The following is a 121,896-nucleotide window of genomic DNA, read 5'->3' as shown; positions in this document are numbered from 1 at the left end:
AGATGAGCGTGGTGTTTCCCGAGACTCAGCATGGAGATTGAGAACTGACAGTGCATGTACCTTGACCACTGAGGGAAAAGGAAGATGTGCCCTGCCTGCGTCGACAGTGTGTGGAGTCTGGGCAATTCCTGGATCACAAGATTGTAGATGTTTGCGGGAGGGCAAGGAACATAACATAGGAATGGCCAGGCCCACTGACCAGGCTGGGGAGCAAAGGGGGCAATTGCCCGGGCGGGCCTCAGGGCCTGCTCTGCAGAAGCAGCAGGCTGGGGAAGTCGGTGGCTGCCCCGTGCTGCCCCTGCAAGGAAATGCCTCCTCTCTGCTGCAGGCACCAGCAGGAGGCAAGTAGGGCTGGTGGGGCCCCGGGGGGATGGGACCGCTCTGTGCTCCCAAGCTTCAGCTATTCTGCCCCCTAGGACTGTGCTGGGAGGGGGGATCCCTGGTCTGCGTCGGCTGGGTGGCAGGACATGGGGGAGTGGGTCTCTGGGGGAGTCTGCAAGGGGGTGCTGGGCTGTGAGGGGTCGGGGGTGTTGGGCAGTGGGGGAGGTTTGTGTATTTTGGAGTGCTAGACAGTGGGGAGGGGTTGCTGGGGGGTGCTGGGCAGTGGGGGTGGCCTGTGTGTGTTGAGGTGCTGGGCAGTGGGGGGTCTGTGTGGAGTGCTCTGTAGTTGTAGTGGTGGGGCTGTGGGGAAGGGCATTGGGTGGGGGAGATCTGTGGGTGTTGGGGTGCTGGGCAGTTTTGGTGGGGCTCTGGGTGCGGGGGAGTGCTGGGAGGGGATGGTGGTGTCCAGAGCGCTCGGCAGTTATGGTCGGCTGTGGGCGGGGGGTGCTCGGCAAAGCGGGTCCGGGGGAGGCTGGGTATAGGGAGTTGCGGGGTGTTGGTTGGGGGGCTGTGTGGCATGGTATGCACCCACCCCAGAGGGGAAGGGGCATGCTGGCAGCACAGGGCTGGGTGGGCCAATGTGCGTCTGGCAGCTGCTGGGCAGGGCAGAGCAGGGCCGTCCCCTCCATGCCAAGCCCCATTGCCCCTGGCCGGCACCTCGTTCCGGGTACTGACCTCCCCGCATCATGCTCCATTGCCCCCATGGGGGCCCACAAATATGTTTGGCACCAGGCCCACAAAAGGTTAATCCGGCCCTGGCTCCTAGGTGCGTGTGGGATGGTACCGGTGGCGCCGAAGGCAGACAGGCAGGCACATCCCTTTCAAGGGGGCCATTTGACTGTTCTGCTCTGGGGCTGTCAGCAGGCCTGGGAATGGCCATCCTGGCTCAGACCAATGGTCCATAGCCAAGTATCCTGTCTCTGACAGTGGCCAGGTGCCAGATGCTTCAGAGAGAATGAGCAGAACAGGGCAATTACTGAGTGATCCATCGCTGTCCAGTCCCAGCTTCCGGCAGTCAGAGGTTAGGGACACCCAGAGCATGGGGTTGCATTGCTGGCCTTCTTAGCTGATAGCCACGACGTACCTATCCTCCAGGAACTGATCTCATTCTTTTTTGAACCCAGTTATACTTTTGGCCTCCACAACATCCCCTGCCGGTGAGTTCCACAGGTTGACTGTGCCCTGTGTGAAGAAGTTCTTCCTTGTGTTTGTCTTAAACCTGCTGCCTAGTAACTTCCTCAGGTGACCCCTGGTTCGTGTGTTCTGTGAAGGGGTAAATGACACTTCCCTTGTCACTTTCTCCACTCCATGAATGATTTTATACACCTCCATCATATCCCCCTTAGTCATCTGGTTTCCAAGATGAACAGTCCCAACGTTTTTAACCTCTCCTCATATGGAAACTGTTCCACACCCCTAATCATCTTTGTTGCCCTTCTCTGTCCTTTTTCTCATTCTAATATGTCTTTTATAAGATGGGGCGACCAGAACTGCACACACTATTCAAGGTGTGGGCTACCATGGATTTACATAGTGGCATTATGACATTTTCTGTCTTACTATCTATCCCTTTCCTAATGGTTCCTAACATGCTGTTAGCTTTTTATGACTGTTGCGGCACACAGAGTGGCTGGTTTCAGAGAACTGTTGCAAAAAAAGAAATCATTCCAGGATGTATTAGCAGGAATGTTATAAACAAGGCATGAGATGTAATTCTTCCGCACTACTCCACGTTGATTAGGCCTCAACTGAAGTATTGTGTTCAGTTCTGGGTGCCACATTTCAGGAAAGATGAGGACAAATTGGAGAAAGTCCAGAGAAGAGCAACAAAAATGATTAAAGGCCTAGAAAACAAGACCTATGAGGGAAGATTGGAAAAAATTGGGTTTGTTTAGTCTGGAAAATGGGTCTGATTCTTCTCCTCCTCACCGCTGTGTAAATCAGGAGTGACCCTGGAATTATGCCTGTGTAATGGAGCACCCAGTTGGCCTCCTAGTCAGCGATCAGAAGGCGTGAGCTGACCTTTCTGTGACGGTGCTGTTAATTCCCTGGTGAGGAAAGCCAGAGGTGATGGAGATGATTTGTGGGCATGACCCACATGTGGCTCTCAGGGGAAGAGCAGATTAGGAAAGGCATCGCCTATCACACAGTGCTGACGTAGAGGGAGATTGTGGTTAGGCACCTTTGCCCATAGTCCCTGCAGTGTATCAGCACTAGGCCTAGGCCTGAATTCCCATTACCCAGCCCTCTTTAAACCACTCTAGTGCTGAGAAGAGAGACAAATAGCCTGAGTCGCATTATGCTGAGGCTCCTTTATTCCACTTTGGCAGCATAAAGAGGCCTTTAAGGATGTTGTGAAGGGACCTTAGCAGTCAGATCCAAGTGGAATGCGAAAGCCATTTCTCGAGGCATGCCAGAGCCTGCTGCTTCAGACACTCCTTTGCAAACTTCTCTATTGACAAGTCCAGAGGAGATTTTCCATCAAGCACCCAGCGCCACTGAACTCATCCGTGCTGCAGGGAGCACCCTACGTGAAGGAACACACGTTTGTGTGCTAAGCTATGACTTGTTACTGAGTAACCAGCCCAGTCCAATGCAGGGAAGGGAAAGGGGGCAGGGGTCCATTGCAGCTCAGGTGGCTTTTAAACATCGCTAGGAGAGAAAGAGAAAGACAAATATTAGTCCCTCCTGCTGGGTCACAGAGCAGATCGAGATTGACAGCACTTTTCATCCAACCACCTCAAAATATTTTATGAGACTCCCTCCAGCAAACTGGAATGAAATTCGTGAACTCCATGTGACGTTGCACCCCATAATGCTTCATGGAAATATGCTTATGAATGTAAATATGACATAACTGGAATATGTTTTATGCTACATACGCCATGTAACATATCTCTGCAAAGGTTATAATCTACTGAATATATCCATCCTATTTGTATGCACGTATCATTTTTGTATTCGAAGTTATGAATATTGGCTGTGTGCTTGTTTGAGTTTAAGTAGCCTTTGTAAAGCATTTGGTCAGCTTCCTGAGAAAGGAATGTGCAAATTAAGTGCCCAGTCAAAAAACACTTAAGTGACAATGGATCTTGGAAGACTCCAATCCACATAAGAAGTCTTCTTGGAGAAATTCAAATAGCGTGTGGGCAATGGCCGCTTCCTGTAAAAACTGCATCATGCATCGACATGTGACTTGCCCATGTGACTCCAAAACTCCATCTTGGAGCTGGATTCTGCATAGGAGAGAGGAGGGGGTCTCCACCCACAAGAGGAAGTCTACATAAGCCCTTGGAAACCCCTCCATTTTGTCTTCAGCTGGCTCAAGAGAGAGCCTCTCCACCCTCAAAGGATACCTGAAAGAAACTGGAACAAAGGACTGTAACCACAGTGGTGTGAGTGATTGCTGGACCCAGACTAGAAGGAGCCTAGTGTGTAAATGAAGCTTACTGGAACATCTCTGAGGGTGAGATTTCATCTGTAATCACTTTCTTACTGTATTAGGTTTAGACTTCTGTCATAAATATAAAGGGAAGGGTAAACCCCTTTAAAATCCCTCCTGGCCGGAGGAAAAATCCTCTCACCTGTAAAGGGTTAAGAAGCTAAAGGTAGCCTCGCTGGCACCTGACCAAAATGACCAAGAGGAGACAAGATACTTTCAAAAGCTGGGAGGAGGGAGAAAAACAAAGGGTCTGTGTCTGTCTGTGTGATGCTTTTGCCGGAGACAGAACAGGAATGGAGTCTTAGAACTTAGCAAGTAATCTAGCTAGGTATGTGTTAGATTATGATTTCTTTAAATGGCTGAGAAAATAGCTGTGCTGAATAGAATGAATATTCCTGTCTGTGTGTCTTTTTTGTAACTTAAGGTTTTGCCTAGAGGGATTCTCTATGTTTTGAATCTAATTACCCTGTAAGGTATTCACCATCCTGATTTTACAGAGGTGATTCTTTTTTTTACTTCTGTTAAAAGTCTTCTTGTAAGGAAACTGAATGCTTTTTCATTGTTCTAAGATCCAAGGGTTTGGGTCTGTGGTCACCTATGCAAATTGGTGAGGATTTTTACCAAACCTTCCCCAGGAAGTGGGGTGCAAGGGGTGGGAGGATTTTGGGGGGAAAGACGTGTCCAAACTCCATTTTTTCAGGAACCCAGATAAAGTTTGGTGGTGGCAGTGGAAATCCAAGGGCAAAGGGTAAAATAATTTGTACCTTGGGGAAGTTTTAACCTAAGCTGTTAAAAGTAAGCTTAGGAGGTTTTCATGCAGGTCCCCACATCTGTACCCTAGAGTTCAGAGTGGGGAAGGAACCTTGACAACTTCCATGTTTTATTTTATTTTGTTTGGTAATTTACTTTGGTCTGTCTGTTATTACTTGGAACCACTTAAATCCTCCTTTTGTAGTCAATAAAATCAGTTTTTACTAATTAATTAACCCAGAGTATGTATTAATACCTGGGGCGGGGGCGGCAAACAGCGGTGCATACCTGTCTATCAGTGTTATAGAGGGCGAACAATCCGTAAAACAGATTTATTTGGGGTTTGGACCCCATTGGAAGCTGAGCATCTGAGTGTTAGAGACAGGAACACTTCTTAACCTATTTTCAGTTAAGCCTGCAGCTGTTGGGGGACATGGTTCGGACCTGGATCTGGGTTTGTAACAGGCTAGCGTGTCTGGCTCAATCTGGCAAGGTTCTGGAAGTTCCAAGCTGGCAGGGAAAATGAGTTAGAAGTAGTCTCAGCACATCAGTTGGCAGTTCCCAAGGGGTTTTCTGTGATCCAGCCCATCACACTCCACTGACACTGGGGTCATCAAGAACCCCAGAGTCCTCACAATGACTGAGAGCGTCTGCCCCAGCCCCGCACCTCGCTCTGGGGCCATAAAAGTTACACAAGAAGAATCGCCCCAGGGAAGGAGCAGTGTAGGGCTGGCAGGGGCAGACCTGTGCTGGCAGAGGCAGACCTGTGCTGTCCACCTCAAAAGCCCCAGTGTATGGATCATGGAGCAAGAGGGGTAGTCTTCACAGTCTGCGGACCTGCAGCAATTCTGGGTGGATCTAGGCTGTGAAGCAGCCTTGTTATAAACTAAAGCAGCCCATGGCTTCTCTAATATATGCCAGGGGCTGAAGCAGAAGCAGAGCAAAGGTGGCAGAGAACAGAAGCAGAGCCATTGTCTTTACTCCAACAAATGTGGTACTGCAGGTAGCCATGGCCAGTGGTTTCCATATCACAAATGCTGGGTGGGGGCGGGGGGTTCCTAGCTGCCAGCCCTGAAAGTTCCTTCTGGGATCCAAGGGTACATCTACACTGCAATCGGGAGAGGTGACTCCAGCATGGCTAGGGCTATCTGAGCTAGCTTTGATCGAGGTGGTGGCACCAGTTAGCTGCCTGACCATTAGCCTGTCTCTGACCCTAGACAGGTGCTCGAGCAGGTAGTCCAGGCTACTTTTACAGTCACTGCTCTTTTTAGCAAGCTACGTCGATCCAAGCCAGCTCAGGTACACATAAACGAGCTGCAATCACGCCTGACTGCAGCGTAGACATACCCTGAGAGTCAAGCTGGGGTCTTTCCTTCTTGGGCACCAATGCCAGTGTAACACCGACAGACCCCTGTCATCACTGGGCAGTATTGAACCTAGGATCTCTGGAGCTTAGTGCATGAGCTTCTACTGCATGAGCTAAAAGCCATGAGTAGAGGAGGCTCATTAATCTCTCCCTAAGTGGTCTCGGTGCCACTAGATGGGACAGAACACCACACCGAGGAAGTGTGTGGGTTGCACCAGCAGTACAGGTTCATCAAGGCTGGCTTCATCTTCAGGGAACCTGTTCAACCCTATTGGGTACAGGGGGGTTGCACAGGCATAAGTGGTTGGAACAAGAACAGGACCATCTCACTCTTCCACTGCCGCATTGGATCTACAGGGCCAACAGAAGGAACTGCAATTTTGTAGGGGCTGGTTGAAATATTGCCATCAAAGCTGTCGTGCCAACAGACAACCAACCGGGTTTTCACTTTAAATGACCATTTTCAAGGAGAGTATCAGCTTTCCTTGAACTTTTTTGATTTTTTTCGTCAGACAACCAAAAATCCAAAAACCAGTGGTGGATCCTCCAGCACTCAGCATTCTGTAATCAAGCCTGATGCCTTTCTAACAGATCTGCTCTAACAGGAATTCTTCTGAGGCAGGTCGCAATGGCTCTTCTTGGCTTGGAACGTATGGAATCTATGAACCAGGCCAACCACAGGATCACACCTGTGAAGAGTGAATGGCCATGCTGTCTTAGAAAGAGCAGCCCTTTGAAGAGCCCCTTACCTTCTTGAGAGGTCTCGCGCCCTCCAAGCTTCAAACACGTCCGTGATGTTCCCCACGACCTGCCCGCTGGGCAGCCGCAGCTCATCGGAGATGTCACCGTTGAAGTTCCCGCAAGGTGCACACAGATTGTTAGCCAGGCTCTCGCTGACTGTCACCGTCACCTCCCCACTCAGGCTGAACAGAATCTTTATTCTAGAGCCCTGGACAATCATGATGGTGCCCTGAGACTCACTTACAGACAAGGTTTTGGACACCTTCACTGGGAGCCGCCTTTGGTGCCCTCTCACCTGGAAGACACAGACAAGGAGGTCAGAGAAAAGCTGGGCACCATGGGCGGGAGTGAGACAGAGCTAGTCTATGGACCCCAGTACAAGGCAATGGGGTCTGGAGACTCTAGGTCAGATCTTGCTCTCAAACAAGTGTAAAACCCGAGTAAATCCATTGCAGTCAGGGGTGTAACTCTGGATTGAGACTGATGTAACTGAGAGCAGGATCTGCCCCTCCATTCTGGGAGATGAGCCTATCACTTTCCAGTTCTTCTTCTCCTCATTGCATGGGGTGACTAAGGGAGTCAGTTCTCCTTTTTTTCTGACGCTAACATGGTCTTCGTTAGCTCACGTTTCCGTAATTAGTGGCATTAGTTCGATTGCAACAGCACCCAGGAATCCCAGGGGTGGTTCGGGACCTCTTTGTGCCAAGTGCTGTACAAACACAGACCAAGAGCACAGTCTTTGCCCCAACGAGCTTACAGCCTAATGCTTCATTTTCAGCCAGAAGAAATGTGGTCAGATCTAATCATATTGACTGTGAAGGGCAATAAATGGGGGCCATCAGTCAACTGAGGCAGGGAGATCCAGCCCAGAACAAGTATTCAACTGGTACTCAGGAAACCTGGGTTCTGTCCATGGCTCTGCTACTGACTTACTGTGTGACGTTGGTCCATGTATCTTCTATCTCCCTTTGTGTCTATTTAGTTGCATACTCTGTGTGATAGAGACCCTGATCTCAGGGGGGCAGGGACTGTGTCTCGCTGTGTGTCTGGGCAGTGCCTGGCACAGTGAGCTCCTGATCTCAGGTGGGCAGGGACTGTCTCTCGCTGTGTGTCTGGCCAGCGCCCAGAACAATGGGGCCCTGATCTCAGCTGGGGCAGGGACTGTTTCTCACTGTGTGTCTGTGCAAGGCCTGGCATAATGGGGCTCTGATCACAGTTGGGGCCTACTGTGCTGCCACACTTGGGTGTCCTGAGTCCTAGTTTCCCACCCCCGTACTTTAATAGAAATAATAATAATAACTGGTACAGAGAATATAAAGCTCCCCCGGAACATATTTCTTCAGTCATTAGAACCAAACTCAAACCACGTTTGTTTTCAGGTCTGTAAATACACAGATTAGAGCTGGAGGGGGGTGGAATGGTTTTCCAGTATTGCCACAAGTTTTTGAGAGTTTGAAATTTTTTCTCATCCTGAATCAGTATGGAAAGTCTTCAAAAACTTCGCAAACGAAAAATCTGAATTTTTGTTTGTTTGTTTTGGGTCAATTGAAATGTTTGGTTTCAGTACAGTTGGGTCATTTCTATTTTGACCTTTTTCCTTTTAACTTCATTTTTAGACTAATTCATTTAAAATTTGAAACACAAAGTTATTCTGAAATGGAAAACCAGAATTTTTCATTTTGAAAATATGGAAATGTTTCATTTTGAGCATTTTGGAACTCCTTTTTCAGAGTTTTTTTTCCACTTGGGAGCTCCATCAAACTCAAGCCTGTATCACAAAAAGTTTTGGGTTCAACGAACAGGCATTTTTTGTCCAAAAAACAATTTGTCAAAAATCCTGCCCATAGCACAGATATGCATTTTTCATCCTTGTTTCTGGCTGGGATCAGGACTAGATCTACTCAAATCACCATCGTCCTGATCCACAGATCTCACACATTTTACGAAGGTGAGTGGTCTCCTCTGTCTACATTCTTCCAGTGGTCGCGTGGTTAAATACCCTGGTGAAGGCCTTTTGCTCACCACAGCTTCCTACAGCTACTGCAGGTGAGACTGCTGGCATGTCAGGAACAGCCTTGCTATTGGTAGCAGCACAAGCTCACCATTAGAGGAGGAGGTTAGGGACTCCCAGCTCCATGTGGTGCTTAATTCACTGGTTAGATGAGTGGGCTAAGATTCAGAACTCATGGGTCCTAGTCCCACCCCTGGGAGGGGAGTGGGGTCTAGTGGGATTAGAGCAGGAGTGAGATGGGAGCCAGGACTCCTGGGTTCTATCCCTGGGTCTAGTGATTAGAGCAGCGTCCTCACAGGAGTCCTGCACTCTATTCCCAACTCAGTCACTAACTCACCATATGACTTTGGGCAGATCACTTCCCTTCAATAAAGCGGGGATCTTAATAGTGACTCACCCCCTCCCCCAGATTTTTGCCCCTCACCCTTGGTTTAGATGTGCTAACCCAGCCTCCTCTTACCCAAATCTCCTTTTTCTTATTGACATGGATAAGACCCTCGTCAAAGAAAACGGAGATGCCTTCAGGAACGGCCAAGCCACCTTCTCTGAACACACTGACCACCATCCGGAACCAGGGGAGGTTGACCCCTTCGCAGAGGGAAGTCACTTCGTAGACCCCATCAAGGAGGACTTCCCTCGTGACACCATCAAAGGAGGTGAACCATATTCCTGGGGCCAGCGTGCACCGGCCCATCTGCTCCACGCAGCTGCGCACCCCATTCCTGAGCATGCATTTCTCCTCTTCGGTACAGTCTGTTTCCTCACAGATGACCTCGCCTGAAGCGTGGCAGGTGCATTTCTCAGAGCAGTTGCTGGAGACAAAGCTCTCCCTGGCCTGCAGGGAAATACCCAGACAAACAACTTTGTTAAGTGAATGCACAGGGACTCACACCTCAGCAGGAGGGACTGGGAGCAGCAATATATAGAGCTATGGGAAAGCCCCGCCGTGAGAGGATCAATAGAGAGAAGGCATCAAGGACCTTTCAGAAGCAATAGCTTAGCAAGGCTGATGACAGAGAGAAAGAGCAGGTGGAATCAGCAGAGAGAAAGAAAGCAAGGTGCGGGATTGACCGGTCTCCACACTGAGGTCTAATAACATCAAGACCCAACACCTACCAACATCCGCTGCCCAAGGTCTGACAACAAGGGGGGCAGCTGCAGTGTTGATTTTCATGTGAAAGGCAGATTTGCCAACCAGAAATTAGGCCGAGTCCCACCAACACTCTTCTTTACACACAGTCAATGCTCTTGTTTCCCAGGAGCCAGACTGGAGGGGAAGAGCCTCATATTCCACTTGCTGCCCCCCTGAACTAAGGCTGGATTGGAGCTGGTCCCCTGGAGGGGAAAGGCCCCATCTCGCATTGCCCAGCCACCTAAGCCAAACAATCCCCCCACACTGGGCTGGATCAGAGTCAGAGGCCCCTAGAAGAGAAAGGCCCTGTGTCCCATTTCCCCAACCCACTAAGCCAGGCAGTCCCTCTGACCTGGGGCTGGCTCAGAGCTGGCACCCCTAGAAGAGCGAGGCCCTGTGTCCCATCCCCTGTCCCCCTAAGCCAGCCAGTCCCCCTAGCCTGAGTCTGGAACAGAGTTAGACCCCCTGGAGGGGAAAGGCCCGTTTCCCATTCCCTAGACACTTCCCTACTTTACACTTGCTCAGTCTCCAACATGCTGGACAGTTTCATTCCCTCGTGGTATTTCCTTCCAGCTCTGTTTTACAATCTCCTGCAAACAAGCTTTATCTCAATACTGGGCTATCTGGATACCTGTCTGATTTGAGCCCATGCTCAGAACCTTCTGGGAGTCACATTACAGCCCAGGTACTGGTCAGTTCCTTAGATCGAGCCACCGAGGCTGCTTAGTGAGGTCCATAACCTGTGAGCACCATTGATCAAGTCTGCTCTGCATGGGCAATTACGAAGAACCAATGAAACTCCCAAAGACCTGACACCCCCATGGGATGCTCTGAGCTCAGTGTAAAACTGGGAAAGGATCTTCTGGGAGCAGCCTTTGTTTTGGTTATTCCAAAGGCCTGTTCTGGAATATAGAAGACCATCCCTGTTCTCAGTGGTGGCAGATGACAGAATAAGGAGCAATGGTCTCAAATTGCAGTGGGGGCGATTTAGGTTGGATATTAGGAAAAACTATTTCACTAGGAGGGTGGTGAAGCCCTGGAATGGGTTACCTAGGGAGGTGGTGGAATCTCCATCCTCAGAAGTTTTTAAGGCCTGGCTTGACAAAGCCCTGACTGGGATGATTTAGTTGGGGTTGGTCCTGCTTTGAGCAAGGGGTTGGACTAGATGACCTCCTGAGGTCTCTTCCAACCCTGATCATCTATGATTCTATGATCCTTGTAATAGAAATGATGGGCCCCACGTTTTGTATGCACAGCTGCCATTGACTGCAGTGGAAGCTGCATGGTTGACTCTGAGGGCAGGATTTGACTCTAGGTTTTAGGTATAGCCACATAGTAGGATACAGAACATGCCACTCTACAGTCACTCTAACCCGCATTGGGAATCCCATTGCCAGAGGAGAATGGCAGAATCGGGGAGAACGGAGGGACCAATAATCCAGCACCCACCTTGATGTAGCGTCCGTTGTGCACACACCCACACCTGTCCATGGAGACGCAGGTCTCTCCTTCAGACACGTATTCTGGATCACACCAGCAGCCTTCAAAGCACTTCCCGGTGCATTGGGCAGGGGCAAACAAGCTGGCACAGGTGAAATCGCAGGATCTGGTACACAGCTCGTAGTGGCTGTTTGCCGGGCAGGCGAGTGCTGGAGGGACAGAAGAAAAATTAGGACCATCACAGACAGAAAGCCACGATAAGCTGAGGTCTCCCACCTAAATAAACAGAGGCTCCTACTTAGCCTAGAAGTCTGAGGGGTATTGTGGAGGTTGGAGAGCACAAAAACTACAGCAGCTATGGGTTAATGAAGTACAGATTGTAGATTGTCCTGTAGACTTACGGCAGAAGGAGGCCGTTCTCCAGGTCTCCATCTTGGCCCCAGCTACTTGGCATGCAGCCACATAGGCCTGCAGGCTCTGGCAGAGGGTCTCTCCCCTTCCGTTGGTGGCACACAAGTCATAGAGACAGTGGTTGAAGTACTCAACAGGACTGATTATTGAGTGACAGTGTCTGAAGGGACCTGAGGTGGCTGTGATCAACCCACAGGAGCTCTCAGTCTGGTACGGCGCTGTCTGGGCTGCATCACAGACGGGGCACTTCTCACCACAGCCATCAGAGCATGTGGCAGCATCAACAGGCACCTTCCAGGAGGTGACAAATTCATCCACATTCTGGGTACTCTTCACACCGGGCAGCAGGAGATCATCGTTCTTGTCATCGTTAAAGTTGCCACACAAGCCGCACATATGTCCCTTATAGGTGCTGGGGACGGACACTAGGAGGTAAGAGGCAGTGTCGTAAAAGATTTTGAGGCCAAACGCTGATTGGACAATGATGCTGTTCCCCTCTTGGTTGATCCAAAGCTTTCCATCATCCGTAGCCAGTGGGAGGGTGAAGAGCTCACCACCCACCTGTGCCAATGAGAGAGAAATTCACTCGTCACTGGTGGAGACTCAGCAGTGTCCTGGTGTGTTTTTTACACACACACACACACACACCCACACACCCACACACCATTAGTGCTATGTAAGACTTATCGCAAACAGGGACTTACCGCAATCTTCCACTTCCTCCCCCTCTCCATGGCGATGGTGTAACCATGCAGCGACACCACCACTGTCCTCGTCACAGCCATGTGGCCACCACCAGGGCTCTCATTCTCCACCACCACAGAGAAGTTCCCCAGTCCAGAGTCTCTGCTGCAGACTTTGGCTAAGGTGTAAGTGCAGGAGCCCTGGAAGTCAAAGGCCCGTCCGTCAAAGGAGATGTAGTGAGGTCCACCAGATGCGACGCATGTTCCATATCCCGTGGCGTGGCAGCCCAGGACTCCGTTCTCCACCCTGCACTCCTCATTGGCTCCACAGGAGGCCTCCTGGCACTCGACGACCCCATTGTCTTTGCACAGGCAGCGCTCCTGGCAGGAGGCGCTGGGGTAGAACTCCTCTCCCTTGCTGTAATACACGGCCTTGTGCACACAGCCGCACTGTGCGACAGGGATGCACTTCTCACCACTCAGGGTGAATCCAGCATCACAGAAACACCCTTCAGCACAGGGCTTCTCACACTGATCTAGAGCCCACAGGTCGTTGCAGTTGGAAGGGCAGCTGATTCCACAGAGTTCATAGTGAGAGTTAAGGGGGCAGGTGGGTCCTGAAGAAAAAAGATCAGAGAGAATTTGAATTTGTGTGTGAGGAGAAATGTGGTTGAACTAACAGATCATCTTGGTCAATGTTCTTTTCACATCCGTTCGGATATGGTTAGAGCAGGGAACTGGGAATCAGGACTCCTGGTCCTAGCTTCATCTCTGGGAAAAGTATAGTCTAGCGATTAAATTAGGGGAGTGGCCATCAGGACTCTTGGATTCTATTCCCATCTGTGGGATGAAGGGTCACCTCTTGACTAGAATAGCGGGAGTCGGCATTCCTGCATTATGTTGCAAGCAGGGGGGCTCAGAACTCCTGGGTTCTTTTCCTAGCTCTGCTACTTATTTATGGAGGACACCTTTGGCCAAATAATTTGACAGCTCTTTTCCTAATTTTCCCAACCAATCAAATGGGGATAACAATACTTACCTATCTCCAAGTGACTTACAAGACTTAATGAATGTTATAAAATGTTTCTACTTCTCTAAATGCCAAAGTATTAATTCAATTTACTCTGGAAAGGCAAAGTGTACGGCTTGGTCTACACTACAGACTTATGTCAGTGTAAGTACATTGCTCAGGGTTGTGTAAAATCCACACCCACATAATAACATGACACAGAATGAAAAAAATATTTCAGGGACTACAATTTTAATTGCATGGTGGAAATGTCTAGGTCTAGAATCTGTAACAAAGATGTCGCACTGTAAATTAAAACTCAGAACTGTGTGGGTGAACAATTCTGACCCCACCCTGCAGAGGGCGTTGGTGCACATGGGCAGTCGCCAGTCCCTAAAGCAGAGTCCCGCGGCAACACTCACGGCAGAATGAGGCCGATCTCCACTGCCCTATCCGGATGCCCCTGGCCTGGCAGGATGTGACGTAGGCACTGATGGCGCTGCACAGAGTGTCCTGGTGACCCTTGTACTGGCACGTGTCATAGAGACAATCATCGAAGAAGGGAGCTGGGTCGATGGTCCCGTGGCACTGCCTGAATGGCCCTTTCTGTCGGGTGAGGACCCCACAGTACTGGTCTCCCTTGTAGGGTTGTTTCTGAGCCTCACTGCAGACTGAGCAGTCCCCGGTGCAGCTAGACGAGCACCCTGGGACCTCCCCCACCTTCCAGCTCTCTGCGAACTGAATCTCATCAGATGTCTGAGTTCCATCCTTCATGGTCAGATCATCCCTGGGGTCCTGGTTGGCATTGCCACAGAGGCCGCAGACGGCATTGGCGTACGTATTGGGTAGGATGACCCTGGCGTAGCTGTACCAGTCAAAGCTCACTCTCAGGTCGAAATCAGTCTGGATAAAGCCGTGGACTCCACTGATGTAGGCCTTGAACTTGTGCTGGTGGGAAAAGGGCAGGTCCACAAAGACACCATTGACCTGGAAAACATACAGTAGAGATTGTCAAGGATTTCACGCAGTGCACTCAACATGAAATAATTCCATTTCCACGGAGCTGCCATGGATGGTCTGGCTCCAGAATTTCTATTTCTGAATTGGGTGGAGGGTAACCCAGTGCATTAATATGTCATCCCGTTGCCCCTTACTATTGCCCTTTCCTTGTCTAAAGCTCCTTCTATCCAAGGAGTACGATGCAGTTGAAGCATTAAAGACTACAGCTGGGTGAAAAATCTCACACAAATAATGTACTTGCTCATAAATGCAGCTTTCGTTGACCAGAAACTATTTCCATATTTGATAAAAATTGGAGGGATAGCTGTGGTGCAAAAACAATTTCAGGCTGGATGCACAAGGCACTGTATGTGCACGAGCAGTTTCCTTTATAACCGTTAGCCCAGTCTTTAGGGCACTCACCCAGGATGTGGTAGACCAGGGTTCAATTCCCCCACTGCCGGATACAGAGCAGGATTGAATTTTGGTCTCATATTTAGCCTACTAGGCCACTCTAGGGAAATGGTATTCTCAGTCTCTCCTGCTGAAGCTGTTCTACTTTGTATAACTAACTAGTCAATGGAGCAGGAATTTGAATGTGGGTCTCCCCCTGCCCCAGCCGAGTGCTTAACAGCCAGGTTTAGAATCATTCTTATTCTTGCTCTCTGGGCCAGGGACTAGTCAAGTATTTTGTACAAAGTGGAACAGCTTCAAGAGGAGAGACTGAGGGCATATCTACACTACGGATGCTATGTGCTGCTGTCGTGTGAAGGTCCAAACATGTCCTACGTTGATGGAAGGGATTTTTCCAATGGAGGTAGGTAATCCACCTCCCTGGGCAGCGGTAGCTACGCTGATGGAAGAATTCTTCTGTCAACCTAGCTGTGTCTGCACCAGGGGTTAGGTTGGCTTAACTACAGTGCTCGGGGCGGTGGGACGGGGGGTGGATTTTTCACATCCCTGAAAGATATAGCTTAGATTGATCTAAATTTTAAGGGTAGCCCTCCCCCAGAATATCCCATAGTCCAGTAGCTAGGGGACTCTCCAGCAAATTCGAATTCCTTCTCCCCATCAGGCAGAAGGAGGAATGGAATCCAGGTCTTCCACATCCCAGATGAGTGCTCACCCACTGGCCTAAAGGGAGTCATTAGCACTGCTGGCGACTGCATGAACCTAGCCCGTCATTTCCTTGTCTTTTTATTGCCTAGAAACAAAACAAAAAGTTACCTTTCAGGTTAAACAGAATTTTTGTCAATACTTTCGGAACTGGAAGTGCATCAAAGAACCAGTTATTTGCCTAGCTCTACTCACAACAGCCCTGTGAAGTGAAAAGGTCTTATTACCCCTTTAGAGCTGGGAAAATAGGCCAGGTCTACCCTATAATCTTACATCGGTATAACTACGTCGCTCCGGTGTGTGAAAAATCCACCCCCTGAGCAACGCAGTTACACTGACCTAACCCCCGGAGTAGACATTGCTCTGGCAATGGGAGGACTTCTCCTGTCAACATAGCCACTGCCTCTTGCGGAGGTAGATTAACTACGCCGACAGGAGAAGCCCTCCCATCAACGTAGTAGCGTCTTCACGAAGCGCTACAGCGGTGCAGCTGCATCGGTGCAGTGTTTTAAGTGTAGACCTGCTCACAGAGGTACAAAGATAGGAAGCGACTTGCCCTAGGTTATTAAGCCAGTCAGGGGCAGAGAGAGGAATAAAATCCTAAATGTCTGAATCCCAGCTCAAACCACTTCCCCTACTTTCCAGGAGCAGAATGCTGGAGCTCTAGTTCTTAGCACCATCTGCTCTAACCTTCTAGTCCCCACAGCTGTGATAGAACCTTGGAGTCCTGGCTCCCAGCCTCCCGCACCAACCACTGGACCCCACTTCCCTCACAGAGCCAGGGATGGAATCCAGGAGTCCTGGTTCCCACCCCCTACTCCAACCACTAGACCCCAGCTCCCTCCCAGAGCTAAGAAGACAACAAAGAGCCCAGACAAGAGATCATTGAAATGACTTCCTGCGTTCCCCAGTGATCCTGCATCCCTACCTGGATCTTGCGTGGATGCTCCTGGCTCAAGCTGATGGTCACGTTGTAGACCTCTAAGGTCACCCTTTTGGTGAAGGACACAGCCTTACTGCCTCGGTTGTTGTTCTCCACTTTGACATTGAACGGGGTGAGTGTGGGGTCCTCAGAGCAGAGAGCCGCAAACTGGTAGATGCAGGTGCCCATGAAATCATACTTTTTCCCATCAAAGGTGGTGTAGTGAGGGTCTCCAGTACCTATGCAGGTGGAGTAGCTGATTGTATGGCAGCCACGGACCCCATTGACCACGGAGCATCTTTCTTTGGCCTTGCAACTGGTCTTTCTGCAAACCACTGTGCCCAGGCTGGAGTCACAACTGCACCGAGAGTGGCAGTTCTCATCGTCCCAGAACTCCTCACTGGGTTTGTAGTAGTGGCCGTTGTAGTCACAGCCGCAGCTCCCCAGGGGGACGCACTTGTCAGCACTGAGGACGTAACCGTCATTACACTGGCAGGTCTCCACGCAGGGCTCCCGGCAGGAGGAGGGGGCAGTTCGGTCAGAGCAGCTGGCGGGGCAGGCGTTCCCACAGGCCTCATAGTGGCTGTTCTCAGGGCAGGGCAGGGCTGGGACAAGTTTGGAAAGGGGAGATTTAAAAATACAGGAAATGAATGAAACAACCTGCCTAAACACAGTGAGAGCTACAGACAAATTCTTACACGCAGTGTATTATCCACCCTGCATGAAACAGCCATAAGGAAAAGGACGGTGGAATTAACTTCTGCATTCAGAAACCAAAAGGCCATATATGTCTGCAGCCAAATCTCACAGGCCATGAGTGAATCATCAGGGTCAGCTCTTGGGTATAAAGAACACTTAGGGTCTGCAGGGAGTGCTCAGTAAGAGTACTCTCCCTTGAGGTAGTGCGGACCTTAATGGCACAGTGTGGAGCGAGGGGGCACTGTTCTGCAAACAAAGGAGCCGGGTCTGATTAGGAGGTGCTCTCCACTTGAGTCCATGCTGACTCCAATGCTCCAGTGTTGCACTAGGGGGCACTGTGCTTCAGGGAGTGGGGTGGAAGGCTCAGTAGGGGATGCTCACTCCTTGGAATCAGTGCTGACCCCAATTCCCAAGGGTGACACTAGGGGGTGTTGTACTGCAAGGAGCAGAGTAGGGAGCTCAATAGATGGTGCTCAGAGTCAGTGTTGATCCCTATGCCCAAGAAACCCAGTCATTCACAACTCTGTGCTCAGGTCATTCACCATCCCCTCCACCGACAGAGTGAACAGATGGGCTACTGGAACTGAGCTGAAACCAGATTTACCATTTCATTGGAAATACCAAGATTTTGGATTTTCTTCTGTTCCAAAAGGGAACGGAAATGAAATTCCTGTCCCAGACATTATTGGAGGTCAATCAAAGTGTTTTATTTTGATAAAATCAAAACACTAATGTCTGGTTTCAACCTGATAAAACTTTTAAAAAATGTTTTATATATCTAAAAATAATTAATTTTGTTGTCAAAAGTCGTTTCAAAATGAAAAATCAAAATGCTCCATCCTGAAATGTTGTTGACACGCTTTGTCTCACTTTTTGAAACTACATTTTTTCAAAATCTGAACTTTTTTCTAAACATTTGGAATTTGACAAGAATGGCATTTTTCCTCAAAACTCTGGTGGAATGAAAAACATCCAGGCTTCTCTACTGACTAGCCTGATCATGCCTGTGTCAGTAAGGACACTAAGCTGTCAGACTCACCACAGCCAGATGGCATCCTCCAGTCATAGACGGTGACCCCGTGGTCTCTGCAGGTTGCTGCGTAGGCCTCCAGCGCCTGGCACAAGATTTTTGTAGCACCCCTGTTCAGACACACGTCATAGATGCAGCTATCAAAGAACTCAGTGGAGTTTACTCTGGAGTGACACTCTCTGAAGGGCCCTCCCGGTGCTTTGCTGATCAACCCACAGTGACTGTCACTCCCGTACAGCTCCCTTGTGCTCTCATCACATGTCAGGCAGTTCTCTTGGCAGGAATCCCAGCAAAAGGGATCCCGGTCTTGGACTTTCCAACTGGCAGCCCAGCCCACGATGGAGGAGACTCTGGTGCCGCTGGCTGACGTCATGTCATCTTCAGGGTTCTGGTTGAAGTTCCCACATAGGCCACACGTGGCCCCATAATAACTGCTGGGGAGGGTGATCACCAGATGCCAGTCCCAGTTGTATGCCACCCGGAGACCGAAGTCCGTCTGCAGGACGGCGTGGAAGCCGCTCTGGTACACTCTGATTTTACCATCTGACAGTGTCACTGGGAGACTGGTGATCACGCCGTTTAGCTACAGACAAGGACAGGATGGGGTGTTATTGCTCTTTCATCCTAACTTGTTCTTATTGCATATGTCACCTCACCACTCATTTCGACTGTACCGCATTGTCACTCTAACCAGTGGCATGTACAATACGGGGGGCCACATCCTTCATCATAAGAACATAAGAATGGCCATACTGGGTCAGACCAAAGGCCCATATAGCCCAGTATCCCGTCTTCTGACAGTGGCCAATGCCAGGTGCCCCAGCGGGAATGAACAGAACAGGGAATCATCAAGTGCTCCATCCCCAGTCGCTCATTCCCAGCTTCTGGCAAACAGAGGCAAGGACACCTTCCCTGTTCATCCTGACTGATAGCCATCACTTTTTACCCATTCCTTTCTCAGAAAGAACCAATGAAATCAATGGCCTGAATATATTAAGAACAGGTTCGACAAACACCTGTCAAGGATGGTCTCGCTATACTTAATATTGCCTCAGCCCAGGGAGATGGACTTAGATGACCTCTGGAGGTGCCTTCTGGCCCTCCATTTTTAGAATTCTGTATAGAGCACTTATCTATCTACAATATCTACCTACAGTATCTGTCTGCAGAATTCTCTATGTCTATCTACCCATCCACACTACCTAGCTATATGACTAGTCACGCAAAGAATCTAACCATCCATCCATCCATCCATCAATCAATCGACCCACCCACCGATCTCTCTGTCCACATTATCTAGCTCTATTATTTACCCACCCACAGGATCTACCTACAATATCTGATTAGCTAGAGGTGTCTAATATGCAACCCATCTGACATATTTGTATGACACATTGGGAATCTCCAGAATCTAAGCTTTCAATTTCATTTTATTTATTTATTTATTTATTGAATTGTTTGTTTGTTTGTTAAAAATAATTTTTTGGCCTTTATGGCTGCAAGGAAAACCTTCCAAATGTGCCCCAAGTGTGACTAGTTCGGCAATATCTGCCTGAGTCTGCAGAGAGCCTGAAATGATGACCCCCAATGGTGTAAACTGCACTGCCCATACTAAGCGGATCAGAGCATCAGCTGTAAACCCCATGGATAACACTTCAGAGACAACACTAGCTATTTAAGTCCTATGTGGCAAAAGTGCTTCCCCCACAGAATTATAGAATCATAGGACTAGAAGGGACCTCGAAGGTCATCTAATCCCGTACCCTGCACTCATGGCAGGACTAAGTATTATCTAGATCATCCCTGAGAGGTGTTTGTCTAACCTGCTCTTAAAAATCTCTCATGACGAGATTCCACAACCTCCCTAGGCAATTTATTCCGGTACTTAACCACCCTGACAGTTAGGAAGTTTTTCCTAATGTCCAACCTAAACCGCCCTTGTTTAATATGGATGGGGGGTGTTCAGCTGTTGTGACCTGCACTGGATGTGCTATGTTTGTCTTCCACAGGACAGAAGCGAGTTTGTCTCTACAAAGTGCAAGCTGGTCTCCATATTGGAAGAGAAGGTTCAAGGTCTGGAGCAACAGGTATCGACCCTGCGTTGCATAAGAGAAACTGAAGATTTCCTGGACAGACGTCAGGATATGCTTCTACGGGCACAAGGTTCTGAAGATTCAGAGCAGGCTGCACATCAGGGACAGGAGGATGGTGAAGAAATTTGGCATCATGTGACCTCCGGAAGAAAAAAGGGGAACGTCCATGTACCAGCAACGCAGATACAGGTAAGTAACCGTTTTCATGTTCTCTCCACAGGTACCAATGCGGAGAATGGACCAGATGATACATCTGAGGGAAGGGAGCAGAAGGAGACTCCGCCAACTGGAAGGCATGAGATGCACTGTCCTAGGGTTGGGGGTTCTACGACCACCGCTCCCAAGAGAAGGAGGCGGGTGGTGGTGGTCGGGGACTCTCTCCTCAGGGGGACTGAGTCATCTATCTGCCGCCCCGACCGGGAAAACCGAGAAGTCTGCTACTTGCCAGGAGCTAAGATTCGCGATGTGACACAGACACTGCCGAGACCCATCAAGCCCTCGGATCGATTCCCTTCCTGCTTCTCCACGTAGGCACCAATGATACTGCCAAGAATGACCTTGAGCGGATCACTGCAGACTACGTGGCTCTGGGAAGAAGGATAAAGGAGTTTGAGGTGCAAGTGGTGTTCTCGTCCATCCTCCCCATGGAAGGAAAAGGCCTGGGTAGAGACCGTCGAATCGTGGAAGTCAATGAATGGCTATGCAGGTGGTGTCGGAGAGAAGGCTTTGGATTCTTTGACCATGGGATGGTGTTCCAAGAAGGAGTGCTAGGCAGAAACGGGCTCCACCTAACGAAGAGAGGGAAGAGCATCTTCGCAAGCAGGCTGGCTAACCTAGTGAGGAGGGCTTTCAACTAGGTTCACCAGGGGAAGGAGACCAAAGCCCTGAGGTAAGTGGGGAAGTGGGATACCGGGAGGAAGCACGAGCAGAAGCGCATGAGAGGGGAGGGCTCCTGCCTCATACTGAGAAAGAGGGGCGATCAGCGGGTTATCTCAAGTGCCTATACACAAATGCATGAAGCCTGGGAAACAAGCAGGGAGAACTGGAAGTCCTGGCAAAGTCAAGGAATTATGATGTGATTGGAATAACAGAGACTTGGTGGGATAACTCACATGACTGGAGTACTGTCATGGATGGATATAAGCTGTTCAGGAAGGACAGGCAGGGCAGAAAAGGTGGGGGAGTTGCACTGTATGTAAGAGAGCAGTATGACTGCTCAGAGCTCAAGTATGAAACTGCAGAAAAACTTGAGAGTCTCTGGATTAAGTTTAGAAGTGTGAGCAACAAGGGTGATGTCGTGGTGGGAGTCTACTATAGACCACCGGACCAGGGGGATGAGGTGGACCAGGCTTTCTTCCGGCAACTCGCAGAAGTTACTAGATCGCAGGCCCTGGTTCTCATGGGAGACTTCAATCACCCTGATATCTGCTGGGAGAGCAATACAGCGGTGCACAGACAATCCAGGAAGTTTTTGGAAAATGTAGGGGACAATTTCCTGGTGCAAGTGCTGGAAGAACCAACTACGGGCAGAGCTCTTCTTGTCCTAATGCTCACAAACCAGGAAGAATTAGTAGGGGAAGCAAAAGTGGATGGGAACCTGGGAGGCAGTGACCATGAGATGGTCGAGTTCAGGATCCTGACACAAGGAAGAAAGGAAAGCAGCAGAATATGGACCCTGGACTTCAGAAAAGCAGACTTCGACTCCCTCCGGGAACTGATGGGCAAGATCCCCTGGGAGTACAACATGAGGGGGAAAGGAATCCAGGAGAGCTGGCTGTATTTTAAAGAATGCTTATTGAGGTTACAGGGACAAACCATCCCGATGTGTAGAAAGAATAGTAAATATGGCAGGCGACCAGCTTGGCTTAACAGTGAAATCCTTGCTGAGCTTAAATACAAAAAAGAAGCTTAAAAGAAGTGGAAGATTGGACAAATGACCAGGCATGAGTATAAAAATATTGCTCGGGGATACAGGAGTGAAATCAGGAAGGCCAAATCACACCTGGAGTTGCAGCTAGCAAGAGATGTTAAGAGTAACAAGAAGGGTTTCTTCAGGTATGTTAGCAACAAGAAGAAAGTCAAGGAAAGTATGGGCCCCTTACTGAATGAGGGAGGCAACCTAGTGACAGAGGATGTGGAAAAAGCTAATGTACTCAATGCTTTTTTTGCCTCTGTCTTCACAAACAAGGTCAGCTCTCAGACTGCAGCACTGGGCAGCACAGCATGGGGAGGAGATGACCAGCCCTCTGTGGAGAAAGAAGTGGTTCGGGACTATTTAGAAAAGCTGGATGTGCACAAGTCTATGGGGCCAGATGCGTTGCATCCGAGAGTGCTAAAGGAGTTGGCGGATGTGATTGCAGAGCCATTGGCCATCATCTTTGAAAACTCATGGCGATCAGGGGAAGTCCCAGACGACTGGAAAAAGGCTAATGTAGTGCCCATCTTTAAAAAAGGGAAGAATCCTGGGAACTACAGGCCAGTCAGCCTCACCTCAGTCCCTGGGAAAATCATGGAGTAGGTCCTCAAGGAATCAATTCTGAAGCACTTAGAGGAGAGGAAAGTGATCAGGAACAGTCAGCATGGATTCACCAAGGGCAAGTCATGCCTGACTAATCTAATTGCCTTCTATGACGAGATAACTGGCTCTGTGGATGAAGGGAAAGCAGTGGACCTGTTGTTCCTTGACTTTAGCAAAGCTTTTGACACGGTCTCCCACAGTATTCTTGTCAGCAAGTTAATGAAGTATGGGCTGGATGAATGGACGATAAGGTGGATAGAAAGCTGGCTAGATTGTCGGGCTCAACAGGTAGTGATCAATGGCTCCATGTCTAGTTGGCAGCCGGTATCAAGTGGAGTGTCCCAAGGGTCAGTCCTGGGGCCAGTTTTGTTCAATATCTTCATAAATGATCTGGAGGATGGTGTGGATTGCACCCTCAGCAAGTTTGCAAATGACACTAAACTGGGAGGAGAGGTAGATAAGCTGGAGGGTAGGGATAGCATACAGAGGGACCTAGACAAATTGGAGGACTGGGCCAAAAGAAATCTGATGAGGTTCAACAGGGACAAGTGCAGAGTCCTGCACTTAGGACGGAAGAATCCCATGCACCACTACAGACTAGGGACCGAATGGCTCGGCAGCAGTTCTGCAGAAAAGGACCTAGGGGTTACAGTGGACGAGAAGCTGGATATGAGTCAACAGTGTGCCCTTGTTGCCAAGAAGGCCAATGGCATTTTGGGATGTATAAGTAGGGGCATTGACAGCAGATGGAGGGACGTGATCGTTCCCCTCTATTCGACACTGGTGAGGACTCATCTGGAGTACTGTGTCCAGTTTTGGGCCCCACACTACAAGAAGGATGTGGAAAAATTGGAAAGAGTCCAGCAGAGGGCAACAAAAATGATTAGGGGACTGGAACACATGACTTATGAGGAGAGGCTGAGGGAACCGGGGATGTTTAGTCTGCGGAAGAGAAGAATGAGGGGGGATTTGATAGCTGCTTTGAACTAACTGAAAGGGGGTTCCAAAGAGGATGGCTCTAGACTGTTCTCAGTGGTAGCAGATGACAGAACAAGGAGTAATGGTCTCAAGTTGCAGTGGGGGAGGTTTAGGTTGGATATTAGGAAAAACTTTTTCATTAGGAGGGTGGTGGAAACACTGGAATGCGTTACCCAGGGAGGTGGTGGAATCTCCTTCCTTAGAAGTTTTTAAGGTCAGGCTTGAGAAAGCCCTGGCTGGGATGATTTAATTGGGGATCGGTCCTGCTTTGAGCAGGGGGTTGGACTGGATGACCTCCTGAGGTCCCTTCCAACCCTGATATTCTATGATTCTATGATTTTATGAAACCCATTGCTTCTTGTCCTGTCTTCAGATGTTAACGAGAACAATTTATCTCCCTCCTCCTTCTAACAACCTTTTATTATTCTTGAAAACTGTTATGTCCCCTCTCAGCCTTCTCTTCTCCAGACTAAACAAATCCAATTTTTTAAATCTTCCCTCATAGGTCATGTTTTCTAGACCTTTAATCATGTTTGTTGCTCTTCTCTGGGCTTTCTCCAATTTGTCCACATCTTTCCTGAAATGTGGTGCCCAGAACTGGACACAATACTCCAGTTGAGGCCTAATCAGTGTGGAGTAGAGTGTAAGGGAATGTCCACACTGGCAAGTTTCTACGCAACAAGTTATACCACTTTTATTAAAGTGCTGGAATTAAACCGCTGTTGCGTGTCCACACTGTGCTCCTCAGGACAGTGGAGCGCATCCACATTAGCAGCTCTTGCAATGGCAAAGAGAGCAGTGCATTGTGGTAGCTATCCCACTGTGCAACTGGCCAGAGGGTGCTTTGGGAAGGGTTTGCAATGCCTCATGCAGCTGGCACAGCGTCACATGATGCAGGTTTCCCAATCCCATTGTTCCATGGGCATCCTACTACACTGCCAGCAGCTTTTCAACTGAACTGGGGAAGACGCAGTGTGTGTATGTGTGTGGAGGGGGGACAGTGTGTTTTGGGGGACAGAGAGTGTGTCAGCATGCTGTCTTGTAAGTTCAGACAGTAGCAGGAAGCAACCAGTCCTGAGGCAGGGGGAGGGGGAAACCCCCGACATCAGCCCCTGCCTCCCTCCCCAGCTCTCTGCACGCAATCTGTCTGTCTCTCTCTCTCTCACACACACACACACACATACACCTCTGTCTTCAACAGCAGGAGCATTCCACATTAATGGTTTGCTCAGCACAGCACGCAAGGGCTGTCAGAAATGGAGCTTTGTAAGGGGAGGGGTGCATGTCTCCAGGGCAGCCGAGTTCAAATCAATGAGGAGAGCGGCCCCTTGAGGGATTATGGGACACTTCCAGAGGCCAATCGATTGTTTTCTGTGCTGTAATGTGTTTACACTGCCAATACAGGGCTGGAGCTGCTGTGCTTTAAGGCTTACGACTCTCGTCGAGGCGGTTTTTTTGCAATGCTGCAGCTGAGGAGTTTCTGCGCACTAAGAGGCTTGGCTGTGTGTACAGCTGGGCAGTTACATCGCAGAAAGCTGCTTTACTGCGCAGTAACTTGCCACTGTAGACAAGGCCAAATAATTACTTCTTGTGTCTTGCTTACAGTGCTTCTGCTAATACATCCTAGAATGTTTGCTTTTTTTTGCAACAGTGAATTGTGGCATGTACAAATGCAATTTTGGGTTGCATTAACAGAGGCATAGCATGCAAATCACGGGCGGGGATAGTATCACTCTACTTGGCACTGGTTAGGCCTCAGCTGGAATACTGCATCCAATTTTGGTCACTGCTGTATAGGAAGGATGTAGAGAAACTGGAAATGATCCAGAGGCAAGCGACAAAGATAATCAAAGGGATGGAATGCAAGTCATATGAGTAAGGCTACATTTTAGGATTTTTAGTAAAAGTCATGGACAGGTCATGGGCAATAAACAAAAAGTCACGGCCCCCTGACCTGTCCATGGCTTTTATAAAAAATACCTGTGACTAAGTCTTACCTGCTGGGAGGGGGGCGCTCCTGAAGACTGCAGCTGGGGGGAGCTGCTGGAGGAAGCAGCGCAGGGCAATATTTTGGCTCGGGGGTGGAGAAAGGCCCTGCTACAGCTGGAGGGGGGTGCGGCCTGGGGCCCCACCGCTGCTGGTCCGGGCGGGGGAGGACTGGGGCCCCGCTGCCACCACTGCTGGTCCCGGACCACTGCACCAGGGCAGCACTGGGGACCAGTTGCCTGGGGCTCCCAGAGCAGCGCCTCGTGCGGCTGGCCCCGGTGCTTCCCCAGCTGCTGGGTGGTCCTGGGGTCAGCTGCACCAGTCCTGCAAAATTCACAGAGGTCATGGAAAGTCACGGAAGCCATGACTTCTGTGACCTCCGTGAATGATTCGCAGTCTTACATATGAGCAAAGGCTGAAGGAACTGGGTATGTTTCCTTTGCAAAAGAGGAGATCAAGGGGGAATATGATAGCCAACTTCAAATACTTTAAAGGCTGTCTAAAAAAGATGGAGAAAAGTTGTTATTTCTTGTCACAGAGGGCAGGACAAGAGGCAATGCATTCAAACTACAGCAGAGCAGATTTAGATTAAATCAGGAAAAATTCCCTAACCGAAAGAAGAGTAGGCCAATGCAACAGACTGTTTAGCAAGGTTGTGGAATCTCCTTCACAGAAAGTTTTCAAAAGTTTTCATCTCTCTTGGATGGTTTAGACCCAACAAATCCTGCATCATGGCAGGGGGTTAGACTACATGATCCTTGAGGTCCCTTCTAACTCTATGGCTTTATGATTCTTTGTGTGGGATAAGCGTCCCATCACACCCGGGTCATTTTAACAGACCAAATGGGGCAAACACTGGGGCGGAAGCATCTTGTGTAGAGAACTGAGGGTTGCTACAGAGAATGAGATACAAAGAAAAGGATGAAGGAGTTTCACACAGACAGCTCAGGAAAAGAGAATCAGAAAAAGGAAAATGCTGAAAATAGAGGAAAAAAGGAAAAAAGGGCAGAAATATATCTGAGCCTCAAATGGAGCAAGTTTTCTCACTGTACAATGAACGGAACAGGAAGGAAATGAACAATAAATACATAAATAGAAATTTAGTTCCTTCTAGAGATGTGCAAATAATAGATTAGTAATTACGAAAAAAGTAGGAAAAAAATTGTTTCGGTTGAACTGAAAAAAAAATTCACATTTTTTGGTGAAAAGTGGAAAGAAAATTGTTTCAGGTCGAACAAACCATTTCAGTCCAATTTCAAGCATTTTTTAAAATATTTTAAATTTGAAAAAAAAATTAAAGGAAGTTTTGAAACAAAACGTCATTTCAAATTAAAAAACTGAAACGTTTTATTTCAAAAATGTTGAAACAAAACCTTTCAGTTTTTTTAGATTTTTTTTCCTCATCCAAAATAAGTTGTTGAAACAGATGCAAATTCATGAAAGGTTTCAGTGTACAGAATCTGCATTTTTCTCCAAACAAATATTTTGGATGAAAAGTATTGCCCAGCTCTGGTTAAGAACAGAAAAACGGACATACTGAGTCAGACCAATGGTCCATCTAGCCAGATATCCTCTCTTTCCACAGTGGCCAATGCCAGGTGCTTCAGAGTGAATGAACAGAAAAGGACAATCATTGAGTGAACCATCCCATCGTCCACTCCCAACTTCTGGTAGTCAGAGACTAGGGATACCCAGAGCATGGGGTTCCATTCCTGATCATCTTGGCTAATAGTCATTGATGGACCTATACGCCAGGAACTTTTCTATCTCTTTTTTGAACCCCATTACAGTTTTGGCCATCATCCTCTGGCAATGAGTTCCACAGGTTGACTGTGCGCTGTGTGAAGAAGTATTTCCTTTTGTTTGTTTTAAACCTGCTGCCTATTAATTTCATTGGGTGACCTCTGGTACTTGTGTTATGTGAAGGAATAAATAACACTTTCTTATTCACTTTCTCTACACCAGTCATGATTTTATAGACCTCCATCATATCCCGCCTTAGTCGTCTCTTTTCCATGCTGAAAAGTCCCAGTCTTTTTAATCGCTCCTCATTTGGAAGCTGTTCCATACTTCTAATAATTTTTGTTGCCCTTCTCTGTACCTTTTCCAGTTCTAATATAACTCTTTGAGATGAGGCATTCAGAACAGCACACAGTATTCCAGGTGTGGAGACTATATTCTCCCTTTGATCTCTGTGCAAACTTCTGACAGGCCATTCTGCTGCGCATATTGGGGAGCATATAGTCCTGAATGTACACTTGACACATGCACCATAACTAAATGTAGAATTCAGTCCTCTACTGAGACGTGTGATCTATGCCACCTACTCCCATTGATTTCAATGGAGTCATCATTTCACCTCCAGTATCTACCTATCGAACACTCCTTTCTTTCTCTGTCCCTTCTATAGGAGGGAGAGCCTTCTCCCATGCATCTTCTAACATCTGAAACAACAGCCCCACCTTGTCAAGGTTAGAAACGTCACCTGAAAACACCTTTCTTCCCAGTTGCCTGTGTCTTTCTCTCTCACATCTCCTGATTCTAGGATACCATTTCTGTGGGATAGACACTATGCCAAATCACTGTGTGTTATAAGTCCAAAAGGTGCAGTCCTGAAATTGGAGACTTACCCGGACTTTGCCAACTTCCCTCTTGTAGATGGAGATGTTGTACCCATAGACATAGATGTTAGTCACTCGCAGAAAGGAGATGGCCTGGCTGCCCCTGTTATCATTCTTCTCATCGATGGTAAAGGGTTCCAGGGAGTGGTCGTGGCCACAGTACTTGGCGATGGTGTAGGTGCAGGTGCCCTGGAAGTCAAACTTCAGGCCATCAAAGGTGTGATAATGCGGGTCCCCCCAACCCCAGCAAATTCCCACGTAGTCGGGAACACATGTCGCGTGGCCATCCTCTGTCTTGCACGTCTCCTTGGTCTGGCACTTCAGGGATTTGCAGGTTTCTGAAAGGAGAAAGCCCAGTCACATCAACAGAGTGGGGGACTCAAGTCAAATGTCTAGGCCGGGGAGCAAGATCTGCCATGAGCACAGCATTCATGCAGACCCAACTGAACCAACCAAGGCGTTCTGAAGATACTCAACATCACATAGATAAGCACATGGCTAGTTAGCTCAGCTGGTTAGAGCGTGGTACTAATAACGCCAAGGTCACGGATTCGAGCCCCGTTTGGGCCACAGTTGTTTCGGCGGGAGGGATAGCTCAGTGGTTTGAGCGTTCACCTGCTAAACCCAGGGTTGTGAGTTCAATCCTTGAGGGGGCCATTTAGGGATCTGGAGCAAAAATAATTGGGGATTGGTCCTGCTTTGAGCAGGGGGTTGAAACATAGAATATCAGGGTTGGAAGGGACCTCAGGAGGTCATCTAGTCCAAGCCCCTGCTCAAAGCAGGACCAATCCCCAATTAAATCATCCCAGCCAGGGCTTTGTCAAACCTGACCTTAAAAACTTCTAAGGAAGGAGATTCCACCACCTCCCTAGGTAACACACTCCAGTGCTTCACCACCCTCCTAGTGAAAAAGTTTTTCCTAATATCCAACCTAAACCTCCCCCACTGCAACTTGAGACCATTACTCCTTGTTCTGTCATCTGCTACCACTGAGAACAGTCTAGAGCCATCCTCTTTGGAACCCCCTTTCAGGTAGTTGAAAGCACCTATCAAATCCCCCCTCACTCTTCTCTTCTTGCAGACTAAACAATCCCAGTTCCCTCAGCCTCTCCTCATAAGTCATGTGTTCCAGTCCCCTAATCATTTTTGTTGCTCTCTGCTGGATGTTTTCCAGTTTTTTCACATCTTTCTTGTAGTGTGGGGCCCAAAACTGGACACAGTACTCTAGATGAGGCCTCACCAATGTCGAATAGAGGGGAATGATCACGTCCCTTGATCTGCTGGCAATGCCCCTACTTATACAGCCCAAAATGCCATAGGCCTTCTTGGCAAGAAGGGCACACTGTTGACTCATATCCAACTTCTCATCCACTGTTTTCTGCATTCTTTCAGGATTGTGAGTTCTTTAAGAGGAGACTACTAGGGTACACTTAACCAAACAAAGGAAACCCTGCAGAATAGGGGAAGCTCAACCCTAAGAATCAGTGCAGACCCCAATGCCCCACGAACCTGGATATTCCCATCCCCATGCTCAGGTCACTCACCATCCCCTCCATCAACAGGGTAAACTGTCGGATTAGTCCCATTGCCACCTGTTTCGACAGAATACCAACCTCCAGATTCATCACAACTGGACGGTGTTCTCCAGTCATAGACAGTGACTCCATGGTCCCTGCAGGAGTCCTCGTAGCTCTCCAGCGCCTCACACAGAATGGTCTTGTTCCCCTCATTCAGACACACGTCATAAATACAGTTGTCAAATACGTCGTCGGGGCTCACCCTGGAGTGACACTCTCTGAAGGGCCCTCCTGGTGCTTTACTGATCACCCCACAGTGACTGTCATCCCCATACAGATCTCTCTTGTTCTCATCACACATTGGGCAAGTCTCTTGGCAATAATCCCAGCAAAAGGGGTCCCGGTCTTGGACTTTCCACTTGGCAGCCCAGCCCACGATGGAGGAGACTTTGATGCCATTGGAGGACATCATGTCGTCTTCTGGGTTCTGGTTGAAGTTCCCACAAAGACCGCACATGGCACCATAATAGCTGCTGGGGAGGGTGATTTCCAGATGCCAGTTCTTGTTGTACCCCACCCGGAGACCAACGTCCGTCTGCATAACGGTGCTGAGGCCTTTCTGGTACAGTCTGATTTTACCATCTTTCAGCATCACCGGGAGACTGGTGATCACACCGTTTAGCTAGTGACAGACAGGAGGGGAGGAACACGATGGGCATTATTCTTCTTTCATCCTCACTTGCTCTTACTCCAAATGTAGCCTCACCATTCATTTTGGCTGTTATTCATTGTCACTCTAACCAGCAGCAAGTAAAATAATGGTCAAATCCTAAATCACTGTTTACCCATTCCTAACTCAAGAAGAACAACTGAAATCAATCCAAAGTCCCGGAATAAACACAGTATTTATCTAGCTTCACTATCTACCTAAGGTATCTGTTTCCAGAATTCCCTATATCTCAATATAGATTCTACCTATCTGAAATATCTATCAATCTAGCCACAAAGTCTTGTTTTTGCTATCTATCTATCTATCTATCTATCATACGTTTTTCAAACATACAGATCATACCGATCAGATGTGTTTATGTACTTGTATTGCCCACATGACATATTCAGCTGACGGCATCTGTTTGGGATTCTGTTTGTGTGAAACACTACACAAAAGTACTGTGCCTTGTAAGTCAAAAAGTGCCAGAGCCCTAAGCTGGGAGACTCACCCGGACTTTGCCAACTTCCCTCTTGTAGATGGAGAAGTTGTACCCATAGATGTAGATGTTGGTCACCCGCAGAAAGGAGATATCCTGGCTCCCCCTATTGTCATTCTTCTCATCAATGGTGAAAGGCTCCAGGGTGGCGTCGCTCCCACAGTATTTGGCCAGGGTGTAGGTGCAGGTGCCCTGGAAGTCAAACTTCAGACCATCAAAAGTTTGGTAGTGCATGTCCCCTGAGCCCAAGCAGGTTCCCTTGTAGTCAGGAATACACGCTGTGTGGCCATCCTCAGTCCGGCATGTCTCTTTGGTCCGGCATTTCAGAGCTTCGCAGACATCTGAAAGAAAAACTCTTGGTCATATCAACATGGCAGGGAACTCAAGTCCAGTATCTAAGCTCCTAAGTGCTACAGTAGTATAAATAAAATAATAACAATAATCTATATATAATAAAGCAGTAAGGCATGTAGCTATGCCATGCCAAGACTCCTAGACCATTGTGAGTTAGAGGTATCTCAACCAACCACCACCCTTACGCTACCCCTAGTCTGTATTCAACAATTTCATTGGTTGAAATGAGTCAGCGATATAAGGAAACTGCCCCACAGTTCTTTAAAGATTGATTCACCACCTGTACAACTTAACACAAACTCTCCACCGCAGTCCACGTGCCCAAACAAATCAACACAAAATCCCCAAACATGATCCCCCAGACACACACCCCTCATTTGTCACCCACACAATTCAACACAAAATTCTTCAGCCCAGTCCCCCGATACAAATTAACACAACCACCAACACAACAACACAGTCAGAACATGATAACCCCAAACACATAGCTCCTCATCACAGCACACGCTCCTCTTTCACCACCTTCCAAAATTTCTCAGCACAACACAAACACTTGCCCACCTATATTTAGACTTGCCTTCAAACAATAAACGTCAGTGGCAAAGCTGTGGGTTATCAATTAATAACAATAATAATAGCATGGGAGAGCCAGACTGGTCATGAGCACAACCTTCACGCAGAACCAGCTTAGACACCCATTGCATGCTGAGTGGGTGGCAAGTCCATGATAGTCAACAGAACCTGGCTTGCTGCAAGTCCCAATCCAGCAAAGAACTTAACCATGTGAGTAGTTCCATTGAAATCAATGAGGCTACTCACACGCTTAAAGTTATTCGTGTGCCTAAGTGCATATGTCTCTGATCCAGCAACACGCTGAGCACCCTCAATTAGCTGTTTCTGTGGCACTGAATTCATTGGCGAATCCCCATTGACTCCAGTGGGAATAGGATTTCAGTCCATAAGTCAGCAAGGGCTGCAGGTGCTAAGAGTCAAATTCTGAGAGGTTTAAGCACCTACAGATCCCATGCCTTTCACTGGGAGAAGAACATCTCATGGAGCTGCTTCCCCTCTTAACTCCACAGTTGTCTGTAGCTGCTTCACTCTGAAGACCACCAAAAAATTTCCACAGCCCCCTATGCTCCATGGACACTGAGAAACACTGAACTCCACCATTGGCAGCTTGCTAGATACATCACACTGGTAAGGTATATATACACAGGCGACTTGGGCAGCTAGCCTACACTGTCACCTGTGACTTTGCATCCACACTGATATTTTTAGATATCTATCTCAAGCCGAGTGAGTTTGTGAATGTCCACCTGAGCTGAGAATTATGCCTCCCAGCTGCTGTGTACATGTACCCTAGCCACCTGAATCAGTGATTGTTTTAGATTTCATTAACTAACAGGGCCAAGGCAGGTTAGCTCTTGGCCCAATGACTGCTAGAGGGAGCTCTACCCTAAGAGTCAGTGCTGACCCCAGTACCCCAGGGATCCTGGATATTTCCATCCCCATGCTCATCAACAAGATAAACAGATTGACTACTGCTACCACGGTCAATAATAAACCAAGATGCCAGACTCACCACAACTGGATGGCGTCCTCCAGTCATCAACAATGACCCCATGCTTCCTGCAGGCATTTGCATAGGCCTCCAGCGCCTCACACAGAATGCTCTTGTCCCCCTCATTCAGACACATGTCATAGATGCAACTGTCAAAGAAGTCATCGGCGCTCACCCTGGACTGACACTCTCTGAAGGGCCCTCCCAATGCTTTACTGATCAACCCACAGTGACTGTCATCCCCATACAGATCTCTCTTGCTCTCATCACACATTGGACAAGTGTCTTGGCAATAATCCCAGCAAAAGGGGTCCCGGTCTTGGACTTTCCAACTGGCAGCCCAGCCCACGATGGAGGAGACTTTGGTGCCATTGGATGATGCCATGTCATCTTCTGGATTCTGGTTGAAGTTCCCACATAGGCCGCACGTGGCCCCATAATAGCTGCTGGGGAGGGTGATCACTACATGCCAATTTTTGTCATATGTGATCTGGAGGCCGAAGTCCGTCTGCAGGACGGTGCTGAGGTCTTTCTGGTACAGTCTGATTTTACCGTCTTTCAGCATCACTGGGAGACTGGTGATCACACTGTTCAGCTAGAGACAGAGAGGACGGAGGAGGTATGATAGGTGTTATTGCTCTTTCATCCTCACTTGTTCTTATTGCAACTGTCACCTTGCCACTCATTTCAGCTGTAAATCATTGTCACTTTAACCAGTGGAATGTAAAAGAATCACTGAAATCAATGTGACTTTCCCTGAATAAACACAGTATTTATCTAGTTATGATATCTACCAGCTTCTATTTGTCTGCATAATTCTCTATCTATCTATCTATCTATCTATCTATCTATCTATCTATCTATCTATCACAACCATGTTAAACACACAAGACGAGTTGCATTTATGTACTTGTATAGCCCATATGATACATTCAGCTCATGTCGCCTGTATCTAGGATTCCATTTGTGTGAGAGATACTACACAAAAAATACTGTTTGTTATAAGCAGAAAAGGCACAGAGCCCTGAGCTGGGAAACTCACCCGGACTTTGCCAACTTCCCTCTTGTAGATGGAGATGTTGTACCCATAGACGTAGATATTGGTCACCTGCCAAAAGGAGATATCCTGGTTCCCCCGTTTGTCATTCTTCTCATCAACGGTGAAGGACTCCAGGGTAGGGTCACTGCCACAGTATTTAGTGATGGTGTGCTTACAGGTGCCCTGCAAGTCAAACTTCAGGCCATCAAAAGTTTGGTACTGTGCATCCCCTGAGCCCAGGCAGATTCCAGTGTAGGCAGGAACACATGCCTCTTGGCCATCTTCAATTTTGCATCTCTCCTTGATCCGGCATTTCAGGGTTTTGCAGGGATCTGAAAGGAGAAAACCCAGTTCTATCAACAGGGTAGGGAACTCAAGTCCAGTGTCTAGGTTGGGAGATCCAGCCTCGTCATGGGCACAGCATTCACACAGAACCAGCTGAGCTAGCCAGAGGACACTGAGAAGTTGGGAAGTCCGGGATACTCAACAACACTTGGTTTGCTGGAAGCTCTGGTTCCACTCTATCGAAACACTTAATCAAGTGAGTTCAGCTGAAATCAGTGAGGCTACACACATGCTTAAAGTTATGCATATGCACAAATGCCTATGGCTCTGATCCAGCAAAATGCGGCACACCCTCAATAACGCATTGCTATGGCACGGAAGTCATTAGCCATAGGTGCTGGAACTAGGAGTGCTGGGGGTGCTGCTGCACCTCCTGGCTTGAAGTGGATTCCAGTGTATGTAGGGTTTACAGTTTGGTTCAATGGCTCTCAGCACCCCCACTGTAAAAACTGTTCCAGCACCCCTGTCATCGGCTAACTCCCAGTGATTCCATTGGCAGAGGGAATTCAGTCCATAAATCAGTGAGAGCTGCAGGTGCTAACGGTCAAATGCTAAGAGGTGATAAGCGCCTGTGACTCCCGTGGGAGGAAAAGTTCATCTCAGAGATATCCCTCCCCTCCTAACTCCCCACAATTCAGTTCTTATGCTGCTTCACTCTGAAGTCCACTAGCTCACTTTATAAAGGCTAGTGTGTGTCCTCTCCACATCGAAGGAGGGGCAGACTGGGAAATGAACTTACACTGGTCAGGCTTCTGACCAAGGCAAGATGGTACTGTTCTGGGGCACAAGTAGGGTAACCAGACAGCAAGTGTGAAAAATTGGAATGGGGGTGGGGAGTAATAGGAGTCTATATAAGAAAAAGCCCCAAATATTGGGACTGTCCCTATAAAATCGGGACATCTGGTCATCCTAGGTGCAAGGCTGGGGAGCTGGGGGGAATTGGCTGGAGCCTCCCTATTGTTGGTTCATGAAAGGCTAGGAGAAGCATTCATGTACCTCGGTTGGGCGTGTCCCTGCCTGTAGATGTCTGTGTAAGTGTAGTACCTGCCAGAGGTTGTAGCTTGCCAACAGCATCACAGTGAGAGGGATACCTCAGGTCATAGGCACCGACTTCCCCACTTTCCCCTGAGTGCTCAATTTTCACCCCCAGTCCCAGCCCCGCCCCCACTCCACCCTTTCCATGAGGCCCTGCCCCTGTCCTGCCCCTTTCCACCCCTCCCCGCCCCCATTCCAACCCCTTCCCCAAATTCCCACCCTGGCCCTGCCTCTTCCCCACCTCCTCCCCTGAGCGTGCCACGTTCCTGCTCCTCCCCCTCCCTCCCAGAGCTTGCTACACAGCCAAACAGCTGTTTGGCAGCAGCTGGGCAGGAAGCGCTGGGAATTAGGCGGAGGAGCAGGGAGGCAGCACGCTCAGGGGAGGAGGAGGCTGAGGTGGGGTGGGGAGTGAGGGGAGCTTGGTTGCCAGTGGGTGCAGAGCACCCACTAATTTTTCCCCATGGGTGCTCCAGCCCCAGAGTACCCATGGAGTCAGCGCTTATGCCCCAGGTTGGACAGCGGGCTCAGCAGTCCCACCCTGGGAACCTCTGTAACAATCAAACTTCTTGCTGAATTGCAAATTGGCTATCTCTGTCTATGATTAGCTAAGCAGGATCAGGCTGGTTAGTTAGCAGAAGGGTATTTCTTGAGGAAAAATAAGCTTAATAAATAATCTGTGGTAAACTGGTTTCTCCCATCCCTACCTCAGTTATTCCACCCACAGTAACCCCTCGGGGCATATTTCAATCAGTGACTCTCCTTCACCTTTGCTGATGCAGCCCATGATACCGGCTCTTATCTGGCAGGTTTCTTCTCTGGTGCAGTTGTGGGCTTTGCAGGTCACCCCTCGGGCAGGAACGCAGGTGCAGCTCTGCTGGCACTTGTTCGTCAGGATGATCTCTCTGGGCTGAGGGGACGTTTGGAAAAGGGGAAATAATACAATGTAATGAAGAAAAGATTATTTATAATAATTTCTGGCAGTGCTTGTGATGAAGTGGGGTTTTATTCATCTTCTTATGTTGCATGTGATTCTTAGCGTCCTATACTAATACTGTGTGTACCTTAGTTTCCCTGTGTAACTGCATGAATACTTAGGTGGTGGGAATTGGGTGTGTGATTTTGCTGAGGCCCTCAGGGCAGGTGAGACTGCCCAGCTATTTGCACCTGTGTAACCTGAGACCCAGGAGTGGGGATGCGATCAGCTGACACCTTTTGCCCAGGGAGCAAGACAAAGAGAAGGAGGAGGAGCATCAAGGGGGGCATAGGAGGTCGGGTAACTGGAGATTGGCAGTCTGCGTGGGGGGACTGGAAGAGGGGGAACCCAGGGCGTCTGGCCCAGGATTTCCAAGATGGACTTGGCTGAAAGTCACTGATGTCTGTAATAGCAAGTTCTGTTCTATACTGTATTCCTGTCTACTACCAAACCTTCTGTTTTACCGGCTGGCTGAGAGTCACGTCTGACTGTGGAGTTGGGGTGCAGGGCTCTCTGGCTTCCCCAGGAGCCCTGCCTTGGCAGACTCGCTGCAGGAAGCACACAGTGTGGGAGGGGATGCTGAATGCTCCCAGGTCAGACCCAGGAAGGTCAAAGCTGTGCAAGCTTCTTGCCCTGGAGACAGTGTAGCTCAGAGAGAGGAGTCTCCCCCAGAGTCCTGACTGGCTTTGTATAGAGTAGTTCCAGAGCATCGCCCAATGACTCCGTGACAGTGCTAAACCCAGAAATGTGTGGTGATGTGTGTGAAAATGTCTGTTCTGTTGTCATATTATTTGCTCTTAATGTTAAAGAGAAAGGCTGTCTCATGGGCTCAGCACTGAGCCAAGGGCCAGAAATAGTGCCTAGGTTTTAACCTCCCATCTGTTCGTGATTCACTATGTGGCCGTGAGCAAGTCACTGCCTCTCTCTGTGCCTCAGTTTCCCTACAACAGACAAAGGGAATTAAATAATCTTGCCTTTCTTGGCGCTTTGGGCATTGGGTCCTAGCAGAGTGGGGTGCCAGGCCGGATAGGCCAAAGCTCTGATCCACTATAGCTAACCCTATTCCTGGCTAGTGTAGGGATTAAGATGTGGATAGAGCAAAAATTAGATCAGACCCAGACTGTTTGGGGAGGTACCTTGTAGTATCTCCCATGCTCGAAGCACCCACAGCTCTCCAGAGTCACACAGCCCTGGCCATCGAAGAAGAAGCCCTTGTCACACTGGCAGCCTTCAGCACAGGTCTCCGGGCAGTCCATGATGTCTCCACTGCAGGTGGTGGTGCAGAGGTCGGCACAGACCTCATAGTGGCTGTTGGTTGGGCAGGTCAGAGCTTAAATAGAGAGAGAATTAATTTAGGGCAGGAAAGATCTCACACCATGAACCAGAGGTACAGAGACATGAAGGGGAAGAGAGCTGGGCTGGGAGGAGAGGACGAGGACACTTATTTAAGGTTAGTTTCCATCCAGAGGAGTTTCTGAAGAAACCCAGAGGTTTGGAATGAGATGCCTTGAAATTATGACCCTCCCCAGAGTGTCCCAGAGCTCCATCAGCATCACAGCACTTACGGCAGAAGAAGGCGCTCCTCCAGGGCTGGATGGTGACCTTGGCCTCTTGGCAGGCCGTCACGTAGCTGTGGATGCTCTGGCACAGGACCTGGGAGTCCCCGTTGCCCAAGCACACATCATACAGACAGTTGTTCTGATACACGCTGGGGCTGACCACGCTGTGGCAGGCCGCGAAGGGGCCGTTGGGGTCTGTGAGCAGCCCACAGTAGTTGCGCCCTTTGAAAACGTCCTTCTTCTTCTCTTCGCAAACTGGACAGCTGTTTCCAGCACATCTGTCTGTACAGGATGCTCCTGGGATCTCGACTTCCCAAGCAGAGCCAAATGCTGCCACATCAGGGGCTGTCCTGCCATTGGGGAGCAGGAACTCCTCGTCTTCCCGTCCATTGTAGTTCCCGCACAGGCCACACGTCTGGCCCTGGTAGGTCCCTGGGATGGTGACTCTGGCCTGGTAAACCAGGTCGTAGCTCACAGTGAGGCCAAAGTCAGTTTGCACCAGTACGTTCCCACCGTGCTGATATGCCCGGAGCCGCCCATCGGCCACGATCACAGGCAGGTTGTGGGACACCCCGTCCACCTGGGAGAGACAGAGCATCCTGTGTGAGCTGTGGGGAGTGGATACTGTAGGGTTTGGGTTATGGGCAGTGAGTTTTGAGATTCTGTTCTCACTGACACTGTAGCGTAAATCCAGTATGACTCCAGATCTCACTTTAGAATAACTCCAGATTTACACCAGTGCCAGATCAGAATCTGGTTCCAGGCCTGCAATAAATTAGGCAGTAAAAGCCCTGATCACTGTATCGCATGATCACGCTGGCCCACATCTCCCTCTGCCCCTCACCTCACTCCTGATCTTTCTCTTTCCCACTCCCTCCATCTTCTTACCCTGCTCTTCACATGCACCTGTTTGGGAGCTGACTTCACCGCATCTCAGCTGTTCCCCTTGTGCAAGTGTAATGTGATTTTTGTTAGGTCCTCAGAGATCATCAACACCGCTATTCCCACTCGAATCACTCCCCACCGATATGTTTCCATCCTGCTGCGCTGATGAGACCCACAGAGTCAAGGGGAGAGGAGATGGAGGCCAGGGGAGGGTTTCAGCACAGGCTGAGTACAAACAGTGGCAGAGAAGGATAATGATGCCATTGCCGACAGGCAGATTTGCAGCAAGAGGGGGTTTAGGAGGAGAAGGAGAGTTCAGGTTCAAAGTCAATACCCAGGTTAGAAAAAATGGAGACAAATCTTCAAGGGGTCCATATGTTCCAAGCTCGTCACCCTGGCCTACCTCTCTGCTCCCCTTTTGCTAACCACCCACCTCCTCCCTGATCCTCTCTTTACCATCCCCATCTCCTCCACCCACATTTGGCCTGCAGCTCTGCTTCATGCCCACACCTACACTCAGAACTATCTCCTACTTCTTGTCCAGGTCCTCCCTCCCCTAAAAGCCCATGAGTTATGAACCAGGAATGGAAGCAGAGAAGATAGAGCTGAGCTGGAAGATGCTCCCTGTGCCCACGAGAAGCTCTCACATAGCAGCATCCATGAGTAATGCTCTCCACCATCTCCTGTTGGCTATGAGACTCAGTCCCATCTGCCTGGATGATGACCTGTCCTCAGTTACTCATGCTTTTGTCAGCTCTTGACATGATTACAGCAGTAGGCTATAACCAGACATGAAGCCCTTAGCACTTAGAAAACTTCTGCTAGTACACAATTCTGCAACACATCTCCTCAGCAACACCGGCTGCTGTGAAGATATCAAAACTGTCCCTATGCTGGCTTTCCAGAGAGCACTGAAGTTCTCTGTCCTTATCTTCAAGGTACTCAATGGCCTGAGCCCAGGGTATCTAAAAGATCAGCTACACTTCAGGGATGAAAACCATGTGTAAGCAGGGTCTGAATGAGCTTGGGGAAAGGACTCCAGGAACACATGGTATTTGCATAAACATACCTACTCTGCCTAGGTATTCAGTAAAGGGCGCTGCTTTGCCAAAGTGCTCAATTTTGGCTGGTGTTGGGTTACAAATCACTTGTACAGACACTCTTTTCTTAACCTGTGTATTATATAATTTTTTTAACATCTGCTTTAATAATATTTTTAAATTTGAGTGGAGGGGTAATGAAATGTTATCCTGATTGTATGAGCAGAACGGTACTTACCCAGGCCTGACTGATTGAGGAGTTTCCCCTAAACTGAAGCTCACTTGCTAAGCAGGGGGTAGAGAGGTCAGATCCCAGTGAAAGAACGGTGAGAGTCCTAGACAGCATTTGACTCTCCGCTGTACTGTTCAATCATCTCTAGAGCTGAAATCACTGGTAACCAGACGCTGAGCCTTAGATCTGGTGTGGGACCATAGGTGCCGACTCCGTGGGTGCTCTGAGGCTGGAGTGCCCATGGGGAAAAAATGGTGGGTGCTTAGCACCCACTGGCAGCCAAATTCCCTCCCTCCCCCATTGCCTCCCTTCCATTGGTAGGCACCGCAGATCAGTGCCTCCCCCTCTCTCCCCGCGCCACCCGCCCGCCGCGAACAGCTGTTTCACAGTGTGCAGGAGGCTGGGAGGAAGTGGGGAGGCGCAAGGACAGGGCTGGCCTCACCATGAGGCGAACTGAGGCGGCCGCCTCAGGCGCCAGACTGGAGGCGGGGGGGGGGGGGGGGGCCACTAGGACCCAGAGTGTAGAAAATTGTGTCTGCTGCTGGTGAATTCTCTCTGCTCGAGATGCACAGAGATGGTGGAGTGCTGTGCTGGAGGAAGGAGGGCACAAGAGACATAACAGGGAGGCAGGAGAAAAGGGGAGCGGGAATAACAGAAAGCAGCAGGAGCTGCAGGGAAAGAGAGGAGGAGGAGCCTCTTATGTACCTCTCGAGCACCCCCAGGAGCCTGGACTGTTAACATCAACTTCTCAGGGAGCTTCCAGTTTCCTGCTGCTTCCCTGAACCCACTTGAGGAGAACAGGCAGTCAACTGAAGTAGTAGGAGCCAGTTAGGCCCTTAAGACGCTGATATCTTCCCTCACTCAGGCCCTGCTACCAGCCTGCTTATTTGTCCCCTTCAACTGAGCGTTGAGAGCCACTATCGCTGGCACAGAACAGCAGTCAGGAGTGAAGGAAGAAAACGCCCCTCTGGGGCAGCATTCAGAAAAAGAAAGAAAGCAAAGGAAGTTTTTCTATCTAAGCAGAAAGGAGCTCTCCTGAGATACACAGACACAAATGTTCAGGGTGAGCCTTCTGGCCCCAGTGAGGATGTGAGTGGTGAGGAGATGCCTGATCTTCCAGTTAGTCAGAGGGCAGGTGACCTGGCAGCTACTGCAGCATCCATATCTCCATCTCAAATGGATGTAACCAGGCACAGTCCTGAAGAAAAGTGTAGATCAGAGAAGAGTGTGGTGGAGGTGCAAGAAACAGCTGCTGCTGAGTTTAGTTCCTTAAGTCTAGATGATCCAGGTCTGTGTACCCACTTGAGCCGTAGCCTGAGGGACTGCATGGGCCACAGCAAGTGAAAAACTTCACATTCCCCAAAGACAATGGAAATAGAAGTTTCCATCCCACACATTACTGGTGTGAAATCCCCAATGGGGACAAAGTGGACAGGCCATGGCTTATGTACTCCAAAACCCAGAATACTGCATTTTTTTGTTGTTGTTGTTGCAAACTCTTCCAGTCTAATGTTCCAGCCACATTGGGTTCTACAGGAACAAAGGACTGGAAAAATCTGGCTAGAAATCTGGCATGCCATAAGAAGGCAGCAAATCACCAGATAGCATTCCATAGGTGGAAAGAGCTTGAGATGAGACTAAGGTTAAAGGCCACCATAGATGATCAGCATCAAGAGAAGATTGCATCAGAGTCTCTTTACTGTCAAAATGTTCTGAAAAGGCTCATTGCCATTGTAAGAATGCTTGCTACCCAAAACCTAGCACTGCGTGGCACTTCAGATCAGCTGTGTGTGCCAAACAAAGGAAACTTCCTTAAAATTGTGGAGCTGATGCCTGAGTTTGATGCTGTACTCCAGGAGCATCTAAGAAGAGTCACCACCCAAGAAATGTACACACACCACTACCTTGGAAAAACAATTCAAAATGAGATCATCCAGTTACTGGCAACAAAAGTCAAATAGAAGATTGTGGCAGATCTGAAGTCAGCAAGATATTACTCTGTTATTCTGGACTGTACACCTGACATCAGCCATATAGAAAAAATGACATTAATGGTGCGTTTTGTAACAACAACAGAACCGAGTGAAAATGTCCCTGCAATGGTGACTGTCAGAGAGCATTTTCTAGAATTTATTGACATTGATGTCACATTTGACAAATGTGCTTCTTAAAAAGCTGGAAGATATGGGAATTGCGATAGCTGACATGAGAGGTCAGGGCTACGACAATGGTGCCAACATGAGAGGAAAGAACAGAGGAGTGCAGGATCCGAGAGTTAAACTCTCGAGCTTTTTTTGTCCCATGCAGTTCTCATTCACTGAACTTGGTGGTCAGTGATGCAGCATCAGCTTCTAGTGAGGCTGCTGAATTTTTTAATGTAATTCAAAGCACCTATGTATTTTTCTCAGCATCAACTCATTGATGGCAAGTTTTGAAGCAACATCTGGGAACATCCTCTCTGACACTGAAACCACTGAGTGTCACACGATGAGAAAGTCGAATGGAGGCAATAAAGCCTATCAAACACCAAATTGGGAAGATAGATGATGCCATAGTTGCCATTATGGAGGATAATGCTATGACAGGAACTGTTCATGGGAGAACAGTGGCAGAGGGAAATGGAATCACCAGAAACATACATCACTTCAAATTTCTGTGTGGCTTAGTGTTGTGGCATGACATACTGTTTGAAATAAATGTTGTAAGCAAGAAACTCCAAGGTGTTGACCTTGATATATCTGGAGCAATGGAACAACTGGACAAAGCAAAGGCATACCTACAGTCTTACCAGTCAGATGAGGGATTTCAAAACATTCTGAAGAGTGCGCAGAACTTGGCAGAGGAACTTCACCCTGAAGCTATTTTCCCACCCATTCAAGAACACAAGAGTCACCGAAGAAAAAGACATTTTGATTACGAGGCACAGGATAATCCCATAAGAGACCCCAAACAACAATTCAAAATTGAATTCTTTAAACAGGTACTAGATTGTTCAATACAGTCAGTTGAAGAACGTTTCATGCAGCTCAAGGAACACAGCAGTATATTTGGGATGTTGCATGATATTCCAAAACTCCTTACTATATCTGAAGAAGATCTACACCAGCAATGCAGGGCACTAGAGACACTGTTGACACATGATGACATGCGTGATACTGATGCGAGTGATTTAGGTGATGAACTGAAAGCCCTTTCAAGATACATTTCAGCAGGATCAACTCCAAAGGCTGTTCTGGAATCTATGTGCACAAATAAGATGACCACCCTCTTTCCAAATGCTTTTGTTGCTCTGTGCATACTTCTAACACTTCCTGTAACAGTTGCCAGTGGAGAACGCAGCTTCTCCAAGCTAAAGTTCATAAAAACACATCTACGCTCCACAATGACACAGGAGAGGCTGGTCGGCCTTGCAACCATCTCAATAGAGCATGAGCTGGCCCAGACTGTGGACCTTCAGGAAGCAGTTCAAATCTTTGCAACCAAGAAGGCACGGAGAGCACCACTTTGATTATTCAAAAAGATAAAAATGCCAGTGTTTACTATGCAGACAAGAAAAGTTACATTTGCTGTTCAGACGTTTGAAAGTTAAGTGTTACTTAACATTTTTGAACAAGGCATTTTAAGTTGTTAGTTCTCCTTTATTGGGATAGGTAGCAGAGCAGTACTATGAGAGGAGTAGAACAGGAAGAGGGCGGAATTGAGACCTTTCAAAGTTTTGGCCCAAGCAACGGGGTATGGGGGTGTCATTTGAGCTCCCCGCCTCAGGTGCCAAAATGTTGCAGGCCGGCCCTGAGCAAGGACGCAGAACGCTCGGGGGAGGGAGCGGAATATTAAGAAAAATCCACAACAAAACACCCCACTGAACATACAACTTCCCCTGGGGAGAGGACGAGAGAACAAATAGGAGACAGAAGTGAGTCACATTGCTTAGTATATTACTGGAAGATGCTCAAATACTCCAGTGATGAGCATGGAATAAGAACCTTGTAACAGGGTGGCTTGCCCCTTAAGGGCTAGTGGCCTGAGGCCAGCCAACCCTTATTACTAAGTAGGCACACCAGTCACACGATTCCCCTATAAGAGCAGATGGTGGAAGCCAGGCTGATGGCCCAGCACAAAGAGTTCTCAGGGAAAAGAGAAGAGAGTGCAGAGGCTGCTGCAGACCAGTACGCTCCAGCAGGGAAACCTGCAACTTGGGAAGTGAGAAGACAGGCAGGAAAAGCCTGGAAGTGACCAGATAAAGAGGTAAATGGGTGGATGTGAAAACTTTATTCATAATGTGTGTTAATTTAACAAACCAGACCCCTAGGAGGGCTGCTATTATTAAAAGTTGTAAAAGTTATTCAGAGGTCCAAGAGGGTAAACTGAGGAAGGCCACCTATAGAGTGACCTCTGGCCACGAGAGAACAAACCAGTATAGAAGAGAAGAGAATCTCTCCTGTCCAAAAGGAATCAAGAACGATCTAGGACTTACCATGATGAGCCAGAGTAAGCGAAGAAGGACTTACCATGATGATCCCCTGTTTGCTCTGCAGCAGGGTGAGTGTGATGCCATACACCTGGATGGATACCAGCTTGGCCATGGACACATTCCTGGTGCCCCAATCTTCTTTCTCTACACTGATAGTGAATGGTGTAAGGTGACTGGCATCGGTGCAGGTCTTGGCCAGGATGTAGGTGCAGGTGCCTTGGAAGTCAAAGGGGACCCCGTCGAAAGAGAGGTAGTGGGGATGGCCAGAGGCAGAACAGGTCGCAGATCCAAATGGGTGACATTTCTGGATGCCGTCCACCACCCCGCATTCCTCACCAGTGCCGCAGGAGAATGCCTTACACACAACTTCCCCACCAGCCAGACACACGCACTGCTCCTTGCATGAACCGCTCGGGTGGAAGTTCTCCCCGGCCTGGTAGTAAAGTCCCCTGTGGAGGCATCCGCACTGGGAAAAGGGGACACAGTGGTCACCACTGAGAACAAAGCCCTCGTCACACACGCAGCCTTCCTTACACTGGGTCGTGCATTGCACCGGGGCATAGAGGTTGCTGCATGTCAGATCGCAGCTGCTGCTGCAGAATTCGTAGTGACTGTTTGGGGGACAGGACGGAGCTGTAATTAGAACAAAGAGTTAGCTCACATCGTGCCTAAGCAATATGCGCAATGAACCATCACAGAACATGCAATTTCATTCAAGCTCCTAATTTTCTATTTCCTTAGTTTGGTTAATTAAAAAAAGGGCAACCTCTCTAATTCGGTCCCAGGTCTGGGGACTGGGTGCCCCAGAGACACCAGGTAATGGGATATAGACAATCTCTCTCCATGGATTAGGCTTCGAATCTGGTCCAAGATGAGGGTGTAGGGAGTGGAGGGCTCATGGGCCTGGAATTGTTCTGTAGAGCTTTTCACCACTAGCTTTTTGCTTTGAGTCCAGGTCAGTAGTGCGTAAAACTCACTCCCAGGTGATGGCTTATGGGAGATGAGTTGGTGGGTTCCCAGCCCAGTTCTTAATGGACAGACATCTCAATTACTAAGACTCCACTGACTCTCAGCTCTGATTATGTCCAGTCTCAGCAGGGAAGCCAAGGACTGGAAGGACCATGGAGGGAACTACTACATTCCCAGACAGTGCCACTCTGGCCTGGGGTGCATCACATTGATAGGGCATGGTGAGGGGCAGCTCCTATGACTGTACCCATCGTTTGGAGAGAGGGCTTCTTTGTCACTTAAGAAACATTCTGCAGAACAGGATAAGCTGAGCATTTAGATCAACAACTACCAGCCAACAAAAACTAACAAGCCCCATGGGGCAATCAGTAGTGGACAGAGGCGACTCACAGCAGAACTTTGTCGTCCTCCAGGGATGCACCACAGCTCCAGCTTCCTGACATGCCTCGGAATAGTCAGCAACGGCCTGGCAGACGTTACTCTCCTGCCCACTGAGGACGCAATAGCCGTACACGCAGTCTACGAAGTATCCATGGGGGTCCACTTTGCTGTGACATCCTCTGAAGGGGCCATTCTTGTCTAGGATGAGCCCACACTGCCCTCTGCTACCTCGTTGTTGTTTTTCAATAGCCTCTACGCTTGCGCATGGGGGTATCGTTACTGCAGAGCATCCCCGGAGGTCGCCCACCTTCCAGCTCTGGCCAAAGCTGACTGGGCTTGGTGCCAGCGTGCCATCCCTCATGAGCAAGTCGTCCTCCCTGTCCCTGTTGAAGTTGCCACACAGACCACACACGGCTCCCGTGTAGGTGACTGGCAGAGTGACCGTGATGCGTCCTGACCACCCGGCATAGGTAACAGTGAGTCCAAAGTCTGCCTGGATCACTGTGGCCCAGCCCTTTCTATACACAGTGATTTTCTTATCATTGAGGTTGAAGGGAAGGTTAATCAGGAAACCGTTCATCTGTAAGAGCAAATCATTCAGTATATGAAACATCACTTGCTCATGGTGGAGCCTCTCACTCCAGAACAGAGCTCCTGCCCATAATTATAATAAAAATCCACCTCTGTTTAACTTTTGTCCTGTCTGCCTTGCTCCCTTCCCTACAACTTGCCTGAATCTCAGCTCTCCAGACTGGGCAGGATCCTCCAACCAGACTTTCATTACCTCTGGCTTTGGCTATTGCAGTTCCCTCCTCTCTGTTCTACCTGAGCCCCAGCTCCCCAGGTTCCCACAAACGCTAGACGCTACTGACACTTTCTGACCCATCTCAAGTGAAATGGCAGCACCCCGATCCTTAAATATCTCCATCAGCTCCCCGTTCATAGAAGAATCCAGTTCCCTTTCATTCTATATTTCACAGTCCTTCCATGCACTGTCTGTAACCTGTGTTGATGACACAGGTGACTTTCTAGAAATGTTTTAGAGAGACTAGAGAAAATTTGAGAAACTCACCAGGACTTTCCCAGGGAATTGATAGCTGATCCTGAGTTTGGTCTGATAAACCTTAATCTGTAGAGGAGCGGTATTGTTCTCCTGGAAGTAGACCTCAAAGTCCACCAGTCCCTCCGCCTTCTTGCACAGGGCCGTGAGCTGGTAGCGGCAGGTGCCTTGGAAGTCGTATCTCTGTCCATCAAAGGTGGTGTAGTGCAGATTCCTTGTCACAGAGCAGGTGGCATAGCTGGAGGGGTAACAGCCCCGTACGCCGTTCACTAGCCCACACTTCTCCGAGTGTTTGCACGTAGCAGCCACGCATTCGACCTGTCTAGTGGCTGCGTTGCACATGCACTGTGTCCCACATACCTCATCGACCCAGAAGCTCTCATTGGGGGCATAGGGGCGTCCTTCAAACTGGCACCCACAGCCGCTCTTGGGGATGCATTTGCCCTGGCTCAGCACAAAACCGTCCTTGCACTGGCAGCTTTCCACACAGGGGTCTTGGCAGCTGCTGGGGGCTGACTGGTCCACACACGTGGCTGGGCAGGCTGTTCCACAAAGCTGGTACTGGCTGTTCTCCAGGGGGCATTCCATGGCTGGAGAGTGAAGGACCCACAGATTTAGCAGCAAGTTCTCTCCAAGCAAAAACAGTATTTAAAATAGACAGAGGGGGATGTATCTTGTGGGGCTATAATGAAATAAATACTGTTCGGAATTGTGTGATTATGGGAAATTTTAACTTCCCAGATATAGATTGGAGGAAAAGTACTACCAATAATAGTAGGGCCCAGATTTTCCTGGATGGGATAGCTGACAGATTTCTTCACCAAACACTCACTTAACCAACAAGATGTCATGCCATTTTAGGTTTGGTATTGGTGAGTAGTGAGGACCTCCTAGAAGTACTGGTTGTAGGGGACAACTCTGGGTTCAAGTGATCATGAACTAATTCAGTTTAAATGGAAGGATAAACAAAAATAGATCTGCAACTAGGTTCCTTGATTTCAAAAGGTCAAACTTTAAAAAAATAAGGGAATTAGTTAGGGTCCAGGAAGGAGACTGGACTGAAGAACTCAAGGATCTGAATGTGGAGGAGGCTTGGAGTTTCAGAAACAATCTGAAGTGGGCATTCCAAGCAAGGGGAAAAAATTTATAGGGAAGGATTGCAGACCAAGCTGGATGAGCAAAAGTCTCAAACAGGTGATTAAGAGAAAGCGGAAAGCCTACAAGGAATGGAAGAAGGGATGGATCAGGAAGGAAAGCTACTTGTTGAGGGTCAGAAAGTGTAGGGATAAAGTGAGAATTGCCAAAAGCCAAGCAAAGTTGGACCTCGCAAACGAAATTAAAACCAAGAGTAAAATTTTCTATAGGCATATAAATAAAAAGGAAAGAAGAAGTAGGACCACTAAGCACTGAGGATGGGGTGGAGATTAAAGATAATCCAGGTATGGCCCAACACCTAAACGAATATTTTGCCTCAGTTTTTAATAAGGGTAATGAAGAGTTTTGGGGTAGTGGCAGGATAGCTAATGGGAACAAGTATATGGAAGTAGAAATTATGGTATCTGAGATCGAAGTCAAATTCAAAGAGCTTAATGGGACTAAATCGGGGGGCCTAGATAATCTCCATCGAAGAATATTAAGGCAACTCGCACATGAAATTGCAAGCCCAATAGCAAGGATTTTTAATGAATCTGTAAATTTGGGGAAGAATTTCTAATATTGGTCCTATTTTTAAGAAAGGGAGAAAAGTGATCCAGGAAACTACAGGCCCGTTTGTTTGATCTCAGTTGTATGAGGGTCTTTGAAAAAGAAAGCAGTAAGGAAACAGAGGTAAATGGTAATTGTGATAAAATATAACATGGTTTTACAAAAGGTAGATCATGCCTGGCCAACCTGATCTCCTTCTCTGAGATAACTGATTTTTTAGCCAAAGGAAATGCAGTAGATCTTATGTACTTGAATTTCAGTAAGGCATTTGATACTGTTCCATATGGGAAATTATTAGTTAAATTGGAGAAGATGGGGATTAATATGAGAATTGTAAGGTGGATAAGCAACTGGTTAAAGGGGGTACTACAACAGGACATATTGAAAGGTGAATTGTCAGGTTGGAGGAAGGTTAATAGTGGAGTTCCTCAGGGATTGGTCTTGGGATCAATCTTATTTTACATTTTGGCCACATTTTGGCACAAAAAGTAGGAGTGCAGTAACAAAATTTGCAGATGACACAAGATTGGGGGGGTATTACCAATACGGAGGAGGACCGGAATATCATACGAGAAGATCTGGATGACCTTGAAAACTGGAGTAATAGAAATGGGATGAAATTTAATAGTGCAAAGTGCAAGGTCATGCATTTAGGAACTAACAACAAGAACTTTTGTTATAAACTGGGGATGTATCAGTTGGAAGTGACAGAGAAGGAGAAAGACCTGGGTGTATTAGTTGAGCACAGGATGGCTTAGAGCCACCAATGTCATGCGGCTGTGAAAAAAGGCTAATGCAGTCAGGAGAGGTATTGCCAGTAGCGACAGGGAAGTGTTAGTACCATTATACATGGCACCAGTGAGACCTCATCTGGAATACTGTGTGCCATTCGGGTCTCCCATGTTTAAGAAAGATTCATTCAAACTAGAACAGGTGCAGAGAAGGGTGACTAGGATGATCCAAGGAACGGAAAACCTACCTTATGAGACAAGATTCAAAGAGCGTGGCTTGTTTAGCCTAACCAAAAGAAGGCTGAAGGGAGATATGATTGCTCTCTATAAATACATAAGAGGGTTAAACACCAGGGAGGGAGAGGAGTTACTTAAATTAAGTGCCAATGTTGACACAAAAACAAATGGACATCAACTGGTCATCAACAAGTTTAGCCTTGAAATTAGATGATACCCATCACAGGAGTGAAGTTCTGGAACAGCATTCCAAGGGGAGCAATAAGGACAAAACACCTTACTGGCTTCCAGACTGAGCTTGATAAGTTTATGGAGCGATGGTCTGATGAGACTGCCCACAATGGCATATAGCTGATCTGTGAGTGGTAGCAGCAATGTCTCCAACAGCCAGTGATGGGACACTCGATGGGGAGGGTTCTGAGTTACAGCAGAGAATTCTTTCCCAGGTGTCTGGCTGATGGGTCTCACCCACAAGACCAGGGTCCAGCTGATTGCCATATTTGAGGTCAGGAAGGAATTTTCCCCACAGGTCAGATTGGCAGACCTTAGAGATTATTTGCCTTCCGCTGCATCTTGAGCGACAGGTCACTTGCTGGTTTAAACAAGTGTAAATGGCGGATTCTCTGTAATTTGAAGTTTTTAAATCAAGTTTTGAGGATGTCAGTAACTCAGCCAGAGGTTAGGAGTCGGTTACAGGAGTGGGTGGGAGAGGTTCTATGGGCTGCAATGTGCAAGAGATCAGACTAGATTAACATCATGGTCCCTTCGGACCTTAGAGCAGTGGTTCTCAACCCAAGGTCCACAGGTCGCTGTGGCCCATGTGACATCCTCTCAGCCATACAGGTAGTATATATATTGTGTGGATGCAGCACATATAACACCTAGAGTGCTGCATATGCAGCCCACAATGGTAAATAGGTTGAGAACCACTGGCTTAGAATCTATGATTCTATGAGTGTCTTAAACTGTCACCATCTTACCCCAGCTCCCATGTGTTATCAGTGGACGTTAGATACTCCAAGTGACAGGCACCTTAGCAATTCCAGACAGACAAGTACTGTGGGTACAATAGAACCCAGGGTCCTGATTTCCCAATCACTGCTCAATCCCAAACCACTCGGTCACGCCCCCTCCCAACACCAGGGCTAGAACTCAAGAGTGCTGAGCCCCAGGCTCCCTGGTCTAACCAGCAGACCATAGACCTTGGCATACAAATCTGTACTCACGGCATCTGGCCAGCTGCCTCCATTCCCCAATCCTGACCCCCTCCAGCTGGCAGGCGTCCGCATAGGCCTTCAGGGCCTCACACAGGGCCTTCCTGTAGCCGTCGCTGTGGCACAGATCGTACACGCAGTTGTCCAAGTAGACTGTAGGATCCACCTTGGTGTGGCACTGGCTGAAGGGCCCATCTGAGACCTTGGTTATCAGGCCGCACGAGGCCTCTTCCTTGTACTTTCTGGCTATGCTGGCGGCACAGGGCTTGCAACCTCCAATGCAATCGTGCCAGCAAAACTGATCCTCATCTTCCACTGCCCAGCTTTTCCCCAGGGCGGCGACACTGGGAGCCAGGTCCCCGTCTGGGGTCTGGAAGTCATCGGAGGGGTCCCCATTATAGTTGCCGCACAGGCCGCACAGGCTGTCGGAGAAGTCATTAGGGACGGTGACCCTCAGGTGGTTGTTCCAGTCATAGGACACGCTGAGGTTGAAGTCGGTGCGGAGGACGAGGGAGGTGCCGCTCTGATAGAGCCGAAGGGCCCCATTGTTCAGGGAGATGGGTAAGTGGGCCCTGGTGTTATTCACCTTTGCAGTGAGAAAGAAAGGGCAAAGGTCACAACTGAGTGCATAGGTCTGTCATTTACATACTGAGCTCTGCTCTGATATAGTTTTTCACTAGTATTTGCCTATTCATCAAAATCAAAAGGGGTTTGAGAAGATTGTTCCTTTTCCAAGGAGTTCTGATGGAAACAAGGCCAATTTCAAAACCTGTCTGTTTTTCCCTGCCACCAGCTCCTCAGCAGCCTGCCAGGCGGACTGACCTGGAGCTGGGGCTCCATTCGTCTTCACAGAAAATGTAGTAATTTATGAGTTTCATTCCATATTGGAATGAAGCTAATTTTCAAAATACTGAAATCTTTCTGCCAATGGAATTAGCTTTCTCAGGCCAGCTCTATCTAATGTGATGTTTTAATTCAAATTTGGTTCCAGTTTGTGTCCAGAGTCACTGGAAATTGTGATTTGGCCCCATTGCTATGCATAGGATTTTTCCAACCAGGTCCTATATTATATCCATGATTGTGTTGTAGCCTGTTGTGGACAAAAGGAGTGAGGGGACGAATGAGTGGGAGGTACGCTAGGGGATGGGGGCTGCATTGGTTAGAACCATTCGGGAGCGGCTCTTGTGGGGACAGTGCTGCATGGGTGAGAGCCCTTAGGAGGAGCACTTGAGGGGCAAGAGGTCTCAAGGAGCTGTCTGCAATGTTCCAGGGCCCCTGAGGTACCTCAGGTTGGAGCAGGCACTGTAGGGCAGAACTCTGAGCTGCCTAGATGTGCCTCAGTTTCCCCATATCTTAGAGTTCAGGCAATGTCCTCCCGGATCCAGGAGTGGGGATTCTCCTCAGGTGGGGTCTCAGAGGGATCCCTGTTACATTAGAAACTGCTGGGGAATTTGTGGTAGGATGGACTCAGCGGAGCTGGGATTTGCCCACAATAGCTGAAATACTGGCCCTGCTCTTGAATGATGCACTGGGGATAGGTTATGACCAAATGCTCAGGTCTACACTTTATCTGGCATGCAGATCCCATGTGCTTGTGACAGAGCTGACAGCTCCCCACACTGAGTCAGGCACCCCACACCTTTCAGTACAGCACCCTGTAGCGCCATGCTGTGACCCTGAGGGATAACGCCCTCGACTGACCCCCCACATCACTCCCTGCCACACAGCACCTGCTAGATAGGCATTGGGGTCAGCAATGACTTGCCGGGACAATGTTCCCTTTTAGGTGGCCCACCCCGCTCCCTGCAGTTCAACACAGTGGCTGCTGGCCATTGGTGTCGGCACTGACTCCGAGCACAGGGTGCCCCCTATTAGGAAGCCTACCCATCCACTAGCACAGTGTTGGGACTTAAGGAACAGCACTGACTCAGCAGCAGAGCTCACCCTACTACTTCAACAAGACGCCCCACTGCAATGCCTTGGATTACTTCATTGAAAAGGCAGCCTAACTACTGACCACACTGGGCCTTGTCTACGTTGGGCACAGCCTGGGGGCTGCTTTAAATGGAGCCCACTGGCTGTGGACCCATAGGGGGCATTGGCCAGCTGGGCACTGTCAGGGCCCATCACCTCCCAGCCACTCTCCTTTGCCTGCTCTGTCCTACCCACAACATGCCCCATCAGTGGTGGGAGCTGCAGTTTCCTGCCCTCTATTTAGCAAAGCCTACAGGGTGGATATAGGAGTAGGGTGGACGTGCGCACCCAGCACTCACCCACACAAAGCCGGCTTCAGCCCTGGCTGCTGTGACAGTGACTCCATCCACCTGGACAGTCACCGACCCAACGTAGAAAACCTGTGTGTTCCCACTGTTCTCGCTCTTGGCCATGACATGGAAGGAGGACAGGCCGGAGGCATCCCTGCAGGTCTTGGCCACCATGTAGGTGCAGTTGCCATGGAAATCATATGCCCGTCCATCGAAGGTGTGGTAATGAAAGTAACCCCCAGCCCTGCACGTGCCCCGAGAGACTGGCACACACTTTGGCTGCTCATTTATCATCTTACAAATAGTTCCTTCCCTGCAGCGGACCACACTGCAGGATGGCTTTGGAATAACTAGTGGGGAAAGACAATAGAAAGACAAGAAACAGCAGACTAATCAGTAACATCTATCTATCTTTCTATCTCTCCCCCCACACTCATCGTTATATCTATCTATCATCATGCACTCCTCTGTCTCTCTTCCTCTATGTATGCATCCGATGAAGTGAGCTGTAGCTCACGAAAGCTTATGCTCAAATAAATTTGTTAGTCTCTAAGGTGCCACAAGTACTCCTTTTCTTTTTGCGAATACAGACTAACACGGCTGCTACTCTGAAACCTATCCCCATACACACTTCCTTTGCATCATTCACAAACCTCCCGCGAGTCCCATGCTGAGGAAATCTCTGCATGTGTGTGACAACAGCAAAACTGGATCCTATGTCTCCTTCCCCGCAATGTGCGGCAGAAGTGGTTCAAAACCTGTGGGCATGTTGCCAGCATCGATCAGGCAAAGGATTGTGGCTGGGATGTGATGGGCACTGACAGTGCCCAGCTGACTGATGGCCCCACAGCCAGTGGGCTCCAATTTAGAGCAGCTCCTAGGCTACAGCCAGGGAGAAGATCTACGAGTGTGATCAGCTCCCCGACAGCTGCCCACTTGACTCTGCTGTGCACATCAGAAGATGGATGCAGCAGAGACGAGTGTTTCCAACAAGTGTTTCCATCTTTCAAGTCAAAATTCTGTAATATTATGGATTAGGGTTCCAGGCTAAATAAAAGGGGAAAGAGAGAGTGAGTGAGAAGGGTGAGGAGACATAATTGAAATGACTTTACTCACTGCTTATGGAATAACCCCTCAGAACGTGTTTCAATCAGTGACTCTCCTTTACCTTGGCTGATGCAGTCCATGACGCCGTCTCTGATCTGGCAGGTTTCTCCACTGGTGCAGCTGTGAGCTTTGCAAGTCACCCCTCGGGCAGGAATGCAGGTGCAGCTTTGATGGCACTCATTTCTCAGGACCGTCTCACTCGGCTGATGGGATGTTTGGGAAGGAGGAAATAACGCAACGTAAGTGGAAATGGTGATTTATAATAATTCCTGGCGGTGCTAAACTTAGAGCTGTGTGGTGAGGCGTGTGAAAAACTATTATGTCATTGGACTAGATGACCTCCTGAGGTTCCTTCCAACCCTGATATTCTATGATTCTATGATTCTAATATTATTTCTGTTAACATTAAAGAGAGAGGCTTTCTAAAGAGCTAAGAATTTGGCTGAGGGACAGGACAATGCCTAGGTTTTAACCTCCCATCTCCTACTGACTCACTGGGTGGGTCTTGAGCAAGTCACTGCCCCGCTCTGTGCCTCAGTTTCCCCACAACGGACAAAGGGAATTAAATCTTCTTGCCTTTCTTGGTGCTTTGGGCATTAACAGAGCCGGAATGCCAGGCTGGATAGGCCAATGCTCTGATCCACTATAGCAAACCCTATTCCTGACTAGTGTAGGGATTAAGATATGTGAGAAAAAAATTTAGATCAGACCCAGACTGCTTGAATCTGTACCTTGTAGTATCTCCCCTGTTCAAAGCACCCGCAGTTCTCTGGAGTCACACAGCCCTGGCCATCGAAGCGGAAGCCCTCATCACACTGGCAGCCTTCAGCACAGGTCTCTGGGCAGTCCATGATGTCTCCAGTGCAGGTGGTGGTACAGAGGTCAGCGCAGACCTCGTAGTGGCTGTTAACCGGGCAGCTCACAGCTTAAATAGAGAGAGAAATAAAGGATTGATGGAAAGATCTCACACCACAGCCTAGAGGGACAGACATGAAGGAGAGGAGAGCAGGACAGGGAGGAGAGGAACAGGGCACCTTTGTAAGAGAACATGAGATTGTTGGCTCCCACCCAGAAGAGTTCCAGAAGAAGCCCAGAGGCCTGGAACAAGATGCCCGGTAACACTGACCCCCTCCCTTCCCCAGTGCGTCCCAGAGCTCCTACATTGTCAGTGCATTTACCACAGAAGGAGGCGCTCCTCCAGGGATGGATGAAGACCTTAGCCTCTTGGCAGGCCGTCACGTAGCTGTGGATGCTCTGGCACAGGACCTGGGAGTCCCCGTTTCCCAGGCACACATCGTACAGACAGTTGCTCTGATACACGCTGGGGCTGACCACGTCGTGGCAGGCCGTGAAGGGGCCCTCAGGGTCTGTGAGCAGCCCACAGTAGTTGCGCCCTTTGAAGACGTCCTTCTTCTTTTCTTCGCAAACTGGACAGCTGTTTCCAGCACATCTGTCTGTACAGGATGCTCCTGGGATCTCGACTTCCCAAGCAGAGCCAAATGCTGCCACATCAGGGGCTGTCCTGCCACTGGGGAGCAGGAACTCCTCGTCCTGCTGTCCATTGTAGTTCCCGCACAGGCCACACGTCTGGCCCTGGTAGGTCCCTGGGATGGTGATTCTGGCCTGGTAAACCAAGTCGTAGCTCACACTGAGGCCAAAGTCAGTTTGCACCAGGACATTAGTGCCGTGCTGATATGCTTGGAGCTGCCCATTGACCATTATCATGGGGAGATTGCGGGATACCCCGTCCACCTGGAAAAGACAGCACATTCCCCTATGAGCAGGTAGGATGGACACTGCTTCGTGGGTAGGGGCTATGGACAAGTTTTGAGATTCAGTTCTCACTGACACCATGGGTTAAATCCAGAATGACTCATGACTCCCGATTTCACTTTGCAATGGTTTGTCCTCACCTTCCAAGCTCTTGACATTGTCACCCTGACCTACATTTCTGATCTCATCTCCCAGGCACCTCCCTCCCTCCTGATCCTCTCTCTCTATCTTCCCCAACTTCTCAACCCATATTTGGTCTGCTCCTTCTCATGCCAACTCCTGGACTCAGAACAATCTCCTACTTCTTCTCCATCTCCCCCGCTCCTAAAAACCTACTTCCCTGGTGACGCCTCCTTCCCCTCCCTCTGCTATCTCAAACAATTTCCTATGCATTGTGTTCAATTTGCCCCAAACTAGACTGCAGGCTTCACAGGGCACTATGCCATGGGACAGATTCTTCAACACAGAGGCCAATGGAGATATAATGGGGAGGAATTTTACCCATGTTTGCAAAATGTGAGGTATGTGGAGGGGGTTCACCAAATAATTAATACTCATAAATAGGAGTATAATCAACAAGAGAGGCATGCTGGAGGATGCTCATCTCACCCAAGAGAAGCTTTGACATAGCAGCATCCATGAGTAGCACTTTCTACCATTTCTACCCATTCTGACAGAAGATGACCTGGCTTCAAAAATTCACGGCTTTGTCGCTTCCCTGCTGGACTATATTGCAAGGTGGTATACCCGGGCATGAAGCATTCAGCACTTAGGAATATTCAAGTGCTACACAACTCTGCAGCATGCCTCCTCAGCAACACTGGCTGCTGTACACATCAAACCTGTCCTCCACTCCCTACCCTGGTTCTCCATAGAACAAGGAATCCAGTTCAAGTCCTCAGTCCTTATCCCAAGGTGCACAATGGCCTGGGCCCAGGCTATCTAAAAGATCAATTCAATTTTCAGGTAGAAGACTGTGGTTGACAACTTCTTTCCATTGGCACGATGGAAATCACATCAATAAGGATAAACTTTGTCTCTGCCGGAGATGAAGCTTTATTAGGAGTTGGTCCAAGTCTAGGGAATGAATCGTCTCAGGAAGTAAGGACCCTCACAAACCTGACCACCCTCCTTTCCAAGTGCAAGGTGTGTTCTTCGACCACCTTTCTCCAACATATAGATGGCAACATGCGTATACATTTATCATTATAAAAAAATCCACAACAAAACACCCCACTGCACACACATCTTTCCTGGGGAGAGGAGAAGAGAACAAACATGTGGCAGATGTCAGTCACGTTGCTTAATGTATTTCTGGGAGGGGCTCAAATACCATGTGGATGAGCTTGATATATGTACCTTCTGGCACGGCAGCCTGCCTCTCAGTGACTCGCCACCTGGGGCCAGCCAACCCTTATTGCTAAGTAGGCACGTCTGAGCAGGAATCGTATGTGTCCCCTGAAAGAAAAGCAGGAAGAAGCCAGGTTCCTGGTCCAGCAGAGAGAGTTCTCAGGGAGAAAGAGGGGAATAGAGAGGCTGCTGGCAGCGAGTAGGCTCCTGCACGGAAACCTGAAAGTAGGGGAGTGAGACGGCAGTCAGACAATGCCTGCGAATGACCAGATAAGGCGGTGACTGGCTGTATGTGAAAACTCCTATTTGAATGAGACCCTTAGGAGGGCTCTTGCTACTGGACCTGTAAAAACCTTTTGTGAATTGTTGAGTCCAAGAGGGGAAGCTGAGGCAGGCCACATGCAGAAACCTCGGGCCACAAAGGGACACTCAGAATGATCTAAATGAGGATCTGGAGAAGGACTTACCATGATGAGCCCCTGTTTGCTCTGCAGCAGGGTGAGTGTGATCCCATACACCTGGATGGACACCAGCTTGGCCATGGACATATTCCCACTGCCCAAGGATTCTTTCTCTACGCTGATAGTAAATGGTGTAAGGTGGCTGGAATCAGTGCAGGTCTTGGCCAGGATGTAGGTGCAGGTGCCTTGGAAGTCAAAGGGCACCCCGTCGAAAGAGAGGTAGTGGGGATGGCCAGAGGCAGAACAAGTCGCAAATCCAAATGGGTGGCATTTCTGGATGCCGTCCACCACCCCGCATTCCTCACCAGCACCGCAGGAGAAAGCCTTACATACAACTTCCCCACCAGCCTGACACACACACTGCTCCTTGCATGAACCGCTCGGGTGGAAGGTCTCCCCGGTCTGGTAGTAAAATCCCCTGTGGAGGCAACCGCACTGGGAAATGGGGATGCAGAGCTCGCCACTGAGAACAAAGCCCTCATCACACACGCAGCCTTCCTTACACTGGGTCGTGCATTGCACCGGGGCATAGAGGTTGCTGCATGTCAGATCGCAGCTGCTGCTGCAGAATTCATAGTGACTGTTCAGGGGACAGGACGGATCTGTAATTAGAACAAAGAGTTAGCTCACATCGTCCATTGGCAATGTGCACAACGAACCATCACAGAACATGCAATTTCATTTAAGCTCCTAATTTTCTATTTCCTTGGTTTGGTTAATTAATAAAAGGCAGCATGTGTAATCCAGTTCCAGGTCTGGATAACTGGTTGCTCCAAAGAAACCAGGCAGTGGGATACAGATAATCTCTTTCCTAAAGCTAGCCTTCCAATTTGGACCAAGGTCAAGGTGTAGGAAGTGGAGGGCCCATGGACCTGGGAGTGTTCTGCAGAGCTTTTCACCACGAGCTTTTTGTTTAGAATACAGGTCAGTCATGCCTAAAACTCCCTCCCAGATGATGGTTTATGGGAGATGAGTCGGTGGATTCCCAGACCTGTTCCTAGTGGACAGACATCTCAATTAGTGAGTCACCACCATGTCCCAGCTCTAATTATGTCCCAGTCTCAGCAGATAAGCCAAGAACTAGATGGGCTATGAAGGGCACCACTACATCCCCGGACAGCGCCTCTCTGGCCTGGGGTGCAGCATGTGGGTAGGGGCACGGTGAGGGGGCAGCTCCTAGGGCCAGTGCCTGTGCTCTGCCCATACTTTGGGCTCCTGTGACCATGAAGAAATGTTCTACATCACTTGATGAGCTCAGCATTTAAACCAACATCTACCAGCCAACTTGGAACAGGGATCCCCAAGGGGCAGCGATGAACACAGGGGACTCACAGCAGAATTTCGTAGTCCTCCAGGGACGCACCACAGCTCCAGCTTCCTGACATGCCTCGGAATAGCCAGCAACGGCCTGGCAGATGTTAGTCTCCCGCCCACTGAGGACGCAATAGCCGTACACGCAGTCTACAAAGTATCCATGGGGGTCCACTTTGCTGTGACATCCTCTGAAAGGGCCCCTCTTGTGGAGGATGAGCCCACACTGCCCTCTGCTACTTCGTTGTTGTTTTTCAATAGCCTCTACACTTGCGCATGGGGGTATCGTTACTGCAGAGCATCCCCGGAGGTCGCCCACCTTCCAGCTCTGGCCAAAGCTGACTGGGCTTGGTGCCAGCGTGCCATCCCTCATGAGCATGTCGTCCTCCCTGTCAGTGTTGAAGTTGCCACACAGACCACACACGGCTCCTGCGTAGGTAACTGGCAGAGTCACCGTGGTGCGTCCTGACCACCCAGCATAGGTAACAGTGAGACCAAAGTCTGCCTGGATCACTGTGGCCCAGCCCTTTCTATACACAGTGATTTTCTTATCAATGAGGTTGAAGGGAAGATTCATCAGAAAACTGTTCACCTGTTAAAGCAAGACACATGAAATATGAAACATTGCTCGCCTGTGGTGGAACCTCTCACCCCAGCACACCCCAGCACAGAGCTCTGGCCCATGATTACAATAATAATCCACCTCTGTTCAAATCTTCATCCAGTCCGGCCTGAATCCAAGCTCTAACCAGACTTGTATTCCCCTGGCATTAGCTATTGCAGTTCCCTCCTCTCTGTCCCCCAGTGCCCCAGGTTCACACCTCTGCTGGATGCTATTGACACTGTGAAGGAGTGCTCACCCCACACCTGCCCTTGAAACGGTTAAGGTGGCTAGACAGGCCAGTTAAGCATCTAAGATGCATCTGGAGAAGGAGCCAGGGAGCAATAAGAACTAATTAAAGGCTGAAGCTCACCTGAATAGGAACAGGTGGGCTGGTATAAAGCAAGGTAGCTGAGGGCAGAAGGGGACTGCAGAGAGGAGGTCTGCAGTCACTCTCTCAGGCTAGGGAGAGTGGGGGCTTGGCCAGGAGGGAAGGGTAGAGAAGGAGACTGATAGAGGCAACATAGGAAGCAATCCAAGGAAACAGAAACAAGGCATGGGACAGGGTAGACCTTAGCTGCTGGTTTTAGGGTCCATGGGCTGGAACCCAAAGTTGAGGGTGAGCCCATGTTCCCTTACCAGCCAGTGGGGATGTGGCACCATTGAAGGGGAGTGAATTGGAAGACTGCCTGGGACAGTTGGTGACACTTGGTACACAAACCTCCCAGAAAGGAGAAACTACAGTGACCCAGCTGGAGGACCAAGCCACAAGGAGGGAGCCATCGAGTCCGGGTAGAGAAAGAGTATCATAGAGTGAGCATGCGCAGGTGGGGCTTCAGAAAGGCAGAGCTAATTCCAGGCTGCGGCCACAAGGAGGTGCCCCATTGGGGATGAGAGCACACTGTGAAAGTGTGGACACTTGCGGATGGGAGGGAAGAGGTAGATGTGGTATATCTTGACTTTAGTAAGTCTTTTGATACTGTCTCACATGACCTTCTCAAACAAACTAGGAAAATACTATCTAGATGGAGCTACTATAAGGTGGGTGCATAACTGGTTGGAAAACCATTCCCAGAGAATAGATATCAGTGGATCACTGTCGAGCTGGAAGGGCTGATCAAGAGGGATCCTTCAAGGATCAGTTTTTGGTCTGGTTCTATTCAATATCTTCATCAGTGATTTAGATAATGGCATAGAGAATACAAGTATAAAGTTTCTGATGATACCAAGTTGGGAGGGATTGAAAGTGCTAAAAAAGGATTCTGGTAAATTATTTTTTGACAAATAGATTCCTTACTAGGCATATTCATACAGAACTCTGTGTAATTCACTTAAATTACAATACAGAACTGTATTTTCTGCACCTGTCAGAAGCAATGCAAAGACTTGGGGGAGTCAGGGGTAACAGAGGACCTCAGGGAGAGAGAAGGAGCCTAGGAGTGACCCTGGAGGGTGTTGGATGTGGGTGGGAGGTTTTTCTTTGTGGGGGGTGAGATTGTTAGGGTGTTGGGAAGCCTCCCCCATGAAGACCCTGGATGACCCCAAGCCTCTCTCATTCAGTCAGGCATGTCTGCCCCTGTCCCCACACTCCTCATCCCCATGGGTCTCTGCAGCCCTCCTCCCACAACCCCAGGCTCAACACTGTCACTCAACTAGCTCCTGAGCCCACGCTCCAGTCTGTCTCCCCCACAAGTCATTCTGAACCCCAGTCTGTGACACGCCCCAGCAGCCCTGTGTGCCCCACTCTGTCCTAAATTGGCTCCACGGGCAAGGTGCTGCTCATGGGGCAGTTCTGAAGCACTGGGGCTTAGAATTTAGTATTTTCCCGCATAAAATACATTGATAAAATACATTGAGAAAATACGATGAAGTGAGCTGTAGCTCATGAAAGCTCATGCTCAAATAAATTGGTTAGTCTCTAAGGTGCCACAAGTCCTCCTTTTCTTTTTGCGAATACAGACTAACATGGCTGCTATACTCTGAAACCTGTCAATTATTTTGATAATTTTTTTAACAATATTCCACTGAATGCATCCGATGAAGCGAGCTGTAGCTCACGAAAGCTTATGCTCAAATAAATTTGTTAGTCTCTAAGGTGCCACAAATCCTCCTTTTCTAATTATGCGAGAATTTCCCCAGGAGTAACAAATGCAAAGTGCTCCATTTAGGAAAGAACAATCAGTTGCACACATACAAAACGGGAAATGACTGCCTAGGAAGGAGTACTGTACAAAGGGATTTGGGGGTCATAATGGATCACAAGCTAAATATGACTGAACAGTGTAACACTGTTGCAAAAAAAGCAAACATCACTCTGGGATGTATTATCAGGAGTGTTGTAAGCAAGGCACAAGAAGTAATTCTTCTGCTCTTCTCTGTGCTGATTAGGACTCAGTTGGAGTATTTTGTCCAGTTCTGGGTGCCACATTTCAGGAAAGATGTGGTCAAATTGGAGAAAGTCCAGAGAAGAGCAACAAACATGATTAAAGGTCTAGAAAACATGACCTGTGAGAAAAGATTGAAAAAATGGGTTCTTTTAGTCTGGAGAAGAGAAGACTGAGAGGGGACATGATGACAGTTTTCAAGTATATAAAAGGTTGTTACAAGGAGGAGGGTGAAAAAAATTTCTCCTTAACCTCTGAGGATAGGACAAAAAGCAATGGGCTTAAATTGCAGCAAGGGAGGTTTAGGTTGGACGTTAGGAAAAACTTCCTAACTGTCAGGGTAGTTAATCACTGGAATAAATTGCCTAGGGAGGTTGTGGAATATCCATCATTGGAGATTTTTAAGAGCAGGTTAGACAAAAACCTGTCAGGGATGGTCTAGATAATACTTAATCTTGCCATGAGTGCAGGGGACTTGACTAGATGACCTCTCAAGGTACTTTCCAGCCCTACAATTCTATGATTCAGACACCTTCTCACACATCCAAAGTGTGACCACATCACCCCAATCCTTAAATATCTCCATTGGCTCCCTGTTGGTTACAATTCACCCTATATTTCAAAATTCTTCCATGCACTGTCTGCAACTTTTCTGGATCACGCAGGTGACTTTCCACAAATATTTTAGAGAGATTAGAGACAATTTGAGAAACTCACCAGGACTTTCCCAGGGAATTGATTGCTGATCCTGAGGTTGGTCTGATACACCTTGATCTGTAGAGAAGCGGTATTGTTTGCCTGGAAGTTGACTTCAAAGTCCACCAGTCCCTCCGCCTTCTCGCACAGGGCTGTGAGCTGGTAGCGGCAGGTGCCTTTGAAGTCGTATCTCTGACCATCAAAGGTGGAATAGTGCAGATTCCTTGTCACAGAGCAGGTGGCGTAGCTGGAGGGGTAACAGCCCCGTACGCCGTTCACTAGCCCGCACCTCTCTGAGTGTTTGCACATAGCAGCCACGCATTCAACCTGTCCAGTGGCTGCATCGCACATGCACCGTGTCCCACATGCCTCGTCAACCCAGAAACTCTCACTGGGGGCATAGGGACGCCCCTCAAACTGGCACCCACAGCTGCCCTTGGAGATGCATTTGCCCTGGCTCAGCACAAAACCATCCTTGCACTGGCAGCTTTCCACGCAGCGGTCTTGGCAGCTGCTGGGGGCTGACTGGTCCACACACGTGGCTGGGCAGGCTGTTCCACAGAGCTGGTACTGGCTGTTCTCCAGGGGGCACTCCATGGCTGGGGAGTGAAGGACCCACAGATTTAGCAGCAAGTTTCTCTCCACGCAAAAACCGTATTTAAAATAGACAGAGGAGAATGTAGCTTGTGGGGTCTGAGAGCCCTCAAATCCCAGTGACCTGAACAGGAGGTTAGGGTGCTCAGCACACTGCTGGAGGTGATTAGCACCTTACAGGATCAGGTTCATGGTAGGAAGAGTGACTCAAAAACAGGCATCATTTTACCCCAACCATCCATGTGTTATCAGTGGATGTTAGATACTCCAAGTGACAGGCACCTTACCAATTCCAGGGACAAACAAGTACTGTGGCTACAACAGAACCCAGGAGTCCTGATTTCCCAATCACTGCTCAATCCCAAACCACTCGATCACGCCCCCTCCCAACACCAGGGCTAAAGCTCAAGAGTGCTGAGCCCCAGGCTCCCCGGTCTAACCAGCAGACCATAGACCTTGGCATACAAATCTGTACTCACGGCATCTGGCCAGCTGCCTCCATTCCCCAATCCTGACCCCCTCCAGCTGGCAGGCATCCGCATAGGCCTTCAAGGCCTCACACAGGACCTTCCTGTAGCCGTTGTTGTGGTACAGATCGTACATGCAGATGTCCAAGTAGACTGTAGGATCCACCTTGGTGTGGCACTGGCTGAAGGGCCCATCTGAGACCTTGGTTATCAGGCCACACGAGGCCTCTTCCTTGTACTTTCTGGCTATGCTGGCGGCACAGGGCCTGCAACCTCCAATGCAATCGTGCCAGCAAAACTGATCCTCATCTTCCACTGCCCAGCTTTTCCCCAGGGCGGTGACACTGGGAGCCAGGTCCCCATCCGGGGTCCTGAAGTCATCGGAGGGGTCCCCATTATAGTTGCCACACAGGCCACACAGGCTGTTCAAAAAGACCCTGGGAACAGTGATCCTCAGGTGGTTGTTCCAGTCATAGGACACTCTGAGGTTGAAGTCGGTGCGGAGGATGAGGGAGGTGCCGCTCTGATAGAGCCGAAGGGCCCCGTTGTTCAGGGAGATGGGTAAGTGGGCCCTGGTGTTATTCAGCTTCATGGTGAGAAAGAAAGGGCAAAGGTCACAATTGAGTGCACTAGTCTGTCATTTGCAAAGTGGCCCCTACTCAGATTAGCAAGCAATGCAACCTGGACCCAAATCTGAACCAGAATTACTTTAAAACATCAAATTAAATAGATCTGGGTGGAGAAATGTAATTCTTTTTGGAGGATTTCAATGTTTTGAAAGTTGTTTAATAATGGAACCACACTTTCAAAAGTTGAGACTGGGATCCTAAATTCTTAACTTTGCTGCACAGTAAAAATCATGGTTTTAATAAAGACACTGGAGTTATAGATTATTACAGCAATCTGTAACTCAATAACCCACCCTTTTTGTCCTATGATGTCAGTGGATTTAACCACTTATGCTAAACAATCTCTTCCACCTTGTATTTAGCGATGACACTCTGGGCTCGTCTACATTTGGAACGCTGCAGCTGTGGAAAATCCACACCCCTGAGCAACGCAGTTATACTGACCTACCCCCTGGTGCAGGGAGCGCTGGGTTGACAGGCGGGCATCACCTGTTGACATAGGCACCACCCGTCAGGGCATGGCCACACTACAAAATTAAGTTGACCTGATTTACGTCAGCATAAAGCCACCTCAGTGATTGCATCGCTTGTGCATGTCTACTCTTTGCTCCTGCGTCTGTGCAATACGCAGCCTCACCAGGAGCACTTGTACCGATGGTACTGTCAGTGTGGGGCATTGTGGGATGGCTTCTGAAAGCCAGGAACAGTCCATGTAATCCACGCAGTATCTACATTGTCATGGCATCGACCTAACTGCATCGACATTGACTCTACACCTCTCGTGGAGGTGGAGTTATTAAGTCGATGTAGCAGGGACCGTTATGTTCAAGAGCGAAATTTTACTGGAGACACTTATTGGTGGAGGTGAACTGCTTTGCACTGACCTCGCACTGTCGTGCAGACTGCGTGGAGTACCTACGCCAACAAGAGAAGCTGTCCTGTCGGCCTAAGTAACATCTTCACTCGCTGCTACAGCTGTGCAGCCACACTGGTGCAGCTCTGTAAGTGTAGACAAGCCCTTACGATGATTTAATTACATTGCTTGGAGTATGGATTTTTCCCGCCCCCGAATAGGGCTGGAGCACATACAAAAAACAAATAGTGGGGGCTGAGCACCCTCTGGAAGCCCTGTGGATCAGCTTCTCCACCTCCCTCCCAGTGCCTCCTGCCCAGTGCCATCCGATTGCAGGGGATTGGGGTGTAGGAGGAGGTACGGGCTCTGGTCTGGGGTGTAGGCTTTGGGGTGGGGTCAGAAATGAGGGGTTCAGGGTGCAGGACGGGGCTCCAGGCTGGGGCAGGGGATTGGGGTGTGGGAGGGGGTGCAGGGTGCGGGCCCCAGGAGGGAGTTTGGGTGCGGGATGGGGCTCAGGGCTGGGGCAGGGGGTTGGAGTGTGGGAGGGAGTTCGGGGTGTTGGCTCTGGGCGGCACTGACCTCAGGCGGCCCTGTCATTTCCCAGGGATGGAGGAAGTCCACGTGACTCCCAGAAAATGGCGGCATGTCACGGGGCTCTGTGTGCTACCCCCGCCTGCAGGCGCTTCCCCCGCAGCTCCCATTGGCCACGGTTCTCTGTCAAAGGGAGCTGCAGAGCCGGTGCTCAGGGCGGCGCCTGCAGGCGGGGGCAGTGCGCGGAGCCCCCCTTGCTGCCCTTCCGCGTAGGAGCCGGAGGGACATGCCGGCTGCTTCCCAGGAGCTGAGCTGAGCTGGGCACGGTGCCTGCCTGCCCCTCTGCGGCCAACCAGACTTTTAGCAGTCCAGTCAGCTGTGCTGACCGGAGCCGCCAGGGTCCCTTTTCGACCGGGTGTTCAGACTGAAAACCGGACGCCTGGCAACCCTAGCGCGTCAGTTAGAGCCGTTGGAGAGCGGCTCCCACGGGGGAGGGGGCCGCGTGGGACAGAGCCGTCGGAGAGCGGCTCCTGCGGGGGGAGGGGGCCGCGTGGGACAGAGCCATCGGGGAGCGGCTCCCGTGGGGGGAGGGGGCCACGTGGGACAGAGCTGTCGGAGAGCGGCTCCTGCGGGGGGAGGGGGCCGCATGGGACAGAGCCGTCAGGGAGCGGCTCCCGTGGGGGAGGGGGCCGCGTGGGACAGAGCCGTCAGGGAGCGGCTCCTGCGGGGGGAGGGGGCCGCGTGGGACAGAGCCATCGGGGAGCGGCTCCCGCGGGGGGAGGGGGCCGCGTGGGACAGAGCCGTCGGAGAGCGGCTCCTGCGGGGGGAGGGGACCGCGTGGGACAGAGCCGTCGGGGAGCGGCTCCCGCGGGGGGAGGGGGCCGCATGGGACAGAGCCGTCGGGGAGTGACGGAAGGTTGTTTTGACTAGGGTAAACAGATGTCCTGATAAAATCAGGACTGTCCCTATTTTTAGTTCTTTGTCCCGCATCCCGACCGATGCGCGGTCAGGACACCATTTCTCCCGATATTGCGGCTTTGGCCACTCTGGCCGCTTTTTTTTTTTTTCCCATGTGTCCCGATATTTTGTCCATTTCATCTGGTCACCCTAGTTTTGACCCTTGTCTCTGACTCCTGGTTCCTGACTCCAGATCTGGCTACTAGCTCCAGCCAGGAGGTCTGACTGCCCACGTCCCAGTTGCTGACGGTAGCCCCAAGCACAGAGCTTTGGAATTGGGTCAGTGCCCCCTGCTGGCCACCTGCCCCATTCTATGACACACAGCACCTGGTATTGCCATGATGGGAATTGGGGTCGGCACTGACTCCAAGGGGAGAGTGCACCCTCCTGGGATACCTGTACATCTGAACGTAGTACAGCACCCCCTAGTACAGTGCCATGGCTTCAGGGACAGCACCAATTCAGGAGGAGAGCACCATCTACTACTTAAACAATTCTACCCCCTGCAACAGCTTTGGTAAATATTTTCAAGGTATCCTATCAAAGTGCTGACCATGCCCAGCACTTACCCCCACAAAGCCGACCTCAGTCCTGGCTGCTGTGACGGTGACTCCATCCACCTGGACAGTCACCGACCCAATGTAGAAAACCTGTGTGTTTCCACTGTTCTCGCTCTCGGCTATGACGTGGAAGGAGGGCAGGACGGAGTCATCCCTGCAGGTCTTGGCCACCGTGTAGTTGCAGGTGCCGTGGAAATCATACACCCGTCCATCGAAGGTGTGGTAATGCAAGTAACCCCCAGCCCAGCACGTGGCCTGAGAGACTGGCACACACTCTGGCTGCCCATTTATCATCTTGCAAATAGTTCCTTCTCTGCAGCGGACCACACTGCACGATGGCTTTGGAATATCTAGTGGGGAAAGACAATAGAAAGACAAGAAACACCAGACTAATCAGTTATATATGAGAGCAGAGAGGGGGCTGAGGGTGGTGTGAAAATTGGGATGATATTTAGTGTCATTGGAATCCTACTTCTTAATCTATCCTGTTTGTGAAATGGAGCTAATGATCGATTGATCTATCTATCCCCATACGTCCCCTCTATCTATCTATCTAGCCATTCATCCCCATACATATTTCCCATGGACAGTTCCCAAACCTCCCACAAGTCCTCTGCTGGGAAATCTCTCTGCAGGGGTGAGACCACAGCAGTCTTTGAGCCAGCAGAGCCACTTCCTATATCACCCTCCCCACAGCCTCTCGTGCAGCTGCTGAACACAGAGAGCCACGTGACAGGCAATATGGAGCAGAGCCCTGCAATGCAACCCAAACCTGATGGGAGCCGACAGCAAGTGTCAAGTCTGGGTCAGGTTGAGTAGGAAATTAACGGGACTCTCTTGGGCTTGGGTCAAGTCAGCTGTTCTCCTTCTGCCTGTGGGTAGGGTTGCCAGGTCTCCGTATTTTTGCCTGGAAAGTCTGGTCGAAAAGGGAACCTGGCAGTGTCCAGTCATCACTGCAGACCGGACACTAAAAGTCCAGATACCTACAGTAACCAGCCTCCGCCACCCAGGGAATGGGGAGAGCAGAAGCTACTGCTGGAGCCTGGAGAAGCACTCAGCAACAGCTCAGGTGGAGAAAGGTACCGGCGTACCAGCGGCTCCCCATCCTGCCTTGAGCATGGCTCTCCCTCCCCAACCCTGCCCGAGTCACCCCATCAACCTCAGAGCCCTGCTCTCTCTCCAACGTCCTGCTCCAGTGACCCTTCCACCCCTGGAGTCCTGCTCAGCTGTCAGGGGCAGGGTGGTGGAGAGAGCAGTGAGCAACAGTGGGTGGGGAAAGAGGAACAGGGAACAGGGCCTTGGGAGAAGAGGTGGAGCAGGAAGCAGGGGAGGTTCCTGTGCTCAGTGTCCAGTTTTCACAAACGAGACAGTTGGCCACCCTACCTGTGGGGTGAGCGCGGAGGTAGGTGCAAGCCCAGCTCCTACCAGCACTGCCACCTGGCTGCATTATGCATACTGTGGAGTGAGGGACCTGCCCCAGAGCGCACACACTGCAACCAGGGATGGCGGATGGCAGGAACAGGTACATAGTCACCGCCATGCCAACCCCATGGGCGGGAGGTAGCCCTGGCACTCATTCACTTTCATTGGAAGAGTCAGGCTGGGTCAGAAAATGACATGACCTTCTTGGGCTTGGGCGCCTCAGAAATTAGGCCCAAGCAGACCTCTAGCGTGGAGCAGACAAGGAGAGTGGCTGAGAGGTGATGGGCTCTGAGACTGCCCAGATGACTGATGGTCCCTATGGGTCTGTAGCCAGGGTGTTCTGTTTATAGCAGCCCCCAGGCTGCTCCTGGAGAGAGAATCATGGAATGTGCACAGATCCCTGACAGCTGCCCACCTGGCTCTGCTGGAGAGACCCAACAAGTCTTCCCATCCTTCCAGTCGGAATTCTGCAATATTATGGGTCAAAGTTCCAGGCTAAATGAAGGGGGAGAGAGAGAAGGGTGCGGAGACACAACCACAGCTACTTACTCGCTGCCTGTACAATAACCCTTCCGGGTACGTTTCAAACAGTGACTGTCCTGTACCTATGCTGATGCAGGCCCTGACGCCATCTCTAATCTGGCAGATTTCTTCTCGGGAGCAGCCATGGGCTTTACAGGTCACCCCTCGGGCAGGAACACACGTGCAGCTTTGCTGGCACTCGTTCATCAGGACCGTCTCACTGGGCTGATGGAACGTTTGGAAAACAGGAAATAACAGAATGTAACTGGAAACAATTATTTAAAATAATTTTTGACAGCACCAAACCCAGAGCTGTGGATGTGTTTTTCTAACAGATGTGCTCTCGGAATGATATCGGGGCAGCTCTCTGGCCTGTGTTATACAGGAGGGCAGACTAGATGATCACAATGGACCCTTCTGGCCTTAGAATCTATGTATCTATAAAAATGTCCATTGTGTCATAATATTATTTCCTCTTGCCTTTAGAGAGAAAGGCTGTCTAATGGGCTAAGGACTGGGCTTAAGGCCAGGAACAATTCCTAGGTTTTAACCTCCCATCTGCTACTCATTCACTAGGTGGCCTTGAGCAAGTCACTGCGCTCATCTGGGCATTAAATCTTCTGGCCTTTTTTGGCACTTTGAGCATTAGATACCAGCAGAGAGGGAAGCCAGCCTGGATGAACCAATGTTCTGATCCAGTATAGCAAACCCTATATTCTTGACCAGTGTAGGGATTAAGATGTGGACAGAGCAAAAATTAGATCAGACCCAGACATTCCAGCAGGGGGCGGTACCTTGTAATATCTCCCACGCTCGAAGCACCCACAGCTCTGCAGAGTCACACAGCCCTGGCCATCGAAGAAGAAGCCGTCGTCACACTGGCAGCCTTCAGCACAGGTCTCCGGGCAGTCCATGATGTCTCCAGAGCAGGTGGTGGTACAGAGGTCAGCGCAGACTTCGTAGTGGCTGTTGACTGGGCAGCTCACGGCTTAAATAGAGAGAGAAATAAATGTGCCTGGAAAGATCTCACACCACAGCACAGAGGGACAGACACAAAAGGAGAGAACAGCAGGACAGGGAGGAGAGGAACAGGGCACCTTTAGAAGGGAACATGAGATTGTTGGTTCCCACCGAGAAGAGTTCCAGAAGAAGCCCAGAGGCCTGGAACAAGATGCTCAGCAATATTGACCCCCCCCCCCCTCCTCCCACTGCGTCCCAGAGCTCCTACATTGTCCGCGCACTTACGGCAGAAGGAGGCGCTCCTCCAGGGCTGGATGGGGGCCCCGGCCTCTTGGCAGGCCGTCACGTAGCTGTGGATACTCTGGCACAGGACCTGGGAGTCCCCGTTTCCCAGGCACACATCATACAGGCAGTTGCTCAGATACACGCTGGGGCTGACCGCGCTGTGGCAGGCTGCGAAGGGGCCGTCGGAGTCTGTGAGCAGCCCACAGTAGTTGCGCCCTTTGAAGACGTCCTTCTTCTTCTCTTCGCAAACTGGACAGCTGTTTCCAGCACATCTGTCTGTACAGGATGCTCCTGGGATCTCGACTTCCCAAGCAGAGCCAAATGCTGTCTCATCAGGGGCTGTCCTGCCATTGGGGAGCAGGAACTCCTCGTCTTCTCGTCCATTGTAGTTCCCGCACAGGCCGCACGTCTGGCCCTCGTAGCTTCCTGGGATGGTGACCCTGGCCTGGTAAACCAGGTCGTAGCTCACAGTGAGGCCGAAGTTGGTTTGCACCAGAATGTTTGTGCCATGTTGATATGCTCTAAGTTGCCCATCAGCCACGATCACTGGGAGGTTGTGGGACACTCCATTCACCTGGAAGAGAGGGAACATTCCCTGTGAGCACAGGGAAGCAAGGACACAGACAAGATTCTGCTCTCACTGACACATGGCATAAATCAGAATGACTCCAGATTTCACTTTGGGATGACTTGTCCTCACCTTCCAAGGTCTTCACATTGCCGCCCTAGTCTACATCTCTTCTGTCCCCTCTGCATCACCTCAGCTCCCTCCCAGTTCTCTCTCTTTACCATTGCTATTTTCTCCAACCATGTTTGGCTTGCACCTCCTTTTCATGCAAGCTCCTGCACACAGAATACTCTCCTACTTCTTGTCTATCTCCCCTTCTCCCCTAAAGACGTTCATTCCTTCACCCCTTGCCTTCTTCTCCTATCTCCACCAATTTACCACATGTTGTATTTGTCCCAAGTTAGACTGCAGGCTTCTCAGGGGAATGCATCATGGGAGAAATTCTTTAACACAGAGCCAAAGGAGTTAAAATGGAGAGGAAGTTTATTCCATGTTTGCAAAAATGTGAATTATGTGTAGAGAGTTCAAAGAAACATGGTGTATAAACCGAGAAGGGAGGCAAAGAAGATTGAACTGAGCTAAGAGGATGCTCAGCTTGCTCAAATGAAACTCTGACATAGCAGCATCCATGAGTAATACTTCCTACCATCTCCAGTTGGCCAGGAGACTCTGTCCCATCCTGATGGATGATGATCTGGCATCAATTATTTCATGCCTTCATCACCTCTCTTCTGGACTACAGTAATGTGATATACCATGAACCCTTCAGCACTCCAGAAGCGTCTCCTCACCAGCACTGGCTACTGAGATTACATCAAAACTGTCCTCTGCTCCCTCTTCTGCCTTCCAAAGAGAACACTGAATTCAGTTCAAGCTTTCACCCCTGGGTATCTAAAAGATCAATTAAACCTTCTGGGAAAATAAGGGTAAAGTTTGCCTGTGCAGGAGATGGAGCTTTACTGGTGAGCAGTTCGAGACTGAGGAATGAACTCCCTCAGAAACAAAGGACCCTGACAAACCTCACCACTTCCGCCCCAAGTGCAAGGTGCATTTCTCTGACCTGCTGTCTCAAACACACACACACACACACACATATATACAGAAGGCAATATGCGTGCACACTTATATCTTTTAAAAGTAAATCCAATGCAAAACACTCCCCTGTACGCACATCTCCTCCTGGGGATAGGATGAGAGTGTTGGTTAAGTTACTTAGTGTGTTGCTGGAAAGTGCTGAAATACTACATGGATGCGCATGTTAAAAGAATTTGTAAGAGGGTGGCTTGTCCTTTAAGGCCAGTGGGCCAGCCAACCCTGATTACTAAGGAGGCACACCTGAGGAGCACGAATCACCTGATTCCCCTATAAGAGCAGCAGGAGGAAGATGGGAGGCTGGCCCTGCAGAGAGAGTTCTCAGGGAGAACAGAAGAGAATCAAGAGGCTGATGGGAGCGAATAGACTCCAGCAGGGAAACTTGAAATTTGGGGAGCATGACTACAGACAGGAAAGAACTCGGAGTGACCTGGTATGGAGAAAAATGGATGGACTTGAAAACTTTATTTTTCATGTTTGATAATTTAATAATCCAGACCCTAAGGAGAGCGGTTGTTATTCGACTTGTCTTCTGAGCTATTGAGGAGCCCAAGAGGGGAAGCTGAGGCAGACTACATGCAGTGCAACCTTTGCCATAAGGGGGCCTTAGAGAGATGGCCAAACTGCAAACAAACCTGTGTAGAATAGAATAAAATCTCTGCCCATGAGACTATGGAGGACTTACCATGATGAGCCCTTGTTTGTTTTGCAGTAGGGTGAGTGTGATCCCATACACCTTAATGGACACCAGCTTGGCCATGGACATGTTCCTGGTGCCCCAATCTTCTTTCTCTATGCTGATAGAGAATGGTGTAAGGTCACTGGCATCAGTGCAGGTCTTGGCCAGGATGTAGGTGCAGGTGCCTTGGAAGTCAAAGGGGACCCCGTCGAAAGAGAGGTAGTGGGGATGGCCAGAGGCAGAACAGGTCGCAGATCCAAATGGGTGGCATTTCTGGATGCCGTCCACCACCCCGCATTCCTCACCAGTGCCGCAGGAGAATGCCTTACACACAACCTCCCCACCAGCCAGACACACGCACTGCTCCTCGCACGAACCGCTCGGGTGGAAGGTCTCCCCGGCCTGGTAGTAAAGTCCCCTGTGGAGGCATCCGCACTGGGAAATGGGGACGCAGCTGTCGCCACTGAGAACAAAGCCCTCGTCACACACGCAGCCTTCCTTACACTGGGTCGTGCATTGCACCGGGGCATAGAGGTTGCTGCATGTCAGATCGCAGCTGCTGCTGCAGAATTCGTAGTGACTGTTCGGGGGACAGGATGGAGCTGTAATTAGAACAAAGAATTAGCTCACATCGTCCATTGGCAATGTGCACAACGAACCATCACAGAACATGCAATTTCATTTAAGCTCCTAATTTTCTATTTCCTTGGTTTGGTTAATTGACAAAAGGCACCATCTGTTATGGGTTCCCAGGTCTGATGAACTGGTTGCCTCACAGAGGCCAGGAGATGGGATACAGACAATCTCTCTCCTATGATGAGGCTTCTAATTCAGTTTATTGTTTCATTGTTTCACTACTAGCTTTTTGTTTTGAATCCAGGTCAGTGGCGGTTAAAATTCATTCCCAACTGATGGCTTGTGTGGGATGAGTTGGTGGGTTCCCAGCCCAGTTTCTAATGGACAAACATCCCAGTTAGTAGCCACTCTGAGTCCCAGCTCTGATTATGTCCCAGTCTCAGAAGGGAAGGCAAGGATTGGACTGGCCATGGAGAGCGCACTACATTCCTAGCAGTGTTTCCCTAGTGCTGTGGGTTCAGCACTCGTAGTGGCCTTGGCAGCTGCACCCTGGGCTAGGGTGCAGCTGCCTGCTGAGAGAGACCATTGTCTGTTAAAAATGTTCTGCAGTGTTTAGATCCACATCTACCAGCCAACAAGAATTAACGATCCCCCAAGGGGCAGGCAGCGGTGAACACAGGGGACTCACAGCAGAATTTCGTAGTCCTCCAGGGACGCACCATAGCTCCAGCTTCCTGACATGCCTCAGAATAGCCAGCAACGGCCTGGCAGATGTTACTCTCCCGCCCACTGAGGACGCAATAGCCGTACACGCAGTCTACAAAGTATCCATGGGGGTCCACTTTGCTGTGACATCCTCTGAAAGGGCCACTCTTGTGGAGGATGAGCCCACACTGCCCTCTGCTACCTCGTTGTTGTTTTTCAATAGCCTCTACGCTTGCGCATGGGGGTATCGTTACTGCAGAGCATCCTGGGAGGTCGCCCACCTTCCAGCTCTGGCCAAAGCTGACTGGGCTTGGTGCCAGCGTGCCATCCCTCATGAGCATGTCGTCCTCCCTGTCCCTGTTGAAGTTGCCACACAGACCACACACAGCTCCTGCGTAGGTAACTGGCAGAGTGATCGTGGTACGTCCAGACCACCCGGCATAGGTAATGGTGAGACCAAAGTCTGTCTGGATCACTGTGGCCCAGCCCTTTCTATACATAGTGATTTTGTTATCATCGAGGTTGAAGGGAAGGGTAATCAGGAAACTGTTCACCTGTAAAAGCAAGACATATGGGATATGAAACATTGCTCACTCGTGGTGGAACCTCTGGCTCCAGCACAGAGCTCTGGCCCATCTACTGCTGCTGAAATCTTCATCCAGGTTGACCTGCTCCCTCCTCTACAGCCTGCCTGAATCCCTGCTCTCCAGACTAGGAAGGATCCTCCAACCAGACTTTCATTTCCTCTGGCACTGGCTACTGCAGTTCCCTCCTCTGAGTGCTACCTGAGCCCCAGCTCCCGAGGTTCCCACATATGTTGGATGCTATTGACACTTTCTCACACAGACGAAGTGTAACCACGTCACCCCAACCCTCTAGCTTCTCCACTGGCTCCCCATTCACATCAGAATCCAGTTAATATTTGACCTGTTTTTTAAGATCCTTCTATGCTTTTTCTGCAACTGACTTCTGATCACAAAGGCGACTTTCCAGAAATGTTTTAGAGACTAGATGTGATTTCTGAAACTCACCATGATTTTGCCAGGGAATTGATTGCTGACCCTGATGTCGGTCTCATAGACCTTGATCTGCACAGGAGCAGTATTGCTTTCCTGGAAGTAGACTTCAAAGTCCACCAGTCCCTCTGCCTTCTTGCAAAGGATAGTGAGCTGGTAGCGGCAGGTGCCTTGGAAGTCGTATCTCTGTCCATCAAAGGTGGTGTAGTGCAGATTCCTTGTCACAGAGCAGGTGGCGTAGCTGGAGGGGTAACAGCCTCGTACGCCGTTCACTAGCCCGCACCTCTCTGAGTGTTTGCATGTAGCGGCCGCGCATTCGACTTGTCTAGTGGCTGCGTTGCACATGCACCGTGTCCCACATGCCTCATCAACCCAGAAACTCTCATTGGGGGCATAGGGGCGCCCCTCAAACAGGCACCCACAGCTGCCCTTGGGGATGCATTTGCCCTGGCTCAGCACAAAACCATCCTTGCACTGGCAACTTTCCACGCAGGGGTCTTGGCAGCTGCTGGGGGCTGACTGGTCCACACACGTGGCTGGGCAGGCTGTTCCACAGAGCTGGTATTGGCTGTTCTCCAGCGGGCACTCCATGGCTGGGGAGTGAAGGACCCACAGATTTAGCAGCAAACCCTCTCCACGCAAAAGCAATATTCAAAATAGACAGAAAGGGACGTATCTTGTGGGGCTCTGAGAGCCCTCAAATCCCAGTGACCTCAACATTGACTGAGGGTGCTCAGTATGTTGTAGAAGGTGCTTAGCCCCTTACAGGATCAGGCCCATAGTAGGAAGAGTCACTTAAAAACTGGCATCATTTCACCTCAACCATCCATGTGTTATCAGTCGACGTTAGATACTCAAAGTGACAGGCTGTGATGAAGGGGGGATTGTATGAACTATTTTTATAACCTCTGTGTGTGCCTCAGTTTTCCCATATGCCTTCTGTGTTACCCAGTGTGTCCAAAATGACTGTTTGCTCCCAGGGCACGCTAAGGCCATGTCTACACGAGCACTTATGTCAGCAAAACTTTTGTCACTCAGGGGTGTGAAAAACAACACCCCCCCCCCGAGCAACACAAGTTTTGCTGGCATAAGCACTTGTGTGCAGAGCGCTATGTTGGCGGGTGATGCTCTCCTGCCAACGAAGCTACCGCCACTCGTTGAGCTGGTTTTATTCCGTTGGTGGGAGAGCTCTCACATCAGCACAACGCAGCTCCACGAGCGATCTTACAGCGGCACAGGGGCATCGGTGCAGCTGTGCTGCTCTAAGCTTGCTAGTGTAGACATGTAAGAAACATCGGTACGAATGTCGCCGAGCTGTCTCAGCTGGATGGGTCGTTAAAAAGGACTGGCTGAGAGGGACCCCATATCAGTGGAGAATCCAGAAAATAATGGCAAATGCAGTCACAAGGACATTGACACCTAGCAATAAACGACTCCGAGGTGGGTGGATTTCCCTGCCTCTCAGCAGGGAGGTGGAGCAAAAATCCCCCAGCTCGAGAAGAAAGGACTGGGAAATGTGATGTGGGGAAATAAGGGTTGGCTGCTGGCAGGAGTTGGGGCTCTCACCTGGAGTCTGACCAAAGAGCTCAGATGGAGACCTGGTCTACGCTACCGAGTTAGATGGATGTAGGGCAGCTTATGTCAACCTAATTCTGTAGGATCCTACACTAAAATGTGGCTCCCACCTCTGTAACTCGCCTACTACACTGACTTAATACCTCCATGGAAGTCATAGCACTTAGGTCGATGTAATTAGGTCGATGCAGTATCTGTGTAGACAGTGCAGTGATTACGTCGACTGTTGCTGCCTTTCAGAAGCCATCCCACAATGCCCCACACTGACAGTTAAATTGCTGCAAGCGCTCCTGATGAGGACGTGCTCCGCCGACACACGGAGCAGAGTGCGGACATGTAAAACCGATGCAGTTACTGCTGTGGCTGTACATCACATAACTTAGGGCAAATCTACACACAAAACTGCACAGGCACCTTAGCAATACCATGGACAGACAAGTACTGTAGATACAACAGAATCCAGGAGCTCTGATTTCCCAATCACTGCTCAATCCCAAATCACTTGATCACACTCCCTCCCAAATAGGGTTTCCGAGTGCCTGGTTTTCGACCAGAACACCCAGTCGAAAAGGGACCCTGGCAACTCTGGTCAGCACCGCTGACCGACCCGTTAAAACTCCGGTTGGTGGTGCAGTGGGGCAGGCAGGCTCTCTACCTGGCTCCATGCAGCTCCTGGGAAGCAGCGACATGTCCCTCCATCTCAGGAGCAGCCACGGGGGCTCCTTGCTTGGCCCCCACCCCAAGTGCCAGCTCCACGGCTCCCACTGGCTGGGAACGGCCAATGGGAGCTGCGGGGGCGATGCCTGGGGGCGGGAGCAGCACACAGAGCCCCATGGCTACCTCCAGGCAGGAGGGACATATCTCTGCTTTCCAGGAGCTGCCTAAGGTAAGCACCACCCAGAGCCCGCACCCCGCATCCCCTCCCCAACCCCCTGCCCTAGCCCTGAGCCCCCTCCGGCAACCCAACTCCCTGCCCCAGCCCTGAGCCCCCTCCCACACCCAAACTCCCTCCCAGATCCCGCACCCTGCACCCCATCCTGCACTCACACTCCCTTCTCCAGTCCAGAGCCCCCTCCCGCACTCTGAACCCCTTGGTCCCAGCCCAGAGCACCCTCCTGCACTCCAAACCCCTCATCCCAGGCCCCACCCCAGAGCCCACACACCTAGACAGAGCCCTCACCCTCACCCTCTCCCGCACCCCAACCCCCTGCCCCAGCCCAGACCCCCCTTCTGCACCCTGAAAACTTCATTTATGGCTCCACCCCAGAGCCTGCACCCCCAGTCCAGAGCCCCTCCCCACTCCCTCCTCCCCCTCTTGCACTCCAAACCCCACCCCAGGCTGGTGAAAATAGGCACGTGAACAAGGGTTGGGGAGAGCGAGCGACGTTGGGAGGGGAGATGGAGTGAGCAGGGGGGTGGGGCCTTGGAGAAGGGGCAGGGCAGGGGGCGGGACAAGGGTGTTCAGTTTTCTGTGATTAGAAAGTTGGCAACCTTACTCCCAACACCAGGGCTAGAACTCCTGATTTCCCAATCATTACTCAATCCCAAACCACTCGATCACGCCCATCCCAACACCAGGGCTAGAACTCAAGAGTGCTGAGCCCCAGGCTCCCCGGTCTAACCAGCAGACCATAGACCTTGGCATTCAAATCTGTACTCACAGCATCTGGCCAGTTGCCTCCATTCCCCAATCCTGACCCCCTCCAGCTGGCAAGCGTCCGCATAGGCCTTCAGGGCCTCACACAGGGCCTTCCTGTAGCCGTCGCTGTGGCACAGATCGTACACGCAGTTGTCCAAGTAGACTGTAGGATCCACCTTGGTGTGGCACTGGCTGAAGGGCCCATCTGAGACCTTGGCTATCAGGCCGCACGAGGCCTCTTCCTTGTACTTTCTGGCTATGCTGGCGGCACAGGGCCTGCAACCTCCAATGCAATCGTGCCAGCAAAACTGATCCTCATCTTCCACTGCCCAGCTTTTCCCCAGGGCGGCGACACTGCGAGCCCGGTCCCCTTCTGAGGTCCGGAAGTCATCGGAGGGGTCCCCATTATAGTTGCCACACAGGCCGCACAGGCTGTCGGAGAAGTCATTAGGGACGGTGACCCTCAGGTGGTTGTTCCAGTCATAGGACACCCTGAGGTTGAAGTTGGTGCGGAGGACGAGGGAGGTGCCGCTCTGATAGAGCCGAAGGGCCCCGTTGTTCAGGGAGATGGGTAAGTGGGCCCTGGTGTTATTCACCTTCCCAGTGAGAAAGAAAGGGCAAAGGTCAGAATCGAGTGCACAGGGTCTTTCATTTACAAAGTGACCTCTTCTCAGACACAGTTTTTCACTAGTATTTGCCTATTCTTCAAAATCAAAAGGTTTGATGGAAACTAAGTAGATTCCAAAGACTGACCTGGAGCCAGGACTCCATTCCCCTTCCCAGAAAATTTAGTAATTTTGGGTTTTCATTCCATATTGGAATGAAGCTCATTTTCAAATAATTGAAATCCTCTCCCAAATGGAATTAACTTTCTCCAGCCACCTCTATCTAGTATGATGCTATAATTTACTATTGGTTCAGATTTGGGTCCAGATTCAGTGAAAATTATGAGGTGGTTCCATTACTATTGATTGGAATTTTTCCGAACAATTCCAATATTGGACCCATGATTTCAGTATAGCCCATTGTAGATGAAAGGGCTGGCAATAAGAATTGCTGGCAGCTGCTGTAAATGACAGGGACTGCATTGGTTAGAGCTGTTAAGGAGCGGCTCCACTGAAAGAGGGGGCTGCATTGGTGACAGCTGTTAGCAGCATCACCTGAGGGATGAGAGGTCTCTAGGAGCTGACTACAATGTACCGGGGCTCCTGAGGTACCTCAGGTTGGAGATGGCTCTGTAGTTCAAAGGCCCTGAGCTGCCGAGATGTGCCTCAGAGTTTCCCCATAGCTTAGAGCTCAGGCATGTCCTCCTGGATCCAATAGTGGGGATTCTCCTCAGGTGGGCTCTCAGAGGAATCCCTGTTACATTAGAAACTGCTGGGGAATTTGCGGAAGGATGGACTCAGTGGAGCTGGGATTTGCCCTGCTCCTGCATGACATGCTGTGGGATATGTAATGACCAAATGTTCACATCTACACTTTATCTGGTGTGTAGATCCTATGTGCTTGTGACAGAGCTGACAGCTCCTTATACTAAGCCACCCAACCTGCTCCCCTCAGCACAGCACCCTCTAGCGCCAGATTGGGATCAGTGCGACTCTGACGGGACAGCACCCCCGACTGACCCCCCCACACCACTCCCTGCCACACAGCACCTGCTAGCGCCATGATGGACATTGGGGTCAGCACTAACTGCAAGGGGAGAGTGCTCTGTACTTGGTATCCAGACCGCTCCCTACCACAGAACTCTCACCAGTGCCCTGCTGGGCATTGGGCTTAATATTAACTCGGGAGAAAGGTCTGCTACTGAGACACCTACACATCTAAATAGTACAGCGCCCCCTATCAAAGTGCTGGTATGTGGGTGACAGCACAGATACAGTGGCAGAGCTCCTACTAAATCAATAATAATACCCACTGCAACACCTTGGGGTATTTTTTTCAAGGTAGCCTATCTATGTACTGACCACACCAGATTTTGTCTAGCTTGCAATTCTACATGGAGGTCGGGAGTGCAGTTTCCTGCCCTCTATTTAGTAAAGCCTACAGGGTGAGCATAGGAGCAAGGTGACGTGTGTGCCAAGCACTCACCCACACAAAGCCGACCTCAGTCCTGGAGGCTGTGACGGTGACTCCATCCACCTGGACAGTCACCGACCCAATGTAGAAAACCTGTGTGTTTCCACTGTTCTCGCTCTCGGCTATGACGTGGAAGGAGGGCAGGACGGAGTCATCCCTGCAGGTCTTGGCCACTGTGTAGTTGCAGGTGCCGTGGAAATCATACACCCGTCCATCGAAGGTGTGGTAATGCAAGTAACCCCCAGCCCAGCACGTGGCCTGAGAGACTAGCACACACTCTGGCTGCCCATTTATCATCTTGCAAATAGTTCCTTCTCTGCAGCGGACCACACTGCACGATGGCTTTGGAATATCTAGAGGGGAACGACAATAGAAAGACAAGAAAAACCAGACTAATCAGTTATATATGAGAGCAGAGAGGGGGCTGAGAGTGGTGTGAAAACCAGGATGAAATTTAGTGTCCTTGGATCCTATTTCTTAATCTAGCCTGTTTGTGAAATGGACCAAATGATCTATCTATCTATCTATCCCCATATACCCAATATACCTATCTACCTATCTATCCCCATACACTCTATCTATCTATTCCCATGCACTAGTAAATTTCTCACTAGTCCCCTGTTGAGGAAATCCCTGCCTGGGTGACACCTTTCCTGGCATAGAACCAGCAAAGGGATCTCCTGTGTCTCCCTCCCACCAGTGCCCAGCAGAGGTGGTGCAACCCAGAGGGGCATGTTGGGGGAAGCATTAAACAGGCAAAGGAGAGCGGCTGGGATGTGATGGGCTCTGACACTGCCCAGCTGACTGATGGCCCCTATGGGGCTACAGCCAGTAGGCTCCATTTTGAGCAGCCCCCAGGTTTTAATAAGATCCCTGACAACTGCGCATCCTACTCCGCTGTGTATGCCAGAAGCAGGACACAGCAGACACCCTGATCCAACAAGGATTTGCATCTTTCAAGTTGAAATTCTGTAATATGGCTTGGGGTTCGTGGCTACATAAAGGGGAAGAGAAAGTCAAAAGGGTGAGGAGACATAATCACAACTAGAAAAGGAGTACTTGTGGCACCTTAGAGACTAACAAATTTATTTGAGCATAAGCTTTCGTGAGCTACAGCTCACTTCATCGGATGCATTCAGTGGAAAATACAGTGGGGAGATTTATACACATAGAGAACATGAAACAATGGGTGTTACCATACACACTGTAACCAGCGTGATCACTTAAGGTGAGCTATTACCAGCAGGAGAGAGGGGTCGGGGGGGGGGAAACTTTTGTAGTGGTAATCAAGGTGGGCCATTTCTAGCAGTTGACAAGAACGTCTGAGGAACAGTGGAGGGTGGGGGACGGGGGCAATAAACATGGGGAAATAGTTTTACTTTGTGTAATGACCTATCCACTCCCAGTCTCTATTCAAGCCTAAGTTAATTGTATCCAGTTTGCAAATTAATTCCAATTCAGCAGTCTCTTGTTGGAGTCTGTTTTTGAAGTTTTTTTGTTGAAGAACTGCAACTTTTAGGTCTGTAATCGAGTGACCAAAGAGATTGAAGTGTTCTGCGACTGGTTTTTGAATATTATAATTCTTGACGTCTGATTTGTGTCCGTTTATTCTTTTACGTAGAGACTGTCCAGTTTGACCAATGTACATGGCAGAGGGGCATTGCTGGCACATGATGGCATATATCACATTGGTAGATGTGCAGGTGAACGAGCCTCTGATAGTGTGGCTGATGTGATTAGGCCCTATGATGATGTTCCCTGAATAGATATGTGGACACAGTTGGCAGCGGTCTTTGTTGCAAGGATAGGTTCCTGGGTTAGTGGTTCTGTTGTGTGGTGTGTGGTTGCTGGTGAGTATTTGCTTCAGGTTGGGCGGCTGTCTGTAGGCAAGGACTGGCCTGTCTCCCAAGATCTGTGAGAGTGATGGGTTGTCCTTCAGGATAGGTTGTAGATCCTTGATGATGAGTTGGAGAGGTTTTAGTTGGGGGCTAAAGGTGATGGCTAGTGGCTAGTGGTCTGTTATTTTCTTTGTTGGGCCTGTCCTGTAGTAGGTGACTTCTGGGTACTCTTCTGGCTCTGTCAATCTGTTTCTTCACTTCAGCAGGTGGGTATTGTAGTTGTAAGAACACTTGATAGAGATCTTGTAGGTGTTTGACTCTGTCTGAGGGGTTGGAGCAAATGTGGTTTTATCGTAGAGCTTGGCTGGAGACAACGGATCGTGTGGTGTGGTCTGGATGAAAGCTGGAGGCATGTAGGTAGGAATAGCGGTCAGTAGGTTTCCGGTATAGGGTGGTGTTTATGTGACCATCGCTTATTAGCACCATAGTGTCCAGGAAGTGGATATCTTGTGTGGACTGGTCCAGGCTGAGGTTGATGGTGAGATGGAAATTGTTGAAATCATGGTGGAATTCCTCAAGGGCTTCTTTTCCATGGGTCCAGATGATGAAGATGTCATCAATGTAGCGCAAGTAGAGTAGTGGCATTAGGGGACGAGAGCTGTATTTCCCCACTGTATTTTCCACTGAATGCATCCGATGAAGTGAGCTGTAGCTCACGAAAGCTTATGCTCAAATAAATTTGTTAGTCTCTAAGGTGCCACAAGTACTCCTTTTCTTTTTGTGAATACAGACTAACACGGCTGCTACTCTGAAACCAATCACAACTACTTTACTCACTGCTTGTGCAATAACCCCTCAGGCATGTTCAATCAGTGACTGTCCTTTACCTTGGCTGATGCAGCCCATGACGCCATCTCTGATCTGGCAGGTTTCTCCTCTGGAGCAGCTATGGGCTTCGCAGGTCACCCCTTGGGTGGAAACACAGGTGCAGCTTTGCTGGCAGTCGTTCATCAGGACCGTCTGACTGGGCTAAGGGGATGTTTGGAAAAGGGGAAATATTGCAATGGAACTGGAAACAATTATTTATAATATTTCTGGCAGTGCTAAACCCAAAACTCTGTGATGAGGTGTGTGAATATGCATATTGTGTCATAACATTATTTCTCTGTCTAAAGGCTGTCTGATCGCTTTCTTTGACAGGGTAACAAGCCTTGTGGATAGAATCATAGAATCATAGAATCTCAGGGCTGGAAGGGACCTCAGGAGGTCATATAGTCCAACCCCCTGCTCAAAGCAGGACCAACACCAACTAAATCATCCCAGCCAGGGCTTTGTCAAGCTGGGCCTTAAAAACCTCTAAGGATGGAGATTCCACCACCTCCCTAGGTAACGCATTCCAGTGCTTCACCACCCTCCTAGTGAATTAGTGTTTCCTAATATCCAACCCAGATCTCCCCCACTGCAACTTGAGACCATTGCTTCTTGTTCTGTCAATGAGTCCTGCCATGAGTGCAAGGGACCGGACTAGATGACCTCTCGTGGTTCCTTTCACCCTGTGATTCTATTATTCCAATGGGTTAAGTGCTGGTCTGAGGGCTAGGAACAACACCTAGGTTCTATCCTGCCTTCTGCTCCTGGCTCATTGTGTGGCCATGAGCAAGTCACTGCCCCTCTCTGTGACTCCATTTCTCCATAACAAGCAAAGTGCGTTTCATCTTCTTGCCTTTTTTGGAACTTTGGGCATTGAGTACTAGCAGAGCTGGGATGCGAGGTTGGATGGGCCAATGCTCTGATCCATTATAGAAAACCCTATCCCTGACGAGTGTAGGATTTAAGATGTGTATAAAGCAAAAATTAAATCAGACCCAGACCACTTGAGGTGCTACCTCATAGTATCTCCCCTGTTCAAAGCATCCACAGCGCTCCTGAGTCACACAGCCCTGGCCGTCAAAGAAGAAGCCATCATCACATTGGCAGCCTTCAGCACAGGTCTCCGGGCAGTCTATGATGTTTCCAGCACAGGTGACAGTGCAGAGGTCAGCACAGACCTCATAGTGGCTGTTGGCAGGGCAGCTCACAGCTTAAATGGAGAGAGGAATAATTATTGGCTGGACAGATCTCATACCACGGGCTAGAGGGAGGAGACATAAAGGAGAGGAGAACAGCACAGGAAGGAGAGGACAAGGACACCTGAGGTTGTTGGTTCACACTGAAAGAGTCTATGAAGAATCCCAGAAGTCTGGAATTTTGTTCCCATAAATGCTGTCTCCCTCTCCCCTTTTGTCCCGCACCCAGAGCACCTTGGCTACCTGAGCTCCATCAGTATCATGGACTTACGGCAGAAGGAGGGGCTCCTCCAGGGCGGGATGGTGACCTTAGCCTCTTGGCAGGCTGTCATGTAGCTGTGGATGTTCTGGCACAGGACCTGGGAGTCCCCGTTTCCCAGGCACACATCATACAGGCAGTTGCTCAGATACACACTGGGGCTGACCGTGCCGTGGCAGGCAGTGAAGGGGCCATCGGGGTCTGTGAGCAACCCGCAGTAGTGGTGCTGTTTGAAGATGTCCTTCTTCCTCTCCTCACAAACTGGACAGCTGTTCCCAGCACATCTGTCTGCACATGATGCTCCTGGGACCTGGACTTCCCAAGCAGAGCCAAATGCTGCCACATCAGAGGCTGTCCTGCCATTGGGGAGCAGGAACTTGCTGTCCTGCCTTCCACTGTAGTTCCCGCACAGGCCACATGTGTGGCCCTGGTATCGCTGTGGAACGGTGACTCTGGCCTGGTAAACCAGGTCGTAACTCACAATGAGGCCAAAGTCAGTTTGCACCAGGATGTTAGTACCATGCTGATATGCTTGGAGCCGCCTGTTGGCCGTGATCACTGGGAGGTTGTGGAACACCCCATCCACCTGTCCAAGACAGAGCATTCCCCTGTGAGAAGGGGGAGTGGACACTGGGCAGGGGCGGGGACAATGCGTTTTCAGATTCTGCTCTCGCTCACACCATGGAGTAAACCCAGAATGACCCATGACTCCAGATTTCACTTTGGAATGACTTATCCTCCTCTTCCAAGCTCTTGACATTATTACCCTGGCCTACATCTCTTCTCTCACCTCCCTATCCACCCACCTGCCTCCCTCCTGATCCTCTCTCTTTTCCATCCCTATCTCCTCCACCCATGTTTGGTCCACACCTCCTTAACATGACAACTCCTGCACTCAAAATAGTTTCTCACTTCTTTTCCATCTCCCCCTCTCTCCTAAACCCCACTTTTCTCATGAATCCTTCTCCATTCACCATTTCCCTCCCTCTCCTGTCTGAACCAATTTCCTATATGTCAAGTTCTATTTGTTCCAAGGTAAACTACAGGCCTCTCAGGGGAATTGATCTTGAGACAGATTCTTCAACAGAGAGGCCAATGGAGTTCCCATAGGGAGGAATTTCATCCCATGTTTGCAAAATATAAGGTATGTAGAGGGGGTTCCCAAATAATTAATATTAATAAATATGCGGTATGAATCAAGAAGAGAGGCAGAGAAGATACATCTGAGCTGCAGGACACTCAGCTTGCCCAACAAAAGCTCTCACATAGCAACATCCATGACTAATGCTTTCTACCATCTCCAGTTTACTTCTGGGGGAATTCTCCGCCACTCGCAATGCAGAATTTGTGCAGAAATTAATGTTGTGCGCACAGAATTTCCTTCCTCCCCCTGAAATGGGCTGCAGAGCTGCTGGCCGCCACTAAGGGCCACTGGACCCAGCAGAGCCCAGCTCACAAATAGAAGACCAGGAGGAGGGGGAGGGAGCTGCAGGCTTCCCCGTTCTCAGCAGGCCCTGAAGGAAGGAGGTGTGCAGGAAACTCCATACAGGTCTGGAACCCAGCATCAGGCTGGTTCTCCCTCTGGATCCCTGGGCTCTGAGGGGTAGGAGGAGCGGGTGTCTGGGTTGGGGGAGCCCTGCAGTGGGGCTCTGGGGGGAGGGGTGTGGGTGTCTGGGCTGGGGGGTGGGCCCTGTGGCTGGGCTCTTGGGGAGAGGAGGGGGCAGAGAAACATGATACTGGATTGTCATAGGGGTTTCTTTAACTCTCTGCTCCTGGTGGAATTTTTGTGTGTGTGTATTGTTACAGACATACTTGCTGACAGGTATTTTGAAATAAATTCCCAAAATAATTGAAATTGGCATGAGTATATAATGTTATTTTGACAAATAAATATGCAGAATTTTGCATGATTATAAAATATTGTGTTCAGAATTTTTAATTTTTTGGCACAGAATTCGCCTGCAGTACCAGTTGGCTGTGAGATTACATCCCATCCTGGCAGAGGATGACCTGGCTTCAGTTATTTATGCCTTTGTCACCTCTTGGCTGGACTGCAACAAGTGATATAGCTGTGGAAAGAGCCTTCAGCTCTTACTCCAGCTGGTGAAGAATGCTGGAGTTTATCTCCTCAGAAGCACTGTCCACTGTGAACACATCACACCTCTCCTCCACTCCCTACATTGGCTCCCCACAGAACATCAAATCCCATTCAAGGTCTCAGTATTTATCTTCAATATATTCAACTGCCTTCCAACAAGGGGAGATACTACGTAATTAATTGGATCAATTTCCATGATGAAGACCCTTCTTCCAAAGCTCCTCAAGGCTTGAGCATAACCTTTGCCACCATCACCATAGCCTGCCTGTGATGGGGTGCTCTCGCCACACCAGCCCCAAAAGGGCGAAGGAAGCTAAGTAAGGAACCAATTAGTGTGATAGGCCACACGTGAGAGGATTAAGCTGGAGGAGCAACCTCTGATTGGAGGATGAAATTCAGCTGAGTGGGTGTGACCTGGGCTAGTATAAAGCCAGGAAGCTGGCAACAGAAAGGGTGGCAGTGAGAAAGTTTGTGTATTAGAGCGGGAAGGAGGGACCCCAGGGAAGGAGTTGGACTCCAGGAGCCTGGCCTTGAGGGAAGCGCATACCCAGAAGAGAGAAGGATGGAGAAGAAAGATTGTGGGAAGCAGAGGAGGAAGCAGCCTAGGGAGACAGCAGCAAGGCTGGGGACTGATTAGACTATGGCTGCATGTTGTAGAGTCCCTGAGCCAGAAGCCAGAGTAGTGGGAAGGCCCAGGTTCTCCTGCCAGCCACTGACAGAGTGGCATTGCCTGGACAGCGGGTCCAGGGAGACCCTATACCCCGGAAGGAGAAACCACATAGTGACCTGGCCAGAGGATGAGTCACAAAGAGGAAGCTGCAGCTTCTGGAGCAAGAGCGGGGCCCCAGAGTGAAAGAGAGGGAGAGACCACAAGGGGAGACATTAGACATGGAAGAGAGCTAATTCCCAGAACAGTCAGAAGGAGGCGCCACCTGCAGTGAGTAGAGCACCCTGTGACACTGCCACAATGGCCACTTCTCCAGCGATCATGACATCCGTGACAAGGTTAATGCCATCAATAGAAACTCTCAGCGGCCATAAAGGTTATCAAATTTATTCTTGGTGACAGAGTCATTTATGTTGATAGTTAGCACTTTCAGGGTCCAGTTGGCCTTTATCTTATACATCTAGTCATTTCCTCTGAGATGTCTTTAATTCGAGGAGATGTGGCTATTTGGTACAAGCCAGAGTGGTCAAGTCCCCACCATCATCTAAAATCATACTCAAGTGTTGCTGATCCTTGAAGTAGAGGGTATATTAAAGATTGATAAAAGCTTCAGGATGAAGTCTGTGATCAACAGCTTTGCTCCTCTGGCACAACTGGACTTTCACTTTCTACAAATGGGAAATGACTGCCTAGGAAGGAGTACTGTGGAAAGCGATCTGAGGGCTATGGTGGATCACAAGCTAAACATGAGTCAACAGTGTAACACTGCTGCAAAAAAAGCGAACATCATTCTGGGATGTATTAGCAGGAGTGTTGTAAGCAAGAGATGAGAAGTAATTCTTACGCTCTATTCCATGCTGATAAGGCCTCAAGTGGCATATTGTGTCCTGTTCTGGGGGGCCACATTTCGAGAAAAATGTGAATAACTGGAAAAAGCCCAGAGGAGAGCAACAACAATGAATATAGGTCTAGAAAACATGACCTATGAGGAAAGATTGAAAAAATTGGGTTTGTTTAGTCTGGAGAAGAGAAGACTGAGAGGGGACATGATAACAGTTTTCAAGTACATAAAAGGTTGTTACAAGGAGGAGGGTGAAAATTGTTCTCTTTAATCTCTGAGGATAGGACAAGAAGCAATGGGCTTAAATTGCAGTAAGGGAGGTTTAGGTTGGACATTAAGAAAAACTTCCTAACTCTCAGGGTGGTTAAGCACTAGAATAAATTGCCTAGAGAGGGAATGAAATCTCCAACACTGGAGGTTTTTAAGAACAGCTGGAGCCCCTGACCGTGGAAGCCAGAGGCACCAAGACCCAGACAGATGCCTGGATACCTACCAATGCCCAAGAGGGATCAGAGTCACTGGGAACTGCATGCGTCGAGAAGCCCAGAAACCCAGAGGACACCCTGACTACTGCTCCAAGAGACACTGAAGGAAGTGGCCCAGGGGGGACGAGCTGTAGTCCTTTGGGAAGTCAGCATGTTTCAGTTGGAGCCCCACTGACTCAGGGAACCTGGGCCGGGACCTGGTGGAGGCCGTCCTACCCTGGTACTCCCTCCCCCGCCCCGTCAGATGGTTGCCCATTGGCTCTGGCTGCTAGGCCTCACTGCCCTGTGGATAAGGGCAACCCCACTGGCTCTGGCCACTTGTCCTTACTGCCCTGTGGATAAGGGCAACCCCATTGGCTCTGGCCACAAGGCCTTACCATCCTATGGGTAAGAACAACCCTACCAACTCTGGCCACAAGGCCTTATTGCCCCGCAAGTGAGGGCACCTCTCTGAGTCTGGGCATTGGGTGGCACAGCCCTGAGAGGCATGGCAGTCCTATTGACTCTGGCCATTGAGAGAGAGGGCATCCGTATCAACCCTTCCATCAGGTCTTCTAGCCCTGAAGAGAAGGGCAGCCAAATTCACTCTGACCACTAGGCCACACTGTCCCAGAGGCAAAGACAATTATGTCGACACTAGCCATTTGGCCTTACCCCCATGAGGTAGAAGGCAGGATCTGGAGAAGGCCTTACCATGATGAGCCCCTGTTTGTTCTGCAGCAGGGTGAGTGTGATCCCGTACACCTGAATGGACACCAACGTGGCCATGGAGACATTCCCACTGCCCCAGGGTTCTTTCTTTATGCTGATTGTGAATGGTGTCAAGTGGCTGGCATCGGTGCAGGTCTTGGCCAGGATGTAGGTGCAGGTGCCTTGGAAGTCAAAGGGGACCCCATCGAAAGAGAGGTAGTGAGAATGGCCAAAGGCAGAACAGGTCGCAGATACAAATGGGTGGCATTTCTGGACACCGTCCACCACCCTGCATTGTTCACCAGTGCCGCAGGAGAATGCCTTACACACAACCTCCCCACCAGCCAGACACACGCACTGCTCCTCGCATGAACCGCTCGGGTGGAAGGTCTCCCCGGCCTGGTAGTAAAATCCTCTGTGGAGGCATCCGCACTGGGAAATGGGGACGCAGCTGTCGCCACTGAGAACAAAGCTCTCGTCACACACACAGCCTTCCTTACACTGGGTTGTGCATTGCACTGGGGCATAGAGGTTGCTGCATTGCAGATCGCAGCTGCTGCTGCATAATTCGTAGTGACTGTTCAGGGGACAGGACAGATCTGTAATTAGAACAAAGAATTAGCTCACGTAGCGCATTAGCAATGTGCACAATGAACTATCACGAGAAGATGCAACTTCATTCCAGCTCCTAATATTCTATTTCCTTGGTTTAGTTAAATAATTGAAGGCACCAACTGCAGTCCAGCCCCAGGTTGAAGGACTGGCTGCCTCCAAGAGATCAGATGATGGGATACAGACAATCTCTCTCCAAGGCCTAAGATTCCAGTTTGGGTCTTGGATTCATGGTTTCACTACTAGCTTTTTGTTTTGAATCCAGGTCAGTAGTGGTTAAAATTCATTCCCAACAGATGGCTTGTGTGGGATGAGTTGGTGGGTTCCCAGCCCAGTTCCTAATAGAAAAACGTCACAATTCCAAGCCACCCAGTCCAGGCTCTTATGATGTCCCAGTCTCAGCAGGGAGGCCCGGGACTAGACAGGCCATGAAGTACACTACATCGCTAGACAGTATTTCTCTGGCCCAAGGTACATCACACTGATGGCGCATGTAGTGGGGACAGCTCCAATGGCCACTACCTGTGTTGTACCCATCCTTTGCAGAGAGGACAACTTTAAAAAATGTTCTGCAGAACAGGATAAGCGAGTGTTTTGATCAACATTTACCAGCCAACAAGAATTAACAATCCCCATGGGGCAATCAGTAGTGAACACAGAGGACTCACAGCAGAATTTCGTAGTCCTCCAGGGATGCACTATAGCTCCAGCTTCCTGACATGCCTCAGCATACTCAGCAACAGCATGACAAACGTTACTCTCCCGCCCACTGAGGACGCAATAGCCGTACACGCAGTCTACGAAGTATCCATGGGGGTCCACTTTGCTGTGACATCCTTTGAAAGGGCCACTCTTGTCTAGGATGAGCCCACACTGCCCTCTGCTACCTCGTTGTTGTTTTTCAATAGCCTCTACACTTGCACATGGGGGTATCATTACTGCAGAGCATCCTGGGAGGTCGCCCACCTTCCAGCTCTGGCCAAAGCTGATGGGGTTTGGTGCCAGCGTGCCATCCCTCATAAGCATGTCGTCCTTCCTGTCCGTGTTAAAATTGCCACACAGACCACACACGGCTCCCATGTAGGTAACTGGCAGAGTCACCGTGGTGCGTCCTGACCACCTGGCATAGGTAACGCTGAGGCCAAAGTCTGTCTGGATCACTGTGGCCCAGCCCTTTCTATACATAGTGATTTTCTTATCAAGGTTGAAGGGAAGATTAATCAGGAAACCATTCATCTGTAAAAGCAAGACACATGGGATATGAAAAATCGCTCGCCTGTGGTGGAACCTCTCGCCCCAGCACAGAGCTCTGGCCCATGGCTATAATAATAATCTACCTCTTGAAATCTTTGTCCCATCTGGCCTGCTCTCTCCTCTATGGCCTGCCTGAATCTCTGCTTTCCAGACTAGGAAGGATCCTCCAACCAGACTTTCATTTCCTCTGGCATTGGCTATTGCAGTTCCCTCCTCCGTGTGCTACCTGAGCCCCAGCTCCCGAGGTTCCCACATATGTTGGATGCTATTGACACTTTCTCACACAGACGAAGTGTAACCACGTCACCCCAACCCTCTAGCTTCTCCACTGGCTCCCCATTCACATCAGAATCCAGTTAATATTTGACCTGTTTTTTAAGATCCTTCTATGCTTTTTCTGCAACCGACTTCTGATCACAAAGGCGACTTTCCAGAAATGTTTTAGAGACTAGATGTGATTTCTGAAACTCACCATGATTTTGCCAGGGAATTGATTACTGACCCTGATGTCGGTCTCATAAACCTTGATCTGTACAGGAGTAGTACTGTTCTCCTGGAAATAGACTTCAAAGTCCACCAGTTCCTCTGCCTTCTTGCACAAGGCAGTTAGCTGGTAATGGCAGGTGCCTTGGAAGTTGTATCTCTGTCTATCAAAGGTGGTGTAGTTCAGATTCCGTGTCACAGAGCAGGTGGTGTAGCTGGAGGGGTAACAGCCCCTTATGCCATTCACTAGCCCACACCTCTCTGAATGTTTGCATTTAGCAGCCACGCATTCAACTTGTCTAGTGGCTGCGTTGCACTTGCACCATGTCCCACATGCCTCGTCAACCCAGAAGCTCTCATTGGGGGCATAGGGACGCCCCTCGAACAGGCACCCACAGCTGCTCTTGGGGATGCATTTGCCCTGGCTCAGCACAAAACCATCCTTGCACTGGCAGCTTTCCACACAGGGGTCTTGGCAGCTGCTTGGGGCTGACTGGTCCACACACGTGGCTGGGCAGGCTGTTCCACAGAGCTGGTACTGGCTGTTCTCCAGGGGGCACTCCATGGCTGGGGAGTGAAGGACCCACAGATTTAGCAGCAAACCCTCTCCATGAAAAAGCAGTAATTAAAATATAGAGAAAGGGGCATATCTAATGGGGCACAGAGAGCTCTTCAATCCCACTCACCTCAAGAAGAGTAAATGATGCTTATCACATTGCAGAAGGTGCCTGGCACCTTAAAGGATCAGGCCCATAAAGGGATCATTGACTTAAAATTTGGCATCATCTTATCTCAGACTCCCATGTGTCATCTGTAGATGTTATATATTCACAGTGAGAGCCGTCTTAGAAATACCATAGACAGATACAAGGAGTACTAGTGGCACCTTAGAGACTAACAAATTTATTTGAGCGTAAGCTTTTGTGAGCTACAGCTCACTTCATTGGATGCATTCAGTGGAAAATACAGTGGGGAGATTTATATACATAGAGAACATAAAACAATGGGTGTTACCATACACTTAAGGTGAGCTATTACCAGCCATCACCTTCAGCCCCCAACTAAAACCTCTCCAATGCATCATCAAGGATCTACAACCTATCCTGAAAGACAACCCATCACTCTCACAGATCTTGGGAGACAGGCCACTCCTTGCTTACAGACAGCCCCCCAACCTGAAGCAAATACTGACCAGCAACCACAAACCACACAACAGAATCACTAACCCAGGAACCTATCCTTCCAACAAAGCCCGCTGCCAACTCTGTCCACGTATCTATTCAGGGGACACCATCATAGGGCCTAGTCACATCAGCCACACTATCAGAGGCTCATTCACCTGCACATCTACAAATGTGATATATGCCATCGTGTGCCAGCAATGCTCCTCTGCCATGTACATTGGTCAAACTGGACAGTCTCTACGTAAAAGAATAAACGGACACAAATCAGACGTCAAGAATTATAACATTCAAAACCCAGCTGCAGAACACTTCAATCTCTTTGGTCACTCGATTACAGACCTAAAAGTTGCAATTCTTCAACAAAAAAACTTCAAAAACAGACTCCAACAAGAGACTGCTGAATTGGAATTAATTTGCAAACTGGATACAATTAACTTAGGCTTGAACAATGACTGGGAGTGGATGGGTCATTACACAAAGTAAAACTATTTCCCCATGTTTATTCCCCCCGTCCCGCACCCTCCACTGTTCCTCAGATGTTCTTGTCAACTGCTAGAAATGGCCCACCTTGATTATCACTACAAAAGGTTCCCCCCCCACCCCGCTCTCCTGCTGGTAATAGCTCACCTTAAGTGATCACTCTGGTTACAGTGTGTATGGTAACACCCATTGTTTCATGTTCTCTACGTATATAAATCTCCCCACTGTATTTTCCACTGAATGCATCCAATGAAGTGAGCTGTAGCTCACAAAAGCTTATGCTGAAATAAATTTGTTAGTCTCTAAGTTGCCACTAGTACTCCTTTTCTTTTTGCGAATTCAGACTAACACGGCTGCTACTCTGAAACATAGACAGATAGGCAGAGACACTGTAGGTACAGTACAACCAAGAGTCCTCATATCCCAACCACTGCTCAAAGTACTAGGTCACACTCCCGCCTAAGGAGAAGAATAGAATGTAGGAGTGCTGACCCTCAGACCCGTTTATATAATGTTGGCATTCAAATCTGTACTCACGACATCTGGCCAGCTGCCTCCATTCCCCAATCCTGACCCCCTCCAGCTGGCAGGCATCCGCATAGGCCTTCAGGGCCTCACACAGGGCCTTCCTGTAGCCGTCGTTGTGGCACAGATCATACACGCAGTTGTCCAAGTAGACTGTAGGATCCACCTTGGTGTGGCACTGGCTGAAGGGCCCATCTGAGACCTTGGCTATCAGGCCACACGAGGCCTCTTCCTTGTACTTTCTAGCTATGCTGATGGCACAGGGCCTGCAACCTCCAATGCAATCGTGCCAGCAAAACTGATCCTCATCTTCCACTGCCCAGCTTTGCTCCTGGAGAATGTCACTGGGATCCGGATCCTCGGCTGGGGTCCAGAAGTCATCGGAGGGGTCCCCATTATAGTTGCCACACAGGCCGCACAGGCTGTCGGAGAAGTCATTAGGGACGGTGACCCTCAGGTGGTTGTTCCAGTCATAGGACACCCTGAGGTTGAAGTCGGTGTGGAGGATGAGGGAGGTGCCACTCTGATAGAGCCGAAGGGCCCCACTGTTCAGGGAGATGGGTAAGTGGGCCCTGGTGTTATTCACCTTCATGGTGAGAAAGAAAGGGCAAAGGTCACAATCGATGGCACTAGTCTGTCATTTACATTTCATTCTGTCCTCTGCTCAGATTAGCAATGGGCCCCATCCAAAATTTTCAGTGAATCTGGTCCCAAATCGGAGCTAGAAATAGTTTATAGCATCATGTTGGATAGAACTGGCTGGAGAAAAGTAACTCTTTATGGCGGAGGATTTCAGTATTTCAAAAATTGGTACCGTCCCAATTTAGAATAAATCTAATCAATTGCAAAATTTTCTCTGAAGGGAAACGGAGACCCAGCTCTGAGGCAGTCCTCCTGGCAAGATGCCAAAGAGCCAGGTCAGCAATCTGGGAGAAGGCCAGGTGGGTTTTGGAATTTGCATGGTTTCCATCAGAACATCATTGAAATTGGACCATCTCTTCAAAGCCTTTTGATTGTGACAAATTGGCAACTACTGAATAAAAACGATTTCATTGGGATTTCGAAAGGACTAAGCCTAGGAATTGGTGAGGCCAACCATGGGGGAGGGGGATGGCGCGGGTTAGAGCTGTTAGGGAGCCGCCCCTGTCGGGGAGGGGTCTACCGTATTGCCAATCTCAAGAGATCAAAAATCATGAGTCAGACCCTAAAACTCATGAGATCGGTCCCAAGACATAAAAAGCTTTTTGAAAAAGGACTACACTGTGATTTTCAGACTGTCTTTTGATGTTAGAACTCTCAGTGAGTGTCTGAGACAATTTGTGTTGCCCACTCTCCTAAATTTACAGGGGAAGGGAATTTTGGTCCCTGTTGCAGGAGCTGTCACCCCCACATTTGCCTGTCCCCTGTGCAATAATTAATCCTGTCCCCCAGTTCCCCCTTCTGTTCTCTCTGCACCCATTCCCCACCCACCCCATCAGTTCAGCCACCTCAGTAACCCCCGCATTGCCCACCCTCCATCGGTCCAGGCCCCAGCCCACTCCCCCAGTTCAGCTCCCCATTCTCCCATCAGTACAGCTCCCCTCAGTTCAGCACCCCAGCCCCCACCTCCATCAATCAATCCCCCCTCAGTTCAGTCCCAGCCCCTGCCCCCACCCCATCAGTCCCAGACTCCCACCTGCTCAATTCAGCCCCCCACAGCCTCTCCTCTGCTCCTCCTGGGATTCTTCACACACACACCCCAAGTCCCAGAGAGGCCTGCAATGGGATGGGGGCAGCTCCTGGGGCTCTTCACCCCCATTTGCCCTTTCCCAGGGTGGGTGCTGCAGGGCGGAAGGGCATAGGAGCTGTCCCATCCCGTTGCTCATGGGACAGGGGAAGGGAAGGAGCACAGCCACCCTGGGCAGCTCGGATCTTTGCTCCCCGTCCCCCCTGAATTATAGTGGTGGGTGGAGAGGAGCGCCTTTGCTGGCTACCAGTGGGGCTGGACTTCACCATGGGGCTGGAGCTTCTCATGCCATCACCAGACGAACCCCAGCCCCCGGCAAAACCCTGGCACTTGTGAAAAAGCCACAAGACTGGCAATGCTGGGCCTGTGTCAGCTAGAGCCATTAGGAACCAGCTCCTGTTGGGGAGGGGGCCGCATCCGTTAGAGCCGTTGGGGAACGGCCCCTGTCGGGGAGGGGGCTGTGTTGGACAGAGCCATTAGGGAGCAGCTCCTGCAGGGGAAGGAGCCATGTCAGTTAGAGCCATTAGGGTGCAGCTCCTGTGGGGGAGGGGGCTGCGCTAGTTAAAGGCATTGGGGAGCAGCTTCCGTGAGGAGGGGGCCATGGCATCTGCCTGAGAGGAGGTACACTAAGGGCTGCATTAAGGAGGCTGTGTTGGTGAGTATCTGAGTGTCTGTTGTGGGGACATTTGACAGTTTGACCGTGTGCTTGATTGGTGGTTTGAAAAGTGTGAATTGGGAGTGCTTTGAGCCTTGAGTGGGCCTGACTGTTATAAAAAGCCAGTCAGCTGCGAACCAGCGGAGCAGCGAACAGCAGAGAGGCTAACAGAGGGAGTTTGCCTGGGAGTTCGCCTGGGGAGAGCCCACCGAGGCTTGCGTCTCGCTGGCTTCTCTGAGTAGTTACTACAACTCCTGAGGAAGCTCGTAGAAGGAAGGTAATATGGATGGGGAGTGTTCAGCTGTTGTGACCTGCACTGGATGTGCCATATTTGTCTTTCTTCCACAGGACAGAAGCGACTTTGTCTGTAAAAAGTGCAAGCTGGTCTCCATATTGGAAGAGAAGGTTCAAGGTCTGGAGCAACAGGTATCGACCCTACATTGCAAAATAGAAACTGAAGATTTCCTGGACAGACGTCAGGATATGCTTCTACGGGCACAATGTTCTGAAGATTCAGAGCAGGCTGCGCAGTGGGGACAGGAGGACGGTGAAGAAATTTGGCATCATGTGACCTCCAGAAGAAGAAAGGGGAGCGTCCATGTACCAGCAGCGCAGATCCAGGTATGTAACCGTTTTCATGTTCTCTCCACAGGTACTAAGGCGGAGAGTGGACTAGATGATACATCTGAGGGAAGGGAACAGAAGAAGACTCCGCCGATTGGAAGGCATGAGATGCACTGTCCTAGGGATGGGGGTTTCACGACCACCGCTCCCAAGAGAAGGAGGTGGGTGGTGGTGGTCAGGGACTCTCTCCTCAGGGGGACTGAGTCATCTATCTGCCGCCCTGACTGGGAAAACCAAGAAGTCTGCTGCTTGTCAGGAGCTAGAATTCATGATGTGACGGAGAGACTGCCAAGACTCATCAAGCCCTCGGATCGCTACCCCTTCCTGCTTCTCCACGTGGGCACCAATGATACTGCCAAGAATGACCTTGAGCGGATCACTGCAGACTACATGGCTCTGGGAAGAAGGATAAAGGAGTTTGAGGAGCAAGTGGTCTTCTCGTCCATCCTCCCCGTGGAAGGAAAAGGCCTGGGAAGAGACCGTCTAATCGTGGAAGTCAACGAATGGCTATGCAGGTGGTGTCGGAGAGAAGGCTTTGGATTCTTTGACCATGGGATGATGTTCCAAGAAGGAGGAGTGCTAGGCAGAGACAGGCTCCACCTAACGAAGAGAGGGAAGAGCATCTTTGCAAGCAGGCTGGCTAACCTAGTGAGGAGGGCTTTAAACTAGGTTCACCGGGGGAAGGAGACCAAAGCCCTGAGGTAAGTCGGGAAGTGGGATACCAGGAGGAAGCATGAGCAGGAGCGCGCCAGAGGGCAGGGCTCCTGCCTCATACTGAGAAAGAGGGACGATCAGTGAGTTATCTCAAGTGCCTATATACAAATGCAAGAAGCCTGGGAAACAAGCAGGGAGAACTGGAAGTCCTGGCACAGTCAAGGAATTATGTGATTGGAATAACAGAGACGTGGTGGGATAACTCACATGACTGGAGTACTGTCATGGATGGATATAAGGTGTTCAGGAAGGACAGGCAGGGCAGAAAAGGTTGGGGAGTTGCATTGTATGTAAGGGAGCAGTATGACTGCTCAGAGCTCCAGTGTGAAACTGCAGAAAAACCTGAGAGTCTCTGGATTAAGTTTAGAAGTGTGAGAAACAAGGGTGATGTGGTGGGAGTCTGCTATAGACCACTGGACCAGGGGGATGAGGTGGACCAGGCATTCTTCCGGCAACTCACGGAAGTTACTAGATTGCAGGCCCTGGTTCTCATGGGAGACTTCAATCACCCTGATATCTGCTGGGAGAGCAATACAGCAGTGCACAGACAATCCAGGAAGTTTTTGGAAAGTGTAGGGGACAATTTCCTGGTGCAAGTGCTGCAGGAACCAACTAGGAGCAGAGCTCTTCTTGACCTGCTGCTCACAAACCGGGAAGAATTAGTAGGGGAAGCAAAAGTAGATGGGAACCTAGGAGGCAGTGACCATGAGATGGTCGAGTTCAGGATCCTAACACAGGGAAGAAAGGAGAGCAGCAGAATACAGACCCTGGACTTCAGAAAAGCAGACTTTGACTCCCTCCGGGAACTGATGGGCAGGATCCCCTGGGAGAATAACATGAGGGGGAAAGGAGTCCAGGAGAGTTGGCTGTATTTTAAAGAATCCTTGTTGAGGTTACAGGGACAAACCATCCCGATGTGTAGAAAGAATAGTAAATATGGCAGGCGACCAGCTTGGCTTAACAGTGAAATCCTTGCTGATCTTAAATACAAAAAAGAAGCTTACAAGAAGTGGAAGATTGGACAAATGACCAGGGAAGAGTATAAAAATATTGCTCGGGCATGCAGGAGTGAAATCAGGAAGGCCAAATCACACCTGGAGGTGCAGCTAGCAAGAGATGTTAAGAGTAACAAGAAGAGTTTCTTGAGGTATGTTAGCAACAAGAAGAAAGCTAATGTACTCAATGCTTTTTTTGCCTCTGTCTTCACGAACAAGGTCAGCTCCCAGACTTACTGCACTGGGCAGCACAACATGGGGAGGAGGTGACCAGCCCTCTGTGGAGAAAGAAGTGGTTCGGGACTATTTAGAAAAGCTGGATGAGCACAAGTCCATGGGGCCGGATGCACTGCATCCGAGTGCTAAAGGAGTTGGCGGATGTGATTGCAGAGCCGTTGGCCATTATCTCTGAAAACTCATGGCGATCGGGGGAAGTCCTGGACGACTGGAAAAAGGCTAATGTAGTGCCCATCTTTGAAAAAGGGAAGAAGGAGGATCCTGGGAACTACAGGCCAGTCAGCCTCACCTCAGTACTTGGAAAAATCATGGAGCAGGTCCTCAAGGAATCAATTCTGAAGCACTTAGAGGAGAGGAAAGTGATCAGAAACAGTCAGCGTGGATTCACCAACGGCAAGTCATGCCTGACTAATCTAATTGCCTTCTATGATGAGATAACTGGCTCTGTGGATGAGGGGAAAGCAGTGGACGTGATGTTCCTTGACTTTAGCAAAGTTTTTGACATGGTCTCCCACAGTATTCTTACCAGCAAGTTAAAGAAAATATGGGCTAGATGAATGCACTATAAGGTGGATAGAAAGTTGGCTAGATTGTTGGGCTCAATGGGTAGTGATCAATGGCTCCATGTCTAGTTGGCAGCCGGTATCAAATGGAGTACCGCAAGGGTCGGTCCTGGGGCCGGGTTTGTTCAATATCTTCATAAATGATCTTGAGGATGGTGTGGCTTGCACCCTCAGCAAGTTTGCAGATGACACTAAACTGGGAGGAGAGGTAGATATGCTGGAGGGTAGGGATAGGATACAGAGGGCCCTAGACAAATTGGAGGATTGGGCCAAAAGAAATCTGAGGAGGTTCAACAAGGACAAGTGCAGAGTCCTGCACTTCGGACGGAAGAATCTCATGCACCGCTACAGACTAGGGACCGAATGGCTCGGCAGCAGTTCTGCAGAAAAGGACCTAGCGGTTACAGTGGACGAGAAGCTGGATATGAGTCAACAGTGTGCCCTTGTTGCCCAAGAAGGCCAATTGCATTTTGGGATGTATATGTAGGGGCATTGCCAGCAGATCGAGGGACGTGATCATTCCCCTCTATTCGACATTGGTGAGGCCTCATCTGGAGTACTGTGTCCAGTTTTGGGCCCCACACTACAAGAAGGATGTGGAAAAATTGGAAAGAGTCCAGCGGAGGGCAACAAAAATGATTAGGGGACTGGAACACATGACTTATGAGGAGAGGCTGAGGGAACTGGGATTGTTTAGTCTGCGGAAGAGAAGAATGAGGGGGGATTTGATAGCTTCTTTCAACTACCTGAAAGGGGGTTCCAAAGAGGATGGATCTAGACTGTTCTCAGTGGTAGCAGATGACAGAACGAGGAGTAATGGTCTCAAGTTGCAGTGGGGGAGGTTTAGGTTGGATATTAGGAAAAACTTTTTCACTCGGAGGGTGGTGAAGCACTGGAATGCGTTACCTAGGGAGGTGGTGGAATCTCCTTCCTTCGAAGTTTTTAAGGTCAGGATTGACAAGGCCTGCCTGGGATGATTTAGTTGGGGATTGGTCCTGCTTTGAGCAGGGGGTTGGACTAGATGACCTCCTGAGGTCCCTTCCAACCCTGATATTCTATGATTCTATGTCAGTTAGAGCCGTTAGGAGCAGCACTTGAGGGGCAAGAGGTCTCAAGGAGATGTCTAGAATGTTCTGGGGCACCTGAGGCACCTCAGTTAGAGCAGGCTCTGTAAAGCAGAGTCCCTGACCTGTCTAGATGTAACTCAGTTTCCCCATATCTTAGAGATGAGTCAACATCCTTCTGGATCCAGGAGTGGGAATTCTCCTCAGGTGGGGTCTCAGAGGGATCCCTGTTACATTAGAAATTACCAGGATGGACTCAGCGGAGCTGGGATTTGCACACAATAGCTGGGGTACTGGCCCTGCTCCTGCATGATGCGCAAAGGGAGACATAATGCCCAAAGTCCTCAGGTCTACAATTTATCTGGACTAGTACAGCAGATCCCGTGTGCTTCTGACAGAGCAGACAGCTCCCCACACCGAGTCACCCACTCCTCTCCCCTCAGTACGGCACCTTGAGGTGCCATACTGAGGAATTGGGCTCAGTGCAACTCTGAGGAGACAGCGCCCCCTACTGACTCTCCTCCACACACCACTCCCTGCCACACAGCACCTGCTAGCGCCACACTGGGAAATTGTGTGTAGCAGCAGGGTGGAGATGTGCGCCCAGCACTCACCCTCACAAAGCCGACTTCTGCCCTGGCCACTGTGATGGTAATTCCATCCACCTGGATGGTCACCAACCCAATGTATGAAACCTGCATGTTCCCCCTGTTCCCACTCTCAGCCGTGATGTCAAAGGAGTGCGGGCCACATTCACACCCACAGGTCTTGGCCACGGTGTAGGTGCAGGTGCCATGGATGTCATACAGTCGGCCGTCGAAGGTGTGGTAATGCAAGTAACCCGCAGCCCAGCACGTGGCCGCAGAAACTGGCAAACACTCTGGCTGCCCATCTATCATCTTACAAACTGTTCCTTGCTCGCAGAGGCCCACACTGCAGGATGGCGTCGGAATATCTAGCCGGAAAGACAATTGAAAGACAAGAAACACCAGACTAATCAGTTATATTGAAAAGCAGAGAAGGGCTGAGGGACAGTGGAAAAAATTGGAATTAAATTGAGTCTCAACAAAATCCCACAGCCTGTCTGTGAAACGGTCGAGATGATCGATCATTCTTTCCTTTCCTTTTTTTAAATTAGTCATGGTTATTAGGGTAGTGCCTAAGGCCCAACCGAGAATGGGACCCCACTGTGCTAGGTGCTGCACAAACCCAGAGCAGCAGATGGTCCCTGCCCCAAAGGGCTTACAATTGAAATAGACAAGACAGACACTGGGTGGGGAACGAGGGATAATGTACAAGCAGAGTAAACAAGAGTATGTCAGTGCCATGATTTTTATTATTGATATTAATTATTATTTTATTTGAGTGGGTTTACATAGGAGGGATCAGCTGTATGAAAAGTGAAGAGAAAGCGATGAGGGGGACAGGGCTGGGATGAAGAGGGTAAGAGGGGTAGTTGTGGAGTGAAGATGCAATCTATCTGTCCCTCACAATCCCCTCTATACTGCCTATCTATCCCCACATCCTCCCTCTAAATCTATTTATCTATTCCCCACCACACATCTATCTATCCCCCACACCTATCTATCTAAATATAAAGTGTCCCCTCTATAGCTATCTGTCCATCTGTCCCCCCACATCACTTACTATATCTTTCTGTCACCCCCTTCCTACCTATCCATCAATATCTATCTGCCAACTGCCTTTATATCTGTCTATCCATCTATCACCTACCACACCCTCTATACTGATCTATCAACACACAAACATCTATCTAGTCCCATACATATGCCCTTTGCACCATTCATAGAATCATAGAATTGTAGGACTGGAAGGGACCTTGAGAGGTCTTCTAGTCCAGCCCCCGGCACTCAAGACAGGACTACGTATTAACTAGACCATCCCTCACGGGTGGCACAAAGGAAACAGAAACCTCTGACTAGTCCCCTGCTGGGAAATCACTGGCATGGGTGGGACAATAGCAGGCATACATCCAGCAGAACAAGTTCCTACATCTCTGTCCCCGCAACACCCAATGCAGATGGTGGAGCAGAGAGGAGCATGTCATGGGCAGCACAGAGCAGGCAAGGAGAGTGCCTGGGATGTGATGGGCTCTGACAGTGCTCAGCTGACTTATGACACGTAGGGGACCACAGTCAGTGGGCTCAATTTAGAGCAGCCCCCAGGCTACACCCAAGGAGAAGATCTCGGAGTGTGATCAGCTCCCTGTCAGCTGCCCATCCTGTTCTGCTGGGCACACCTGAAGCTCAACAGCGCCGAGACTCTGACCCAACAAGTCTTTCCATCTTTCAAGCTGAGATTCTGTAATATTATGGGTTGGGGTTTAAGGCTAAATAAAGGTGGCAAGAGAGTGAGAAGTGGGAAAAGACATAACAAAAACTACTTTACTTACTGCTTGCACCAATAGCTGGTGAGCCATACCCAGATTTGGATGCAATCCCAATGCTCAGAAGCCCAAAAGGAGATATGGGGTGCTCCATGGTTTCTCTCTTAAACCCTTTGCCAAGGTTGTATTCAGCCCAAGAGAACCCTGTGCCTGGAATTGGCCTCCATGCAATGTTTTCCAAGGGTTCCTTATCAATGGTGATGCCACCAGATTCTGATGTTTTGGCTGTTATCATTGCGTAGTTCTCAAACCGGTCCTGTCCATGGATGTTATAGGTCTGGCAATAGCCAGAGACATCTGGGATCATCAGGAAGAAGGGATCGTACACGATTTTCCCTTTGCTTCCACCAGCACAGAAGAAGGCGACTTGGACCCCAGCACTAGCAGAGATGTACAAGGGACTAGGGAATTTGACTTCAAATGTCACAACCTGCCCAGCAACCAGGTCCTTAGAGGCTCTCGCCCTCCCAGACTGATAATCAATGTGAGTGTATTGGGAAGCAGCCACATACACCAGGTCAAATTTGGGCTGGAAGGATAAGGGCGGTACAATGAATGTGGTGCCCCAGCCAGACACCGGCAGGAGCTGCTCACTCACGTAGTCACATTTGGTGTGCTTTGCAACACATACGTGTCCGCTATAGACGGCCACGGGATTCTGGGACACGATCCTGGTGCCAGATAAGTCATCACGGCTTTGCAGCTGGACGGCCTGGTAAGCTCCAAGTGGGATGACCAGTTTTGTCCCTGCTCTGTAGTTTTCTTCTTGGAAAGTGACAGCCCCTTTGAGGTAAACTTCAACAATGGTGGGATCCTTCCAGGCTACTACAGCAAATTGCTTATCAAGACCATCTGGCTTCCCCAGTGGAGTCACCACATAGTACTCTGTCCCGAGCCTCTGCACAGGGTACACTACAGTGGTATCAGCTGTATAGGTCTTATAGTTCAGAGCGAGGATGGAGATCTCATGATCAGCCCGGATGATGACCGTGTGGTCAAATTTGTTGCTTCCAGCCAGCTCCACAAACACTGGGATCATCACAGATACTGTCTGTTCGGGATTTGCAGTGATAGTGACCAAAAACTCTGCTTTATTTACTGAGATGGTGACAAACGTCCCAGGGATGTAGCCAGTGATGAATAACTTGAAATCTTTACTGCCATAACGTGGTAAGTGATTCTGCATGAAGACTGTGATAAATTCTGTCCCTTGGGGGCCTGAGCAAGAGGTACGGGGAAGATCTGGAGGTTGAATAGTAGGGGCAGCACTAGAAATGCCTACGTAGAGGAGACAAATACAAAAGAGCATCACAAACCAGGACAGCAACATTTTATGAGACCTGCTCTTCTCGTTTGGTGCCAGCCTTCTAGGACTGATAACAAGGAGCACAGACACAGGAATGGGAGTCGGGGCTCCTGGCTTCTAACACTGGCTCTGGGAGTGAATGTCATTGGTACATTTTACAAGGCCAACTGTACCTCCATCTCTTCCTCTCGTCTCTCATATTCACCCCCCCGATGAATATGAGACCTAGTGCTGTCTGCACGGGGACTTAGGTCAGCTTACCTATGAGACTCAGGAGTGAGGATTTTTCACATCCCTGACTCACGTAGTTAAACTGGCCTGACTCTCTAGCATAGACCAGGCCTGGGAGTGTCTTACCTTTTGTCTCAGGGTCCATCCACATTTCTCCTAAGAAGTGCATTTCCCCCAACCTCAACTGATTTTCCAGGGCAGCCAAACTTCAGCCGAGTCTACACACAGTGGTTGTCCCAGTATAATTATTTTGGTTACGGAGGTGACTTTATACAAATAGAGTTATATGCATATAATCCCTGTTTGGAGCCAATTATACTTATATAAAGATGCCTAAGGTCCTGTCTACATGAGAAAGTTTTACCAATTGTACAAGTATTATTTTACTGGTGTAACCCGCCAGTGTGGACACCTGTATTCCAAAATAAGTGTCTTCTTTCAGTTTCATTTACACTCCTTCCCAAGCGACATTAGATAATCCAAAAAAGGACACTCTATAAGGCCATGTCTACACTACAGATTTCAGCCTGCATAGCTGTGTTAGTCAGGAGTAGGAAGAGGTGTCATACTTGACGAATATAGCTATGCCAGAAAAAGCCTCTCGTGTAAATACAGTTTATGCCAACAAAACTGCACTTTTGCTGGTACAGGCTATTTCACGTGGGCCAGATTTACACTACTATGGTTGGTCTACACTAGAAAATTAGATTGACCCAGCTATGTCTCTCAGGGGTATGAAAAATCCACACCCCTGAGCAACATACTTAAGCCAACCTAAGTCCCTGTGTTGACAGCGCTAGGTTGATAACAGTGGGAGAACCCCTCCCATTGCTGTCGATCTACACTGTGCCACTGTTGTGTTTTAAGTGTAGACATAGCTGAGTGTAGTGTGGAGATCAGAGTTTAAAGTGTAGAGTTTTGCTGGCATAAGTGTATCAGCTTGAAGTGTACAAAAATCACACCCCTAATTGATCTAGCGATGCCAGCAAAAACCCCGATGTAGACACACCTTGTACTGGCAAGACTCCTTTTGCCTGAATAGCTTATGTTGCTCAGGAAGGTGGTTTAACTAAACCAACAAAAGAACTCCTTTTGCCAATATAAGCGGCATCACCACTAGGGGGTTTGCCAGTCTGGCTGTACTGGCAAAACTGCACCGGAAAAGCTTTTGTTGTCCAGTAGCCCGAAGGCTAGTCTGCAACAAGCTATGCTGGCAAAAGCACTGTTTTGTTGGTATAATCCGGGTCCATCCTCGGAGTTCTTCACTAGTATAGCACATTGGTACAGCTATACCAGCAAAGTGCCCCTAGTGTAGACATTACCTAAGAGTGTCCATTCAGGGGATTATATTGGTATAACTTTATTGGTTTATATTCAAACCTCAGGTTATACCTAAAAATCCTGTGTAGACAAATCCTGATGCTAGTAAAGCTTATTTTTTGCCCAGATACTTACACTAGTACAGCCCTTTGTGTGCGTCCCTGTTATAGCTGTAAAAAGTTGCTTCAGACCCGTATAGCGTATTCCCTTTCCTGTATAGAAATAGCGGAATACCACAGGCCAGAAATATCCACCCAATAATTTCTGCATCATGTGGCATCTTGTGGACGCCCTTAACTCTGCCCCCTTCGTAGATTGGTCATTGAATCTTTTGATGATGAATGTACACTCCAGAATACCACTTTTCATCCAAGCCCTGGTCTACACACAGATTTTGTACTGATATAACAATGTTGGTTAGGGCTCTTATGCCAATTTGTCATACCAACCCCTAACGTGGACACAGTTCTTTCAACGTGAAGGTGTCTTACTCCTCGTCTACACTACAAAGTTTTGCCAGCATAGCTGTCAGTTAGAAGTGTGCAAAAAAAATCGTACCACTTAGCCGACCTATGCTAACAAAACGCCTGGTGTAGATTTACAACTATGCCAATAGAGTGGTGCTTCTGTTTGCATAGCTAATGTTATTCAGAAAAGTGGTAAAGCAGATCTCTTTCTGCTGCGTTACCACTAGGGGGCTCTTCCAACACAGCTTTACTCGTCAAGGCGCTGTAATGTAGACAAGTTTATACACTTATTCCCTGTCCCTGACAAGACACTAGGATAAGCACCTTTACGCAGGGAGGGATAGCTCAGTGGTTTGAGCATTTGTTCTGCTAAACCCAGGGTTGTGAGTTCAATCCTTGAGGGGGCCATTTAGGGATCTGGGGCAAAAATTGGGGATTGGTCCTGCTTTGAGTAGGGGGTTGGACTAGATGACCTCCTGAGGTCCCTTCCAACCCTGATATTCTATGATACTGTATCTGCACTAGGGAGGTTGTGTTTCTTTAGGTATAGCAGTATAAAGTGGTACAACCAGTTTGGGCAATCTAGGTGAATGGTTGGGGCTACTGTCTGGGTGGTTCGGTCCATATCCTTTTAATGATTCTTATTTGTGATCCTTATTGATGTATCTCCATGGCAGAGAAGAGGGACCAGTTCCCTCCTGCTTCACAGGGAATTTGTTTACCAGACACCCCCTGCAGGTTCAAAATACACTTGGAGCGGAGGACAGAGAAATCATATTTCAGTTACGTATCAAAATATACATTTGGTATCTATTTTTTAGCGATCTCGTGCTCAGAGCATGAGGACTGAGAGGCAGGTCACCTGGGTTCTGTCCTTTGACGCTGAGTGGGAGTGTTGTCCAATGGAGGGGTTGGGAAGGAAGGGAACAGGGAAAGATGGTGGAAGGGAGGCTGGGAGGGTGAGAAAGACTATCAAATATATTGTACTTACCACCAATAGCTGCTGAGCCATATCCAGCCTTGTCTGTAATCCCAACACTCAGGACACCAAATGGGGAGCTGGGGTTCTCTATGGTGTGGTTGCTAAACCCACTTCTCAAGTTGTATGTAGTCCAAGAATATGCTGTGCCTGGAATAGGCCTCCACAGAGTAACACGTAGTGGTTCCACATCAATAGTAACAGCAGCAGTCTCGGCCGTCTTGGCTACAATCACGGCATAGTTCTCAAACAGGTCCTGTCCATGGATGTTGTAGGTCTGGCAATAGCCAGAGACATCTGGGATCATCAGGAAGAAGGGATCGTACACGATTTTCCCTTTGCTCCCACCAGTGCAGAAGAAGGCAACTTGGATCCCAGCACTAGCAGAGATGTACAAGGGGTTAGAGATTTTAATTTCAAATGTCACAACTTGCCCAGCAACCAGGTTCCTTCTGGATTTCTCCCTCCCAGACTGATAATCAATGCGAGTGTGTTGGGAAGCAGCCACATACACCAGGTCAAATTTGGGCTGGAAGGATAAGGGCGGTACAATGAACGAGGTGCCCCAGACAGACACCGGCAGGAGCTGCTCACTCACGTAATCACATTTGGTGTGCTTTGCAACACATACGTGTCCGCTATAGACAGCAACAGGATTCTGGGACATGATCCTGGTGCCAGATAAGTCATCACGGCTTTGCAGCTGGACGGCCTGGTAAGCTCCAAGTGGGATGACCAGTTTTGTCCCTGCTCTGTAGTTTTCTCCTTGGAAAGTGACAGCCCCTTTGAGGTAAACTTCAACAATGGTGGGATCCTTCCAGGCTACTACAGCAAATTGCTTGTCGAGACCATCTCGGTTCCCCACTGGAGTCACCACGTAGTACTCTGTCCCAAGCCTCTGCACAGGGTACACTACAGTGGTATCAGCAGTATAGGTCTTATAGTTCAGAGAGAGGATGGCGATCTGATGGTCAGCCCGGACGATGACTGTGTGGTCAAATATGTTGCTTCCTGCCAGCTCCACAAATTCTGGGATTTGTATCCATTTTGTCTCTCCCAGATTTGCCCGGATATTGAACCTAACACCTGCTTTGTTCACGGAAATGGTGACCAATGTCCCAGGAGTGTAGCCAGTGATGAACAACCGGAAGTCTTTACCGCCATAACGTGGTAAGTGGTTCTGCATGAAGACTGTGATAAATTCTGTCCCTTGGGGGCCTGAGCAAGAGGGATTTGGAATTTCTACAGATGAAAGTGCGATGGAGATATTAGCAACACCTGTAGAGACAGAAAGACGGAGGAGATAGGCATAAAACCCTTTCCCAATTCTGTCCCAGCTTATGAGACACTCCCAGCTTATGAGACACCCTGTTTTTATTCAGTATCAATTTTATGATGGAGACTTTATTACGGCAGTATTCCAACCCTAAACATGCAAAAATCCTGAGACATCTGCCAAAAAATCATGAGATTTGGCTTCAAATCCTTAGTTGGTTTGTTTTTAAATAATTTTATGTGCTCTGTTTCTCTGCCTCCTGTTTTCTGAACCTGAGATCTCACTTTTTCCACTGTTTTATTCACAACCACTTTTTTTAAATGGAACCTGAGATTCTCCTATAATTCATTGATTTCAGTACATAAAAACATAAGAACGGCCATACTGGATCAGACCAAAGGTCCATCCAGCCCAGTATCCTGTCTACTGACAGTGGCCAGTGGCAGGTGCCCCAGAGGGAGTGAACCTAACAGGTAATGATCAAGTGATCTCTCTCCTGCCATCCATCTCCACCCTCTGACAGACAGAGGCTAGGGACACCATTCCTTAACCACCCTGGTAAATAGCCATTAATGGACAGTAGCTGGGTCTTAAGAAACCTGTCAAATACCCTTCTGCATGGGTGTGTCAATAGGGGCTAGAGCGGGTTGAAAATGAAACAATCTGACTCTTGGATATTTCCATGACTAAAAGTATCACATTCTCTCTGCCCTATTCAGTCCATTAACATTGTTCTTTTTCCTGAGTATTCAGATGACTGCCTCGCGTTCATGAGTATGTTCACAAATTTCCAATGTCTCACAAAGTTGAGTAGAATAAGAGTGGCCTTGGTACCCAGTAAGACTGGGTACATGTCACCTCAGGAAGGGATGCTGAGGTAAAGTTTCTTGACACCTTAAATGACTGCTTCTTGGAGCAGCTAGTCCTGGAACCCACAAGAGGAGAGGCAATTCTTGATTTACTCCTAAATGGAGCACAGGATCAGGTTCAAGGGGTGAATATAGCTGGACCACTTGGTAATAGTGACCATAATATAATTAAATTTAACATCTCTGTGGTGGGGAAAACTCCACAGCAGCCCAACACTGTAGCATTTAATTTCAGAAAGGGAAACTACACAAAAATGAGGAGGTTAGTGAAACAGAAATTAAAGGGTACAGCGCCAAAAATGAAATCCCTGCAAGCTGTGTGGAAACTTTTTAAAGACATCATAATAGAGGCTCAACTTAAATGCACCTCAGAGACTAAACAATTTATTTGAGCATAAGCTTTCGTGAGCCACAAGTCCTCCTTTTCTTTTCGCGAATACAGACTAACACGGCTGCTACTCTGAAACCTATCAACTTAAATGTTTACCCCAATTTAAAAAACATAGAGAACCAAAAAAGAGCCACCATGGTTAAACAACAAAGTAAAAGAAGCCGTGAGAGGCAAAAAGGCATCCTTTAAAAAGTGGAAGATGAATCCTAATGAGGAAAATAGAAAAGAGCATAAACTCTGGCAAATGAAGTGTAAAAATATAACTAGAAAGACCAAAAAAGAATTTGAAGAACAGCTAGCCAAAGACTCAAAAAGTAATAGTAACATTTTTTAAAATACATCAGAAGCAGAAAGCCGGCTAAACCACCAGTGGGGCCACTGGACGATCGAGATGCTAAAAGAGCATTCAAAGACGATAAGGCCATTGCAGAGAAACTAAATGAATTCTTTGCATCGCTCTTCACTGTTGAGGATGTGAGGGAGATTCCCAAACCTGAGCCATTCTTTTTGGGTGACAGATCTGAGGAACTGTCCCAAATTGAGGTGTCATTAGAGGAGGAGGTTTTGGAACAAATTGATAAACTAAACAGTAATAAGTCTCCGGGATGGTATTCACCCAAGAGTTCTGAAGGAACTCAGATGTGAAATCGCAGTACTTCTAACTGTCATCTGTAACCTATCATTTAAATCAGCTTCTGTACCAAATGACTGGAGGATAGCTAATGTGAGGCCAATTTTTAAAAAGGGCTCCAGAGGTGACCCTGGCAACTACAGGCCAGTAAGCCTCACTTCAGTACCGGGCAAACTCGTTGAAACTATTGTAAAGAACAAAATTGTCAGACACATAGATGAACATAATTTGCTGGGAAATAGTCAACATGGTTTTTGTAAAGGGAAATCATGCCTCACCAATCTGCTAGAATTCTTTGAGAGGGTCAACAAGCATGCGGACAAAGGAGATCCAGTGGATATAGTGTATTTTAGATTTTCAGAAAGCCTTTGACAAGGTCCCTCACCAAAGGCTCTTAAGCAAAATGAACATTCATGGGATAAGAGGGAAGGTCCTCTCATGGATTGGTAACTGGTTAAAAGATGGGAAGCAAAGGGTAGGAATAAATGGTCAGTTTTCAGAATGGAGAGAGGTAAATAGTGGTGTCCCCCAGGGATCTGTACTGGCCTCAGTCCTATTTAACATATTCATAAACGATCTGGAAAAAGGGATAAACAGTGAGGTGGCAAAATTTGCAGATGATACAAAACTACTCAAGAGAGTTAAGTCCCAGGCAGACTGTGAAAAGCTACAAAAGGATCTCACAAAACTGGGTGACTGGGCGACTGGGCAACAAAATGGCAGATGAAATTTAATGTTGATAAATGCAAAGTAATGCACATTGGAAAACATGATCCTAACTCTACATATATAACGATGGGGTCTAAATTAGCTGTTACCACTCAGGAAAGAGATCTTGGAGTCATTGTGGACAGTTCTCTGAAATCATCCACTCAATGTGCAGCGGCAGTCAAAAAAGTGAACAGAATATTGGGAATCATCAAGAAAGGGATAGATAATAAGACAGAAAATAACATATTGCCTCTATATAAATCCATGGTATGCCCACACCTTGAATACTGTGTGCAGATGTGGTTCCCCCATCTCAAAAAAGATATATTGTAATTGGAAAAGGTTCAGAAAAGGGCAACAAAAATGATTAAGGGTATAGAATGGCTTCCTTATGAGGAGAGATTACTAAGACTGGGACTTTTCAGCTTGGAAAAGAGACGACTAAGGGGGGGATATGATAGAGGTCTATAAAATCATGAGTGGTATAGACAAAGTAAATAAGGAAGTGTTATTTACTCCTTCTCATAATACAAGAACAAGGGGCCATCAAATGAAATTAATAGGTAGCAGGTTTAAAACAAACACAAGAAAGTATTTTTTCCCGTCAACCTCTGGAACTCCTTGCCAGAAAGTGTTGTGAAAGCCAATACTATAACGGGGTTCAAACGGGAGCTAGATAGATTCCTGGAAGATAGGTCCATCAATGGCTATTAGCCAGGATGGGCAGGAATGGTGTCCCTAGCCTCTGTTTGCTAGAAGCTGGGATTGGGTGACAGGGCATGGATCACTTGATGATAACCTGTCTGTTCATTCCCTTTGGGGCACCTGCCATTGGCCACTGTCAGAGGACAGGATACTGGCTTGATGGACTGCTAGTGTAACCCACACATCTCCTGGGTGTGGTGTTCTGTCCCATATAGTGGCACTGAGACCGATAAAATGAGTCTGCTCTACAACCTTAGCTAACAGCTAGGTGGCTTTTAGCTCATCCTGTAGAGGCTCATGCACTAACCTCTAGAGCTCCCTAGTTCAATCCCGCCCAGTGACGACCAGGGTCTGTTGGCTTTACAAGTGGGGGCTCATCTGGGATTTCAGCTGGGAAATCTCTGAAGTCTGGGATGTGCTTCCTCAGCTAGGGGAAGTATGTAACCCACACACCTCCTGGGTGTAGTGTTCTGTCCCATCTAGTGGCACCGAGACCACTTAGAGAGAAAGAGATAAAATGAGTCTGCTCTAAAGCCTTAGCTAACAGCCAAGTGGCTTTTAGCTCATGCTGAAGAGGCTCATGCATTAAGCTCCAGAAATCCCCGGTTCGATCCTACCCACCGACCACCGGGGTCTGTCAGCGTTACACTAACAGCAAATATCTCCAATGGCTGAAGATGGGACAGTAGATGGGAAGGGCTCTGAGTTACTACAAAGAATTCTTTCCCAGGTGTCTGGCTGGTGGGTCTCGCCCACATGCTCAGGGTCCAACTGATTGCCATATCTGGGTTTGGGAAGTAATTTCCCCCCAGGTCAGATTGGCAGAGACCTGGCTGGGTTTCACCTTCCTTTGCAGCATGTTGCAAAGGTCACTTGCTGCTTTAAACTAAGTAAATGGTGGTTTCTCTTTGACTTGAAATCTTTAAATGATGGTTTAAGGACTCTAGTAACTGTCAGAGGTTCTGGGACTATTACAGGAGTGGGTGGGTGAGGTTTTGTGGCCTGTGATATGCAGGAAGTCATAGGCACTGACTCTGTGGGTCCTCTGGGGCTGAAGCACCCACAGAAAAAAAATAGTGGGTTCTCAGCACCCACCAGCCACAGCAGGTTGGCGGCACTGCCACCAATCAGCTGTTCAGCCACGCCACTGAACAACTGTTTGGCATCTCATGGAGGGGCTTGGGCAAGGGCGGAGAGTGGAGGGTGGGCAGGGGCCTTGAGGAGGGGGTGGAGTGGGGTGGGAAGAGGAAGGGCAAGGGTGGAGCCTCAGGAGAAGGGGAGGAATGGGGGTGAGAAGAGGTGGGTGAGGGTAGGGCTTTGGGGAAGAGGCAGAGTGGGGCGGGCCTCAGGTGGAGCAGAGGTGGGGCATTCCTGGGACAATCTAGAAGTCAGCACCTATGGGTCAGACTAGATGATCATGATGGTCCCTTCTGGCCTTAAAGTCTGTGAGTTTAGAGAGGGAGCGTGACTGCCAGAAACACTTAACAAACATTATCTAAACTTAGACCAATAAATGCCTCCTCCCCCACCAACAAAACACAAAACAACAAACAAATAAATAAAAACCCTGCAAGAGTGCAGGCTGAAGTCCTTGTGGACTGGTGGCGTACGTGTGCATTTGGTGCAAGCAACTCGTGGCCCTCAGAGACCAGAGTGGCTGAAGTGGAGGAGCTAAGGGAGTCAGGGAGGTACAGAGACAAGACTTTCCAGGACACAGTAGAGTGGTCCCAGCCCAAGTCTGACAGCCTCTGTGGTGCTGAGGAGATTGAATGTCTCAGGGGAGAAGAACATCAAAGTGGAGCAGAGGGAAATAATCCCATAGTTGGGACCCTCCTTCCAGATGATGTCATGGAATCCTCTCGCACTGAGGATACCACTCTGCGGGAGGGAACCCCTGTTATTAGGAAGAGACAGATAATAGTATTGGGGGATTAAATTCTTTGAAATGTAGATAGCTGAGATTGTGATGATCGGGAGAGCCACATGGTGAATTGCCTTCTGGGTGTGAAGTTGCAAACATCTGAAGACATCTAGCTAGACTTATGTGCGGTGCTGGGAGGGATCCAATGGTCACGGTGCATGTAGGTACCAGTGACATAGAGAAAGGTAGGCGAGAGACATCCTAGAGGCCAAATTTAGGCTACTAGGAAAGAGATTTAAACCCAGGACTTCCATGATAGAATTCTCTGATATGTTTCCAGTTCCACATGCAGGATGAGACAGTGTAGGGAGGACGGATTTAGGTTTATTAGGAACTGGGGAACCTTTTGGGAAAAAGGGAGCCTAATCAGGAACGATGGGCATTATTTAAACCAAAATGGAACCAGATTGCTGGCATGCAAAATTGAAAAGGTCATAAAGGAGTTTTTAAACTAAGGGGTGGGGGAAAGCCGACAGGTACTGAGGAGCACACGGTTTGGAGAGAGACATCCCTTAGGAGAGGAGCTCTTAACAGGGATTCTTTATATCCTAGTAAAGAGGAGAGAATAGAAGTTGATAAAGGACAGGTAGGAACTGAAGAGAAAGAGTCAAACGAAAAAGAGTTCCAATCAATTACATCACATGAAGCCAGGCAACTAAACATTGACAAATTCTGTAAGTGCTTATATACAAATGAAAGAAGTCAAAATAATAAGATGAGTGAATTTGAGTGTGTGGTATTAAATGAGGATGTTGATATAATAAGCATCACAGAAATATGGTGGAATGGTGATAATCAATAGGACACAGTTTTACTAGGGTACAAAATATACAGGAATGGCAGAGTAGGTCAAGCTGGTGGCGGAGCGGCACTATATGTGAAAGAAAGCACAGAGTCAAATAGAGTAAAAATCTTAAATAAATCGAACAGTATCATAGAATCTCTATGGAGAGAAATTCCATGCTTGAATAATAGGAGTAGGAATACTCTACCAACCACCTGGTAACAGTGATTGTGAAATGCTCAGGGAGATTAGAGAAGCTACAAAAACAGAAAAACAAATAAAAATGGAGGATTTCAACTCTCCCCATATTGACTGGGTACATGTCACTTCAGGACGGGAAGCAGAGATAAAATGTCTAGACACCATTAATGACAGCTCCTTACTTAGAGTAGAGTAATCCACAAGGGGAGAGGCAATTCTTGATTTAGTCCTAAGTGGTGCATAGGATCTGATCCAAAAGGTGACTGCAGCTGAACTGCTTGACAACAGCAACAGTAACTAAATTAAATTTAACATCCTTCTGCGGGGTAAAATAGCAAGGAAACCCACCACAGTAGCATTTAACTTCAAAAAGAGAAACAACATAAAAATGAGGACATTAGTTAAAATGAAATTCAAAGGAACCATCATAGGAGTGAAATGCCTGCAAGCAAACTTTTTAAAAACACCATGATAGAGGCAAAAACTATAAGTATACCCAGTGATGAGCTGCCAAAATCTTAACAACCGGTTCCCTCTTCACCTCAGAAGGGGGTCGTGCCCCCCCCGGGACCCCTGCCCCATCCACCCCCCTCCCCTGTCCCCTGACTGCCCCCGGAACCAGGCAGGAGGGTCTCGTGGGCAACCGTAGTGGGTGCCCACTCCGCCCCGCCCCTAAGAGCCAGAGGGACCTGCCAGGGGGCGAGGTGGGAAGTCCCAGTGGTGCTTATCTGGGGCGGCTCCCTCTGGCTCCTGGGGCGGGGTAACGTAGCTGGGGGGGAGCAGGGGGAGCGGCCGCTCCCCCCACTGATCACATCAAAAGTGGAGCCTTAAGCACCGACTCCATAGGTGCCCCGAGGCTGGAGCACCCATGGGGAAAATTTGGTGAGTGCAGAGTCCCCACCAGCAGCTCCCCACCCCACGCCCAGCCCCAGCTCACCTCCGCTCTGCCTCCTCCCCTTAACGCGCCACCCCACCCTGCTTCTCCGCCCCCACACCCCCCCCCCCCCGGCTTCCCACGAATCAGCTGTTTGCACGGAAAGCCGGGGAGGGCTGAGAAGCAGCCGGCAGCTTCGCGCTCAGGCCCAGGGAAGCGGAGGTGAGCTGGGGTGGGGAGCGGTTCCCCTGCGCGCCCCCGCCCCCTCGGGTTACCTGCTGCGGTGTGGGCAGCCCTCCTCACGCCCCCTCCGCCCTAGTTCACCTCCGCTCCGCCTCCTTGGGCCTGAGTGCGAAGCCGCCGCTTGCTTCTCAGCCCTCCCAGGCTTCCTGTGTGAACAGCTGATTTGCAGGAAGCCGGGGGGGCGGGGTGGAGAAGCAGAGTGGGGCAGAGCGTAACTCAGGGGTGGAGGCAGAGCGGAGGTGAGCTGGGGATGGGGACGGGGACGAGGGGAGCTGCCGGTGGGTGCTCTGCACCCACCAAATTTTCCCTGTGGGTGCTCCAGCCCCAGATTACCCACGGAGTCAGCACCTAAGGCGCCACTTTTGGCCGGTTGTTAAATTCAGAAGCCTTTTTAGAACCGGTTGTCCCAAAAAGGCTTCTAAATTTAACAATCAGTTCCAGCGAATCGGTGCGAACCGGCTCCAGCTCACCACTGAGTATACCCCTAATAAAAAAAACAGTAAGAGAACCAAAAATGCCACCATGGCTATACAGCAGAGAGAAAGAGGCAGTTAGAGACAAAAAGAATCATAGAATCATAGACTTTAAGGTCAGAAGGGACCATTATGATCGTCTAGTCTGACCTCCTGCACAACGCAGGCCACAGAATCTCACCCACCCACTCCTGGAACAAACCTCTAACCTATGTCTGAGCTACTGAAGTCCTCAAATCATGGTTTAAGGACTTCAGGGTGCAGAGAATCCTCCAGCAAGTGATCCGTGCCCCACGCTGCAGAGGAAGGCAAAAACCCCCAGGGCCTCTGCCAATCTGCCCTGGAGGAAAATTCCTTCCTGACCCCAAATATGGTGATCAGCTAAACCCTGAGCATGTGGGCAAAACTCACCAGCCAGCCAGCCAGCCAGGAAAGAATTCTCTGTAGTAACTCAGATCCCACCCCATCTAACATCCCATCACAGGCCATTGGGCATATTTACCGCTAATAGCCAAAGATCAATTAATTGCCAAAATTAGGCTATCCCATCATACCATCCCCTCCATAAACTTATTAAGCTTAGTCTTGAAGCCAGATATGTCTTTTGCCCCCACTGCTTCCCTTGGAATGTTGTTCCAGAACTTCACTCCTTTAAAAATTGCAAGTTGAATCCCACTGAGGAAAAAGAAAAGAGCACAGACTTTGGCAAGTCAAGTGTAAAAGTATAATTAGACAGGCCAAAACAGAATTTGAAGAACAGCTAGCACAAGACAAAAGCTAGCAGCAAGAAAATGTTTAAGTACATCAGAAGCATGAAGTCTGCCAAACAATCAGTGGATGATCAAGGTGCTAAAGGAGCACTCAGGGAGGACCAAACTATTGTAGAGAAGCTAAATGAATTATTTACATCAGTCTTCACTGCTGCGGGTATGGGGCAGATTCCCACACCTGAGCCATTCTTTTTAGGTGATAAATCTGAGGAACTCTCCCAGATTGAGGTGTCACTAGAGAAGGTGTAACGCCCACAGACCCCAGTTGGTGGCAGGTGGGACTGAACCATGGACCTCTGGAGCTAAAGACATGAGCCTCTACTGCATGAGCTAAAAGCCACCTGCCTCTTAGCCCAGGCTGTAGAGCAGACTCATTAATCTCTGAATAGCCAGGGTGCCACTGGCTGGGACATAACACCACACCCAGGAGGTTACAGAGGTTTTGGAACAAATTGATAAATCAAACAATAATAAGTCACCAGGACCAGATGGTATTCACCCCAGAGTTCTGAAGGAACTTGAATATGAAACTGCAGAACTACTAACCTATAGCTTAAATTAGCCTCTGTGCAAGATTACTGGCAGATAGCCAATGTGATGCCAATTTTTTAAAAAGGCTCCAGAGGCAACCCTGGCAATTACAGCCTGGTGAGACTAACTTCAGTACTGGGAAAATTGGTTGAAACTATAGTAAAGAACAGAATTATCAGATACATAGATGAACATTATATGTTGGGGAAGAGTGAGACAGCTTTTTACAAAGGAAATCATGCCTCATCAATCTATTCAATTTTTTGAGAGGGTCAACAAACATGTGGACAAGGGTGATCAAGTGAATATAGCGTACTTGGACATTCAGAAAGCCTTTGACAAGGTCTCTCACCAAAAGCTCTTAAGCAAAGTAAGCAGTCATGGGATAAAAGGGGAGGTCCTCTCATGGATCAGTAAATGGTTAAAAGATAGGAAACAAAGGATAGGAATAAACAGTTTTCACAGTGGAGAGAGGTGAATAGCGGGGTTCCCCAAGGATCTGTATTGTGCTGTTCAACATGTTCATAAATGATCTGGAAAAAGGAGTAAACAGCGAGGTAGCAACGTTTGAAGATTACTCAAAATAGTTAAGTTCAAAGCTGACTGCAAAGAGTTACAAAGGGATCTCACAAAACTGGGTGGCTGGACAAGAAAATGCAGATGAAATTCAATGTTGAAAAATGGAAAGTAATGCGCAAATGTAAAACATAGTCCCAGTTAAATATATAAAATGATGGGGTCTAAGTTAGCTGTTACCACTCAAGAAAGAGATGTTGGAGTCATTGTGAATCATTCTCTGAAAATGTCTAGTCCATGTGCAGCAGCAGTCAAAAAAGCTAACAGAATGTTAGAAGCCATTAGGAGAGGAATAGATAGCAAGACAGAAAATAACATAATGCCACTATATAAAGCCATGGTATGCCCACACCTTGAATACTGTGTGCAGTTCTGTTCATCCCATTCCAAAAATGGTATATGAGAATTGCTAAAAGTACAGAGAAAAGCAACAAAAATGATGAGGCGTATGGAACAACTTCCAGATGAGGAGAGAGTAATAAACTGGGACTTTTCAGCTTGGAAAAGAGACGACTATGGGGGGGATATGATAGAGGTCTATAAAATCATGAGTGGTGTGGAGAAAGTGAAGGAGGAAGTGTTATTGATCCCTTCATAAAATACACAAACCAGAAGCAACCCAATGACATTAATAGGCAGTGGGTTTAAGACAGACATAAGGAAATACTTTTTCAGACAATGCACAGTCAACCTGTGGAAATTGTTGCCAGGGAATGTTGTGAAGGCCAAAAGTATAACAGGGTTCAATAAAGAGCTAGATAAGTTCATGGAGAATAGGTCCATCAATGCCTACTGGCCAAGATGATCAGGGACACAACCCTGTCCTCTGGGTGTCCCTAAACCTCTGACTGCCAGAAGCTGGGATTGAATGACAGGGGATGGATCACTCAGTAAATTGCCCTGTTCTGTTTACTCCCTCTGAAGCATCTGGCACCGGCTACTGTCAGAAGAGAGGATACTGGGCTAGAGGGACCACTGATCTAACCCAGTATGGCTGTTCTTATGTCTAGTCCTATCTGATGAATATCTATGAGTTTTAGCCAATTTGTGATATCATGTGGAAAGTGGCAAGGCAAAATCTATGGCTCTGGGTGAGCTTTGCTTTAAGATTTGGGTTCGTTGCTAGTTCCAGTTGCTTCATCGCAAAACTCAGGAGGGATAAATGACATGAAAAGGCTGAGCTTCATGCAGAGATAATTTGTATGGAAAGACGTACAAATATCTGTGATATTGTTGAATACTCACTCCATAGCATGAATATCCAGGCCCAGAGGTGCAGGATGATATTTGCGAACCCCATGGCTAAAAACAGAATGAAAATACATCAGAAATTAATTAAGAACACAGCTACGTTTTGTGTACCGTTGGGAAATGTGAACAGACGCTTCCAGGCCTGTGCATTATATACAAAGAGTGCAGCCTAGTGACTCTCTGAGTGAGTAAATCTTTCACCGGCTCGTTCATAACTATAACATTCTAATCACAGAAGTTGGTTGGAAAAAATCATCAAATACGTAAACATTTGGAATTTAAAAATAATTTTAACCACCTCCACCAATAATGTTAGTTAAATGTATTTGTTACCTATCTGTAACCACTGAAGTAGTTTAACAAAAATTTTGGTGGGAATTACCTTAGGTTTTTTTAAAAGCAATTAATTTAGAACACAAACACATTTTGTGTCACATTTGAAATGTTGACAGAAGTGTTCTGACAAGTATATCACACAGCAATAGTGTAGGTTAGTGGTGTAGGGGAGAGACCTCAACATGGAGGTACAAAAAGAAAAGGAGTACTTGTGGCACCTTAGAGACTAACCAATTTATTTGAGCATAAGCTTTCGTGAGCTACAGTAGCTCACGAAAGCTTATGCTCAAATAAATTGATTAGTCTCTAAGGTGCCACAAGTACTCCTTTTCTTTTTGTGAATACAGACTAACACGGCTGTTACTCTGAAAAGAGGTACAAACAGATATTCATAAAATTCTTATAACTGTTTTCTTAGGTTGTTTGCACCTTTACTGAATATTAAGATACATCTACAAGTACTTTAGAGTCAAGGTGCTTATAACAATACCATACTATGTTTAGGGGGCTCCACCCCCTGCTCCTCCTTTCCTCCGGGACCCTGCTGCCCTGATCCTCCTCTTCCCCTCTTCCACCCCTTGGCCAGTCTGAAAGCCGGAGCCCAGTGACTATATTCCCCCACTGTCCCGCTGCATAGAGCTTGCCAAGCCACTGGCCCAAGCCCCTCTTCCCCCCCTCTCTCCATGGAGCTGGCCTGAGCCCCTCTTCCCACCCCCCCCCCACCATGGAGCTGGCCCAAGCCCCTCTTCCCCCCAATGGAGCTGGCCAGAGCCCCTCTTTCCCGCACCATGGAGCTGGCCTGAGCCCCTCTTCCCCCGCACCCTGCATGGAGCTGTCCCAAGCCCTTCTTCCCCCCACCATGAAGCTGGCCCTAGCCCCTCTCCCCCACCACATGGAGCTGGCCTGAGCTCCTCTTCCCTCTCCAATGCAGAGCTGGCCCAAGCCCCGCTCTGCTTCCACCTGTCCGGGGAAGGGCTTAAAAAGGGGACTGTTCCAGCCAAAACCAGATGCATAGTCACTCTAGGCTGTAGTGAGAGCCACCCAGGGAGCCCGGCAGCTGTGGGGAGCCCTGGACCCACCATCTGCCCTGGGTGGGGGGCGGGGGTGCCCAAGAGCTGCCCCTGGCCCATGTCCCTGCTCTCCAGAGTGTGCCACTCAGGGCAAGTGGAGGGTCCCAGACCCCTCACAGTGGCCCGGCTTCCGGCCAGGCCAGGGGGCGGGGCTTTGGGGGGTAAGGGAGGGACAAGGGCCGGGGCCTCATGGTGTGGGGGGCCCAAATGTTCTTTGCGCCCAGGGCCCCAATAAATCTTAATCCACCTCTGGGTACACCACCACCACCTCTGGGTACACCCACAGCAACAAGCCATCTCACAAGGGCTAGTGAGGGGGAGGAGGAGGGAGAGGAGGGAAGGGAGCAAGTGGGGGGCGGGGTCTTGCAGGGAAGAGGCAGCATGAGGGTAGGTAGGGATTGGAGGTAAGGGGCAGTGCGGGGTCAAGGTCCCGAGGAGAAGGGGCAGTGCGGAGGGGGAATTAGGGTGAAGAAGTGTACTGAGCCCCCCAGGCTGCCCGAGCTGGACGCCGCGGGCCAGGCAGTGCTGGTGAGTATAGCCCTGCATGGTGGTGTATGCATCCGATCCACTCTCCACAAAAATGGTCCATGGCTATCCCCATCCACGGACGCAGATATCCGTGGATATGAAGCAGATATCCGTGGATTTTCAGAGCTCTATTGATCATTGTAGTAGTGGAGATACGTCTGCAGGTTTTGCAACTGTTATTCTGGCAGGGGCTGGTGCCACGTTGAGTTGGAGTGTCCAGCTCCGTGGGGAGTTTGCTTCTGATGATGAGCTGGACAAGGCTGGGGAGTTGGTTGAAGGCCAGAAGAGGCCATTCACAAAAGATTTCTCCCAACTGAGCTCTCAGCAAACCCGCACAACGTCTTCAAAAAGTGAGCCTGGGGATTTAAATCCATACCTGTGCTCGACACTCAGCAGAGACACTGGTTGTATGGCTCATTACAACAATTTGTAACTTACTAACCCTCCTTTGTCCCATGCCTGCCAGGTGGTAATTGTCTACTT

General features: G+C 49.2%; 3 protein-coding genes across 3 annotated transcripts; all 3 read right to left on the bottom strand.

The window, feature by feature from the left end:
- Window positions 1-2,709: 2,709 nt before the first annotated feature.
- Window positions 2,710-64,446, bottom strand: LOC114020807 (IgGFc-binding protein). The gene is made up of 29 exons (XM_043535581.1): window positions 63,867-64,446; window positions 62,815-63,392; window positions 59,134-59,704; window positions 57,808-58,403; window positions 55,396-55,969; window positions 54,949-55,142; window positions 54,279-54,420; window positions 53,120-53,460; window positions 50,859-51,432; window positions 46,973-47,550; window positions 45,910-46,480; window positions 44,588-45,183; window positions 37,929-38,502; window positions 37,500-37,693; window positions 36,156-36,297; window positions 34,014-34,342; window positions 32,993-33,566; window positions 31,066-31,394; window positions 29,942-30,527; window positions 28,338-28,666; window positions 18,142-18,715; window positions 16,410-17,008; window positions 13,789-14,353; window positions 12,379-12,974; window positions 11,665-12,235; window positions 11,273-11,472; window positions 9,152-9,526; window positions 6,689-6,975; window positions 2,710-3,033 (listed from the first exon to the last, which is right to left on the bottom strand). Exons 1-29 carry the CDS (start codon window positions 64,444-64,446, stop codon window positions 3,024-3,026), a joined length of 12,729 nt encoding a protein of 4,242 aa, XP_043391516.1. The 3' UTR covers window positions 2,710-3,023.
- Window positions 64,447-70,427: 5,981 nt separating this feature from the next.
- On the bottom strand, window positions 70,428-75,800 carry LOC122463785 (IgGFc-binding protein-like). The gene is made up of 4 exons (XM_043535580.1): window positions 75,225-75,800; window positions 74,177-74,747; window positions 72,919-73,514; window positions 70,428-71,147 (listed from the first exon to the last, which is right to left on the bottom strand). The coding sequence occupies exons 1-4, from the start codon at window positions 75,798-75,800 to the stop codon at window positions 70,428-70,430; spliced, it is 2,463 nt and encodes an 820-aa protein (XP_043391515.1).
- A 2,601-nt stretch (window positions 75,801-78,401) lies between these two features.
- LOC122463784 (IgGFc-binding protein-like) lies at window positions 78,402-109,401 on the bottom strand. The gene is made up of 13 exons (XM_043535579.1): window positions 109,383-109,401; window positions 107,285-108,550; window positions 102,976-104,247; window positions 101,177-101,517; window positions 93,997-94,570; window positions 91,785-92,362; window positions 90,727-91,294; window positions 89,450-90,045; window positions 84,678-85,251; window positions 84,227-84,420; window positions 83,228-83,369; window positions 80,515-80,855; window positions 78,402-79,019 (listed from the first exon to the last, which is right to left on the bottom strand). The coding sequence occupies exons 1-13, from the start codon at window positions 109,399-109,401 to the stop codon at window positions 78,402-78,404; spliced, it is 7,083 nt and encodes a 2,360-aa protein (XP_043391514.1).
- Between the last annotated feature and the right edge of the window lie 12,495 nt (window positions 109,402-121,896).

This window comes from Chelonia mydas, chromosome 24 (genome assembly GCF_015237465.2).
Source record: "Chelonia mydas isolate rCheMyd1 chromosome 24, rCheMyd1.pri.v2, whole genome shotgun sequence".
In the NCBI taxonomy this organism is placed as follows: Eukaryota; Metazoa; Chordata; order Testudines; family Cheloniidae; genus Chelonia; species Chelonia mydas.
The sequence above is the reverse complement of the archived record's forward strand: the minus strand, read 5'-3'. Positions and strand labels throughout refer to the sequence as shown.

Bases quoted from the DNA above. Each gene is read 5' to 3' on its own strand.
- LOC114020807 (XM_043535581.1), bottom strand. From the start codon at position 64,446: ATGAAGCTGAATAACACCAGGGCCCACTTACCCATCTCCCTGAACAAC. The intron at 28,667-29,941 runs GTTGGTATTCTG...TTCTCCTTTCAG, and splicing joins CAGTTGTGATGAATCTGGAG to AAACCTGCAAATCCCTGAAG. The intron at 14,354-16,409 runs GTAGGGATGCAG...TATGTTTTCCAG, and splicing joins AGCATCCACGCAAGATCCAG to GTCAATGGTGTCTTTGTGGA.
- LOC122463785 (XM_043535580.1), bottom strand. From the start codon at position 75,800: ATGGAGTGCCCGCTGGAGAACAGCCAATACCAGCTCTGTGGAACAGCC. The intron at 74,748-75,224 runs GTGAGTTTCAGA...TTGCTTTTACAG, and splicing joins AATTCCCTGGCAAAATCATG to GTGAACAGTTTCCTGATTAC. The intron at 71,148-72,918 runs GTAAGTCCTCCA...CCTCTCTTCCAG, and splicing joins ACAAACAAGGGCTCATCATG to GTGAATGGAGTGTCCCACAA.
- LOC122463784 (XM_043535579.1), bottom strand. The intron at 101,518-102,975 runs GTAAGTAAAGTA...CTTTCCGGCTAG, and splicing joins ACCAGCTATTGGTGCAAGCA to ATATTCCGACGCCATCCTGC. The intron at 84,421-84,677 runs GTAAGTCCATGA...TCTCCATTTAAG, and splicing joins GAGGAGCCCCTCCTTCTGCC to CTGTGAGCTGCCCTGCCAAC.